Source organism: Microcebus murinus, chromosome 2, assembly GCF_040939455.1.
Source record: "Microcebus murinus isolate Inina chromosome 2, M.murinus_Inina_mat1.0, whole genome shotgun sequence".
NCBI classification, from domain to species: domain Eukaryota; kingdom Metazoa; phylum Chordata; class Mammalia; order Primates; family Cheirogaleidae; genus Microcebus; species Microcebus murinus.
Window position 1 is genome coordinate 16,598,787 of NC_134105.1, and position 144,179 is coordinate 16,742,965.

The following is a 144,179-nucleotide window of genomic DNA, read 5'->3' on the forward strand; positions in this document are numbered from 1 at the left end:
TTTTCCATCTTAAAAGTATGCAATTCAGGGATGTTTGGAGATTATGCAACCATCACCAATATCTATTCCAGAACATTTTTATCACCTCAACAAGAAACTTTGTGCTCATTAGCAGTCAATTCCAATTCCTCTGACAGTCCCTCCAGCTCCACCCCCTGGCAACTACTTTCTGTCTATATATTTGCCTATTCTAGACATTTCATTGGAATCATACAGTTTCTTTTGTATCTGGCTTCTTTCACTTAGCATAATGTGTTCAGGGTTCATCCATGTTGTAGCAGGTGTTTGTGCTTCATTTCTTTTTATTGTTGAATAGTATTCCCATGTTTGAATATGCCATATTTTGTTTATCCACTTAATCAGTTGATGGACATTTGGGCTGTTTCCATGTTCTGGCTGTTATAAATAAAGCTGCTAAGAACATTTGCATACAAGTTTTTGTGTTGGCATATGTTTCCAATTCTCTTGAGTATATATGCCTAGGAGTGGAATTGCTGGGTCATATGGTAACTATGTTTAATGTTTTTAGGAACTGCCAGACTATTTTCCAAGGCAGCTGCACCATTTTACATTCCATATCCAATTCCAATTTCTCCATATCCTTGTCAACGCTTGTTATTATCTGTCATTTTTATTATAACCATCCTGGTGTGGGTGTGAAGAACTGTCTCACTGGTTTGATTTGCGTTGTCCAGATGGCTAGTGATGAGGTCTTTTCTTGTGCCGATGTTCCTCAAAGCCATTTTAAGCTGATTTGTTATCTGCATGAGAATATTTCTGAAATTGTGGCTGTAGATTCAAATCCAGGACTGGGCCTCAGAGTCTCTAGAGCAGAGCTATGATGCATTTGTAAAGTGCTTTGTAGTACTTATTTTATGGAAGTACTACAGCCAGGCAAAAATATGTTCCCATTTTATAAAGATCAGGAGACTCAGAGTGTGACTGACTTAAAGTAACTGGTATAGATGCAGGTCTAAATAATATGCCCTTCCTACCATCTGATAACCCAATTTTTTTTCAATATATCTAACTTATAGTATTATGACAGTCACTTTAGAAGTTAGAAATTGCATTGCATTAATATTTTGAGGACCCAACTCTGCTCGGTCCTGAAAGATAGCTCCAAGACTCCATAAGACCTTTTGCCTTTTGAAGGCTTATTTTCAGTGTTTTTCATTTGAAAGACCCATGTTAGCTCATAGCAAATACTGCCTTTTGACTCATAAGTACTCAGTTATTGCTGTGCTCCTAATTGGTCTTCCATGGGAATCTGTTTTCAAAGGAAAGATGAATTGATAGGATTTAAAGTACAGCCTTTTCCAAAGCTCTTGGCAAAAACCTTCACATTTGTCAACATGTAGCAGGTTGGCAGGCTTTCATATTATCAGGGTGGCAAACTTGAATAACGAAATTCAGAAAAGTGTGGAGTTTATTTGAGCTGAAGCTTGAGGATGGCCACGTGGTAACATAGATTCAAGTTGCCCTGCATAGTCATTCCAAGTAGTAGCAGTTACAAGTGAGTTTTTAAGGAAAAAAGAAGCAGTTCCTAAGTTATTTACCAAGAATTTGCATTAAAATAACGTAAACTATTGGTTAGCTGTATATTGTTCTTTGTATCACAAATTCCAGGAACTGGATAATTGATGAGGCAGCTAGTCAGGAACAAATGTCTTTAAACAATGGCCCCTGAGCGCAGGTGTAGGGGGTAGAGCCGAAGTCCCACACTCCAGTCTCTCTGGGCCTGTTACAGTTTGCACACCTCACATAGCTCAGACTGCGAGGGAGGAGGAACTGCTGTGTGCTGATTCCCCAGAGTAGCACCCTGTGTGCAGAGGGCCCTGTATCTCTCACCAGATGGTGCAGGAGGAATGAAGGTGACACTTGATGGCAGCAGAGAGTCAAACTCCTCAGCTGAAAGCTACCTTAAGGAAATGTTTTGCAGACTGCAGGTTGAGACTCAGAAGTGAATTGTAAAAATGAATAGGGTCACAAGCAGCATTAAAAGAAAAAAAAAAAGATAATTTGAGTGTGATTGCATATAGTAGGTTAAGTATTGTTTCATGCAGTGTGTGTGTGTGTGTGTGTGTGTGTGTGTGTTTACTGGGTTGCAGTGTAAAATGCATTCTAATGTGATTCACAGTCAACAAAATGGAAAGCACCTACTTTACAGACATCTAATCTACCAGTTTTTAAACTGTCCTGCAGAGCCCAAAGGGGGAAGTTATAGTTCATGTTTTCACTGTAAAACGGGGCCACTAGCAGTGCCTATCGTTCTGGGGGGTGATGTTACAGTTAATCCTCTTGCTAGTGGTTGGCTCTGCTTTGATTTTTTTTAAAACTTTTGGGCTTCCCCATTGCTTTCTGTTTGAATAAAGGGATCCATGGCCTCCCCAAAATGTGAAAAATCACTGCTCTAGCCTAGCCCTTGTCCTCTACAGATGAAGTCTAAAGAGGGGAACTGACTGTCCCACACACTGGAGTAAAGCCATGGCCCCCCAGGAACTTTCCCACTCTATCACGCTGCCTCAGCTGGCGTGCTAATACAGTCACCCAACTTTAACTTCTCGTCGTGAAAGGAGACAAAACCAAGTGAAATTAGCCAGGTGCTCTGCAGCAGGAGTAGAAGTAGCTTTCAGTGGATATTGGTAATGTGGAAGGAAAAGCCCCATCCAGGAAAAAGATGTGCAAAAATGGTCCTTGTAAGTCCAGAGTCTTTTACTTCATCAAGACCCTCCCCAGTGCACAGCCAGGGAGGGATGCTTCTGGCATTTTAAGCATGGGGCTTTGGCGTATGCAGCCAAGGGGAGGTGGTTCACTTGACTGGTCTCAGCCCAGCCTGGAAAGAGAAACCCACCCAGACCAGTGAGAGCCACCCAAGCAGCAGGGATTTGCCAAGCATCTGCCAGGTGCTCAGGGCTGGTTCAGGGCTCATACCCTGTGATTTCCCACTTTCCTTTCTTGCTTTTTCTCATGCTGTTTTCTGCCTGGAATGTTCTTTCTTGTTGCATAATGTCCAAATCTTTTTTGGACTTATAAATGTATTAAATATGATCTTTTCTATTAAAAATACATTCTCACTTTTTAGAGAATTTAGAAAACATAAAAATATAGAGAAAAAATTATTGGCACTCCCACTATCCAAATATAATCAAGGACACCTGTCCCAGGTCAAATGTCCTACCTGGCCATACCCAATGCACACTGAGCTCTGTTCCCCTAATGTATGGAACAAATCAGGTTTTTCCCCTTTATAAGTACATATGTAGCTACAACTACCAGGATCATACTAGATATACATAATATTTAATATTCTTTTTTTTCACTGGGCATATCATGAACTGAAATTGCAGCATATATTTTAAATGTTTTCTATAGCCAGGAAATTTGGAGAACAGATAAAGTAAATTGCCCCTATGCCAACATCGAAACACAGCTACAGGCTGGGTGCGGTGGCTCACGCTTGTAATCCTAGCACTCTGGGAGACTGAAGCAGGCGGATTGCTCGAGGTCAGGAGTTCAAAACCAGCCTGAGCAAGAGCGAGACCCCGTCTCTCCTATAAAGAAAGAAATTGGCCAACTAATATATATAGAAAAAATTAGCCGGGCATGGTGGGGCATGCCTGTAGTCCCAACTACTCGGGAGGCTGAGGCAGCAGGATTGCTTGAACCCAGGAGTCTGAAGTTGCTGTGAGCTAGGCTGACGCCATGGCTCTCACTCTAGCCTGGGCAACAAAGTGAGACTCTGTCTCAAAAAAAAAAAAAAGAAAAGAAAAGAAACACAGCTACAGTCCTCCCCTTTGTATATTTCATACCCACTTATTTAAAAAAAAATTTAGATGCTTATGTTTATTTAAACTCTTACCTCTGTAGGTAAAATGATAGTATTGGTACCCGCCCCCGTCAGGGGTTTTGTGCGGATTAAATGAGATGGGCATGACGCAGGCCCTGCACCAGTGGAACTCATGGCATATGCCAGGGGCAGGGGTGAAGGGAAGCCGGCAGGGAGTAGGGGAGAATCAGGCTGTGATAAAACCATGTGGCTGGTAACACAGAAAGGGGAGCAGTACAGTGCAGCAATGGTTACAAACAGTGTCCTGCAGCCAGCTTCTCAGTCCTTGAGACACACTGAAACCTGAGCAAGTGACAGCACCTCCCCCAGCCTCCATTTCCTCTTCTGCAAAATGGGCACCAATTCAATAAGATAATACATGAGAGGCCTTAGCCCATGCCGGGCACATCACGAGGGCCCCATCAATGAGAGTTCTAACAGTGCTTCATCAAATCTTGGAGACCAGCAATTGTAGGATGCACCACCTTGGACCATGTCACCCGATTCATTATAAGGCACCATTCTGATTTCAGAGAAGTCAAAACGTGTAGGGAAAATGTGTCTTAGATTTCATTATATACAGTGGTATTATTCAGAAGGTTCTGGGACACAGAGATAGGGCTCCCGAGCCAGACCAGGGACACACTCATCTGTCACACTCAATTTCTTCCTATCTGTCCCTCTTCTGCTTCTAGCTCCTTTTTCTCACTTTCTCTTCTGTTTCAGCATTTTCCTCAGTCTTCCACTAGGTGGCGCCAGGGCCTGAGTGCCCACTATGAGAGGTGACGCCCTGGAGGTCAACCCCACCCTGCCCGCTTCTCCACTCTGTTTCTTCCCCTTTCCCTCGCCCTTATTGCCATCTTTTTTCCTGGATGCAGAAGGCCCCGCTTCAATGCTCAGAGGTTCTCTGTAGGATTGCAGAGCTTGAAGGACAGCCACAGCGCTCTTGCAGCCCACCAGCCCCAGCCCATCCAAGCCTGGATGCCTTCCCGGCGTCCCCAGCTCTCTCCAGTTCTCACTTGCACGTCCTCACTACTTCAGGAGGATGCTGATGTGGAGGGAGTCCGTGGCGTGGTCATGCGCTTGGGCTCTACGACAATCCCAGCTGGGCTCTACGTTCCGGGCGTTGCTCCTCACTCAGCAGGTGACTTGGACCCTTGTCCACTTCGTTTATGGGTGAATCTCCAAGGCCTGGCACAGGAGAGGCATTCAGGTGGTGAATGAGTAAATGAGTGAGTAAATGATCAAACTCAATTGTTTGGTGCACCAGTTTCCTTACCTGTGAAATGGAGTTAATAAAAGGAAGTATTTACCTCAAAAGGTTATGAGGATTAAAGGAAACAGGGTCTGTAAACAAGCTTAGTCCAATGCCTGGCACACAGTAAGTCTTCAATAAATATTTTTTTTTCTCTTCTTTTATAGCTATGGGTAGCTGAAAGATGTCCTTTAAAACAAAGTGACTCTAATTCTGAGTCTTACAACTTCTACATAATAGCATTGGTCTTAGCTCTGGCCCTTGGAGCCACAAAGAACATTTACTCCCTTTTCCAAATGATTCTGCTCAGCTCAGCATACACATACGGCCTACTGTGTGCCAGGCACCGGGGTTACTAAGACAAAGAAGTGACTATGGTTTGTTGCTTTGAGTGATCTTGGTCTACCCAGGGAAAGGCACAATTGAGCAGCAATGGATGTTAAATGAATACTTTGAATGCATGACAGGATGGATTATTTACTGAGCCCTTTCCTGCACCTCACCTAATTCTTCTGTGTGCCTTGGCATTCTTACCCTATTTTATAGATGAAGGAACCAAAGCACAGAAAGGTCATATAGCTAGTGAGCGACAGAACCAGGATTTGGGTCTTGTCCCTCTGACTCCAGAGCCCACACCTTAACCTCTAAGCTGTGTTATCATCACACTGGAGGATGCTCTGGGGCCTGTAGGGAACTTCCTGTCCCTGAGCATTCTACTATTACTACCCCAGTGTGTTGACATCTGTCCTCCATCTGTTCCACCATCAGGGCCTACTAGAATCTTCTAGAATCCCCTGATATTTGGGTGGGGTCGATAGCACCTCCAGCTCCCGAGTAGGGTCTTGCTGGCTTAGGCCAAGCAAGGCATCCAATCTCTCCAGTCTCAGAATTTGACCACTACTTCAGTAAGAGCCAGTGATATGCCGGGAGAAGTCTACAGGGCTTTTCTGGGAGAGAAGCTGCTTCTCACTTCTGCAGGAGGGCTGGAAGAGATACTCTGCTTTTCCCTGGACAGTGTGTTGAGGAGATGTGAGAGCTGGAAGTGCAGCAGTTGCCAACAAAGGGGTTCCTTTGGAGGATGAAGTCAACCTACAGAGAAGGGCAGAGCCCAGAGATTTCATGAAGCAAGTCTGTGGTGTCATTAGTTACCTACTGCTGTGTAACAAATTACCCCCAGCTTAACAGCTTAAAACAACAGTTATTATCTCACACCGTTGAGGGTTGGGAATTGAAAGAGGCCTAGATGGGTGGTTCTGACTCAGGGTCTCAAATGAGTTTACAGTAAGATGTTGGTTAGGGTTGCAGCCATCAGATGGTTTGACTGGGGCTGGCGGGTCCACTTCCAAGATGGCACCCTCATGTGGCTATTGGCAGGAGGCCTCAGTGTCTCACCAAGTTGGCTCGCCACAGCAACTGCCTACCCCCAGAGTGATGATGATGAGAGAGGGAAGGAAGCCATAGCGCCTTTAAAACCTAGTTTCTTGGCCGGGTGCGGTGGCTCACGCCACGCCTGTAATCCTAGCACTCTGGGAGGCCGAGGCAGGAGGATCCCTTGAGCTCAGGAGTTCAAGAGCAGCCTGAGCAAGAGCGAGACCCCGTCTCTACTATAAATAGAAAGAAATTAATTGGACAACTAAAAATATATAGAAAAAGTTAGCCGGGCATGGTGGCGCATGCCTGTAGTCCCAGCTAGTCAGGAGGCTGAGGCAGGAGGATCACTTGAGCCCAGGAGTTTGAGGTTGCTGTGAGCTAGGCTGACACCACAGCACTCTAGCCCGGGCAACAGAGTGAGACTCTATCTCAAAAAACAAACAAACAAACAAAAAACCTAGTTTCTGAAGTTGCACACTGTCATTTCCACTTTCCTTCTATTCATTAGCAGCAGGTCACTAAGTTCAGCCCACACTCAAGGGGAGGATAATTAGACTTCCATTTTGAAAGGAGTGCCAAAGAACTTGTGGACTAGTTTATTTTTTTTAATTTATTACTTTTTATTTTATTATTTATTATTTTTTTCTTCTTTTTTTTTTTAGATGAAGTCCTATACCACAAATAGCTTAATGTGGACTAGTTTTAAACCACCATCATGACATCACTTGAGCTGCTGAATAAAGCCCACACCTGAGGACCCATCTCTGAACTTTTAGATACGTGCACTAGCTAAGTCCCCTTATTGTTGAAGCCCGTTCGAGCTGAGTTTTCTGATCTGTGCCATTCAAAGAGCGAGTCCGTCTTCCTCACCTCATCCTCCAGACCTGCCTTGTCTGACCATGTCCCTCATAAATGCAGTGGTGGGAGCTGGGCCCGGGCTCCCGGAGAGGAAGGATGAGCCCTTTTCAGCCTTTGGTCCTTTATCCTTTTTATTTATTTTTATTTTATTAAAAAAAATTTTTTTTAGACAGTCTCACTCTGTTGCCGAGGCTAGAGTGCTTTGGCATCAGCCTAGCTCACAGCAACCTCAAACTCCTGGGCTCAAGCAATCCTCCTGCTTCAGTCTTCCGGGTAGCTGGGACTACAGGCATCACCGTGCCTGGCTAATTTTTTTTATTTTTAGTTGTTTGGCTAATTTCTTTCTATTTTCAGTAGACACGGGGTCTCGCTCTTGCTCAGGCTGGTCTCCAACTCCTGAGCTCCAGCGATCCTCCCACCTCGACCTACTAGAGTGCTAGGATTACAGGCGTGAACCACCATACCCAGCCTGGTCCTTTATTCTACAGCCACTGTCCTGTGAGCACTGGAGCTGGGCTATGGGAAAAACATGTTGTTCTGTCCACTCATGACCCATTGTGTTTACCATTCCACTGGCTGCTCCTGCTAAGACATGACTTTTCCATCTTGGACTTGCCCTAAACATTTGGCAACAATTTCCAAGTCTCTCTAGGTCAGTCCCCTTTGGAGGGAGGGTATAGAGGAGTCATGTGGCCAAGTGGGAAGGGCTGGGTCAGCTTCCACCCTGCCTTGCTGAGTGATCTTGAGCAAGTCCCAGCCCCTCTCTGAGCCTCCGTGTCCTCCCTTATAAATGTAGAAGGTTGTATTAACATGTCTGAGGATGCTTTAGCATGTTCTTAGTTTATTTCTACCCAGAGGAGATATGAAACTTTAGCAGCAGTCTCACTTCGGACACACCAGGTCCTGCATGGTTGCTCACATCTTAGCAGCGATAAATCCTCATGCTCCATGCCCCTCGCCATTCACCGTCTCATTGGATCCTCCCAGCAGCCCATGAGGACGCAGGGCATGGTCCTGGGGGAAACAGAGGCTTAGAGCAATACTTGTATGTGCAAAGAGCTGCGGGACAGACATGGCATCACCATTGGGACCTGATTAAACAGCAGCTGCCACTGGCTCAGTGCTTTCTGTTCACTGTGTGCCAAGTACTTTACAAGTACGCTTCATTCTCATGTCAACCCTGACGAGTGGTTACTATAATTATCCCCCGTTCACAGATAAGGAAACTGAAGCTTAGTGGGTAAAGTAACTAGTCCAGCAAAAGTAAGCAGTGTAGCTGGGATTCAAACCCAGCTTGAATGTCCCCAACCTCACCTGTGTTTTCCATGACACTACACTCCCTCTAGGCATTGACAGGAGATCAAAGGTAGGAGGGGGGTGGGAAAAAGCTAGGAGTCCAAAGATTTGGGTTCAGGAACAAACACTGAACAGTTGCTAGTTCTGTGGCCAGAGTAAACCCTTCATTTCTCTTAGCCTCAGTTTCCTTATCTGTAAAATGGGAATGATTCCCACCTAAATTGTGAGGATTGGGAAAAAACATTTTGGATGAGGGCATATATGTGAGCATCCCCTGTGTATCACAAAGAGTTGTCAAAATGTAAGAGGTCTTTGTTTTTCTTAATCCTAGAGCAGGAGCAGGGGCAGGAAGTAGGCAGGCTGATCAGGGCAGCCAAGTGTCCCTGCCCAAGAGTGACGGTTTCCGTCCCTGGTGTTCATAAAGTCCCCAGGAAAGGAGGAGGCAGGACAGGAGGAAAGGGCAAAGCCCTGGGTCCTTATCTAGAACTTTCCTTCTATGCCAGAGCCCTCCAGGGGAAGAGAAACTTCTGGACTGTCACCGCTGAGTTCCAAGCATTCCAGAGAGCTCTGTGGGGAGGAAATTTGTCATCGCCTGACCCAGCATCAGCCAGAGAGAGGCCCAGATGGGTAGGCTGTGCTCCTCCTCCTCAGCCTCTGTCTTGCTCCTGCCCTGGTTTCAACCTCAGCCCCAGGGCCAGCCCCAACAGCCTGTCCTACCAAGGGGGACACCAGACTCCAGCAGTGTGATGACCACCCAACCCTACCGAGGGGCAGCTTTGGAAATCAACTGGAAGTTGGAGTCAGGAGGCCCAGGCTCTTGTTCTGGTTTTGTCCCTGCTCCTCTCTGGGTGTCAGTGACTTCTCTTTGGAATAAGGAACATTAACTTTAGGGCACTGACATACTGTGGTTTGGGTGCATAAGTCTCATCTGGGTGTAAATAATAGCCACCTACGACACCTGTCACGAAGTTGCTCCTCATTCCTTCTCCCTGGGCTGCAGGAGAAACAGCTCACCCCACGCATGCCGCCCTCTCTGCTGTGGTCAGCAGCGCCCCAGCTCTCATACTCAAGTTATCTGTGTAATTTTGCGTTTCTGGTTCTTCCTGAATTCCAGTTCCTTCTTTTTTTTTTTTTTTTTTTTTTTTTTGAGACAGAGTCTCACTCTGTTGCCTGGGCTAGAGTGCTGTGGTGTCACCCTAGCTCACAGCAACCTCAAACTCCTGGGCTCAAGCAATCCTCCTGCCTCAGCCTCCTACAGTGCTGGAAATACAGGCATGAGCCACCATGCCTGGCCCGTTTCCAGTTTTTAGCTATTAACAAATGAAGCTGCTAAGGACATTTGTTCACACAAGATTTTTGTGTGAAGAAGTTGTAGTACTACTAAAAAAAAAAAAAAAAAAAAAAAGCTGGGAAAAACTGTCCCTGAAGTTGCTTTTAAAAGCCTGGCAGGGGGGAAATGGGTATTTATTGAAACCTTAAAATCTGTACCCCCATAATATGCCAAAATAAAAAAAAAAATTAAAAATAAAATAAAATAAAATAAAAGCCTGGCAGCTGTGATGGGCCACGGTGGGGAGTCAAGGACTAAGGGAACTACCCTTTTGAGCTTCTACTGGTGCCAAGTGCCTGACCCCATTCTCCTATGTAATCACAGCGTGTCTGTGAAGCAGGTGTTCATCTCAGTTTGCAGACAAAACAGCCGAGGCAGAGAGAAGTGAGTGTAGGTGTCTGATGACACACATCTGGGCTACGGCAGAGCTGTGACTCAGATCCAAGGTCTGGCTGCCTCTAAGCCCAGGGGCTCATGCCCACCACACGCCTGTAAAGAGAACCAGCTCCGAGGCTCACTTTGACCAGCTGTGTGGCTGGGGTGAACATCTGTACTGGCTCTCCTCGTGCTGGGCCACAGGACTTACCCAGTCAGGCCTGGGAGGCACGACGGGGAGCTGAGGACAGAGGAGCAGCAGGAAGTGAGTCAGTCTTGTGACTGAGGGGCACCTGATCCCTGGCTGGGCAGAGAAAGAAACAAGGAACCCCCTCATGACGTAGAGATTATGGGACCTTTCACACACACCGTCTCCTGTCACGTCCACCGCACCTCTGTGAGGTGGGAATTATCATCTCCATTTTATAGATCGGAAAACAGGGGCTCAGGAAGTCCTGTCAGTTAGGATTCTGTCAGCTTCAAGTAAGAGAAAAGCCAGCTGAAAATATCTTAAATGATAAAGACATTGATCTGACAAGAAAACTGAAGCTCTAGGTTTAGGAAGTTCCAGATTGTTAATCCAGTGCCCTCGAGACTCAGGCTCCCACCCTCCTGAGGCCCATCCTCTGTGCGTGGGCGCCTCCCTTGCTGTCAGTCCCAAGAGGACTGCTGCAGTTTCGGGGCCCACAGGCCAACAGTGGCATTCAGAGGCAAATAGGGAACCCTCTCTCCCTTGCCGCCCCTTGTAAGACGGAAGAGAACCTCTCAGCAGCTTCCAGCAGGTTTCCCCTCACTTCCCACTGGCCAGAATTGCCTACAGCAATCACTTGGTAAGGAAATGAGACCCCACCCCCACCCTCCTTCATGTGGCCCAGACTGTCAGAATCCACTCCGGGGGTGGGGGTCCCTCTTGCAGGCCAAGGGTGCGGAGAGGAGGGCAAACAACACCAGGTCTTGCTCAGAAGGAAGAAGAGGTTCACCTTAGAGGAGAAGAGACTTGCTCAAGGCAGCCAACTGATCAGAGGCGGAGATGGGCCCTAAGGCATGCCTGGCCTGTCATCCTTTTGATATCCTTATCATCTCCATTTTGTAGAGGAGGAAGCTGAGGTTCATATTAAATATTATGGAATCTGGGAGCCTCCTTACCAGCCCCACTGCTCCAGCAGGGGTCTGTGTGTAATAATCTTAGTAGTTCCTATGTTGAACACTTTAAGTGGCAGCTATACACTGCTGTTATCTCCATTTTACAGAGGGAGACCCAGAGGTACAGAGGGGATAAGAAGCTTCCTGAGGTCACCCAGAAAGTGGTGGTGCTGGTATTTGAACTTTGTCTGGCATTCCAACAGGCCAAGAGGTCAAGGGGAGAGGTCAAGCGGGAGGCCCAGGCGGGTGAGTCTGAGGCAGGTGGGGCAGCCCCCAGGCCAAACAGGGAGAGCTGAGCAGCAGCAGGCGAAGGCCAGCTGTCTGGGAGGCCCAGTGGCGGGAATGGGGCTGCGGCCAGGCCAGCTGGCAGGCCCAGCCGAGCCTGCAACACGAGCCCAGCAGCCATTGCCACCTACCCACCTCCCCTCTCTCAGGTTCCAGGTCTCCCGCCCCCTCCGGGAGCCTGAAGTGCCTATTCAGGTTTGATGGGCAACAAGTGCTCATGGGACAGCGCAGCAAACCACAGACACTTACAGCCCAGAGCCACCTCAATGAGTGTTTGGTCCAATGCCCATTTTCCAGATGGGGGAAACTGAGGCCAGTCATGCATAAAGGGTTCATGTTTGTTTATTTTTGCCTATCTTATTCATTGCCTCATCCCGTTGCCTAGAACAATGCTTGGCACATAGTAGGCACTCAATCAACATTTAGAATGACTGACTGACTGACTCATGGAAGGAATGTGGTTTTTCAGAGGCACTTAGCATTGCACAGCGGGCAAAGGCTCATGCAACAGAAGGCCACTGTCAGAACAGAGTCCCTTCTCCTCCAGCCCCTCATGTCAAGTGAGGAGAGCAGGGATCAGAGGAAAGTGGCTACAGACAGTCAAGAACATAGCCTCACAAGGACAACAGGCTCTCACAGGCATGCAACACTTAATCCATTTCCTCAACACCCGGATGTCTGCAACACACACACAGAGGCCTCACTTGAGTTACAAGGGCAGACCCCACTCAGCCAGCTTAGGCATAAATGAGGCATGGAGAGGGATTACTGGAAGGATCTTTGTGCAACCCAAGGGCAGGAAACTCAGCCAGAGTTTTCTAAGGGGCCAGAAACACCCAGAAAATAAAAAAGCAGCATTGCCCGCCCTCATCCTGTCCCTCTGCTCTACACCACTTTCTTCTTCCCCTCTTCTGGGCTCAGGATTTCTTAGGGCTCCTGGCTGCATCAGGCCCAGCTTTATGCGTCCTCTCAGGTCAGCACCCATGGGAGAACTTGTCTCCATCACAAGTTCCCAGGAGAGTGCACCTGCCAGGCCCGCTGGTCAAGTGGCCCCTGCCCACCTCCTGGGGCGTGGGGACAGACTCCGAGAGAGGGCGAGGCCTGCCCAGCTGGGCAGCTCGTCTAACTCCTTCCCTACCCCGCCTTCCCAGACTAGAGTCTTGACTCTCTCCCAGGACGGGGCACTTACTACCCACACCAGCACAACGTCATCCATTGTCCCTCATGACTCATTGTGTGAGGAGGGCTCTTAAGTCATCCTTTCTCCTTGTGAACCAGCCATTGCTCATCGGCTCCTGTCTGTGGCTGCGAAACTTACGCAACTTCAGTCAAGGCAACCCAACCTCTCCCTCATTTTGCTTCTTCGGCTGCCCAATAAATAACTTTTACACTTCGTAAATCCCGACCTCACAAAAGAGAGAACCTGATTGGTTCTCCCGCTCACCAACTTGTCAGGGCTGCCCCTGTTGGTCAGAGCAGTCACACCAGCGCCCCCATTGGCTGCCAGCCAACCTATAGAATGGCTGCCTGACAGGCAGGGGCCCGCCCATCCCTGGGCAGCCGGGGTTGGGGGCATTTGAGGCTTTGGTTTTCGCAGACATTTTCTTTGCTCACCCTGGTTTTTCTCTGGGCCTGGGCCAGGTCCCTGTGCTCCTACCCCCACCCCAATTCTTTGTTCATTGTTTACTGAGGCTTATTCTTCTCCTTCCTCGCGTTTCCCCACCTTTTTCCTGCTGATTGCTCACTTTGGACGCAGCTCTGCTAGTTTCAAGCAGTGGCCACAGGTATTGCTTTGGGCACCTGCCCTCTCCTTTTTGAGCCTCAGTTTCCTCATGTGTATATTTGGGGTTACCAATTCCCACCTCACAGGGTTATGAAAGCAATCGATCCATGTGTGAGCTTCTGCCACACAGCAAACACTAAACACACATTGCCCTTTTGGCTTTGGCCCTTACTTAAAGCTGTCAAAAAACCCGAGAGGCAGAAATGGACTAGGAGAGAAGAGACTTGAGTTCAAGCCTCAGCTGGGCACTAACTTGCTGTGTGACCTTGCAAGTCACTTTCCCCCTCTGGGACTCAGTTTCCCCATCTGTCAAATGAGGATTGGACTAGAAGAGCATTTCCTAAGCTCAGAAACAGGAGTTAATAGCACACCATAAAAAAGGTAGAGAGAGAGAGAATCTTTGACTACACAATTTTGGAAAAGCTACTTAATACCTATTAGGATATTATAAGCTCTGAAACTGTGCTGTCAAATACAGGACCCACTAGCCACATGTAACTATTGAAATTAAAATCAATTAAATTTAAATAAAATTTAAAATTCAGTTCTTTGGTCTCATTGGCCCCATTTCTTTCTTTCCTTCTTCTTCTCCTTTTTTTTTTTTAGAGAGATAAGGTCTCACTTTATCACCCAGGCTAGAGCTAGAGTATAGTGGCCTGATCATAGTTCACAGCAGCCTCAAACTCCTGGTCTCAAGTGATCCTCCCACTTCAGCCTCCAAAGTAGCTGGGACTACAGGTACTACGCACCACCATACTAGGCTAATTTTTTTCCTGTTTTTGTAGAAATGGAGTCTTGCTATGCTGCCCAGGCTGATCTCAAACTCCTGGTCTCTAGTGATCCTCCTGCCTCAGCTTCCCAAAATGCTGGGATTACAGGCATGAGTCACTGTGCCTGGCCACTAGCCACATTTCAAATGCTCAGTAGACACATGTGGCTAGTGGCTGCAGTATTGTACAGAACAGATTAGAGCATTCCCTTTATCACAGAAAGCACTATTTGATGGTAGTTCAGTCAGAGGAGTCCTGTTTCACTTTAATTAAACATTTCCCAAACACATTTGGCAACACACTACCTCTATGGACTATGACCAACATAAAAAAGAATACCACTCCCAGGAACATGCGCTGGAAAATGTTGAGCTAGAGGATCTCCCAGCAAACTTCCAACTCTGAGAGTAGAGGAGGAAACATTCTGGCAACCGAACTCCTTCTAGGGGAGGGAACTACCTATGTTCAGCAGTTTTCATGGCTAAAAGGATATTATAATTGTGGAAACAGAACTCCTCAGTGTAGCTGGGATGCGCTGGGAAGGACAGGGGACAGAGAACTTATTTGTTCAAGGTAAAAAAGTAAGTAGAAGGCCGGGCACGGTGGCTCACGCCTGTAATCCTAGCACTCTGGGAGGCCAAGGCGGGCGGATTGCTTGAGGTTGGGAGTTCGAAACCATCCTGAGCGAGACCCTGTCTCTACTAAAAATAGAAAGAAATTAATTGACCAACTAAAAATATATATATATAAAATGAGCCGGGCATGGTGGTGCATGCCTGTAGTCCCAGCTACTTGGGAGGCTGAGGCAGGAGTTTGAGGTTGCTGTGAGCTAGGCTGACGTCACGGCACTCACTCTAGCCTGGGCAACAAAAGTGAGACTCTGTCTCAAAAAAAAAAAAAAAAAAAGTAAGTAGAATTTGGGGAGGAAGATGAAAGAGGAATGAGAGTGGGCTGAAGGTCAGAGAAGGTCACAACCAGGTGGGCAGATGGTGCCAGGGCAGGAGAGAGGACCAGGGGCCAGGATGGCTGAAGGACTCTTGAGAACAGAGAACTCTGATGTTCTGTCTTAAGTCATCTGTCCACAGCTGCATGGCAGTGCAACCCCCTCCCCCATCACCCACATATCAGTAGATGCCTACCTCATCTTGACACATGGCCTTGGAGAAAATCAAGAAAAGGGGGCTATGCTCTGCCTTTGGGCTGCCAGTGGGGTGGAAAGGGACTTCAAAAGAGGTGAGAGCTGGGCCGGGCGTGGTGGCTCACGCCTGTAATCCTAGCACTCTGGGAGGCCAGGCGGGCGGATTGCTCAAGGTCAGGAGTTCAAAACCAGCCTGAGCGAGACCCCGTCTCTACCATAAAAATAGAAAGAAATTAATTGGCCAACTAATATATATAATATAAAAATCAGCCGGGCATGGTGGCTCGTGCCTGTAGTCCCAGCTACTCAGGAGGCTGAGGCAGCAGGATTGCTTGAGCCCAGGAGTTTGAGATTGCTGTGAGCTAGGCTGACGCCATGGCACTCACCCTAGCCTAGGCAAGAAAGCGAGACTCTGTCTCAAAAAAAAAAAAAAAAAAAGAGGTGAGAGCTGAAGGAGATCAAGAATTCAGCTGAAATAGGTTATATGGAAGGAGAAGAGGTAGAGGCTGGCTAGGAAAAATGGTCTCCCTTCCCAAAAGTCCCTAGAGAGACTGGAAAATGCAGTGGTACTAAAACATTGGCCCTGGCCGGGCGGGGTGGCTCACACCTGTAATCCTAGCACTCTGGGAGGCCAAGGCAGGCGGATTGCTCGAGATCAGGAGTTCAAAACCAGCCTGAGCAAGAGCGAGACCCCCGTCTCTACTATAAATAGAAAGAAATTAATTGGCCAACTAATAGATATAGAAAAAATTAGCCGGGCATGGTGTCGCATGCCTGTAGTCCCAGCTACTCAGGAGGCTGAGGCAGGAGGATCCCTTGAGCCCAGGAGTTTAAGGTTGCTGTGAGCTAGGCTGATGCCACAGCACTTACTCTAGGCTGTGCAACAGAGTGAGACTCTGTCTCTAAATAAATAAATAAATAAACTAAAACATTTGTCCACAATTCTCTGACACTCCTCCCATCGAGATGTGGGGTTTTGTATGCCCTCCACTTGAACATGGGCTCTGTGACTGCTTGGCTAATGGTATACTGTGGAAGTGACCCAAAGTTTAAGAAACTGGTAGGTTTCACTTTCTGTTTCTTGGGACACTTTTTCTTGAAATTCAGTGGTCATGCTGTGCCCACGGGACATTAAGAGGCCATAGGTAGGTATTCCAGTTGGGTTCCCAGGTGACAACCAGTGTCAACTGCCAGACATGTGAGTGAGTGAGAAAGCCTCTAGATCACTCTAGCCCTATTCAGTGACAGCAACCACGTGAAAAATCTGGAGAGAGGATCACCTCGCTGAGACCAGCCAACCTACAGAACCATGAGAAGTAATAATAAAATTATATTGTTTTAAGCCACTAAGTTTTGCTTGATTCCTTTTGCAGCAATAGTTAAACTGGAATAGGAGACAACCATGAAGCCCATCATAGTGGGATGGAATATTCAAGCCAACTTCTCATGAAATCTTAAAGCATAAGGGTGCATCAGCAAGCTGTAACATTTGGAATATGACAGACGACAACATCTGGATGACCTTGGGTGTCAGATAAAGTTTCTACTGTGACCCTGAGGAGGTGGTCCAAAGAGTGTCCAGGTCAGGGAGAGAAAGTTATCAACAATGATTCAGAAATTTCTGGCATGGGAAGCTGTCCTCAGTGACAGCATGAGCTGAAATTGAGAGGAGAGGAAGAGAAGGAACTGGTTTGGAGGAAGATGGTGAGACCAATTTGGACATGCTGTGGCATTTGCATAATATCCTCTGTAAATGCCAGAACCTGCTTATAGATTAATAAAAAGAAGGAAGGGGCCAGGCGTGGTGGCTCATGCCTGAAATCCTAGCACTCTGGGAGGCTGAGGCAGGCGGATTGCTCGAGGTCAGGAGTTCAAAACCAGCCTGAGCAAGAGCGAGACCCTGTCTCTACTATAAATAGAAAGAAATTAATTGGCCAACTAATATATAGAGAAAAATTAGCCAGGCATGGTGGCACATGCCTGTAGTCCCAGCTACTCGGGAGGCTGAGGCACCAGGATCGCTTGAGCCCAGGAGTTTGAGGTTGATGTGAGCTAGGCTGATGCCACGGCACTCACTCTAGCCTGGGCAACAAAGCGAGACTCTGTCTCAAAAAAAAAAAAAAGAAGGAAAGAATTCTTTTTCTTTTTTTCTATACATATTAGTTGGCCAATTAATTTCTTTCTATTTATAGTAGAGACGGGGGTCTCACTCTTGCTCAGGCTAGTTTTGAACTCCTGACCTCGAGCAATCCACCTGCCTCGGCCTCCCAGAGAGCTAGGATTACAGGCGTGAGCCACTGCGCCAGGCCGGAAGGAAGGAATTCTTGCTGGAAGCTTCAGCCCATGTTCCTAAAGCAAAGGTTGAAGGAGTCTGAATCCCAAATTTCATTCATTCCTGCACATGTACATCCATTCACCTCGTCCCCTGTTCAGCAGGGAACTGAACAGTCATGCTTGATAGCACAGACCCTAGAGCCAGATTGCCTGAGTTCAAAGTCCAGCTCTACCTTTTACTAACTGCATGGCCTTGGGCAGGTGACTTAATCTCAGTTTCTTTATCTCTAAAATGGAGATGACAATAACAGTACCCATACTCTTGTAAAGATGAAAGGAGTGCATATATGGTAAATTAAGAGCACTGGGTATGGTGGCTGGCAAGTGCCTATCGTCCCAGATACTCAGGAGACTGATTCCTTGAGCCTAGCAGTTCAAGGCTAGCCTGGGCAACATAGCAAGACCCTATCTCTAAAAAAGAAAAAAAAAATTCAAAGCAGTGCTTGGAACATAAGTGCCTATTGCATGTTAGTTTACACTTTGGTTATTAATACACAACACATAATTTTTGAGCATCTACTATGTGCTGGACCCCATGCTGCACGGGGATATGGCATGAGGATATGGCAGTGAACAAGACAGGCAGAAACCCTGCCCCACCAAGCTTATGTTCCAGTCCCAGCACCCGGACCCTAAGTTTCCCCGGGGTTTTCTTCCAGATGTGTTGTCCCATTTGATCCTCAGAAAGACCCTGTGAGGTTGGCATAACAGTGATCTTACTTGACAGAGACGGAAACTGAGGCCCAGAGAGGAGAACTGATGTCCTCTCTGCACAGTGCCTCGGTCTGCTGTCATCACAAATCTGTGTGTCCCTTAGACAAAGGCACTGGGACATGAGGGGTCCAGAGGCTCTTTATCTTTTGGTGGCCAGCTGTGCGTCCTCCACCTGGACCCCTCCAGCACATGAACGCTTGCATGTGACCAACCTCTTGCCCCTGAGTGGGGACCTCCAGAGCCCTCTCGTGGCAGAGGGTTTGGAGGCATGCGGTCGGGACACTGCGTCCATGCTGCCCCTCTTCCTACTCTCCTCGACGCAGTGGGTGTTTTTCCACTTGGTGAGACTGCACAGAACCCCACCCAATGTCATCTTCATGGATGCCTGAAATTCCTCCATTCACGATTCATTCTTCTGGGTTGAGCAACTGCTCCCAGGAATCTCTATGTCTTTTAATATCCCGAACTGCCTGGGATGGGTTATAAATCTCCTTAATGAGCTAAGAACTGGCCTTAAAGATAATCACCTTTCTTCTACAGATAAACTTTGGTCCAGAAGGAGAAGTGACTTGCCCAAGGACACATGACCTTGGGCAAGCCTGGACCAGAAGCTGGCCCTACTCATACTGCTGCTCCAGGGACACACACGATGTTCCTATGTGTCATATGCTGTTTTATAGCCAGCAAAGAGCCTCCGCCCGAGATCTCACTTGGTTCGGGCCGTGATTCTGAGCTGGGCATGGATTCCCTCCCTGACGTGGACATGGGAATGCCACACTATGCCCTCTTTTTCTGGCAACAGGGCTTAGTTTATTAGTCAGGGAACTAGCCCAAAGGTGCCCTTCACTGGTCTCCGCTGCTGGATCCTTGGAGTGGGGTTTCTGGCCTTGCCAAGGCCAAGTTCAGCTCTTCCTTCAGATCCACTGCATTCCTTCTTTGTTTACGTAGCCAAAGTGGTTTCTCTTGCTTACTCCTAAAGAACTCTAATTGAAATTCCCACTTTACAGATAAGGAGACTGAGATGTGAAGAGGAGATGTGAATACCAAGACACCACTTTGTCTATCATGAGCAGCTGGGTCTGAGGAAAGAGATAAGCAGAGAGGAGTGCGAGTGGAGAAGCCTAAATGTAGAGAGTATAGTGGTGAATTGAGAGGTTTTGGAGGCAGCAGATGTGTTGAATCCCAGATCTGCCACGTACCAGTTGTGGGGACTTGGACAAGTAATTTCATCTCCGCAGAGCCTAACTTCCCTCGCCTGTGACATAAGCAAAATAAGACCGTCTTACAGACGGAGACCCACAGGAACATGGTTGGTGAGTAGAGCACTGGGTGGATTTTTGCCTTCACACACCCACCCTTTGTGCAGTGGAAAACCTGGGCAACTGTACATGACAACCCTGGAGATAATGATAATACTTGCCTTATATGGATGTTATAAGGACTAAATGAGATAAAGTATGCAAAGTTCTTGGCACCGTGCCCAAACACTTAGTAAGTCCTCAATAAATAGTTGCTCAGTATTGTGACACTATCGCCACAGGCTCGGTCTGGAAGGCTCTGGCGGTCCATGTGGTGAAACAAATCCCAAGCTCACCCTTTCTCACCACCCACTCCCAAACCTCACAACCTTTCCTGGATGGCCTCAGTGTCTTGCCTCTCCCTCCAGGGATCTGTAGGGTTGGCTGGGCCACCGGGAACAGAGTTCTGGCTGTTTCTATCACATCACAGCTCTCAGTTTGGTGAAAGTCCCAGAGATGCCAGGACCCAGCTGGAAAATCCTTCCTGCTCCAAAGTTCTGGAGGCTCCAGGTGTGAGCCTTAGCTCCCAGCCTCCTCCTTTAGACCCAAGGCAGGTGGAAATCAGGGTGTGGCAAATTCAGGGGTCCAGTTGCAGCAGGTCCTGAAGCCCTTACGGCCCAAACCCCCTCGGGCCTCCTCCCTCCCCTCCACACGGGCCCAAGTAGCCAGAGCCAGGAATGGCTGGACTCGGGGCCTCTGGGAGAGCCACGTGTGCCAGCCCAGTGCCTGCCAGCTCTCAGGCTGATCTCACAATGGCTCCATTCAGCAGGGAGTGGAGCTGGCCTGCCTGGAGCCCACAGGGTGATATTCCAGGCCCCAGGGGGGTGGGGTGGGAGGTCAGAAACTAAGAAAGGGGCTGCTGAGACTGGGAGAGGAGAAGCACTCAGCCCTCCCACCCCACCCCCACCACCTGCTGACCAGGTGACCACCCCACAGCCAGGGCCACAGGAGATCAGATTCCCCGGGGCCCAGTGGAGGTAAGTGTGGGAGCAGATGGAGGGAAAGCATTAGTCATGGGGTGCTGGGGGGAAGGGAGGCTGTGCCCTTAGCCCACGCTCTTGCTGGCAGCTGCAGGCCCACGGCCAGGGGGTGACGTGGTCTTGGTCCTCGAAGCAGCCCTTCCAGTAACAACTGGGGCATCCCGGCCAGGCATCTTTTGTATCTCCCTCCTCTCCATGCCTCCTGCCCCAGGCCTCCAGGACCTTCCAAAGAGACTTGCATCTTCTTGTAAGAATCTCTGTCCCCATCCCCAAGTGTCTCGGTCTCCCTCCACTTGCAAAGCCCAGATCTAATCCAAGCTGCTGTGTCTACAAATTATAGCCCCCACTGGCTCCCCACTGCCTAAAGGACCAGACCTCAAGTTCCAGACTATCATCTTTGCCCACCCAGCATCCATTCCTTTCCATCTGAGCTCCAAATCTCCTTATTCCTGGGACACCAAACCCACCTGCACTCTCCGCCCAGGTGGTTTCAGGGCTCCGGTCTAGGGATAGTCCAAATTGCCAATTAAGTGTGCCATGCCCACTCCCAACACCTCTACACAATGATTGGTTCAGGCACAGTCACATGACCTAAAACAATCCAATGAGATTCAATTTCAGAACCTTCCAATATTGAAATATTGGAAGAAATGGATATTTCTTTCCACTGGGCTTGGAACTGGGAGTCTGTCAGCCTGGAGCTGCTTCCATTTGCAAAGGGCTTGCTCCAGAGTGAGGCCAACATAAGGAAAAGCAGAGAGATGGGAAGACCAAATTGTGAAGGCATCACTTAAGCCCCTAGATCCAGCTATACCTGAAGCAGATAAACTGAAATTTTGAGATTCTTGAGTCAATAAATTTCCTTTTCATCTAAGCCTCTTGAAATTGGGTTTTCTAGATCACGCAACCCAGGAATTCTGATCAATGCAGAGGTCCTCCCTACTCTGCCCTTGAACCACCTCTGCAGTCCCATCTGCCTTGCTCTGGACATCTGTAACGTGTCACTCCCTGGAGCACCCCATGTGCCCTGTGACTCTCTGCACTTGCTCCTGCTCAGCCTCTGCCGGGGGTGGGCTCACGTTTCTCCTCGTGCACTTGCTCAGCTCTTAAAGGTCCAGTTCAAACACCAGTTTCCCCATGGAGCCCTCCCCAGCTCCTCCCTAAGGGAGATTCACTCTCGCTCCCGTCCACAGCGCACTCTGGAACCATTATTTGGCTACATCATGGTGACCTGTTTGTACGTCTGTCTCCCCCACTGGAGTGTTGAGCTTACCGAGGGCAAGAATCGCGTGTGATTTCTCTTTTTTATTTCTCAATGCCTACTGCATGGCCTGGCACACAGTAGATGCTCAGGAAATACTTGTCAAATGACCCAAACTGCCATCAGACTGGGTGGGCCAAGGCTGGGTGTCGGCGCTGTGGGGATGAGGTGCTGACTCGGGATCTACTGCTGGTTGCTCTGTAGCCTGTTCCCATCTCTGTGCGAATGCTGTTCCCTCAACCTGAAACGTCCGCCCCTCTTCAGTCTAAACATCCTGCTCATCCATGAAGGAGCTCAATGCCCTGAGTATGTGGGGAGAGGGCTGCTTTGGAGTTGGACGGACTTGAGTTCTTTTGTGATGTGGGGCAAGTCGTATAACTTCCTTGAGCTTCAGTTTCCTTACAATGGCAAACACATAGTGCTCATTATGGGCTGTGCATTGTTCTAAGCGCTTCACACGTCCTAGCACTTCTAGTTCTTTTATCCACCCTGTGAGGTGTGGGTACTAGTCTGTCCTCATCCTAGTGATAAGGAAACTGAGGCCCAGACAGGTTAAGTGGGTTTTTTCTTGTTTTTTTTTTTTTAGACAGAGTCTCACTGTGTTGCCTGGGCTAGAGTGAGTGCCGTGGCGTCAGCCTAGCTCACAGCAACCTCAAACTCCTGGGCTCAAGCAATCCTTCTGCCTCAGCCTCCCGAGTAGCTGGGACTATAGGCACGCCCCACCATTCCCGGCTAATTTTTTTTCTATTTTTAGTTGTTTGGCTAATTTCTTTCTGTTTATAGTAGAGATGGGGTTTCGCTCTTGCTCAGGCTGGTCTCGAACTCCTGAGCTCAAGCAATCCTCCCACCCTGGCCTCCCAGAGTGCTAGGATTACAGGTTTGAGCCACCGTGCCTGGCCCAAGTTAAGTGTTACCCAAGGCCACTACCCAAGACAGAGCCTTGGGCAGAGCTAGTGGCCGGACTGGGGCTGGGACCCAGGCGGCCTGGCTCAGAGTCAGTGCTGTAACCACTCTATTGTTCTGCCTCCTACAAAATGGGGATAATACTAGAACTTTCTTCCTAGGGTGCTTGTGAAGTTTAACCTTCCCATAATGGGTTGGACGGCCCAGTAGAGCTGAGCTCTGCTGTTCCCACTGGTGTGTTCCCAGCCCAGTGGAGTTCAGTCTTCCCAGAGAATCTTGGATTTTGGGGTCAAGCTAGGAGGAGGGGGTGTGTGGCTAGTCCAGGACGGCGTCCACTTGGCCCTGGCTGCTTGGCAGGAGGACTCTGTTCATAATACTCATTTGTCCAGACTGTGGCTCAATGACTTCTGCATTCTCTGCACACGCACCCCAGAAGGAATGGAGGGGGGACGGCACAGGCACCAGCCAGGCCGGGCAAAGCCAGCTGAGAATGAGAGGTCTGGGGCGTCAGGATAACCCAGTGTCGAGAAACCCCAGCTCTACCACTGCCTGGTCGTGAGTCCCCGGGCAAATCACACAACCTCCCTGGGCCTCAGTTCCTTCATCTGTGACATGGGGACTTACTTCATCTGGTGCAGTGAGGATAAAGCAGATGACGTATTACTCAATAAATGACAGTTAATTATCAGTCTCATTCTGCTGTTTGCTTAACCAGGCTGCCTGGAGTTCAGTCCTGGCTTATCCCGTTTCCTAGTTGTGTGAGCAAGTAAATTATTTAACCTCTCTGTGCTTGGTTCCTCATGGGTGAGTTGGGGACAATGACAAAACGGTAATAAAACAGCAATGTGTCTGGCACATAGAAAGTGCTCCTTCACTTTTAACACTTATTATTCTCCAGCTGTAAGACCTCAAGCAACTCCCTATCCTTCCCCAGGTCTCAGGTTCCTTATTTGTTCAGGGAAATTTAGACTTCACTGTACGAGCCATTTGCTAACAGATTCCCAGGCTCTGCCCACCCTACTGAATCGGTCTCTGTAGGGCAGGCTGTGACGCCCTTTCTGTGAGGGCAGCTGCTGTGTTCGTCTTGTTCACCCTCGTGTCCCCAGCACCTGGCCTGGGCCTGAGCATGGTGGGCCCTCAGTAAATGTTTACTGAATTTATGTTTTTCATGTAGGAGACACAGACTTAGTGCTCATCAAGTGCTTGTTACTGTTTTGAGTGTTCTACGAATACAAATGCATTTACTCTTTGGTAATCTTGGAGGGAGCGACTATTATCACCATGTTTTTACAGATGAGACAACTGAGGCAGAGTTAAAGTAATGTGGGCAGGATTCGAACACAGGCCCTCCATCTCCAGGGTTCATCCTCTGACCCTGTCCCCTCTGCTCAGGAGTTGGGGTGCACTGTGTACCCACCCATGCACTGGCATTCATTGCTCATCTCCTGGGACGGGATTCCCCCATCCTCGGGGGGAGAGGCGGTGGCTGGCTGTGGGTTGGGGGAACTGAGCAACGGGTCTGGCCTCCACGGGACAGCCTGCCAACACCTGCCACTCCGCCAAGTCTAAAAACGGCCTGGGCGCAGCTCACATCCTGCTGTTCTTCCTGAGCTGGAGAAGAGAACAGGAAAGGCCAAGAGGCCTGGCTTCGATGCTGACTCATCGGGAGGTGGGGCCAGCAGCCCAGACGAGACGGGAAGGCCGAGGGGTGCGCCAAATCCGTCCTCCTTTCCTTGGACACTCACTGGAATTAGGCTGGGCCCTGGAGCCTCAGGCCAGAATCCACCCAACTCACAGCCTCAAGATGCTCACAGACTCCCGGGGGAAGAAAAATATGTGAGATCAAAAACCTGGCCATAGCATCCCTCTGGGGAGATCAGGGTCTTTGCACGGCCAGATACGTTAATAACTTCCTTGAGTAGGAAAGGCACTGCCCTCTCCTTGGCGGTAGTCTGGAGCCTGAAGGCTCTGAGTAAAGGAACAGGAGGGTGGGAACCTTGGGACCTGAAAGCCGGAGGGAAGGATGACAGAAGGGAAATAGAGCCTGCGGAAATAAGCAACCTGCATAGAGTCCATGGAGAAGGCTGGCCCAAGAGAAATGCCTGGGGTGGACACGTTTGCTGGACTTTGAAGAAACCGGATATTTATATTCAGATGTGAAAACCCAAGGTCTGCCTGCAGAAAATATGCTATGAACTATGTCACAGGTCATATCTACCTCACAAAGCTCTCAGCACAGACCCTGGCACACAGTGGGCACTCAATAAATTAAATGTGAGTTCTGGCAATGTGATCAGGGCAGATGTGAATACCCAACTCAATTAGCTTAAACATTAAGAGAATTTATTATTTCACCAGCAAGAAGTCCCCGGGCCTTCCTGTCCTTGGGATTGATTGACTCAGTGGTTCAGTGATGGCATAAGGACCCAGTAACTTTCTGTCTCCTCTGTCCAAGGATAGCTACCCTCTTGGTGGCAAGACAGCTGCCAGCAACACCTGCCAGGCCCGGCGTCCAGGCTCTCCCAGCAAGGAAAGAAGCCAGCCTTCTAAGCAACATTTAAGTTCTTCCCTTCAGTCTGATTGGGTGGACTGGGTCACGTGGTCAACTCAGGACCAATGACAGCACCAGGACAACTCCGGGAGCTGATTGGTTTAGACTCCTCTGGCTCATCCCTGGAGCTGAGACAGGGGTGGCTTTTCCAGAAGCCTGAGGCTGGAGGGGAGGTTCTGTTGGGAAGGCCCTGGGGGCTATGGGAGCAACTTTAAAGGGCTAGTGACCCCTGTTGAGTGGGGACCTGATGGGGGCACCCCTGGGTTACACAAACAATCTCAATACAACGTGCCCTCCAGGGTCCAACGAGGCCGGATCCAGAGGAGGAGGCCGTTTATTTGGACAGAGGGTGGAGGTGTGTTTGTGGGAGATCCCTGGAGGCTTTGCCTCTGAATTCTGAAATATGAGAAAGATTTCCCCGGCCTGAAAAGCCTGAGAAGAGGGTCAGAGGGCACAGCACAAGTGAGGATCTGCGGGCTTGGGGGAGGGGGGTGTCCTGGGAGTGGAGGAATGTGGAGCCAGTCCCTCAGAAAACAGAACCCCCCCCACCACCACCACCTCCTGGCTGACTGCACAGTACTAACAATGCTGACCTTACCCCGGCTTTCTTTGTGTGCGCACTTCCCAGGCGTTGGATCCTCATGAAAGCTCTATCTATGTGGGAAGTATTGTTATTCCCCCATCTTACAGATGGGGAAGGTGAGATTCAGAGAGGTTAAGGTATTTGCCCAAGGTCACACAGCTGACAAGGGCGGAGCTGGGTTCTGAGTCCAGGCAGTCTGACCCCAGAGTTGGTGCTTTCAACATGCTCTCTGCTGCCCTGGCCAAGCCCGCATCCCAGCAGGGAGGAGAGAGAAGAGTCCCATCAAGCCAGTGTGTCATGCTGTGAGTCACAGCAGCTGGTGGTAGCCTCAGCAGAGGGACCCACATCTGTCAGACAAAGGCTGGAAGCCAGATTTTGTCTCTGGTGGGCAAGGAGGTGGCCATTGTTTAACCCTAGCCCCCTCCTTAGGCCTGAGAGACGGGGACACTGATGTGTAACAGGATCTAAGAGCCAGGAGATCGCGCTTGAAGACTTAGGTTCTTCAAGTCCCCACTTTCCCACTTGAAGAAGAAAAAGATTAATAATTCTCATTACTTCAAGTACCACACCATTGGGAGGGGACCAATGGATCACTACAGAGAATAAATACAAAGCTACCTTCTACCATGTCATTCAAAGGTTATTTGTTTTTCTTATTAAAGCAGAAACCCTGGGTTGAAAATGTGAGCAGTGACTGCCTCTACAGCTTGGCTTTTTATATGGCTTTTCTACATTTTTCTTTCCAAAATTCTCTACAACGAATATATTTTACTTTTTAATGGACTCTCAGCCAGAAAAAGAACAATAAAATCCATCATTAAAATTCCTCCACGGGCTATATCTACATAAACCTATGCATAGGTGCACAGAATGTCTTTGGAAGGCAACCCAGGAGGACCAGTACAAACGTGGTGGCCTGGGGGAGGGGAAATGAGAGGGGCTGCCCTTATGCTGTAGGCTCTGTGGAGTTGCTGGAAGTATTTATTTACTTATCGCACCACATGCTTGCTTAACCTCTTGGAAAAGATCTTTTTCTAAGAAGAAGAACCAGACGATAGCCTGAGATCCCCACTGAGTCCCCTCTTGGCATCCTAGGGATCTATCTCTGCCTCCCCACCCCCCCACCCCCCGCCCCATTTCACTGGTCTGGCTCTTTAAGAGACACCCCCTCTGGAGAGAGAAGGCCAAGCCAAGCCTGGCTTACCCTGGGGAGCCTCCCAGCCTAGTGGCTGTGTCCACAGCAGTGGGTGCCTCGAAGCTCAGGGAACAAAACTGCGAGAAGCCCCTCTGCCCTGTCCTGCCGCGTGTCTCCCTGCACTCCCCGCCCAGGAAGGGCCGCCTTTCTCAGGGCAGTGCAAGGCCCTGCCTGGCTGGCCCCGCCCGCTGGCCCCTGCCCTCTCCTCCAGCCTCATCCTCTCCACTCCCAGATCTCAGACCCGCGGGCCTGCTTTCTTTCACCTCAGGCCTCTGCACAGGCTGTTCCCAGCAGTCCTTCTCCCCCCACTCCTGCTAGTATCTACTCACTGTGTAAACCTCCTCCTAGATGGGCCCTTCTCCAGGAAGCCTGATCGGTCCTGCCAGGGGCCCCTCCTCTGGGCTCCGATAACACTTTGGCCTTCCCCGGCGCAGAAGTCCAGCTCTAGCCCTTCTGCACTTGCTGTACATCTCTGGGCTACTTACCCAACCTCTCAGTTTCCTCGTCTGTAAAAGTGCTTAGTTTATAGAGTTGTAAAGACGACATGACTTAATACAGACAAAATATTCAAAATAGTGCCTGGTACCTAGTAAACACATAGTAAACATAGTCAAAACTCTTGGTTCTTATCACATAATATTGGAATTGCCTGTTTTTCTGTCTTCCCCATTAGACTTTTATGAGCTCCCTGAACACTTGTCTGGGTCATGGCATCCTGATGTTGGTTTGGAGCCTGGTACGTGCTGGGCTCTCAAAAAATTCTTGTTAAACAAATGAAACAATCCGTTCAAATCAATAAACATTTCTTGAGCCTTTGCAAAGCAAGGGAAGTATCTAACACTTATTCCATGTCAGACACTGTGCTACTAAGACCCTTCTATGCATTCATCCTTGTGATGAGGGTTTGAGTTAGGTGCTTACATTTATGTTTCACAAACAGGTAGACTTTCCATCTCCTTACCGTGTTTTATTTTTTTCATCATAGCACACCTCTTGACATATATATTTATCTGTTTGTGATATGGTTTGACTTCCCACTAGAATGATAGTCCTGTGAGATAGAGACTCTGTTGTGTTCACTGTGGTGTTCGTGGGACCTAGAACAGTCTCTGGCATGTCCAGATGCTGAGTTTATACCTGTGTTAAACATCCCTGCCTCGGGAGAAACTTCCCCAACTCTCCCTCACTCCAGATCAGATAGATGCCCCTCCTCTGTGCTCCCGTAGCCCTGGGAATTGTGTGCATTTTCCCTAACCTAGCAGTGTTCAGGTTTCATTGATATTGTTTCCTAAATCTGTGATTTTCTAGACTTCCTGGCCAACTCTGGGAGGGCAGGGCCTGTGGTTAGTAGTAATAATAACCAACATTTGTCGAGAAGTTGGCGTGGGCCAGCTCTTCACGTGAGGCATCCCACTCAGTAATTTCAACAAGCCTGGGAGGTAGCGTGTTGTCCCCGCTTACCAAAAGAAGAAACTGGGGATCTTGGAGGTGACGAAGAGGCTCCAGGTCTCCAGTGCTTGAGGCCTAGAGACCTGGGGCGCTCGTGCTGGCAGTGCCGGACCCAAGCAGCCTGAATTTAGAGTTGGAGTCCTTAACCATCGCACACACACTGCCTCTTCAAAAAAGCAACAGCCATTTGACAAGTGTCTTCAAATGCTCCTGACAAGCAGGAAACAGCAAAGGTGGTTCTTGGTTCAGCTGATTCCCAGGCCCACCCAAGACAATGGGGCAGTGGGGTCGGGGGTGGGGATGGACCAAAGTCTCTGCCCAGGAAGGAATCGTAATAGTGTTTCTTCCTCCTCCACTTTCTGAGGTGGGGCTCAGAGGCTCAGAGTCCCGTGAGGGTTTCACTTTGGAGACATGCAGTGGGTGAGCCGTTGCCTCCTGGTTCTGAGCTGGCCTGCTCGGAGGCTCAGCCCCCACAGCCAGACACTGCGGTTGGCCCCGCCACGATGATCTAAGAGGGCTGGAGCATCTTCCTGGCCATTAGCAAAAGGGAAACCAACCAACCTTCAAAAAAGTCCTTAAAAAGAGAGAAGTAATAGAATGAGTTCTGCCACGTCACTCAGCTCAAACAGGAAGGGGGAAACTCCCAGGATTTCAGTTGGGGGCCAGTTTTCCCCTCACTCTGAACCTCTACAATGTTTATTTTAGATTTTAAATAATTTAAAACTAACAGAAAAGGTGCAAGAATAATATAAAGAACTCCTAAATACCCTTCACCTAGATTCATCAATTTTTTGTGTGTGTTTTGCCATATTTATTGTTTCTCCCTCTCTCAATAGATGAGATATGTAGCTAGATATAGATATATAAATAGATCAATAGAGAGCTATAGATGTAGATACACACACACATAGTTATTTCCGTTTTTTCTGAATAATTTGACAGTAGAGTGCAAACATCATGGCCCTTTACTCCTTAACACTTCAGTGTGTATTTTCTGAGAACAAGGTTATCCTCTTACACAACCATAATATAGCTATTAAATTCAGGAAATTGAACATTGATCCAATACTTTAATCTACTATCCATATTCCAATTCTGTCGATGGACCCAGTAACATTCTCTATAGCATTCTTTTCCCTCTAATGTGGGATCCAGTGTGAGATTGTGTATTGCATTTAATTGTCATGTCTCTTTCCTTTAATCCGGAACAGCAACTCTACCTTTATCTGCCTTTCACAACATTGAAATTCTGAAGAATGCAAACCAATTGTTTTATAGGATGTTGCTGGATTCGGACGTATCTGATGTCTCCTCGTGATCAGATGCAGCTATGCATTCTGAGCTGGGATATCACAAAGGTGATAGCGTGTGTTTTGAAAAGCATCGCTTTTAGAAGTGCCTGATGTCTGTCTGCCTAAGGAGGGTGATGTTAATTTTGATCACCTGGTTAAGGATGGTGGCTGGTTTTTCCACTGTACAAGTCACAGTTTTCCTCTGTGCAAGTCATAAGCAATCTGTGGGGACACTTTCAGGTCATGTAAATATCCTTTTCCTGCTGATTCTTGCAGCGTTTTTTTTTTTTTTTTTTTTTTCTTATCAGCAGGAATTGGTCCTTGTCATCCTCACCCCGTGTGGTGACTGGGATGGGGTGTGACCTATCAGCATTATGCTACATGAGGCCATTGATGTTAGCAAGAGATGGGTTTGTGGAAGTTGGACGTGCCCGCCCCCCCTCAGGAGCCTTACTGGGTGAATCCAGGGGCTCTGGTCCCTACGCTGGAGGGGGATCCAGCAGTTGAAGGGTATGGGCAGGTTCAGGGGAAGAACAGACTCCTCCCGGAAACTCACCTAAAAACTAAGAGGTGAACCAGATGGGAAAATAAAGACAGCACTGGGCTCAATCCTCTGGACACTGGCAACATCTACAATCAGCTCAGACAAGGCTGATGTCCTTCCATCACAGACTGTCCCTGGTGTGCTTGCAGATGCAGCAGGGCACGATGCCGTGGTACTCACTGTTCTGCACGAGCACCTGAGGTCCTGAGGTTCAAATACAGACATCACGATAGGAAGCTTAGCTGTACGTGAGGAGATTAGTGACTGCTCCATGTGGGAAACAAACTAACTAACTAACTAACCAAGCCAGAGCCTCCAAGTGTCATCCAAGCCACCAGCAAGTGAGCCAGGTAGACCACAGGACACAGCACACAGCTGGGGAGATGTCAGACCTGCTGCCTTTCCAGGTCCTCTGCTCGCTGGGTCTCTGGTTGCCGAGATGCAGTCCAGCTCGGAGCCAGGGAACTCATTTATTCTTTTGAAGCGTAAAGGGCATTTGTCAGCTTTAAGAAAATACATTTGGCAGCTTGAATTTCAAGCAGCTTAACGCCCCCTCCACTACCTAGCTGTGATCTGAAGCACTGATTGTTCAGGCCTCAAAGTACCAAATAAATGAACCATAAGCATCCAGTGATGGAGAAGAAATGTCCTCATTCAAACCAAACTTTATGACTGGAAAGGATTACTGGTTTTTGTTCTGATGTTGCAGGGAAGCAGCTGGGAATGGACCACCCCTGGGATTCTCCTGCAGCAACTGCTGGCTGGCTGTGCCCCTTTAGGCCTAGGAAATGGGTGCTTCTCTGAGGCAGCGCCCTCGGCTTTGTGGTGAGAGTTTCTTCTCTGTGCCAAAGGTCATACCCATACTCTCGGGTCCAGGGGCAAACGGCAGAGCAGGCATGTGGGGGAAGACTGCTGTTCACAGGGCACTGCCCATAAGGTGGAGATGGGCCATGGGAAGGGGGCAGGACAGGACAGCAAAGTGCACCATCTGGAGTCAGAATAGACTTGGGTTCAAATCCCAGCTCTGCTGCTTACTTACCAGCTGTTTGATTTGGGAAAGTGATTTAATCTCTCTAAGCCTCTATTTCCTTGTCTGCAAAATGATAGCAATAATAATGTGCAACCCCTTATTATAGGTATTAAGTGAGATTATATATGCAATGCACTCAATTAGGCACATATTAAGTGCTTAATACACCTCTAATAATAATGATGATGATGATGGTGATGATTACTCTTCCTGAGCCTCCAGGTTGCTATGCTACAGTGTGCTGGGACGTTGGAGCTGGGGTGGGGTTGGGGCAGGGATAGGGGCCAATGGAGCAGTGAGTGGCATTGAGCTGAGGCCACCAAACACAGAATGTCATCATCCTGGTGACCGACTTAATCAGTGCCTATCACATCAGCAGCTCCGTTTCCAGCAACCTCCAACATCATTTTTGACGACTGCGTATTATTCCATTCTACAGATGAACTATGTTTTACTTAAGCAAACTGTAATTTTTAATAGCTGCAGAATATTGCAATGACTGTATGGGCCACATTTTGATAGGGAAGGAAGGTATTATATCAGATTCGGAACAGGCTTTGAAGAGAGAGATTTTCAATCACTTAGTCAACAGTGTCTGAGCACAAACTTTGAGCCAGGTTATGGGCTATGCACTAGGCATACAAAGGGGACAAACATAAACATGGGCCTCATGGAGCTTATGGTCTAGAGGGGGAAACAGGCATGTAACTAGTCCTGAGTTTAAACTTGTGGCTGTGTGATCTTAAACAAGTCACATATGCTCCCTGAGCCATAGTTTCCTCATATATGGGAGCTCAGTGTAGATGCTACGGTGTACACTGTAGAGTGTTACAAGCATCATATGCAGCCAACAAACATTAGCTATCTCTTGTAATGATTTGCAGTCTTACATGTTTTTTCTTTGTCTTTTGCTTTTATAAATAATATAGTCATGGGTATCTTCCTAAATGCCATCTTTTTTCTTTTGGGGTTGGGGTATTATTCATTCATCATGGGGTGATTTCTGTTATCCAGCTAAATAAAACCCTCTGCTACTTTTTTTATTTTATTTTATTTTATTCTTTTTTGAGACAGAGTCTCACTCTGTTGCCTGAGCTAGAGTGCCGTGGCATCAGCCTAGCTCATAGCAACCTCAAACTCCTGGGCTCAAGCGATCCTCCTGCCTCAGCCCCCTGAGTAACTGGGACTACAGGCATGCGCCACCATGCCCACCTAATTTTTTCTATATATTTTTGGTTGGCTGATTACGGGGTCTCGCTCTTGCTCAGGCTGGTTTCGAACTCCTGACCTCGAGCAATCCGCCTGCCTCGGCCTCTCAGAGTGCTAGGATTATAGGCGTGAGCCACCGCTCCCAGCCTAATTTTTTTCTATATATTTTAGTTGACCAATTAATTTCTTTCTATTTTTAGTAGAGATGGGGTCTCGCTCTTGCTCAGGCTGATCTCGAACTCCTGACATCGAGTGATCTGCCCTCCTCAGCCTCCCAGAGTGCTAGGATTATAGGCGTGAGCCACCGCACCTGGCCAACCCTCTGTTACTCTTCAGTATTCACTAGGCAGAGTGGTGGACAAAAGTCACTGAACTGGTGGCAGGAATTCTGAGCAAACAAGTCACCCAAAATCTCAGAACTCAATCTCTTATCTGCATCTTTGCTGCTCCTCCAACACACCAAGGAAGTTCCTGCCTCAGTGCCTTTGCACTTGCTCTTTCCTTTGCCTAGAGCACTGTCCAGATACAGTCTTCACTTTCTGCAGATCTTTTTTTTTTTTTGAGACAGAGTCTCGCTTTGTTGCCCAGGCTACAGTGAGTGCCGTGGCGTCAGCCTAGCTCACAGCAACCTCAAACTCCTGGGCTCAAGCAATCCTGCTGCCTCAGCCTCCCGAGTAGCTGGGACTACAGGCATGTGCCACCATGCCCGGCTAATTTTATATATATATTAGTTGGCCAATTAATTTCTTTCTATTTATAGTACAGATCTTTACTCAAATGCCAACTTATTGGAGTGGCTGTCCCTCTTCTCTGCCCCTCCCTTCCCTTTGCTTTACTCTGCCTCATAGCTCTTATCACCTGCTGACTTAGACATATTTACGTGGGTATTTCTTTATTGTCTGTCTTCGCAAGCAGAATGTAATCTTCATGAGAGTCAAGATGCTGTCTATCCTGGGCCTGGGACAGTGGCTGGCACATGTAGGCCCTCTGTGAAAATTTATGGTATGAGTAAACAAAGAGAATAAACGAGACTACTCATAATACTTAGCGCTTTTGCTAGTGTCTGGAAACAGCACGGAGCTGTTCTAATGAAAAGGAGAGTAATAGTAATTGGAAACTTAATACAGTAGCTCATGTGGGTGGTAGCCCATGGAAGATCTTGGCTGGGGTATGTGAGTGGGGGCTGGGGTGGGGGAGGAAGTATTTCCTCTCTGCCAAGCTGCAGCAAGAGGCTAATGGCCTCCACAGGAATCCAATCCAATTAGGGCCCTGGCTTCCAGTCAACTCGGGTTCCCTTCCTGGCTGGAGTAGCTTCCAAGTGACAAAATGAAACCTGTAACTTCCCCAAGATGAGACAGTCTGCAAATGAGCAAGCAGGGCAGAAAGGGGGTGAGGGTAGGATTTCTGCTCCCAGGGGAACAGATCTGCATTGCACCCAGATGGTTTTAATGCAGAGAAAGAGAGAGACAGAGAGAGAGAGAGACAGAGAGACAGAGAGAGAGAGACAGAGAGAGAGACACACACACAGAGAGAGAGAGACAGAGAGAGAGAGAACGAATGCCACCCACAGAAGCTGGGTCCTCAAGTTGGCGAGGAGAAGACCAGTTCCTCAGTTCCTCACAGGGAATCAGCTGCATGCCAGGGAAAGGAGTCAGATGCAAAGTGAGGAGATTTGGGTTCTAGTCTTAAGTTCTGCTCCTACCCAACTGTGTGACAGGGAAGGAAACCAAATATGGGGTAGGGGGAACGAGACTTGCCTGAGGTCACATAGCTTCCTGTGGCATAACTGGAAAGGTGACTGTCCCTGAGTTTAGGCTTAATTGCACCCAGAAGGCTCTTTCAACTGTTCTATCTTTTTTTTTTTTTTGAGACAGAGTCTCGCTTTCTTGCCTAGGCTAGAGTGAGTGCCGTGGTGTCAGCCTAGCTTACAGCAACCTCAAACTCCTGGGCTCAAGCAATCCTGCTGCCTCAGCATCCCGAGTAGCTGGGACTACAGGCAAGAGCCACCATGCCCGGCTGATTTTTATATTATATATATTAGTTGGCCAATTAATTTCTTTCTATTTTTATGGTAGAGACGGGGTCTCGCTCAGGCTGGTTTTGAACTCCTGACCTCGAGCAATCCGCCAGCCTCGGCCTCCCAGAGTGCTAGGATTACAGGCCTGAGCCACCGCCCCCAGCCTGTTCTATCTTTTTTAAACCAACTTTTTTTTTTTTTTTTTTTTTTTGAGACAAAGTCTCACTCTGTTGCTAGGGCTACAGTGCCATGGCGTCAGCCTAGCTCACAGGAACCTCAAACTCCTGGGCTCAAGCGATCCTTCTGCCTCAGCCTCCCAAGTAGCTGGGACTATGGGCATGTGTCACCATACCTGGTTAATTTTTTCTATATATTTGTAGTTGTCCAGCCAATTTCTTTGTATTTTTAGTAGAGACAGGGTCTCGCTCTTGCTCAGGCTGGTCTCAAACTCCTGAGCTCAAACAATGCTCTCGCGTCGGCTTCCCAGAGTGCTAGGATTACAGGCGTGAGCCAGGGTGCTGGCCTTAAACCAACTTTAGGGTTGTTAATACATATCCATAGGACAAAAGTTACAAAATAAAACAGTATATAAGTAAATAGATGTATGCCTCCATTCCCAGTAACTCAGTTCCCCTCCCTGGGAGTAAACATTGTTACCAATGTCCTGTGTATCCTTCCAGGAGAAACGAATATGTGATGTACATTTATGCCAAGATGACATATAGGTATGCAAATGTGACATACAGGTATCACATTAAATTTTATTTTTTTATTTTTTATATAACACTCACCCAGGCTAGAGTGTTGTGGCATCAGCCTAGCTCACAGCAACCTCAAACTCCTGGGCTCAAGTGATCCTCTTGCCTCAGCCTCCCGAGTAGCTGGAACTACAGGTGCATGCCACCGTGCCCAGCTAATTTTTTCTATTTTTAGTAGAGATGGGTGCCTTGTTCTTGCTCAGGCTGGGCTTGAACTCCTGACCTCAAGGGATTCTCCTGCCTTGGCTACCCAGTGTGCTAGGATTATGGGCGTGGGCCACTGCAGCTGACCAAGATGACTTTGATCTGAATAGTAATGCAGGTTGAGTATCCCTTACTCAAAATACTTGGGACTAAAAGTATTTTAGATTTTGAATTTTTTTGGATTTTGAAATATTCTTGGGGATGGAACCCAAGTCTAAACACAAAATTCATTTATGTTTCACGTATACACCTTATACGCGCAGCCTGAATGTAATTTTATATAATATTTTAAATAATTTTGTTCATGAAATAAAGTTTATGTTAAGAACTTCTGTGTGGAATTTTTCACTTGCAGCATCATGTTACAGGTGCTCAAAATTTTTTGGATTTTAGAGCATTTACGATTTTACATTTTCAGATTAGGGACAGTCAACCTGTAATAGCTAACGCATTAAATGCTGATTATTAAATATTTCATGTGGATTATCTCATTTAATCCTCACAATGACTGCTTAAGTTAGGTTCTGTTCTTGAGTCGTCCCTCCTTGTCTCCGGTTTTGCTTTCTGCAGTTTCAGTTACCTGTGGTCAACCATGATCTGGAAGTAGTAAACAAAAAATTCCACCATTTATTAGTTTTAAATTGAGAGCCATTCTGAGGAGCGTGATGAAATCTCACGCCACCCTGCTCCATCCTGCCTGGGACGTGAATCTTCCCTTTGTCCATTGTCTCTAAGCTTTCTATGCCACCTGCCCCTTGGTCACTTAGTAGTCCTCTTGGTCGCCCTCTTGGTTATCAGATCACCTGTCATGGTGTCACAGTGCTTGTGTTCAAGTCACCCTTATTTTACTCAATTGTTCTATTTTACTAGTCGTTAATCTCTAATTTCTAATTAAAAAAATTTTTTTAGAGATAGTGTCTCGCTCTGTCACCTAGGCTGGAATGCAGTGGCTTGATTATAGCTCACTGTAACCTTGAACTCCTGGGCTCAAGCGATCCTCCTGCCTCAGCCTCCTGAGTAGTTAGGACTACAGGTGTGTATCACCAACCCCACATAATTAAAAAAATTTTTATTTAGAGATGGGGTCTCACTATGTTGCCCAGGCTGGTCTTGAACTCCTGGCCTCAAACAGTCCTTCCACACTGGCCTCTCAAAGTGCTGAGATTACAGGTGTGAGCTACTGCTAACTTATAAACCAAACTTGATCATAGGTATGTATGTATAGGAAAAAACATAGTATATATAAAGTTTAGTGCTATCCATGGTTTCAGGCATCCACTTGGAATGCGTCTCTCATGGATAAGGGACTGTATCTCCCATGGACTATTATATTTCCTGTTATAGTGGTGAGGAAACTTACTTGGGTTGAATAACTTGCCTAAGTGGGGCATCAGGCAGTTGGCTAGGGAGGCCCACACTAGGAACTGCAATACCACTCTTCACACCGATAGGTGATGTAGAATCCAGACTAATGTTTCGGAGTGGTAAGAGGAAAAAAGGATAAGGTCCCTCTGCATGGTGCACGGAAGCTTCTTAGACTTGGGGGATATTTGAGTTGGGCCTTGAAGGATGGGTAGGAGCCTACCTTTCCCCACACCCACTTAGTATACAGTATAGTGAAGAGGAACACAGTCTCCTGGACAGCTGTGGGTTCACATCCCAGCTCCACCATCTTTCCAGCAGAACGACTTATGGTAAGTTGTCCTCTGACCATTAGTTTCTAATTTGTAAAATGGGAACAATGAAAACTATGCCTTGAAACACCAAAAAGAATAAATATGATTGGATATGAAAGCACCCAGTTAGGTTCCTGGCACGCAGCACCGGAGCTCAGTGACTGGTCGAGAACGTGGACAGATGGGTATAATACCAATAGCTAGTGCCTACAGAGTGCTTAACATTCCAAGCACTTAACATCGATGAACTTATCAATGATCCTATTAGATAGGTACTCATTTTAGACCCATTTTACAGATGAGAAACTAAAGCACAGAAAGGTTAAATAAGTTACCCTGAGCTAGTAAAATGACAGAGGCAGGATTGGAACCCATGCAGTCTGGTCCCAGAGTCCATGTGTGCAGCACCTCACTCGACCACTGAAATCGCAGAAAGTGGGGCTGAGACAGGCAGCAAGCAGCACCACTGAGTCAGAGGCAGGACGAGGGAAGTAAGTCCTCAGGGGAGGCTTGCTGGAGGGGCCCTCTTGTCCTTTGGAAAACGTGACACCTTGTGAAGTGACAATCACCAGCACAAACCACCTGAGAAGCTTCTGGTTTCTCAGACTGGGAGAACAGGATGGTGTACAGGGTACGCCAGGGATATATGAAACCATAACGCAAACAAGTCGTGGTCATTCACTCCATAAGTTTTTTCTGTGTACTATGAGCTGTTCTATGAGCCTGGAATATAGCCATGAACAAAACCAAACTAAAATCCCTGCCCTCCTGTATTTTATGTTCTATTCAGGGAGGTGGGGAGACAGACGATCAGCAGATAATACGCAGATATATATAAGAGGATGGGCCAAGTGTTATGGAGAGAAAGTGGAGGGAAGAGTGGGAAACACCTTGTGATGTTGCATAGGATGGTATGTGGGGCGTGATCTCTGAGAAGGTGACATTTGAGCAAAGACCTGAAGGAGGCAAGGGAGTGGAAGTTTCAGGAATTCTGGGGGTAATACGTTCCAGAGAGGGAGAAGAGCAAGTGCAAAGGCCCTGAGGCAAGAGTGTGCTTGGCAGATTCAAAGAATAGCAAGGAGGCTGGTGTGGCTGGGGTGGAGAGCAAAGGGGAGAGCAGCAGGAGATGAGGTCAGAGGGGTGTGTGCTGGAGAAGGGCACATCTCCACCCATCTTCAAGATTTCTCTCTGTGTTATAAAAACAAACATGAGGAAAGAATGCAAAATAGGCATGCATTTCTAAGCGTTTATGGAACCTCCCCTGCACAGACATCATCTTTCCCTTTCTCCCTCTCCCCAGTCTGGCTCTGCCTATCCCTGTGAGCCTCCAGGGCGTGGAAATTGGCAGACCATAGGTGTGACTGTGACCAGGTTTCTGGGTCGAGCCTCTGCCTGGGGTCTTACTGCCTGGGGTCAGGAGGAGTCTCTGAAATCATCACCATCTCAGGGCTCTGTGGAGGAGAATGCCACTGGCTTCCTCCAGGCTAAGATGTGTGTTTAGTCAATCCTAAAGAACCTAAAGAATCCTAAAGAACCTGCTCCTCCTTCCAGGCCTGGGTCATCTCCACACTCTGGTGCTCAGGTTCAGGTGGGGTCTGCACCAGACACTCACCGCAGGGAATATTTGCTGACCCAAACTGAATGTGATAAACTCTCAGGTACTTTGAGGTTCTGCTGGATGGGTTTTTGGCTTGAATTGGCATTGAACTGGTTCATCATTTTGGTTCCATTTCAGGTAGGGGGGGAGGGGAAGGCTAGAAGGAAACTTTGGTTCAGTTCATGCTTCTGTGAAAAATTAACACTGGGTGCAGTTCAGAGTCCAGTTAGTCATTTCAGTTGTTTTTGTTCAAGTCTCCATCTAAGGGGGAGCCTCCTAGCATGTGTTCCTTTTCAATAAACCAGCTAGGCATAGAGAGAGTTGAATATAATGCCATTCTAGCCTGTAGGGGTGGCAGGGGCAGAATAAGTCCCAGTGCAGATAACAGTCACACTAACAAAGCAGGACAAGCCCCAGTAATTAGGGCCACCCCCTTCTGGGTAATGAAACTGAGGATTAGGGATTTTAAGGACATTGCAGTGTCAGGATTTGAACTTAAACAAGCCTACTCCAGAGCACGTGTTTCTAACCACTGGGGCATGCGGTCTCTTTAACAGAGCCCCTACAAGAAAACCTGAGCAACTTGCTTTGGGCTGGCAGAGGAAGAAGTTGCAGGTTTCACTGTATTGTCATGCATACATTCAATATATTCAAACATTCTGATTTGGGCTATGCACTAAGGATGTGGAGATAAACCTCCCATGTCTAGACCGCTTGGAACTCACTATTCAACCTAACCTGGAAAGTGTGGAGGAGTAGCTGTGAGTAAAGTGTTACTGAAAGACAAAAGAGGGCACAAGTAACTGTTTCCAGAGGAGGTGAAATCTGCCCCAGGCATTCAACAACAGCAAAGCAGGAACAGGTGCTTTCCAAGTGCCTAGCCAAGGAATTATAGCGCCTGCGCTTGGGGGCTTAAAATCTAGTGCAGTTTATCTGGTTTCAGAATCACCTACTTCAGAATTCTGCTGGTGCTTGTTAAAACGGGGATTCTGGGAATTCAGAGACATCTGGGAATTGCATAAAGCAGGACTGCATGTGGCAAACAGGTGATTCTAATGCACACTCAATTTTGTCAGGTGAGAGGGGGAAAGTAATCGGTCCAGGTAGGGGGAACAACATGTATAATGGCTTGGGAGTCCTTAGTAGCCATCGGGCGCTAGGGTTGCAGTTCAAGACTGTAAGCTCTGGGAGGAGAAGGATCTTGTCAAATTGTTTATCGCCCAGGTCCTAACTCAAAGTCTGGACCACAGTAGGGCCTTATAAATATTTGTGAATATGCTGGCTCCCAAGATTGAAAAGACCTGGAGAGTCAAAAGGAAAAACGAAGTCGGTGGCAGAAGAAAAAGGTATTCCTAAAGTGATGAAAACTTTCTGGGAAGTTGTCCTGGAAAAAGCAGCTCCGCGTAACACAGGGAGTGGGGAGGTGGCCGCTGCGGGAAAGGGCGATGAGTCCTGGGGGATCCAGCCGGGGAGGAGGCAGGAGGCGCCTCTTTGCCTCCCCAGGCCGGCCGAGGCATGAGGTCACCTGGCACAGTACCAGCAGCAGCTGCGGAGGACGCGCCGGCGCTGCAGAGGGAGGCAGTGTCAGGCTCGGGCCCCCGGGGAATTTCCCTCCGCCCCCTCGGGAGGCGTGTCTCGGAGCCCTGCCCACCGCCCTCCCGAGCCTGAGCTTTGTACCTCCCCACCAAGGCCACGCCCCGGAGACTAGGCCCCGCCCCTCCAGCTGCTTTGAGACGCCGCAGTGGTCCCTCCGCCGGCGCCGGAGCGGTTGCTCCGCCTTCTCCGCCCTAGGCCACGCCCCCGAGCTCCGGCCACCCCATTCCCCCTGGAGAGTCCCGAGACGCCGAACCTTGGCTCCGCCCCCGGTCCGAGGCCCCGCCCCCGGAGCCCCGCCCAGCGGTTTGAAGCGGCACGGGATGCGACCGCCTCAGAGTCGCGCGCGGGGCGTGGGGCAGTGCTGAGGAGTCTCGGTGGCTGCAGCTCGACGCCGGACAGTCCAGCGAGCGCAGCGCGGCGGGAGCCCGCAGCCAGAGCAGCCCCAGAGCAGAAGCAGCAGTCGCCGCCGTCCGCGGAGCCCAGCCAAGCCGGCCATGGCGTTGTCGATGCCGCTGAACGGGCTGAAGGAGGAGGACAAAGAGCCCCTCATCGAGCTCTTCGTCAAGGTGAGCGCTCGCCGCGCGGTCCCACCCGGCCGAGCCCCCGGCGCCCGCCCGGCTGCGGGGGGCGGTGTCCCGGGGCTTCCCCGAAGCGCCCCCGCGCGGCGCCGGCGCCCGCACCCGGGTGTGAGGGGAGCGCTGCGGGCTCCAGCGCCCCCAGCCCATTGTCTCGGGGCCACCCGCGCCTTCCCGCCTCCGAGGGCCCGTCGAGGGGGACGGGGTGGAGACCCTGGCCTCAGAGAAGCCCCAGAACGGGGCGGCGGTAACCGTCCCCGCGGCGGGTCCGGCGTGCGGGTGGTCCGGAGAGCCCGCGGGGTGGGACGAGCCTGCGGCCAGGAGCCCCGGGCGCGCGAGAGTCCTGTCACCCACCCCCACCCCGGCGCCCGGCCCCACCCCTCAGCCCGCGGGGCCACCCCAGCCTGGGAGCCTCGAGCCAGTCGTCAGATGGTAAACCCAACTTCTTTGAACGCTTTTCGAAAGAGCATTTGCTCCCCTCAGTATGAAACTGAAACTTCAATGTTTGATGCAATCTTAAAAAATTTCCAAAAGAGCAGACGCTCCTGGACGATGGGAAAAGACCGAGATTCCCAACTTGAGTTTTTCCGTCTTAGGTATTTACCACCATCTGGTTTTCTTTCTCAAGCGCGGAGTGTTTTGTATGATGCAACATTTTGGCTTCTCCCCTCGGTGTTGCTGCCTCGGGAAAGACCGTGTGTGCCCTTTTGTTTTGAAAGGAATTGATCGGAGAAAGAATTCATAACTTGCTTGGGTTTTAAAGGGTTGATTTTTCCCTTGTCTCTTTAGCTTTTATGTCCTGGAACTACCTTATTTGCTTGCAAATACTACCCCTAACCTTTTCCTTTTTTCTTTAACATTTTTCAGTTTAGCAAGGGAGAGCGAGTAGAAGTTAAAAACATCTGGATCCAGCTACTTCCCTCAAAACTTATTTAAAATCTTTGAGATTCTCTCAGCCACTTTACTTAAAAAGCCAGACTCATTCAGAGCTAGGCAACTTACTGGAAACTTAACAGGAATGTAGAACTATTTTGTTCCTTTTTTTCCCCCTGAGTTTTTATTCTAAAGAAGGGAAGACATTGAAGGGTGTGTTTAAGAGTCGAAGAGAAGAAATTATCAGCAAATGATTAAACAATGTTTGTTTTAGGATTTTCTTTCAATTATCGGTTTTAGAAACATTTCGGTTCAGGAAACTGAAACAGCAGACAGGTATAGAACACCCAGAATATCAAAGTGTCTTCAGTTGCTTTGGGTGGCAGATATGATATAGTACTTTGAGGTACAGAGAATGTAGGAAGGAACCTGAAATAAGAAAGCAAAAGAGGAGGGGGGGGAGCGGGTGGAAAACAGTATGGAGAAGGGAAAAGGGTGGGTCAGAAATCAGAAAAATAATTTTTTTTTTTTTTTTGAGACAGAGACTCACTTTGTTGCCCAGGCTAGAGTGAGTGCCGTGATGTCAGCCTACCTCACAGCAACCTTAAACTCCTGGGCTTGAGCAATCCTCCTGCCTCAGCCTCCCAAGTAGCTGGGACTATAGGCATGCGCCACCATCCCTAGCTAATTTTTTTCTATATATAGATTAGTTGGCCAATTAATTTCTTTATAGTAGTGACAGGGTCTCTCTTGCTCAGGCTGGTTTTGAACTCCTGACCTCGAGTGATCCACCCGCTTGGGCCTCCCAGAGTGCTAGGATTACAGGCATGAGCCACTGCTCCTGGCCAAAATAATTTTACTGAGCTAGGAATAAGAAGGAATTTCCATAACCTTAAAAAATATATCCACTAATCTAAAAAACATAATACTTTAATGGTGAAACTTTAGAAGCAGTATTAAACTTAGCATCAGATAAGATACTATCAGTTTGGCTTCTAGTCAGCATTGTATCAGAGGACCTAAGCAATACAGTAAGACAAGAAAAATGAAGTATAAGAATTAAAAAGGAAGTGATCAAGGCTTAGTGCCCTGCTTGCTATTAATTTAATCTTTCAATTAGAAGAAGAGGAGTGTGGTGCACTATTTCCCAAAGTTGGGTCACTTGCATACTCCTTTCTAGTTTTCCGTATTGTAAACCACTTGAAATCATCCTCCTTACCACTGGTTATAAGCCTTTCTCACTGGGCTTGGCAGCAGAGAGCCAGGGTTCAAGTCACAGTGTGTACCCAGGCTGGGTTACCTTGGGCAATTTGTTTTCCCTCTTTAAATACTATTTTCCTCATTTGTGAAATGAGAGGTGAAACGTTTTCGCCCTGTGATTCAACATTTGTGCTGATATAGATCAGGTTATTGTTTGAAAGGAAAAACAGGGACTGATAAAATGGTAATGGATATTCTTGATTTCTTTTTAAAACTTATGTGTGGGAAATGCAAATGGGGGAAAATACCCTTGTAAATATAGTTATTTTGAAAGCAGTGAGGGGGCAGAGGCTGTGGTTGTCCAGAGTGATGTGTTAAACACTGTTAATTATTCTGCCAAGAAGTATCTGAGTTTGTAGCAGAAAACTATTTATACTTGCACATAGCATGTATAGAAATTTATAATTTGGTGGTTGTTCTAGGGGACATACAGAGCGGTGTAATGGGGTATTGAGTCTACCTGTCAAGGACTGAGCTTTATTTATTTATTTATATATTTTTTGAGACAGAGTCTCACTCTGTTACCCCGGCTAGATTGCGGTGGTGTTAGCCTGGCTCACAGCAACCTCAAACTCCTGGGCTCAAGCAATCTTTCTGTCTCAGCCTCCCGAGTAGCTGGGACTACAGGCTTGCACCACCATGCCCAGCTAATTTTTTCTATATATTTTTAGTTGGCCAATTAATTTCTTTATTTTTAGTAGAGAGAGGTCTCGCTCTTGCTCAGGCTGGTTTCGAACTCCTGCCCTTGAGCGATCCTTCCACCTCGAAAGGACTGAGCTTTAAATTGAAGAGAAATAGACTAGGAATTTCTCAAATAGTGTTATTGGACTCACCGTTACATTTCCTTTCTTGTGAGTATTGTTTTTGGATTTGTCTGCCCCTGAGCCTAGTGACTCCATCATCTGTCTAACAGCAGTTCCCCATTGTTGCTTTTTTTTTTTTATCTCAATTATCTAGAGGATAGGATACCCTCCCAGTAGTGAAAAAGGTTTACAATGGCAGACAACAGTGGAGATGCTTTCTTCCCCACACTGAGGGGCCTGGTGGGTGTATATATTTCCAGTTTGGAGCCACCAACCAATAGGGTAAAGTTCAGACCCTTTATCAAGGGCATATAAGGTCCCTTATAATCTGACCACTGCCTGGATTTCTTATCCAGTTTGTCCATTTACTAGCTGTGTGTCCCAAGACACATTATTTAAACTTCTCTGTGCCACATCTGTGCAGTTGGGATATTAATAGACTAACTTTATGGGAATAAATTCATTGAAACTGTAGTATGCACTAATCTTAGAAAAGTCTCTAGTACACAGTAAACAAATAAATGCTAGTTGCATTTCATTTTGTATGTAAACATTTATGTGCAGATTTCCCCTGGATCTATTTATTGTTCAGTGGACCTGCAACTTAAGAGGGTACCAAATGTTTGAAATGAGATTTCAGAGCATTTTATTGTCAAGGAATATGTCTACCATGCTTTGGAATTGCACACCACTTACTGAGATCCTGATGGTTTGAGTGTCAAACCTTGGTGCTTCATTCTGTTTTCTCTAGCCTCCAGATTCCAAAACCTCATGCGATTTTATCTACTCACCTCTTTTTTTCTCCATTATTTAATTTTTTTTTTTTTTTTTTGAGACAGTCTCACTCTGTTGCCTGGGCTAGAGTGCTGTGGCGTTAGCCTAGCTCACAGCAACCTCAAACTCCTGGGCTTAAGTGATCCTTCTGCCTCAGCCTCCGGAGTAGCTGGGACTACAGGCATGCGGCACCATGCCAGGCTAATTTTTTCTATATATTTTTTAGTTGGCCAATTAATTTCTTTCTATTTTTAGTAGAGACGGGGTCTCCCTCTTGCCCAGGCTGGTTTTGAACTTCTGATCTTGAGCGATTTGCCTGCCTCAGTCCCCCAGAGAGCTTGAATTACAGGCGTGAGCCACCTCGCCTGGCCTTCTCCATAATTTAATACTTATAATTTTTTTATGTATCTACCATATTTTCCACCACTGTTTTTTCTTGGCTATGTTTAGAATTTGGGGAACTAGTTTGAGTTCTGTTTGAGTAAAACTAAATATTAGCTTTTGAACCACAAAATGAGGGAATTTGAGAAGAGACTGGAGTTTTAGATTTTTCTTTTGCTTGTATAAGCCCAGCTCCTATTGACTTTCCCTCCCTCGCCTGCCGTCTAGGTCACTTTGATGTGATGGTGGTATTTCTGATCTCAGTTTAGGAAGTAATTCCTTCTTAGAGTTTCATTTTATGGACCGGAATATAAACTTGTTGGTGTACCATTATGAATTGGGACAATTCATGATTTTTAATAAAGTTTTAAAAACGAACTTTGGTTTTTGTTAATACATACATTTTCCTACCCTTTCAGTCTCTCTACACTTTCCTATTTTTCAGATTGCTGTCTTTTCAACAATTTCCTGGTGGCACACTGTCGGCAAATAGTCATTAACCTGCTGGGATTAGAGCCTTGGTAGTAAAAAGTTAATCTGGTGCAGGGTGGCATAACACATAAGAATAACTGTTTCTTTTGAGATATTTGGCAGTGGTTTCTTTCTTTCTTTCTTTTTTTTCTTTCTTTCTGACAGAGTCTCACTCTTGCCCTGGCTAGAGTGCTGTGGGGTCAGCCTAGTTCACAGCAACCTCAAACTCCTGGGCTCAGGCGATCCTTCTGCCTCAGCCTCCCAAGTAGCCGGGACTACAGGCACACGCCACCATGCCCGGCTAATGTTTTCTATATATTTTTAGTTGGCCAATTAATTTCTTTCTATTTTTAGTAGAGACTGGGTCTCGCTCTTGCTCAGGCTGGTTTCGAACTCCTGACCTTGAGCGATCCACCCGCTTCAGCCTCCCAGAGTGCTAGGATTACAGGTATGAGCCACCGCTCCCAATCTTGGCAGGGGTTTCTAATGTGCATGGACCCTGGAGCCAGATTGCTCAACTTGAATCTGGTGGCTTCTACTAATATGTCAGGCAAGTTTCTTAAGCTCTCAGTACTTTGGTTTTTCTGACTTCCAATATCAGGATAATAGTAATAATAATAATAATTTCATAAGGTTTCTGAGGGGATTAAAATTGGTAATTGTACGTATTAATTAGGGTAGTTTAAGCTGTTACAATAAATAGTCTCCAAACAGTGGTTCAAATAAGTTAGAAGTTTCTTTCTTTCTTACCTAGCATTCCAGGAGGATATTTTAGATGGGGAAGTGGCTTTCCTCAGAGTCATTTCGAGACCAAGGCTCTTTCCATCTTATTATCTGTCCGGTAACCCCCAGAGCATTATCCTCTTCTGAGTTGTCAAAGCTGACTGCTGACAGGTCCTGGTTGCAGCAAGTGGGAGGTGGAAAATATGGAGGAGTCACATCTTAAGTGTCCTAGCACAGAAGTCCTACCTTTCATTTTTTGTCACATTCTATTGGAGAGAACTTAATCACATGGTGTCATCTAACTGCAAGGGAGGTAATAGTATTCAGGGATTTCTATAAATGCTTGGAATTGCATAAAAAATTCTAGTTGAGTCTTTTTTCTATGAATTCCTAAACCAAGGGTTAAGAACCACTGTTCTAAAACAAGTAAATGGTGGAATTCTGAGCATCAGGAATAATTCATATATGCAAGGTATAAGAAGAAGGAGTTGGACTAGCTGATCTTTTAGGTCTGCCGTCCCCACCCCCTGGGCCATGGACCAGTACTGAACCATGACCTGTTAGGAACTGGGCCGCACAACAGGAGGTGAGCAGTGGGTGAGCAAGCAAAGCTTTGTGTGTATTTCTAGCCGCTGCCATTCACTGGCATCACTGCCTGAGCTCCGCCTCCTGTCAATCAGATCAGTGGTGGCATTACATTCTCATAGGAGTGCAAACCCTACTGTAAACTGCACATGCCAGGGATCTAGGTTATGCACTCTTATGATAATCTAATGTTTTATGATCTGAGGTGGAGCTGAGGCGGTGATGCTAGTGCGGGGGAGTGGCTGCAAATACAGATTATCATTAGCAGAGAGGTTTAACTGCACAGTAAATGTGCTTGAATCATCCTGAAACCACCCTGTCCATGGAAAAATTGTCTTCCATGAAACTGGTCCCTGGAGCCAAAAAGGTTGGAGACTGCTGTTTTAGGTCACTTCCAGTTCTGATTAAATGTGACTTAAAGAATTTACTGACATGAACTAAGTGTTTAATACTGAGTTAGATACTATGGAAGACATAAGAAATTATTAAGTATTTCATATCTTTAGGTTTATAGATTTTATTGGAAAGAAAACAATACAAGATGGTACATGTTTAAGGAATTAAGTGTGGTTCACATTAAGTTGGATTAGAAGATATGGGGAAAGATAGAAGTAGGCTTAAACTTCACGTTGAAAAAGGTGAATTGGGAATAGCCAAGAATGGAAACGTTAGTTTTGACATCATTTGTAAACTTAAGCAGAAAAAAATTGATAGACTGATACCTTTGAAAGAAGAAGTTGGAACCAGGAATAATTCAAATCTCTGGTGCCAAGGAGACAAGTTATTTAAAAGTTGAAGATTAGACTCTTAAAACCTAACTTTGGTTTCTGTTAATACATATGTTTTCCTGCTGCTTTCAGTCTCTTTACACTCACCTATTTTTTGGATTGTTTTCTGTCAACAACTTTCCAGTGGCATTTGGGAAGGTGCAAATGGTCTGTACAGATGGAGTCTACAGTCTGAAGTTGGGGTTTCTTTATATTTTGTTTCAAGGGCAAACTTCAACCTTCCCCTCCTCTCTTTTTTTTTTTTTTTTCTTTTTCTTTCTTTCTTTTTATTTTTTTTAGAGACAGGGTCTCACTCTTGCTCAGGCTGGTCTTAAACTCCTGAGCTCAAGCTATCTTCCTGCGTTGGCCTTCTAAAGTGCTAGGATTATAGGCATGAGCCACCGCGCCCAGCCTCTCTCTCTTTTTTCAAACAGAACAAATGGAATAAATTATCTGTAGTAAATGATGCTGAGAACTGTGTTCTAATAATAGAACAAAAACTAATTGAACATCATGATAATATTACTTGGATCCAATTGATTTGCTATTCATTTGAGGTTTCTAGAGGGGATAATTCAGGAGATAGAAATTAATGTAAAATGGGAAGTTAATGGAAACTCTATTTAACTTTTGCTCTGAAGACCTAACAATGCAACTTTTGGCAAAGGCCAAGGTGATGATTTTGGTTAGATGTAAAATTCTGAGAGAAAGGAGTACGGGATGGGGAAGAGGCAGGAGTCTTTTGAGCCAAGGGGATTGAGCATAGATAAAAGACAATTGAAGGCCCGGTGTGGTGGCTCACGCCTGTAATCCTAGCACTCTGGGAGGCCCAGGCGGGTGGATTGCTAGAGGTCAGGAGTTCGAAACCAGCCTGAGCAAGAGCGAGACCCCTGTCTCTACTATAAATAGAAAGAAATTAATTGGCCAACTAATATATATAGAAAAAAATTAGCCGGGCATGGTGGCGCGTGCCTGTAGTCCCAGCTACTTGGGAGGCTGAGGCAGGAAGATTGCTTGAGCCCAGGAGTTTGAGGTTGCTGTGAGCTAGGCTGACACCATGGTACTCACTCTAGCCTGTGCAACAAAGCGAGACTCTGTCTCAAAAAAAAAAAAAAAAAAAAAAAAAAAAAAAAAGGCAATCGAAGGCCAGGTGAGGTGGCTCACACCTGTAATCTTAGCACTCTGGGAGGCCTAAGCGAGTGGATCACTCAAGGTCAGGAGTTTGAAACCAGAAACCAGCCTGAGCAAGATCGAGACCCCGTCTCTACTAAAAATAGAAAGAAATTAATCGGCCAACTAAAAAATAAATAGAAAAAATAAAAGGCAATTGATAGGGCCTTACTGTTACTAAAAAATCACAGTGGTTTGGAAAGATGCTTACAGAGGTGCCTAGAAGCCAGTAAAATGGTGAGCAAGACTTTCCCACTTCCTGTTTCATTAGAGCAGTGAAGCCTCTGTTCTGGTATCTGCTAAATAGGAAATTTGTGAATCCATAAAAGGAAAATGTGTTAGGCAAGATGGGAAGTGTGATTAAGGTGTGAGTTAAGATTTCAATTAAGTAGAGGAGTAGGCTAGGATGGGTTTGCCTATTATAGAGGCTCTTATAGATAATGGAAAGGGACTTTCTGAAGGAAAATAACATTTAGGTCTTGATAACAAACCATCCAAATATGATTTAACAGAAATCTAAATTTAATTCCGGGCATCAGTTTGTGAATCTTCTTGGGACTTTTTTTTTTTTTTTTTTTTTGAGACAGAGTCTCGCTTTGTTGCCCAGGCTAGAGTGAGTGCCATGGCGTCAGCCTAGCTCACAGCAACCTCAAACTCCTGGGCTCAAGCAATCCTGCTGCCTCAGCCTCCCCAGTAGCTGGGACTACAGCCATGGCCACTATGCCTGGCTAATTTTTTTCTATATATATTAGTTGGCCAATTAATTTCTTTCTATTTATAGTAGTGTCTGGGTCTCGCTCTTGCTCAGGCAGGTTTGGAACTCCTGACCCCAAGCAATCCGCCCGCCTCAGCCTTCCAGAGTGCTAGGATTACAGGCCTGAGCCACCGTGTCCGGCCTTCTTGGGACTTCTAATCTTGTTTTTGTTTTTTTTTTTTGAGATATGGCTTTTATTCCTTAGTGGTCAGTCCCAAATATTGGTATAAGTAGTATCAATTAGCTGTCTTTGGTTTTTGTTTTTTCCCTTTAACATATAAAACCAGGTGATTGTATTAATCCAATTATAAATTTATGAAATTACAATTTACTAATGTAGGTAAGATTTTATTTGAAAATTGTGTCAAAGATAGACTAGAGTATGTTAAAATTTAAGTACAAGTAACAATATTAGAACAAGGGCCAGGTACTGACCTGAGTTCATCATGCATATATTTTGTACTTTTAATTTAGGCTTTCTTTCATAGATTTCTTTGCTTTTCTTGAAGGTAAAATACAGTATAACTCTAAGCTAGGAGTATGACAGGTTTTTTTCTTTTTTTTGTATTAAAATTGTTACTTCCAACTTTACATGTGAAATAACTCATTCTAATGAAAAGATTTAGTTCTCATTATAATAGTTGTAAAAATGTCAGTCATTTGTAAATAACTATTGAGTTGTACCATTGTGCAGCATACCTATTTACTTGTGTGTGTGTGTGTGTGGGAGAAGAAAAAAAGAATCTGTCAATCACTGGATAATACAAAATCAAACAGATGAAAGCTGAGGTAGTTAAGAATTTTTAAGGGTTTGTGAGTTCTCTACATGTTTCTCTGCTAACAACCATTTACTTTATTTTGGAGGTACAGACAAGGAGGTAGATTACTAGAATGAACGTTCATTAAAAACTAAAGACACTGGGAGGCCGAGGCGGGCGGATTGCTCAAGGTCAGGAGTTCAAAACCAGCCTGAGCGAGACCCCGTCTCTACTATAAAAATATAAAGAAATTAATTGGCCAACTAATACATATATATATAAAAAATCAGCCGGGCATGGTGGCTCGTGCCTGTAGTCCCAGCGACTCGGGAGGCTGAGGCAGAAGGATTGCTTGAGCCCAGGAGTTTGAGGTTGCTGTGAGCTGGGCTGACGCCACGGCACTCACTCTAGCCTAGGCAAGAAAGCGAGACTCTGTCTCAAATTAAAAAAAAAAAAAAAAACAAAAAAACTAAAGACAACTGTAATCCTAGCATTCTGGGAGGCCAAGGCAGGAGAATCGTTTGAGCTCACAAGCTTGAGACCAGCCTGAGCAAGTGAGACCCCGTCTCTACTAAAAAAATAGAAATAAATTAGCTGAACAACTAAAAAAAAATATATATATATATGTATATATATATATATATATATATAAATAAATTAGCCGGGCACTGTAGTCCCAGCTACTTGGGAGGCTGAGACAGGAGGATCACTTGAGCCCAGGAGTTTGAGGTTGCTGTGATCTAGGCTGATGCCACGGCACTTCAGCCTGGGCAACAGAGTGAGACTCTGTCTCAAGAAAAAAAAAAAAAACCCAAAAAACCTAAAGACAAACAAGATTAGGTTATTGTGCTACCTAGGAAAACTGCAAGCGTGATAGCTATGAGAATAGACCACACGGACTAATTGGAGAAAAAAAGAAGGTGGTTAGACTTAGGAAAGAAATTAAATCTTGGCCTTGAACGTAATATAGCCAACACTGGAATGAAATGTTTTCAAAGATCTAAAGTTATGAAGAGTGTATGGTTTTATGTTACATTCTTCATGTTCTAGGTTATGGTATATTTTAGTTAACAGAGAAATCTAAAATTTTGGATTTTAAAAATATTTAGAGCTTGTCAATTCTTCATTAAATCATGTAAAAGCTGTTGCTAGCTGTTGGTGACATACTTTATTTACATTTTGTAATTGTCAGTACGTCTTTTGATTGCAAATACACTTTTTCTAACGACTTAGCATAAGTAATATTTAATCTTAGTCTGTTTTAGTTTAAATATTGGTCCTATGTTTGAAAAGTAATGTCATTTCCTTTCTGCTTCCTGGTATATTCACTTGTATGTGTCATGCTCTTTTAAAAGTAAGTGTGGTGTTACAATTATAAAAGCTATATATGTTTATTCTAGACAACTCATAAAACACAGAAAAACTCAAAATAAAAATTATTTTGAGTTATAAATAACCCCTCTATGAGAAATGGTCGTCATTTCTATTTTGTTCTATATCCTAGTCTTTTTCATAAACTTGCATGAATTACTGATGAGAACTTATGTATAATATTTTAATTTTCTTCATAACAGTAGAATTCTTGGATGAATGAAAAATAAAGCCCAATCTGATATGTAACATGTATTGAGCTAAATTAAAGAAAATTTATTTTATTAAGGTTTTATAAAAGAAACAGATTGTTTTTGAATTTAATTTTCTAACAGCACTAAAAAAGCATTTATCCTGTTTGATTTTTGGAAGAAAACAAGGTTTTATGTTGTAAAATCTGCAGACAGGCCGGGCATGGTGGCTTATGCCTGTAATCCTAGCACTTTGGGAGGCCGAGGCGGGCGGATTGCTCAAGGTCAGGAGTTTGAAACCACCCTGAGCAAGACCCCATCTCTACCAAAAATAGAAAGAAATTAATTGACCAACTAAAAATATATATACAAAAATTAGCCGGGCACGGTGGTGCATGCCTGTAGTCCCAGCGACTCAGGAGGCTGAGGCAGTAGGATCGCTTGAGCCCAGGAGATTGAGGTTGCTGTGAGCTAGGCTGATGCCACAGCACTCACTCTAGCCTGGGCAACAGAGTGAGACTCTGTCTCAAAAAAAACAAAAAAAAAATCTGCAGATAGCTAGAATTGCTCAAAGAATAGATGTTGATTAAATGTTTGAAGGTAGATCCTTCTTTTGTGCTCTTAAGGAGAAATCTGTTCTAAAAATCCAAGTTATTTTTCGGTATTAATTTCTTCCTTCAATATCTATGTAATAGGTAAAGTATACCCGTTTTATAGTTTGAGGATATAAGATAACAATTTTTTCCTAGGAACAGTTGCGCACAGTATAGGGATCATGATAAAAGCAAACATCAATTGAATACTTTCCATGCACTAACTGCTGAAGAGGTAAAGAAATAAGAATAGGCCCCTTGTCTTCAAGGAGCTCACAGTATTAGCCTACTGGACAGTCAGATGGTGAGTACATCATGAGCCATGGTTGATGATGGTAGTGAGGTGCTTAGCACCGTCTCTTTCCCATATAATTAGTGACTTTTTTGATCTTTTTTAAAAAGTCCACTTGAATCAAGAGCTTTAAAAAATGACTTAAATGACAAACTAAATAAGATAATTGACTTAGTGTGTGAGTGAAATGTTTGTGTTGTATTTTAATAGATGAAGGGTAGATAGAATAAATGAATCTATTATGTGGTTATCAGTTGTTTAAAGAAACATTTATCTTTTCCCTCAATAATTAGTTGCATGTTATATTCTATTTTTTTTTCTTTTCCACCACCTCCTCTCCCCATGTTATATTCTATAATTTCGATCTATCTAAAATAAAATGGATATTTCTTCCCTCAAATCTTAAATGGATTGTACTTTTTTCTAGTTTGCTTATTGAATTAGATACTCTTGATCTGGCATTCATGATCCAACTTGTATTTCCACTCTTAATCCCCACTACAGCCACAAATATACCTCAAATTCTATCTAGATTGGTCTTGAATATGCCCTCTACTTCTCTTCCTTCATGGAAGATTTTTGCTGATACTTCCTTCACTTGAAATACCTTTGGTTTGTCTAACCTCTATCCCCAATTTTTTGCCTGCTAGAATAACATCTGTTCTTCTTTCTTTCATTCATTTTTTAACATATTGAGAGCACTGTTCTAGGTGCTTGGATATACCAGTGAACAAAGGTCCCCATTATTATGGTGGTCATATTTGGTTGGGGGAGGTTAACAATAAACATGTCTATTAGTGATTAAGTCCTATAAAGAAAAATGAAATAGGCTAAGGAGGATAGAGAATGATAGGGGGTGCTATTTTCAATTTAACAGGACAATTTCTGTTAGCCCTGAGGAAAATGGTGAATAGGGAAGCAAGGGCAGAAGCAGAGAGACTAATTATAATAGAAGAGGCTTTTTCACTAATTCAGGCATGAGATGATGGTGGCTTGGATTAAGGAAGTTGGCCTGATTCTAGATATATTTCTAAGATGGAGATAACAGAATTTCCTGATGGAATAGATGTGGAATGTGAGGGAAAGAGGAGTCAAAGATCATTCTAAGATTTTTGTTCTGAACAACTAGAATGATGGTGTCATTAACTGAGGTGTGGAAGGCTGTGGGAAGGGCTAATTCTGCTTGGGAAGAGATCAGGAGTTTTTGACAAATTTCAGTATGTTAACACCTTATAGAGCCTATTATCTAGTGGGAGAGGCTTAGGCTAAAGAAATACATAAGTAAGGACAGTAGATAATTACATTAAAGAAAAAAACAGGGCATCTTGAGAAAGAGAAAGAGTGACAGGAAACAAATTTTTTGTTGTTGTTGTTTTTTGGTTTTTTGAGAAAGGGGCTCACTGCTGCCTAGGCTGGAATGCAGTGGCAGGATCACAGCTCACTGCAGCCTTAAACTCCTGAGGAAACTCAATGAAGATGGAGGCTCAATGAGAGTTTTTCTGAGAAAATGACATGCAGGATGAGTAGTAATTAGAAGAATGAGGGGAAGAGCATTCCAGGTTGAAGGAATCAGCATATATTATTCAATTGAGAGTGTGACTGAAATATAGAGAACAAAAGTGAGTAAAGTAGGGAATAAATGAACTAGATCATGGAGGTCCTTGTATGTCATGGGGATTTTATCTTTAGTAAAAATGGCAGCTCTCAAAAGGGTTTAAGTGAGAGAGAGTCAAGGTTACAGTTGCTTTTTAAGGTAAGTAGCCTGACTTCTCTGGAAAATGTATTGAAGGGAGGCAAGAGTGGAAATAAGGAAAACTATTACTATTTGTTGTTTTTTTTTTCCTGGTGAAACCTTCAGTCCAAAAGTATTACTATTTGGAGGCCATTGCAATTGAGAAAGATGATGGTGACTTGGATTAGAGAGGTGATGGGGAGAAGAGAATGGATTTGAGGTAGATTTTGGGAGTGGGGTCAATAGGAAGATGTTGAAGAAGGGTGTGTGGGGGAGCGAGAAGTGTGAGAAATGATTTGGGTTTATAAATAGAGTCACTGGTCAAGAGATGCCTTTTATGGAGATGGAAGAGGAGCAGTTTTAACTAGTTGAGTTTGAGATGGCTGAGATGTCTGAAGGAAGATGTCTGATAGAGGCTGGGCGTGGTGGCTCATGCCTGTAATCCTAGCACTCTGGGAGGCTGAGGCGGGCAGATTGCTCGAGGTCAGGAGTTCGAAACCAGCCTGAGCAAGAGTGAGACCCTGTCTCTACTATAAATAGAAATTAATTGGCCAACTAAAAATCTATAGAAAAAATTAGCCGGGCATGGTAGCGCATGCCTGTAGTCCCAGGCTGAGGCACCAGGATTGCTTGAGACCAGGAGTTTGTGGTTGCTGTGAGCTAGGCTGATGCCAGGGCACTCACTCTAGCCTGAGCAACAAAGCTAGACTCTGTCTCAAAAAAAAAAAAAAAGAAAAAAAGATGTCTGATAGAAAGTTGAATGTACAGATCTAGTCACAAAGAAGTCTAGGCAGGGTACAGAAATTTGGGACTTGATGACATATATATGATATTAAATTTATGTGGTATTTAAAGTGTGTAAGATCATTCTGTGTATGAGTAAAGAGCAAGGAAAATGCATAGGACCAAGTTCTGAGGAACTCTCCTCCGCACTTAGGAAGCAGAAGCTAGAAAAGGAGAACAAAGAGGAGTTGTGATAGAGCAGTAGTGGTGAGAGGAAAGCTGTGAGAGCAGGGTACCCAAGAAGCTAGGAGAGTTTTTAAGCAGGGAGTGACCATTTGTATCAAGTTGAATGTCTTGGGTTTAACCATCTGGAAGTCACTGGTAACCTTAGTTAGTTACTAACAGTTTTGGTGGAGTGGTGGTGGTGGTGGTGAAGCCATGATACAGTGGGAGTGGAGTCAATGTGTAAACCAACTCTGACAAGGAACTTGGCCATGTAGAAAAGACAGGTTGATAGCTAGAAGGGGATACATGTTAAGGGAAAGCTTTTTTAAAAAAGCATGAGCTGTAGGAGTTGGGTTGAATGCTGATCTATTAGAGAAAGAGGTGGATGATTAAATGGAGACATGGTTTAGTATATGCCCTTCAAGGAATCTCCCAAATGCCACCTATTCCATTAGATCCCCCTCAGTGGTATGTATTTCTCCCTCATATGAACCTTCATGCAACCTTTTTTTATCCCTCCATTTTACTTGAGGCCAAACTCTGTGAGGGCGAGATTTTGTTCCTCATGTTTGTATACCCCACATGATTCAACACTGTTGAAAGACCAGGTTCCTCCACTTTCCCCTTAAGTACAAAAAGCCATTTTGTTGCTCTGTACTAAATAGAGAATTAAATACAAATCCATAGTTTGGCATTCAAGTCTGTGGTCTTCATAGTCTAGCTTTAGTGAGTGGAACATATTTATCTCCTACTTCCTGTGTCTTATATGCCATCTAAACTGAACTCTTCTTTGTTTCGTATTCCACATAGGCTATCCTGTTTGCCTGAAGCAGCCCTTCCTATCCATTCCATCCTATTTGTTTTACCCCTACATTATCCTTTAAGTCTCAGTTTAAATGATTCTTTATTAATCCTTCAGGATTTGTATTTTATACCTTTTATGCGACTCTTCCATTATCTACTTTGTTGATAGTTTTTCATATGTTTTATCTTTGCTACAATAAAGTAAGCTCCATGAGAGTAGGTAGGGTCCTTGTTATCTTCATCTTTGCATCCACCACAATATTTAGTAGATTGCCTGCCTCATAATAGGTGCTCAATCTTTTTTATTGAATGAGTAAGTACCTTAAGTATAATTGATGGACCGCTACTAATTATAGTTGTCTTAAAATATTCTTTAAAAATGCTATCCTTTGAAAAAAAGTATCAGTTCAAGAGCAGTATTTGGTGGATAGTTGACAGAAAACAAAGCATAGACTAGCTGAAATTGCTGGCAGATGTAGTATTCCACTAAATTTGGCTACGTTAAAACATTACTGATTTAGTGTACATTTGGAGGGGAAAATTTTACTTTATTAGTTGTCAACTCACTATTTCTCAGAAGCCTTTCACTCACTTTTTCTGATGTGACAGCACTTAATTTGAAAAAGATCCCAGTTCGTAGTGACAGACTCTTATTTGGCTCTAGACTTTTAAGTATGGCACAGTACTGCTTAGAATTATATTGCTTTTTAGTTACAATATCTTCAAAGTCAAAAGCAGAGTATTAAGAATTTTATCTTGTTTCACATGCCCAGTTAGACTTTGCAAGATAAACTCTCCACAAGGTAAATGTTTAGGTGGAAAAGATTAGTAGGTGCTCACCGTGCAAGTGGAGAAAGATTTCTTACACAGAGATTAAGATATAAAAGTAAAATTTATTTTATCCTTTAGAAGGACAGAGAATGAGAGCAGAGAGATGGTGTGGCATCCCAAAGTAAGAGATGGGAAATGCCAGCAGCTAGGCCAAGTGGTTTGCTGCTTATATGGGGATAAAGAGAAAAATGGTTAATTGTCGTAAATTGCAGTATCCCTCCTTCTCTTCTTCTTAACTACAAGCAGATAATGGAATCTGCTGTGTGAAACTGCTACATCCTTCCCTTTAGGGATAAAGAGACCTTGCCCTCAAGATATGTCTGGAGATTGTTCCCTATGCTGTCATCTAGGAACTACTGCAAGCTGTAGAAACAGATGCTAAAAGGCAGTTTTAGTCAATAGGTCTAGCACTGTAAAAAAGTTTACATTTCCTTTTGTCTGCTGGGCTCCTTTGAGATGTTCAGAGCTCTGCAGGGTACCTGTTAACTAGGTGGAGAGTGAGCAGAGCTGATATATTTTGCTCCCAAGACCCATCTCTTTTCAATAAAGATATTGTGTATCTTTCTGTTACCCAGAGTTCCCGTTCTTGTCCCGGAGGCAGACCTGAAGAACTCGGGACAAGTGGTTTGAGGAAAAGGAAAGATAGCCCAGGGCAACAGAGTGAGACACTTTGAGACAATGGAAAAAAAGAGGAAAAGGAAAGACAAATTAATTTTGCTGGCAAATGAGGAGGACTGACTAGCGGTCTCTAAAGACTCATCCTGCCTTTAAGCTGAAACACTGGGTTTTTTAAAGGGGGGTTTTCAGCAGTTGGGCTCAGGTCTGTGTGACTAGTTTCACATGTGGTGGCTTTGGAGTATTGCTTAACTATAGGTGTTGATTTTGGTCCACAGGTGAAGAGAGAGGATCTCATGACCCCCAGACAATTCTGTGGAGCTGTCTCCTGTGGCTTAAGATACTAGAAAACAACATTTTCCTGTTCCTTTGATTACTTGCCTTGGGCAGGAATGCAGGTTTTAATTCCCAAAAAGGGTGGGGGATTTTTTTTTTTTTGGTGACAGTGTCTTACTCTGTTGCCTGGGCTAGAGTGCCATGTCGTCAGCCTAGCTCACACCAACCTCAAACTCCTGGGCTCAAGCAATCCTTCTGCCTCAGCCTCCTGAGTAGCTGGGACTACAGGCATGTGCTCCCATGCCAGGCTAATTTTTTTTTTTTAGTTGGCCAATTAATTTCTTTCTGTTTTTAGTAGAGATGGGGTCTTGCTCTTGCTCAGGCTGATCTCAAACTCTTGACCTCGAGCGATCTGTCCACCTCGGCCTCCTAGAGTGCTAGGATTATAGGCATGAGCCACTGCACCTGGCCCAAGGGTGGGGGATTTAAAATAGACAATTCCAAATTATAAAACCTTTTGCCCTTTTTTCAGACCTTTACCTCTGTTACATTTTCTCTAATGCTGGAACTAAGAGCAATCTTCCCCATAAATAAAATGAAGTTCAAGCCTAAATAAAATGAAGTTCAAGCCTGAATAAAATCTGCCCTTCACCATTTAATTCAACCTGTTAAATTTTTTACCCCATGTTTCTGGTATCCTCTGGCATTTCTCAGAATTTGTATCTTTGCTTCCTTCCTTTAGTACTGGCAGATAGTTTTTTAAATGTAGTTACTGGTAGATATGCCTTTAAATGTGATAAGAAGGCTGTCATGCTAGGGTATCTGGATTCTTGCCAAAATTGATTGTTTTGTCTTTTATTAAAAATAATATCTCAAGCAAATTTAGGACCCACCAATAAAGCCCTGAATTTTTTTGTGTGTATTTACTTTGTATTTGTGCCCTGTCTCACTGCAGTTTTTTTGGTAAATATAGAAAAGGTACAAATTAAGCAATCGTTCATTAAACAAGCCTTTTTAAGTGCTGGCTAAGTACTAGGAACTGCTCTAGGCACTGAGGAAACAAAATGTGCCCTCAAGTTCTAGTAGCCAAGATATAAGCTATAATGTAGGAAGGAACACTGTACACAGTCATCTTCCACGGAAAAATGTTTTCCATGGGAGTCGTTGTAACTCACTGATTTGGAGGCTTTTTCACTTCTCGGAAGATCTGACGTGTGTATATTTAGAATAGGTGCTTATTCCCACTGACTTATTTTTCTATTGCATTTCTTAAATGCATGTAATAGAAGAAATATATAGAAGGGTATTTCATACTTAATTGAACTAATATAAACATTTATGTAATGTTTTCTATGTGCCAGGTGCTAAATTAACTGCATTACATGTGTTAACTCATTTGGTTGTTACTCAGTAAAATGTTTGCTGAAAGAATAGACACAAGCTTTCCCCCCCTTCCCCCCTTGCACAAGCTTGATTCCAGAGGAGGCTGGTGGGAAAAGAAGAAATAAAAGATCACATGATTGGGAAAAAGCAAATGCCTATTAAATTCACAGAAATCTTTATACAAGAAGGAAGAGAATTAGACTGAGGGGTGATGCAAATCACTGGGCTTAGTTCAAATTTGCTGTTTTGATTTAGCAGCTCGAAATGACTTTTTTTTTTTTTTTTTGAGACAGAGTCTCGCTTTGTTGCCTAGGCTAGAGTAAGTGCCATGGCATCAGCCTAGCTCACAGCAACCTCAAACTCCTGGGCTCAAGCAATCCTCCTGCCTCAGCCTCCCAAGTAGCTGGGACTACAGGCATGGGCCACCATGCCCGGCTAATTTTTTCTATATATATAAGTTGGCCAATTAATTTGTTACTATTTATAGTAGAGACAGGTCTCGCTCTTGCTCAGGCTGGTTTCAAACTTCTGACCTTGAGCAATCCGCCCGCCTGGGCCTCCCAGAGTGCTAGGATTACAGGCGTGAGCCACCTCGCCCGGCCTCAAAATGACTCTTTATTAAAATGAACAGATTTACTTTTTCTTTCTTATAAAGTTAAAAGATTGAATGGAGAGCTGATGATGGTGTTTTGGCTCCGAGCATGTGGCTTGACAAGGTCATTGGGATTAAGAATTGTGATGGCGGTTATTGTCCTCTTGACTTACCAGGGACCACTGTGTTATAGTGTTGCTTTTTTTTTTTTTTTTTTTTGAGACAGAGTCTCCCTCTGTTGCCTGGGCTAGAGTGCTGTGACGTCAGGCTAGCTCACAGCAACCTCAAACTCCTGGGCTTAAGCAATCCTTCTGCCTCAGCCTCCCGAGTAGCTTGGACTACAGGCATGTGCCACCATGCCCAGCTAATTTTTTCTATGTATATTTTTAGTTGACTAATTAATTTCTTTGTATTTTTAGTAGAGACAGGGTCTTGCTCTTGCTCAGGCTGGTTTTGAACTCCTGACCTTGAGCAATCCTCCCGCCTCAGCCTCCCAGAGTGCTAGGATTACAGGCACTGCACCCAGTCATGCTGTTATAGTTTAGTGGTTAAGAGCGTGGACTCTGGAGCCTTTAGACTGTGTTCGAATCCTCATTCTACCCTTCGCTAGCTGCCTTGGTGTCTCCACTGAGGGGTAATGTTATCTACCTCTTGGGCTTTTGTAAAGATTAACAAGAAAAGCACTAATATAACTAAAGCTCTTAGCACTTAGTCTGATATATAGTAAGCCTTGTTTGCTTATTATTATTTTGCCTTTGGGAGTGCAGAGTTAAGCCTGTGTCGGCCTGTGGTTAGTTTATAAATTCAATATACCATATGTGGTTTTAACCTCCAGGATGTTACTAAGAGAGGCATCTGCCAGGCTGCCACTACAACCAAACAGGCACTTCCTATTCTTTAGCAGAAGAGCAGTGTTAGTACAAAAAAAGTCCAAGGTTAGACTTGGATTTATTCCTAAATTAACTTCAGTGAACCATGATCCTGTTGACACTTACTAGATAACTAAAGGACTGTCAGATTGGACTCTGCCATCCTAGGTCATCTGCCTCAGCAGCTCTTTCTGGACTTGTAGCTAAATGGAGAGTCCATTATTAGGAAGAATTTTTTTTTCCTCTCTCTTTTCTTTCTTTTTTAATGAAAGAACAGAAGAAGTAAAGAGGAATAATCCGTGACACACAGGATCTGTTGGTTCTGTAGAAGTACTTTTGAATTGGATTTTGGCTTCCTGTGCTAGTTAATGTTACTATTTCTTGATTTTTAATGGTATTCACTTATAATAAGGTTGAACTGGTCATATATTAACTAACATTTATCTAATGCTTTCTTTAGGGAAAATATAGACATACTTAGGTATTTTAAAATCTTTATCATCCCAGAAAGAGAGGAAGAGATTAAGTTCTTTTAATTTAATTTGTAGCAGAAGAAATTGAGATTGTGTAGATTTACAGGTTTTATGCTTAGTAATTTTTAAGGGGTACGGTAGAGTTGAAGTCTCCTAATTGTTAATTTCTTTTTAGACCCTAAGATTATTGTTGTTTTTAAAAATTTTCACTTTTTACTACCACAATGGGATAAAGCTTAAAACTTTAGCATGGCTATAAATGATAGACGATGAAAATCATAAAGTGACTTTAAAATCCTTTTATAGTGATGTTATAAACTTCCTGAAACTATTTAATTTATTCTTATACAGGAAAGAGTAAACTGATACATAAAAAAAATTGAACAGTAGGTTTTTGTTTCCCTGTTAAGACCAGATTAATAGCCATAAGATAATAGATAGTGTTGGGTGCTTGCGATGACCAGGCATAGTGGGCCAGCCTTTTACCTTTTGTTGGCTAATTTAATCCTCATATAAACTCCAAAATGGATACTGTGAATATTATTTTACACATGATGATCAGAGAGGTCATTACTTGTGTATGGTCACAGGGCCAGCCAGTAGTAGCAGTGCTGGGATTTGTACCTAGGTCTTTGGGTTTCCAGAGCCTGAATCTTAGCCACTAAAAGCTTTTTTATTTGTTTATGTTTTTTTCTCTATTTATTTGAAGCTTGAATGTTTACCTGACAGTTTTGTTTTCATTATGTACTGTTTTCAGTGACCCTGAAAAGTAAAATTTCTGTGAATACTTAAAGATATTTCTAAAACATACTAACAACCAGTGAACCTAGATGGTTCTTTAGATGAGTTTGGTTGCTTTCAGTTCTCTTGGTAAAATTTGAAAGGAAACTAAAATTTCCATTACCTCACCTATTTGCATTTTAGGTACCCGGTTAATTAGTATTTTGTAAAGCACTTTAAAGGGTTTATTTATAAGCTTGTTAAGGAACCTGATTTGAACATCATATATTTTGATTTTAGAATTGTTTTTTAATTTAGAAATGGCAAAGTGGTTGAAGTTTAACAAAAATTATATGCTAATTTGTTAATGTTTTGTTAATGAGTTCTCCCCCCCTTCTTTCTTTCTTCCACACCCTTCAGGGGAATCTACACTTTGTATTGTTGATAGAAAAAAAAAAAAAAAGCAAGGAAGTTTCTTTTTGTGGAGAGAGGAAATGGCTGTTAGTTCAGGACTTTATCCATATTAGGTATAAACTAAATATAGACATGTAATCCAGGAGTGAAGTCACATCTATAAAGTTTCTTAAGCAGAGCTAATGAGATCAGCCAGTGCTTTTGGATCTGTTCCCCCTCCCCCCCACTTTTGGCTCACTTACCAAACTGATTAGTCCTGTGGTCTGCCCGCCTTTACCCTATAAACACAATAAGAAAAAAAATATCAAACCGTTTAAAAGGAATCTATCTATAAAACAAGCACACGAATAAAAAATGGTTGCTTTGTATATGAAGCATAGTTACTTACGCCTTCTCTTGAGGGGAGGTTGTAAATATATTAGTTTCTTTAACTTCCAAACCCTATCATTTTTCTATCAATGTTTTCTATCACTGATTCTTTTTGTCTCAAAAAAAAAAAAAAAAAAAAAAAAAAAAAGAGTCTCGCTTTCTTGCCTAGGCTAGAGTGAGTGCCGTGGCATCAGCCTAGCTCACAGCAACCTCAAACTCCTGGGCTCAAGCAATCCTACTGCCTCAGCCTCCCGAGTTGCTGGGACTACAGGCACGAACCACCATGCCCGGCTAATTTTATATATATATATATATATATTAGTTGGCCAATTAATTTCTTTCTATTTTTATAGTAGAGACAGGGGGGGGGGTGCGGTCTCGCTCAGGCTGTTTTTGAACTCCTGACCTTGAGCAATCCGGCCCGCCTCGGTCTCCCAGAGTGCTAGGATTACAAGCGTGAGCCACCGTGCCTGGCCTCTTTTTTTTTTTTTTGATACAGAGTCTCACTTTGTTGCCCAGGCTAGAGCTAGAGCCATGGCATCAGCCTAGCTCACAGCAACCACAAACTCCTGGGCTCAAGCAATCCTGCTGTCTCAGCCTCCTGAGTAGCTGGGACTACAGGAATGCTCCCCCATGCCTGGTTAATTTTTTCTATAGATTTTTAGTTGGCCAATTAATTTCTTTCTACTTATAGTAGAGATGGGGTCTCGCTCTTGCTCAGGCTGGTTTTGAACTCCTGACCTTGAGCAATCCGCCCGCCTCAGCCTCCCAGAGTGCTAGGATTATAGGCGTGAGCCACCATGCCCGGCTGTGCATTTTTATATTCTGCCACTCATTTGAATCATCTTTCATCACATCTTCCAGGCTAAAATGTGAATTATAAGAAATCAGGAATCTCCTATTTTTTTTCTTCTTTTATATCTCCCACCTACCATAAACCTAAATATATAGGAGATAATTCATTAATATTATAGGCATCTACTGGTGTTTTTGGGCAAATTGCTATGCATAGTATAGGGATAGAAACATTTCAGAGAGTATTAAGTTTGTTTCTGGTGTTGTGTTCTATATTACCTCATAGTAAAATACCAGAGATAAAAGTAGTGTTCAATTATTGAACTTGAGACATGTAATTTGGGTTTTATGACTAGTTTCTCACTATATAGCCATTGGTCAAAACTTAATAACAGATTGGTTTAGAGGACTAGAATCTTCAAATTATATAACTGGAAGGCCAGGTTCAACTCCTGTATGTATCACAACTGATTTGCTATTGTTTTCATCTGTAAAATGTGTTTCTTAGAGGTGATACACAGTCTAGTTTGGATTTATCTTATATACCAAGGTAGCCTTACACTTTGGGTTAAGTTTAGGCCCAGACAGAAGGTGGAGACCTGAGATTCCAAAGTCAGATCCAGAGAATTAATTTCTCATAATTAGAAGGGGTCAGCTGGGTGTGGTGGCTCACACCTGTAATCCTAGCACTCTGGGAGGTTGAGGCGGGAGGATCACTCAAGGTCAGGAGTTCAAAACCAGCCTGAGCAAGAGCGAGACCCCGTCTCTACTATAAATAGAAAGAAATTAATTGGCCAACTAATATATATAGAAAAAATTAGCCAGGCATGGTGGCACATGCCTGTAGTCCCAGCTACTTGGGAGGCTGAGGCAAGAGGATTGCTTGAGCCCAGGAGTTTGAGGTTGCTGTGAGCTAGGCTGACACCATGGCACTCACTCTAGCCTGGGCAACAGAGTGAGACTCTGTCTCAAAAAAAAAAAAAAAAAAAAAAAAAAACACACATATGCTATCTCAGTGAGGTTACAGTCTAGCTCAGGAGATAGGGTACAGAGGACAATCATAGTAAAGTAATAATACACAGTAACAATTTAAGCGGTCAACAAGGCAAGTGTGCATTAATTGTTAAATAAATGATACAGGCTTGCTATTCCCTGGAAATTTGTAAGAGATGCTGAATCTTGGACACCACCTCAGATCTACTGGATCAGAATCCATACTTTTACAAGATCCTCTGATGATTTGTGTTGACAGAATTTGAGAAGCTGGGATAGAAGTTGAGAGAACAGCTAATTGGTTTGAGCTAGAGTGATCTAGAAAGGTTTCTTGGAGATGAGACTTGAGCTTGACCTAAAGGACAGGTGTGGCAGTGGGCATTTCAAGTGGAAAATGTGGTTTTATTAAGTGCCCAGATTTATGTGGTCTTATTGTATAGGATGAAAGGGAGGGAGTGTGGAGTAGTGCTGTGGGTCCTCAAGGACATTGGTGGGGAAGTCATCCTAGGAAAGGAGCAGGGAGACCTGTGTAAGACCTCATTAAAAATAATTTTTTAAAAAACATTTTATAGACAGGGTCTTGCCCTGTTGCCCAGGTTAGAGTGCAGTGATGTACTCATACATAGCTCACTGCGATCTTGAATTCCTGGGCTCAAGCCATCCTGCTGCCTCAGCCTCCTGAGTAAGTAGGACTACAGACATGTGACGCCACACCCGGCTTATTTTAAAAGGCCGGGCATGGTGGCTCACATCTGTAATCCTAGCACTCTGGGAGGCCAAGGCAGGAGGATTGAGCTCAGGAGTTCAAGACCAGCCTGAGCAAGAGCGAGACCCTGTCTCTACTATAAATAGAAAGAAATTAGCCAAACAACTAAAAATAGAAAAAATTAGCCGGGCATGGTGGCACATGCCTGTAGTCCCAACTACCCGGGAGGCTGAGGCAGTAGGATTGCTTGAGCCCAGGAGCTTAAGGTTGCTGTGAGCTAGGCTAACGCCATGGCACTCACTCTAGCGGGGCAACAGAGTGAGACTCTGTCTCAAATAAATGAATGAACAAATAAATAAAAGGCTGTTGTATATGTTTACAGGTTTTTTTAAAAAAAATTAAACTATTAGCTACATTAGGTAATTGAATCATAATATGGTCATTTACCAAAGGAAGCAGGAACAGACAACCTTTGAAACTACTACTGGAATGTGAATCATCTCTCCTATTCAACAGGTTTAACTATGTATGGATAGTTGTTGGTGGCATAGGGTGATTTAAAAAGACAGCTATTTCACTCAGTCTCTCAACTATGACATTTAGCTGAAACAGTTAGCTGAATTGTATATTTAGCTGTTTCTTCCAACAACACAGTAACTTTGAATCTTGATGACTTTAGTAATAAGTATAGGTTAGTAGCTTATTTCAGATAGGTAGTAAACATGGTAAGTAAACCTTAACTATGCTTTTATTTGGCCCCTCCATTTTTAGAATTTAAAAATAAAATGAAAAGACACATTTTTCTATAGTTTTGAATGATTTCTCAATTCACAGTGATTTAGACTAAAGAGAGTGTTAAGTGTACTGTTGTAAGCTTAACCACCAACTTAGAGGAGGAGGAGCTACTGGCAAGCCCATAAAACTGAAACTCAAAAAACCACGATCTATTGGGGGATGTTTATGACACTTGAGAAGATGTTGAGCAAGTGTTATTTCAATTATAAGGTTGGGGTGTATATTTAGAGTTTCATTGTATCCTAAATTGAAATTGTTTTCTTTTAGGGTATTCTCAAATTGTTAAATTATTCAGATGAAAGTTTGTACACAATAGGTAATACAAAGGGAAGAACCATAGCTTCTCTTGTTCATCATGATCTCTGGTGTGTAGTGTAGGTCCTTACGTAATTGGTTGAATGAATAAAAAAAATTTTTACTTAAATTGTCTTTTTTTTATATATATATAGATAGGGTCTTTTTTATTTTTTTATTTCAGCATATTATGGGGGTACAAATGTTAAGGTTAAGTATATTGCCCATACCCCCCCACCTCCCGAGACAGGGTCTTGCTTTGCTGCTCACACTGGTCTTGAATTCTTGGGCTCAAATAGTCCTCCTGCCTTGGCCTCCCATGGTGCTGGGATTACAGGCATGAGCCACCATGTCTGTCCAAAAATTTTAAATTTTGAAAGATTGATTTTTTTATCTACCCTTAAAGATAATATATAAATAATAGAATAAATCGAGCTATAATACAGTTAGAAACTATTAGGACTGAAGTGGAAACTAGATTAATAATTTAAAAAACTTTATTTAGAAATAGTTTCAAATTTATGGACAAGTTGCAAGAATAAGAACAATTCAAAGAATACCGTTTAACCAGGTTTACCTATTATTAACATTTTACCCCATTTGCTTTATTATTTGCTCTTTCTCTTATAAATTGTATGCACTCTGTTCCTTTGCTCCCGAATACTTTAGTGTATATTTCCTAAGAGTGGGGATATATCTCGTATATGTAATTTTTTTTTTTTTTTAAGAGATAGGGTGTTCTTACTCTGTTGCCCAGGCTGGAGTGCAGTGGTATGATCATAGCTCACTTGTAGCCTCGAACTCCTGGGTCAAGAGATCCTTCCTCAGCCCTCTGAGTAGCTAGGTGTGCACCACTGTACCCAGCTAGTTTGTTTTATTTTTTAAATCTTCTATAGAGATGGGGTCTTGCTATGTTACTCAGGCTGATCTTGAACTCTTGGCCTCAAACAATCCTCCTGCCTCAGCCTCCCAAAGCACTAGGATTATAAATGTGAGCTACCGTGCCTGGTCATGTAATACTGTTACATTATGGTTATCAACTTCAGTAAATCAATCTCTCCTTCCCCACTTCCCCATTCCAAAACAGAAAACTAAGACTGGGAGAGTTTAAGTGGCTTGCCCGTAGTAAGATAACTTCTAAGTGGAAAATCTAGCCTATTTTGCAAGTCACATATTGATCCTATTCCCTAATGTCACACATAACCTTTTTTTTTTCCTGATAAGCCCTATCATTTAGTGGTCTAACATAGTAACAAAAATTTGTAGTTAATCTTCTAAACCAGATATAACCATCTTATAGCACTTCATCCATCTATAAAGGACTCTGGATCACCAGAATTGTTCTTCACATTATATTTGGTCTTAAACTTTTAGAAACATTAATGTTGTACTGTTTTGCATTATATAACAAAGGGTACTTGCCTCTGCTTTTTAGTTTGTATAGAATAAAGTTCTTGAATTTGAGTGTCTGCATCTTAAGGGGCTTTAGGCTGATTTGGTTTAGGTTTTGGTATGTCTAATTTTAAGGCAAAATGGTGTGGAGGAAGGAAGCTGTTAATTTACCAAATCTGACCCTAACAAGCAGTGACCAGGTTACTGGCCTACAAAGGATTGAGTTCGAAGTCGTCATGAGAAATTCAAAGTTTAACCAACGGGCAAACTTCTTTCCAGTTTTGATTTTTTTAAAATATATTTTTCCTCTGTTAGTGTTTTCTAAATATGGTCTACTCACATCAGAATTAGAATTGCTTGAAATGCTTGTTCAAAATTACAGAATCCCAGACACCACCACAGACATACTGAATCAGGGTATCTGGAGGTGAGACCTGGTAGCTGTATTTTAGGCCCACTTCCTTGATTTTTTTTTTTGTATTTTGCTCCTATCTACTTCTGTTACATAGATTTCCTTCATTTTCAGAGTTTTTCCACGTTCATGTTACAACTTGTGGTTTACTCCATTTTCATATGTTTTTGACGGGAAGGTTTTTGTTTGCTCCTTTTTAAGTGAAAGATTCATGTCTATGTTACAAATATCAAAAAGTATGAAAGGGTATATGATGAACAATTCCTCCCATCCTTCATTTTAGAGCATTGTGCTATTCTGAGCCCTTTATATGTATTCACTCATTCAGTTCCCTTAACAATACAGTGAGGTGTAGGTGCTACTATTATTCCCATTTTATAGAAGAGTGAAACAGGCCCAGAGAAGTTAAATCACTTTTTCAAAGTCACTTAGCTAGGAAGTGGTGGAGTTGTCTGAGAGTCTGGCTCTAGATTAGTGCTCTCAACCACCATCCTCTCTGCTGAGAGGATATAAAGATTAACTAGATTAATACATCTGAAGAGCTTGTTTTGGGAGAGCAGAGAGTTCATCTTCAGTAAGGTAAATGTTCCCTGTGAACTCTAATAGCCTATCCTGCAGTTTCATTTAGGCCTGGTAGTTGGGTATCCTCATGTGATTTCAAACTAATCAGTTCCTCTCTAAACTGCACAGGCTTTTCTGGAGTAGACTTCGTGAGGTGGTGATGCTGAACAAGGAAATGGTAGCAACTGAAGTCTTTCCAGTATTTTGACCTTGGCTGTATTCTGTTTACATAGGTAAATAAATATGGATAGGTAGTAATTCTAATATTACATATCATTTGACTTAATTTATATTTATTGAATTAGTTTAATGATATGGTTATGGCCAGGAAACAATGATACAGTCTTTGCATGACCAGAAAATTTTAACATCTTAAATAAATGATATCTTTGCTTTATTCCATTTAGTGGACTATTTAAACTTTATACAGACTATTTTTGAAAGCATAGGGCCATCATGTATGTCAGTTGTAAGAATTTAATGTGGAAGGTAGGTTCTTTCCCCTCTTATTGTTATCTGAAAGAATAAAGTAATCTAGGGATTCTAATGATTAAGTGCTTGAACTGAAGAACCTATTGTTAGGCCTTGAGTTCTTTGCATGAAGTATCTTTAAAGTCAGGTAACATTTATTAAACTCTTACCATGTGCCAGGAACTGTATATCCTAACTGATTTGATCCCCATAATAACATGGCATAGTAAGTTAAGTTTCACAGATGTTAAGTAATTTACTGACCATTACACAACTAATTAAGTAGGTGAAGTCAGGATTCAAACCCAGATATGTCTGATTCCAAACTTTGTTTCAACTTCTCTGACAGACGCTGTAGAGGGATTATACCGACTATTAATTATAACAGTTTATTATACTGACTTCAAACCTTGGTTTCAGCATGCGTTTAACTAAATTTCTGAAGAAATAGGTAATAGAAGCCAGGTGACTTTGCGCATTTATCTTGTTGTTTTGTGACTTTTAAGTTACTATAAATCAAAGCAAGCCATTTTATGTATTCAGACAGCTAATTTAGATCGACAGAATCCACACTTAAAGGTAAATCAGGTATTTAAATTTTGAAGTTCATTCTTTCAGCAACACATTGCTCTGTACATTCCCTAGAAAAAGTGTCAAGGAAAACAAGTTAATGGTCAGGAACCCATTCTTACCTTCACGTCCCAACTGCTCTCTTTATTCCCCTAGCCATGATCACCCTAACCCCTAGTCCCATAAATACAAAGAAAGAGAAGAATGAAGTTAAAGCTCTCCTTAGGTGTTTAAAAATCTGACTAATCCAAAGATTGATTAAACTAGGTTTTCTAAGTGAGCAGTTCCTTAATCTTGACTTAGTAAAACATTAAAATATTTATGGCATCTGCTGTTGACCCCTCTTCTGCAATGTAGGAGTTAATCCAGCAGTTTCTGATTAAATACCAATATTATGCAATTCAAGAATTACAACAGAGGTCTAAAGGGAGGGGAGTGAGGCTAATAGTCAGGAATGGTGAGTGTATGAGAGGAACCCCAAGCAGCAAATTAAAAAAAATACTCCTTTTATAAGAACAAAACCCAAATGAATGCTTAGATTCTTCCATTATCTGGAAATTATGACTATTCTGTTTCAGTGGGATTATTCCAGTGTTCTCTGTAATTATTTGGGTTTTCTAATTTTTAAGGGGACATTATAGGCATATGTGTTTTTGTAATATGAAATCATAATTTGGAAACTATTTATGTAATCTGAATTAAAATCTTCTCCAGCGTGTGTATATTTATATGTATAATCTGTATCTATACATTTTAAAAAGAGCTTTATTAGGCCGGGTGCGGTGGCTAATGCCTGTAATCCTAGCACCCTGGGAGGCCAAGGCGGGTGGATTGCTCAAGGGCAGGAGTTGGAAACCAGCCTGAGCAAGAGCGAGACCCCGTCTCTACTATAAATAGAAAGAAATTAATTGGCCAACTAATATATATAGACAAAATTAGCTGGGCATGGTGGTGCATGCCTGTAGTCCCAGCTACTCTGGAGGCTGAGGCAGGAGGATTGCTTGAGCCCAGGAATTTGAGGTTGCTGTGAGCTAGGCTGACGCTACGGCACTCACTCTAGCCTAGGCAACAAAGTGAGACTCTGTCTCAAAAAAAAAGAAAAAAAATGTACAATTCAATGGGTTTTGGTATATTCATAAAGTTGTGCAACCATCATCAGAGATTAGTTTTTTTTTTTTTTTTTGAGACAGAGTCTCGCTTTGTTGCCCAGGCTAGAGTGAGTGCCATGGCGTCAGCCTAGCTCACAGCAACCTCAAACTCCTGGGCTCCAGCGATCCTTCTGCCTCAGCCTCCCGAGTAGCTGGGACTACAGGCATGCGCCACCATGCCCAGCTAATTTTTTACATATATATATCAGTTGGCCAATTAATTTCTTTCTATTTATAGTAGAGACGGGGGCTCGCTCTTGCTCAGGCTGGTTTTGAACTCCTGACCTTGAGCAATCCGCCCGCCTCGGCCTCCCAAGAGCTAGGATTACAGGCGTGAGCCACCGCGCCCGGCCCAGAGATTAGTTTTAAAACATTTTTATTACCCCAAAAAGAAAGTCCGTGCCCATTAGCAATCACTGTCCCTCCCCCCAAACTCCTAGGCAATCACTAGTCTACTGTGTGGCTCTATGGATTTGCCTAGTTTGGACATTTCATTTATAAATGGAATCATATGCATTTGTCCCATGGCATCCTTGGAGCCATTGGTTCTAGGATTTCCTCCCATCCCTACCTCCGCATCCCTGGATGCGTAAGTCCCTTGTCCATGGATATGGAGGGGCAATTGTAACATGTGGTCTTTTGTAACTGGATCCTTTCACGAAGCATGTTTTCAAAGTTCATTCAAGTTGTAATTTGTGTCAATACTGCATTCCTTTATATTGTTAAACAGTATTCCACTGTACGGCTATACCACATTTTATACATTTTTAATTTTGTGTTTAAAATTTAATATTTTAAACTTCTGCTTCTGGGAAGATAGTATAGATGGTAGGTAGTTTCCTGTTTTTTTGCCTCCACACATCCCTGACTTGGAAGCCAGCATCCTGGAAGCATCAGCAGGTACAAACACACATAAAAAGCTCCAGCAAAATTCTGCTCTCTCTAGCCAAAGAATCAGGAAAAGGCAGCCTAAGCAAGACCAAAAAGTTTCAGACAATAACTGTCCTACTCCAAACACCACAGAAAAAAAACTGTGGCCCCATCCTCACCCAGGCCAGTAAAGGCCGAATAGGTATCCTAGACTTCTATCCTCTGGTGGTGGTCTATAATTTAACAGGTCTTTTACTGAAGGGCTTGGGTGGTCTCCAGTATTTTGCTATTACAAACTATAATGCTTTAGCGTTCCTCTCTCTTACTTGTATCTTTGGATGTCTGCAGAATAAGTTTCTATATGTGAAATTTTGGGGCCAATAGTGTACAGTGGTGCCTTCAGAAATGGCAGTTAGATGGATAACACCAAACCATGGGAAGTTAAGAAGTGTATAAAGAAGTATTACATTTTCAGTCTACATTTTCTCTGCTGTTTAGACAGGGTGGTTTGTATTCTGTCTTCTAGTTCACTGACTCTTTCCTCTGTTTTTTTTTTTATTTGCTTCAAGCTGTTCATAATTGTGTTTTTTTTTTTTTAATTATTTTTTTTATTTTGGCATATTATGGGGGTACAGATTTTAAAGTTTCAATAAATGCCCATTTCCCCCCCTCCCCCCAAAAGTCTGAGTCTCCATCATGACCATCCCCCAGATGGTGCACATCTCACTCACTATGTATGTATATACCCGCCCCCCTCCCCCCTCCCACCTGCCCAATACCCTATTACTGTAGCACCTATGTGTCCACTTAGGTGCTACTCAGTTAATACCAGTTTGCTGGAGAATATATCTGGTGCTTGTTTTTCCATTCTTAGGATACTTCACTTAGTAGTATGGGTCATAATTGTGTTTTGAAGTGTTTTTTATTAAGGCTGCTTTAGAATCTCTGTCCAGTAATTGTAACACCTCTGTCATCTTAGTGTGTTTATTAATTGCTTTTTTTCATTCAGTTTGATATGCTTCTTGGTATGACAAGCAATTTTCAATTGAAACCTGGACACTTTCCTACTTAGAGACTCTGGATCTTGTTTAACCCTTCTTTTTAACTTCTTTGACACTCAAATAAGACTTCTCTAATACTGCTCTGATGGGGGTTGGGGAAAGAGGGGAAAGGGAAGAGGATGGAGATAGAAGTCCAGGTATGTTACTTGGTCTCATCGTTTTTAAATTTAATACTTCTGAGAGACTTTTGCTTCTTGAAAGATGGAATAGACAGTGGTGCGTTTACTTGTTCTCTTGGCTCATACATCCCAGACGTGGAGCTAAAGAAGCCCGCAACCAAGGTGTGGAGGTTCCTCATTACTGCTGGGGGTAGGTGGGGATTCTAGCTCCCCATGTGATCTCACTCATACCCTGGTAGAGGTGGCCTCATTTATTGCTGGCTGATGATCAGAGTCCTGACTCTTTCTTTGTTAGGCCTCTTCAGACCCCATCCCAGAGGCAGGGGTTGGGGGTGATGGTGGAAGGAGGGACTCTTGTTATTTACTGGCAGGGTTGAAGGCCCTGGTTCCCTCCTTGACTTGCTCTAACAACATGCTGGTAGGGGTGTCACAGCTTCCAAAGAGTTGATTATATTAAGTTGGTAATAAAATATACAAATTGTAAAACAGTTATATATAGTGTTAATATATAAAAGTTATATATAAATTTTAAAAGAAAAATGTAGTATGTACATGGAGAATAAAAATGTGCAAGTCTAGGCATGGTGGCTCCTGCCTGTAATCCCAGCTACTTTGGGAGGCTGCGGTAGGAGGATTGCTTGAGGCTAGGAGTTTGAGACTAGCCAGGGCAACATAGCAAGACTCCTGTATCAAGAAAAAAAAAACCACAATATGCTGTTATTAATGACAAATCAGGTGTTTACTATATGTCAAACATTCTTCCTAATGCTTTACATAGGGTAGTATATGGCTAGACCACACTCACCAGCTTCTTTTGCAGTTAGATGAAGCCATATGATTAAGTTCTTTCCAGAAGAATGTGACAAAAAATGACAGATGGAACTTCTGGGCTGGGACATTTAAGATGTGCCTCCTCAAAAACAAAACAACAAAAACATGTGGCGCGGTGGCTTACGCCTGTATTCCCAGCACTCTGGGAGGCCAAGGTGGGAGGATTGTTTGAGCTCAGGAGTTCGAGACCAGCCTGAGCAAGAGCGAGACCAGCCTAAGCAAGAGCGAGACCCCGTCTCTAAAAAAATAGAAAGAAATTAGCTGACCAACTAAAAACATATAGAAAAAATTAACCAGGCATGGTGGCGTATGCTTGTAGTCTCAGCTACTTGGGAGGCTGACGCAGGAGGGTGGCTTGAGCCCAGGACTTTGAGGTTGCTGTGAGCTAGGCTGTCCTCACGGCACTCTAGCTGGGGCAACAGAGCAAGGCTCTGTCTCAAAAAACAAACAAACAAACAAACGTGGAAGAATAAGTAGCAGATTGCTGAATGGTTTGAGGGCAAGGGAACTCTTTCTGTAGTGTTTGTTTTTATTTATCTTAAAAATGATGAGTATACATTGCTGTTAGAAGCAGCAAAAAAGCAAAGTATTTTTTAAAGGTATACTTTTCTTAGATGCTTGTGTTAGTATATTTTGTGCTGCTCTCAAGGAGATAACCTGAAGCTGGGTAATTTATAGGGAAAAGAGGTTTATTTGGCTTATGATTCTGCAGGCTGTACAAGAAGCATGGTGCCAGCATCTGCTTCTGTTGAGGGCTTCAGGGAACTTCCAATCAAGGTGGAAGGTGAAGGGGGAGCAGGTATGTCATGTGTTGAGAGCAGGGAAAAAGAGAAGGAGGAGACTCCTTTGAATGACCAGCTCTTACATGAATTAATAAAGAACTCACCCATTATCTTTGGGAGGGCACCAAGCCATTCATGAGGGATCTGCCCCCCATGATCTACACACCTCCCACCAGGCCCTCCTCCAACACTGGGGATCAATTTCAGTCTGAGATTTGGAGGGGCCAAACATCCTAACAATATCAATGCTATTATTAGATACCTATCTGTTAATTTTCATTGTTGTTTATACAAAATTGGGTGTAGAATAAAGGCATCATGACTCCCCAGTATAGTACACTTTCCACTGTATCACAGTGCCCTCAGTCAGTTGTAGCAATAGGTTGTATTCAGTGTAGTTCATACCAAATAGTAATTTTGATTCTATAACTTTGTTGAAGTGGAATTTTTTCGGTATAACTTGGGTTAAAGGAGGAAGTTTTTTGGCCAGGCCCCGTTGCTCACACCTGTAATCCTAGCACTCTGGGAGGCTGAGGTGGGAAGATTGCTTGAGCTCAGGAGTTCGAGACCAGCCTGAGCCAAGAGCGAGACCCTGTCTCTACTATAAATAGAAAGAAATTAGCCAAACAACTAAAAATAGAAAAAATTAGCCGGGCATGGTGGCACATGCCTGTAGTCCCAGCTACTTGGGAGGCTGAGGCAGGAGGATCGCTTGAACCCAGGAGTTTGAGGTTTCTGTGAGATAGGCTGATGCCACGGCACTCTAGCCTGGGCAACACAGTGAGACTCTGTCTCAAAAAAATTTTTTTTAAAAATAAGAAAATAAATAAATGAGGAAGTTTTTGATTTGTGAGTTCCAGAAATCTAAATTTCTCCACAATTTTACTATACTTTTGAAAAATATTATCTGACCAGTAGCTTGTGATTTTCTAATACTGTTAATAAAACATTGGAAAAGGCCGGGGGTGGTGGCTCACGCCTATAATCCTAGCACTCTGGGAGGCCGAGGTGGGCGGATTACTCAAGGTCAGGAGTTTGACACCAGCCTGAGCAAGAGTGAGACCCCGTCTCTACTATAAATGGAAAGAAATTAATTGGCCAACTAATATATATAGAAAAAAATTAGCTGGGTATGGTGGCGCATGCCTGTAGTCCCAGCTACTCTGGAGGCTGAGGCAGCAGGATTGCTTGAGCCCAGGAGTTTGAGGTTGCTGTGAGCTAGGCTGACACCACAGCACTCACTCTAGCCTGGGCAACAAAGCAAGACTCTGTCTCCAAAAAAAAAAAAAAAACACGTTGGGAAAACTTGTTCATGGTTATGTTTCTTATTTGACTTGTCATCAGTTTCGGGAGAATGACTAACAAAAAAAGGCATTTTTTTTTCAGGTCTGCCCTTAAGAATGTATATGCTTTTATTTGTGTGCACATGAAGGAAAGTACTTATATGAGGATTGTGAGATATGTAAGAAGCTTCTAGTTCACCTAAAAGATGTAGATTGGGGAAGTTTGCTAGAGAATTACAGACAAATGAGACAGTCAGTCTTCTGTGAAAGGAAAGGGCATTTGCATCCTGACCAGGTCTTTGTGAGCCAGTTTGTGTCCTGAGATTCTGTCTGTGCTTGAGGATATGCTGTGCTGACCATTGTAGGAAATTATGGTGTGGTGGCTTCGATCTGTGGCCAGTCCTTGTTTATCTCCAGCCCACTTTTAGCTTAATGTATTTACATGTGCCTACATGTAACATTGGTATTATATCTTCTTTATCAATTTAATGAGTTTTAACACTGCTATGATAGGCAACTTGATCAATTATAATTTTAAATTATAATTTAAATTTAGATTAAGTAAATGGAATAGGATGAAGACCTTGAGTCAGACTAATTCTTTGTCTTCCAAACTACTGTTTCTTCAATAAGTCTCAAATTTGGAATACTTTTTCTTTATTTATGTCTCTGCTACTAAGCATGTTAAGGACAAGAGGGGAGAAAAGCAAAACAATAATGATAATACAATTTTGATATTTAAAGCCCCAACCTCATGTGAAAATATTCATCATTAAGCTATATGGAAAGGGAATATGTTAATATTTTGTTATCTGTAGTAAACTCATTTGTTATCAGTGTTCCATGCTATGAATGGGTGGCCAGCATCTTCAAAAAGACAACTTTCAGGTGGGGCACAGTGGCTCTCATGCCTGTAATCCTAGCACAATGAATCATATGAATTCCTAATACTGTCGCTTCGGCAGCACATATACTAAAATTGGAACGATACAGAGAAGATTAGCTTGGCCCCTGTGAAATTAAAAAAAAAAAAATTCCTAATACTGTAACTTGTACAAAAATTTACTTCCTAAAGAAGGCCTAGTTCTTAAACTTTAGTGTGATTAAGAATAACCTAAGGAAAACGTTTAAAATGGAGATTCCTGGGCCTCACATCCAGAGATTCTGATTCAGTAGAATTCCTGGGGTGGAGCCCAGTAATCCTTGTTTTGTTATGGGCACCCAAGGAGATCCCAGAGTAAAGTAAGTGTCCGCTGAATACAATGGCTTGGGGTAGGTTAGGATGATATTCCTTTCTTAGGGCACAAGTCAGTTTACAATACTAAGTCATCTCACTATAGAACAAATTGGTACTCAAAGTTGCTATTTATTTATTTATTAATTACAGTCTTGCTGTGTCACCTAGGTTAGAGTGCCATGGCGTCAGCTTAGCTCACAGCAACTTCAAACTCCTGGGCTCAAGTGATCCTCCTGCCCCAACTTCCTGAGTAACTGGGACTACAGGCCCGTGCCACCATGGCTGGCTAATTTTTCTGTTTTTGGTAGAGATGAGGTCTTGCTCTTGCTGAGGCTGGTCTCAAACTCCTGAGCTCAAGTGATCTCCCTTGGCCTCCCAGAGTACTAGGATTATAGGCATCTGGCCATTACCATTATCTTTGAAAGACTTGTAGAGTTACTTCTGGTGCTCTCCATAGACTTCATGGTGAACAGGCTGTGTTGTTATTTCAGAATGTTTTCTTCTAGCATTCTGGCTCTCCTTTTCTCACCCTGTTTCCTTCACCCAGTCTCTCCTTTTTAAACTTGGGCATACATGATGGAATTAAAGATTTGCCCCACTCTGATTTTTAGAAACATTCCACTTTGTCATTGAACTCGGAGAAGCCAACTGCTCCATTTATTAAATGGGATTAGAAAAAGCATATTAAAAAGATATGTTTTTTTTATTTTCTTGTTTTCTGAAGAAATGTGTAAAAGAAGATGTGGGATATTTACAACGAATGTGTATATATATATTTTTAATAGGAGGAGGGTTGGTGGTTATTTAACTATTTGGAAACAGACACACTTACAAGTTTCCCTATTTATAATGCATTAAAGAATACTGTGTGACAGAACAAGAAATGATTTTTATTGAAATGATTTCATAAACCTCACGGCATACTTTGTCTTTTCCCTGAGGCAAGGATATATGTGCCCCCTAGGAATTGATGCTTTGTCCAACATAGCAGTCGTTAGCCACATGTGGCTATTTAAATTACAGTCATGTGCTGTATTACAACAGACATTTCCATCAATAACCAGCTGCATATCTGATGGTGGTCCCTTAAGATTGTAATAACATATATTTACTGTATCTGTGTTTAGATATATAGATACCACTGTGTAACAGTTGACTACAGTATTCAATATAGTAACATGGTGTACAGGTTTTAGCCTAAGAGTAGTAGGCTATACATCTGGGTTTCTGTAAGTACGCTCTACGATGCTCATACAACATTGCAATTGCCTAATGACCCATTTCTCAGAATGTATCCCCATCATTAAGCAACATGTGACTGCAATTAAAAATAAATAAAATTTAAAAATTCTGTTCAGTTGAATTAGCCCCATTTTAAATACTCCCTATCCAAATGTTGCTAGTAGCTACCATATTGGACGGTGGTAATATAGATCATCTCCATTATTGCAGAAAGTTCTCTTGGACATTGCTATACTAGACCGGTCATTTTTAAGAAGAGATAGAGGCAAATGAGCAAAATAATAAAAACTTAGATTTCCACTTTTCCTTCCACAATGCAACTTTTGCTGTCTTCTTTTACCCTTGATTAAAATTCAGAAAAAGATCTGTCATTTTGAGTATTATCACTTTGACATTGTTTTTTAATGTTTAATTTTGTTTCTCAGGCTGGCAGTGATGGTGAAAGCATAGGAAACTGCCCGTTTTCCCAGAGGCTCTTCATGATTCTTTGGCTCAAAGGAGTTGTATTTAGTGTCACCACCGTTGACCTGAAAAGGTAAGACATGGTTGCAGTTTGGGATCAACTTAAATTGAGAGTATATACTTTACTGGTTTTTCAGTATGATCCTCTCCCCATCTCTCACTTTGACTGCATATATTCTATAAAGGGAATATATTGTATTATAGTTCTGGTTTATGGGCAAATTTAATTTCTGTAAGTCTTATGGACAACTCACAATGTCGGTATGTTGCATGTAGCCACTCAGACTTTTTAGGAATTTATGGTTAACTTAAATTTTATGAGCAACATCAGGAGCTAAGTTTTAGTGTGAATGCAGTAAAATCCTTGAACTTTCCAGTATAAACATGGAACTATGAAGAATTTTCTAAGCAAACACCATCTTGGTCTCAACTGTGCTAAACATGTGACCTATATAATCTGGATCCTTAACACATTAGCTGCCATATGAGTTGTATTTGACTCACACTAGTTTTGAGCCTGGGGCCTCATGAAGCATATGTAACTCACTTGTCTCTTCCCTTTGGGAGCTGCGAGAACTTTTTTAAGTTGCATATAACTCACAAACAGAAAAAATAAAAAATAATAAATTTTTATTGAATTAGAAAGGATCATTTTGTTTTCAAAGTTTTTATTGTATTTTCGTAATAAAACACTGAGACCCCAAGGAAAAAAATTTTTTTTCTAGTGTGGCAGTCAGTGTGTTAAGACTGGGATTTTTAGGAGGGTGCATAACTATTGTGGTCTATTTCATTTAATTTACCTTCTAGAAAATAAAAGTGATTTTTTCTATAACATGATTTTAGCCCTATTTGGTTAAATATATTGTAAAATAAGAATAATTATCTATGGCCCCGTAATTGTTTTTACTAGTTGAATAGTTATGTGTAGCTTTCTCCCTCATAGACCATGACGGAGAGGGCTGAGAAGAGCCCTAATGAGTAGTAAGCTCTGTTTTATTCAGGAGCTTCTATTTTTTCCTTAACAAATAGGTCTGAGGTGAAGAACATTCATATGTCCTTTTCCCTCAAAAGATTTAAATCAAGGGTTAAGAATGGTTGTATCAATGGGAAAATCTAGAATTTGGCAGTAGAAATGTATTCCTCTCCACACACATACCACAACATGGTTTTCTACTTATTTTTTAAGCATATCAGTTCATGAATATGAATTGTATACCTTTAGTTTCCCCAAGAAGCATTTTTTTTTTTTTGAGACAGAATCTCGCTTTGTTGCCCACACTAGAGTGAGTGCTGTGGCGTCAGCCTTGCTCACAGCAACCTCAGAATCCTGGGCTCAAGCAATCCTTCTGCCTCAACCTCCCGAGTAGCTGGGACTACAGGCATGCACCACCATCCCTGGCTAATTGTTTCTATATATATTAGTTGGCCAATTAATTTCTTTCTATTTATAGTAGGGACGGGGTCTCGCTCTTGCTCAGGCTAGTTTCGAACTCCTGACCTCGAGCAATCCTCCCGCCTCCACCTCCCAGAGTGCTAGGATTATAGGCATGAGCCATTGCATCCGGCAAGAAGCATTTTTTAAATGTACTGGAAACCTAAGATTTCTAAAGAAAGCCAAAAAATATAAGCTTCAATTTTAAGTGCTCTCTATTGTTGACTTTACATAAAACCAACATATGTTGATCAATAACACGTTAAGTGTTTATGTATATACATAATACATGTGTATGTATTCAACATATAAAAATATCCAGGAAAAAATATTGATAGGCTATCACTTAATGGGTGGCAGAATTCATGTATGTTATCCTGCTGTGAGCATCATACACTGGGAGTTATCTGAGAGATAATAGTGCTATTTCCAGTTCTAGGTTGGCATATTTGGATCACTATCTGTTCCTTAAAATGTATTCTTTACTTACTGCTAGTGCATTTATTTGAAATTTTATGGATTTAAAATTTATTAATTGAAAATAAGCCATAAAGTCCTCCAGGAACCCTTTTAGTTTTTATGTATATAAATGTAGAAATAAGCCTTTGGGGATGGTAAGAGTTAAAACTACAGGCTCTCGGGAAGACATTACCTAGTTCATATGGGACAGAGCTATTGTAAGAATGAAATAAGTCATGAAAGTTACTCTCTATTACTGTTTTTTTCCTACATGTATTCACAAAGGAAGTTTCCCAATACACTTCTAAAAATAGACCATGCTACCAGGCACACACCCTTACTGTGTCCTAAAATACATGGATTTCTTCTATTCCATTTTTGGCTTGGAGCAAGTGAGTTGACTGCCATGACGGCCATGCTCTGAAAAAGCCTTCTTTGAATAGCTCAATACAGTGCTTGATTGTGGTACATACCAGCAAGAGTGCCATAAGCGATAGAAATCTAGGTCAGAAAAGGAAGTGAACCCATCGTAGCTATTTCAAAGTCATCTATTTCTTATCTTTAAAGACTTTTAAAGGCATTATTCCTATACATTGACTAATATTTGAGGATCTGTCTTATGTTTATATGTGGAAATACATGTGAATGTATATGTTTAAGTGTATATGTTAAGTGTTTATGTATACACATAATATATGTGTATGTATTCCACATATAAAAGGTGGCACATGGGAAATAGGCATTCAAGACTTCATAATTAGAAAATATCAAAAAAGATATATGTTTATTTCTTAGGGCTTTGTGTAAAATCAACAGTAGAGAACACTTAAAATTGGAGCTTATATTTTTTGGCTTTCTTTAGAAATCTCAGGTTTCCAGTACATTTAAAAAATGCTTCTTGGGGCAAGTAAAGGTTTACAAGCAGTACATGATAATGAGTCCCTTCCACTCCCAGCCCCTGGTCATCAGCTTCCCCTTTACAGAGATAATTGATTTTAGGTTTGGTCTTTATCCTTTCAGACTTTTTCTATGAATTTATACACTTACAGTTTTGAGCAAAATTTCAAAGACAAGGTACCCCAAGAGAGTGAACACTGGCTCAAAAAAATGATGTATACTAAAGTTATCACAGAGGAATGAAACATCCTGTAATAAGTACCTTTCATAATATATTCTTAATTTTAAAACATTAAATGTGACTCTTTTTAGAAATCTGTGGGTGAGAAAATGCCAATAATGCTTATTTTCCCACTTTTCTTGATAATTGCCTAGTTTCTTGGTGAAAAGTACTGATCCCAGAACAAACCAGTGGAGAAACTCCCCTGAGAGCTATTTAGAAGCTCACTCTGTGCTCTGAAAAAATAATTGTTGTATGACACTCCATAAGAACAAGCCCATTTGTAGTTCTGGCACTGTATGATATGTTCTTGAATCTCAGTTGGTGTTAATGACTGTGCTGGTGATTTTCATGTGCCTCTTGTGAGGCTTTGAACAATCTACCATTACTTTCCTGCCAGTGCAGCCTTGATGCTTTAGCTTTTCAAACCTAATTTTCTGTTCCTGCTGCAATCATATTAACGAACTTTTAGATAAAAAAAGTACACAGACTTCAGAAAAGAATTCAGATTTACATCAATCACTATTTGAACAAAAATTTCAGATAATTGTAAGTGAAAATATTAAAATTAGGGGCATAAGGATGTTATCACACGTCATCAAATGAGCAACCTTGGCATATGAAGAGTAGAGGCCTAGTTCCTGTCACTGATTTCACTGGGACCTTGGGCAAGCTGCCTCATCTTCTTAGGGAAAAAGAAAGGGAAAAATAAACTAACATTTCCTCACTGTCATTTATGTGGTAGACACTGTTGAGGGTACTTTTTACTATTTTCAAACTATTTTCAGATCTGTTATTGAATAGAATTCATTGTTTTATCACACTTTCTGGCTGACAGGTTTGTGGCAGTAATCAAGGTATTTATTTGAAGACTTCTATCTTCATTATGTCTGGAAGTTCCTAAATCAGAGATTATCATCTTCAGGGCACAGTTAGATCTTAGTTAAACCTTTCACTGCCACAGATAAGCTTGAGAGGTAGGCAAAAGGAAGGGAATGAACAAAGTAAAGAGATACTGAGACAGTAACCTGGATGTACCTGAGTGTGGCCATATGTTGTAACATACTTGTTGGGATAAACTTTTCTGGTTTTGAAAAACGGGGATGGAAATGATAACTTTAAGAAATTAAATTTTTATTGTAAAAACTTATAACTGCTATATACCAGTGAATAAAATCCTTTCTCCATGGTATTCTCTGCAAGAATAAATAAATTGGAGAAGATCACTTTTAAAAAATGGAAATGTATGCTTCCATTCCCATTTCTACCTTAAACACTGAAACTATCTCATCCTTTGCATTGTCACTAATGATTTCCTTCTGCCTCAGAATTGTAAACATACCATTTGTAATGTATTATGTGAATCAGAGCCCTACGCAGGTTGCCACAGTAAGGGACAGACAGTTTTGAAGATTGTTGTGATGGTTTAAATTTTAACAATTTTATAATAGTTTAAAATGTTACAGTGGAACTATGAAACTGCGTATCTTAAAAGTCAATTGAGGCCGGGCGAGGTGGCTCACGCCTATAATCCTAGCACTCTGGGAGGCCGAGGCGGGCGGATTGCTCAAGGTCAGGAGTTCAAAACCAGCCTGAGCGAGACCCCGTCTCTACCATAAAAATAGAAAGAAATTAATTGGCCAACTAATATATATAATATAAAAATCAGCCAGGCATGGTGGCTCGTGCCTGTAGTCCTAGCTACTCGGGAGGCTGGGGCAGGAGGATCGCTTGAGCCCAGGAGTTTGAGGTTGCTGTGAGCTAGGCTGACACCACGGCACTCACTCTAGCCTGGGCAAGAAAGCGAGACTGTCTCAAAAAAAAAAAAAGTCAATTGAAAACTCAGAAGAAAATCTGACTCCCAAATAGATTCTTCATATAGTTTTATTTTCATTATCATGTCTCTGTGGTTCCACCTTCTGAAAACAGTTGAAAAATCAGTTCGATTTCCAGAGTACGTCTTCAGTAGCAGCATGACACATGATGAGAGACTAAATGGAAAGGCGTAGCTCCTTCCTGTAGAGAAATCATCCATTTCCTGGTGCTTGCCAGTCAGGAAAGTATGGACTTCATTTCTCCCCTTTATAAAGTTGACTTTAGCTACATGAAACCCTTATTAGTATAGTCCTGTACTTCAAGACAAATGTGTTTTATGAATACATTCTGAATCACACATTTATCCTGTGTGTGTGAATTTGAGTATGTGGGAGTGGGGAGAGACAGATACACAGAGAGGGAGAACTTTGCCACATGTCATATATTCTTTTTCAAGATGATTTCAAAGGTAATTAAATCCTGTTGAGGCTGCTAAGAGCAGAATTAGAAAGATTATTAGTGAATATTTTTCTATACTTGTTACCAGTATAGTCTTTACACTGTATTTTAAAAATATGTTATAAAAGCTGTATTTGAAATCTTTTCAAGAAGGGTACTATTTTGTTTTTAAAACATTGCTCCACAAATTGACATTAAAGTAGACTGAAATTAGCAGTTTACCACATTTAATCAAAATCAGTAAAATATTTAAACTGGTTGAACTGGTACAAATAGATACATTTAGTAACTAGGAGTCTTGCTTGGTATGTGAGTTTTGGTGAATCCATGATTAATTCATTCAGTTAGTGACTTAATATTATTCAAGCCAGAATACAGCAAACCTAGTAAAGAATAATTAATAGTAGTAAAGTATTCTGAAACAAATAAAGGATTCTGTGGTGTTAACTTGTGGGTTTTTTTTTTTTTGGTTATGTGTTTATATAATGTCCAGTATTCTCTTGATATATGTGAATTAATTTTATGCCTTGAAAATCAACACCTTCAAAAAGGAACTCAATTTAAAAGATGAGTTCTATGTACTTAGGTTTTCTTTTTCCATTTAGCGAATCAACTTGTTACAGATAGGTCATTTTCAAGAGCCAGCCCCATGTCCTATAGCCGTGCCTGTGCTCATTTTATACAGCTGGAACTGGGCCACCAGCCCAGCATCTTCCAATTGTTGCAAGTGTACTAAATTAAATTTTAATTGAAATTAAGCCACAAGTTGCTTAAAACATTAGCTGCTATAAGGTTTTTCCTTTTCATTAATTTCTCTCTCTTTCTATTTCTTGTTTTGTTTTCTCTCTATTTGCCTTTCTTCATCTAGAAACAAAATGGGAGAGAGAACAGAATAATTTATTTCACCCAAAAGTAATTAAGAAGTAAGGTTGGAAATAAAAAAAAAAACCCCAAAACACCGAAGTATATTGCACCCTTATTTTAAGGCACGAGTTCTGTGCACTTTGTTTTCTCTAGATATTACTTAAGGGAAGCATTTGAATGAGTTTGAATGAATTGTTGACTTTTTATTGTAGGCCTTTTATGATATAAACCAAAGATGTCCTGAAATTTTTAGCCATTGCCTATGGGTTCATTTTCATTTATCTCAAACTGCAATTCCTGCAGTGTTATGTTGCTGTGAAACATCTGTAAAATGAGCCTCTTTGTGGGTCAAACAGAACACCTGAGGCCTTAGAGTACCAGGTGAGACTAGAAGTAGAAGTTGAAGGATCTTAGATTCCATTTGGTTGATATGTAGCTTGTAATTGAATCACCTCACTGCTTAGAATTTGTCCATTTATTTGAAGTCTACAAATTGGTTTAGAGGCACTAAAGTTTTTCTCTCAAATCTACTTTCACTTGGAATAGGACCTGACATGGTTATCCTTAATCTGAGCAGTTAATTCTGGAAAGTAATTTCATCACTTTTGTTATTTTTAAAATCTGTATAGCCTTTTAGTAGAAACAAGATGCACTATTCACTAATCACCAATATTAATGGCTAATTGTTGATCAGATGCCTGGCTTCACTTTCCTTGGTTGTATGTATGCCTCTAAATCAATCAGATTTCATTATTACCAGTCAGTTAATGCTAGTTAACCAATTATGAACCATCAGCTCTATTAAAGTTAAAACTGCCAATCTTATCTCTTATATAATGCTTTGTTCTTTTGACACTGAAAGCAGTAATGACCCTCATTTGCATACTTCAGTTTACTTTTACATGCATCATTTGATTTGATCTTTATAGGCAGAGCAGGTCTTATATCCATAGGACAGATGAAGAAATCCAGACCTAAACGAGTGGTGGGTTATTTAGTCATGTAGCTGATGAATGGCAGAGCTGTTCAATCTGGGACTTTAATGCGGTCCTTTTTATTCAGTCTTTGGTTCTTCTCTACTCTGCTAGCTTTATCCCTCCCCTAATAAATATTTTTGTTTGGAAAGATTAAAAGCTTTCAAAATTAATTATGGAAGTAACAGCTGTTATTAATTTGCCATGACCCCTACCCCTGTTATTTTAAAGCATTGGGACCTTTCTTCCCCTTTATGTGACTCTACCCTATTCATGAAGGACTGTTTGTGAAAAGGCAGACTATGTTATTACCTTACACTTAAGCATTTAATTGACTATTTGTTAGTTCTAAAAATGTTGATGGATATTTTTATGACTTTGTAGTGAGAAAATTGTTTTCCAGATGGTCACAATTTGTATATGACAAGATTAAAGAACATTCTTACTCATTGTTGGCATTATTCCATGTGAGATATATGTGTTGTGTGTTCTCCTTCTCTAGTGTACTTTATACAAATGTTATTAGCCCTACTTGCTTTGAGATATTATTCCTTTTTGCCACTTTTTTATTTAACTTTTTAAACTTTAAAAATGTTAAGATTTGAAAATATATAAATCCTGAACTATTAGGGATTCTAGATTCTTGATTGTGTACAAGGTCTTTCTGAGTTGAGGAAGAAATGTAAGTGGGAACAAATGTGAATCTGTGAGCGGGAATGTGACTGGATGACTTGAAGATTAGAGATGATAGTGGTCCTAGGACATGCTGGACCCTTTAATATTCAGAGAAGAACAGGTGGTTTGGATGTTGAGTAAAAGGGAATAACCAAAAGAAACCAATGAAATGATTAGCAAAGGGAGGATTGTGTGAGGCCAGAAGTTCAAGACCAGCCTGGGCAAGAGTGAGACTTTGTGAAAATTTTAAAATTTAGCTGGGAGTAGTGGTACATACCTGTAGTCCCAGCTAATTGGGAGGCTGGGCAGGAGGGTCACTTGAGCTCAGAAATTTGAGGCTGTAGTGAGGAATGATGATGCCACTACAGCCTAGTCTGGGCAACAGAGCGATATCCTGTCTCAAAAAAGAAAATTAACCACAAAAAGAATCAGAGTGGAAAATCAAGCCAGATTTTGACTTTTAAAAGTCCTCTTTTTGGAACTTATGTTCTTATAGAAGTTGATAGAAAATACGCCTGGTTTTTCTTTGATTTTGGAAGAGAGGCTCTAGAACTTGGGTAAAAGGAGGGCTCTGAGTTAGAAAATTTGGATAATCAGATATTAATAATAAGTCTTTGGAATGGAGTCATAGAAAGATGAGGCACTGTCCAAACCTAAACTGAATGATGGAGCCAGATCGAGAATATGAATGAATGAATAAGACCAGGGGATATTGATGGATTGGGCCAAGTATAGATTCTAGGGTCTATTCTATTTTGAAAATTCTTTTTAATGACAAAATACTTCACCTTCATGATAAACTTAAAGATAATCCTTCATTTTATTCAAATTCTGTGTGTTCGTGGTCAAGAAGGATGAAGTCAGGCAGGCAGGTTGACTAATTTAAAAACAAGATAAACAATTCTAATAGGAAGGGAAAAGTTCTTTGAAGCAATTATGTTGTCATATTGCTTTTCTTTAAGTTTTTTAATTATGAAAGTTTTCAAACACACACAAGAATAGAATAAGTTTCTTCACAACCTCAATTCAGTTATCAAGATTTTGCCACATTTGCTTTGTCCTTTATTTTCTTCTTCTTCTTCTTCTTCTTCTTCTTTTTTTTTTTTTGTTGTTGAAAATGTTTTAAAGTAAATTCTGGGCATCATGTCATTTCACCCCTGTTTACTTCAATGTATACCTCCAAACAATATAGATATTTTCTTCCCTAACCATAATGTCATTATCATGATACCCCAGTTCCTAGTATATATAATCTGACTTCCCTGATTATCTCCAAAATATCTTTTTTTTCTTTGGCTGGTTTGTCCAAGTCATGATCCAAACAATTTTTATTCATTATATTTGGTTGTTATGTCTCTTAAATTTTTCTTAATCTACAACAGTTTCCCACCTGTGGCTTTTTCCCCCCATGCCATTGACTTGCAGATCTGGTCAGTTGATCTGTAGTTTGCCCCAAATCCAGAATTTAGCTAATTGTGTCTTTGTGATATCATTTAACTTTGTCCTCTAGCAACCCCATTTCCTGTAAATGAACTTTACGGTTCGGCACCCCTGGCACTCTTAAATTATTGAGGACCTCAAAGAACTTTCAGTTATATAAGTTATATCTACCAAGTTTACTGTATTAGAAATTAAAGCTGAGAAACTTTAAAAATATTTATTTACTAATTCATTTAAATAGAACAGTAGTCCACCTATTCCTTGTTATCATAAAAACACATTTCAAAGGGAAAATAACTACTTGCCAAAACAAAAAATAGTGAGAAGTGGCATTGTTTTATATTTCTGCACATCTCTAATGTTTGCCATAATAGAATAGACTTTTTTGTTCATTACCTTGTGATAACATACACCAAGTAGTCAAGTAAATCTGGAAAATATATGTGCATGAGAGAATGTTTTTGAAAAAGGCAGACAGTGCCTTAGTATTATGAGAATGGTTTTGACCTCATGGACTACCTAATGAGTCTTCTGGATCACAATTTGGGAAACAGCTGCCCCAGTGGCTTGATTAAGTTCAGGGTCAACTTTTTTGGTAAGAATATTTCATATTTTATCATATTTTTTATGGATTCTAAAATTCATTGGTGGGCTTGGATGAGGCCATTTTGAATAACCATACTAGATTCATCTAGAAGTCCAATGTGCTCTCCATTGCACCATGAGCTGGCTCATTTTGCTTTTTTTTTTTTTTTAAGACAGAGTCTTGCTCTGTTGCCCTGGCTAGAGTGCAGTGGCATCATCCTAGCTTACTGCAACCTCGAACTCCTGGGAGTGCTCAAGTGATCCTCTTCTCTTAGCCTCCCGAGTAGCTGGGACTACAGAAATGAGCAACCATACCTAGCTAATTTTTTTCTATTTTTCGTAGAGACAGGGTCCTCCTACCTCTGCCTCCGAGAGTGCTAGGATTATAGGCATGAGCCACTGCACCCAGCCCTCATTTTGCTTTTTAATCAAGTAGTAATATCCTAGCACTGTGGGAGGCTGAGATGGGAGGATCGCTTGAGGTCAGGAGTTGAAGACCAGCCTCAGCAAGAGCAAGACCCCATCTTTACTAAAAATAGAAAGAAATTAGCTGGGCAACTAAAAAAAGAAAAAATTATCCAGGCCTGTTGGTACATGCCTGTAGTCCCAGCTACTTGGGAGGCTGAGGCAGGAGGATAGCCTGAGCCCAGGAGTTTGAGGCTGCCATGAGCTAGGCACTCTAGCCCAGGCAACAGAGCGAGACTCTGTCTCAAAAAAATCAAGTAGTGACAACATTTTTTGCTCTTCTTGTAAGCATAATAGTTTCACTGTCTTTTATAGTGTTGTGTAGTATTTTAAGTTTTTCCTAATTAAGAAGGAGAAGATTGTTTAGTTTTGAATTCCTTTGATAATTGTGCTATTTGATATTTTCCCCTTGTGTTCACTTACCTCTTTCTTTTGATTCACACCTACTTGATTTTTTAATGACTTTTAAAATGAATTTGGACAAAATCTTTAGGTAATATAAATTTAAAGCCATTCTCATTCACTATAATATTTTGTCCCTTCCATTATTGCCTTTTACTTTTGGTTATGCTATCTTTTATATACTGAAGTAATTTTGATATTAGCTAGTCTAATCTGGTGATCTCTGGCCTTCTATTAAAATGGAAAAGACAGACCTGGCACAGTGGCTCTTGTGTGTAATCCTAGCACTCTGGGAGGTCGAGGCGGGAGGATCGTTCAAGGTCAGGAATTCGAAACCAGCCAGAGCAAGAGCGTGACCTCGTCTCTACCAAAAATAGAAAGAAATTAATTGGCTAACTAAAATGTATAGAAAAAAAAATTAGGCAGGCATGGTGGCACATGCCTGTAGTCCCAGCTACTCGGGAGGCTGAGGCAGTAGGATTGCTTGAGCCCAGGAGTTTGAGGTTGCTGTGAGCTAGGCTGACGCCACGACACTCACTCTAGCCAGGGCAACAGAGTGAGACTCTTGTCTCCAAAAAAAAAAAAAAAAATGGAAAAGAGGTAGCACCAGAATTTTAAATCTTATAGTTGAAAAGGACTGCAGGAATCAACTGCTCTTAATTTTACAAAAAGAAAAAAAATGAAGGCTTGGAGAAGTCATGGTTTATCCATCTTTACACAATTAGTTGGTGCAGGAGTTGAAACCAAAGACTGACTTTCCCTAGTCTTTCCCTTCATTCATCTGACCATCATCTCTAATAAGCACCATAGTTAAATTTGGAATGAGAATGAAGGACTTTGTTTTTTGGTTAATAAATCAAAGACTTGATTCTTACCTTAAATTATGTACTTTGTAGAGGTTTGCTTCTTATTAGAATACCACTGCATCGGTTATACTTAGTGGAAAAAAAAACTGTTTCTTATTTACTTGTCTGTACTTTAAAATTTAGAACCACTCTGAGAATTTAAAGTATTGTTACATTTTTAGTTAAGTTAAAAAATAATCTGATCTTGACCACTGTTTTGCCTAACAGGAAGCCTGCAGACCTGCAGAACTTGGCTCCTGGGACCCACCCACCATTTATTACTTTCAACAATGAAGTCAAAACGGATGTAAATAAGATTGAGGAATTTCTTGAAGAAGTCTTATGCCCTCCCAAGTGAGTATCAAAGAAAATATATATGAAAATATTGCTACCTCTTTGAAACTTTGTCTTATTTGTACTTAGAGATCTTTCTCCTGATGATATTTAAGTTAAATTGTAACAGCATTAATTGAAATGACTAGGGCTCTCTTCTAATTTTCTTATAATTTTCACTACATAGATGTGAGAGTTGCTTCTGGCTAGGTCAGTAAGCCATGCTAGGAAAGGCGGGAATCTGTGCTGCAGAGTGCGTGGTCAAAGCAGATTTGAGATTTGTATGACAGGTCAGGAAAGACTGGTTATTTGTGAGCTATAGATCCCAAACTGAGAGAAGTTTAGGGAGGAGAAGGGATATAGAAGGACACAATTCAGCTGAATCCAGCCAGAATATCTAAGCAAGAGTATGGTACAGGTGGGGTTTGCTCTCAGTACATTTTAAAGGGTAACTTTCTAAAGCTATCATCCAAAGGAATTGACTTTTCATACTTTTCATACTTTTCATTGACTTTTCCCTGGGATTCAGAGTTTTTTATTTACTTATTTCTTGAGGTGTTCCAGACTCAAGGTCCTGCATGTACGGTAATGATAGCTACTTAAATTGCAAATATGCAGTTTTGCATCATATTGTAATCTTGGCATTGGTTCAAAGCATTAGGCTTTTCTAGTTTTATTATCCTGAAAATTGACATGTTTCTTTTCCTTTGATCCAAACCTTTCTTGTTAGTTAACTTGACTTTTTACTCTCCATGTCTAGATATATTTCCCAGGAACGGGATTATTGGGTCAGAGGGTTCTAAAACAATTACAGGCATACCTTGGAGATATTATGGGTGTGTTCCAGACTACCACAATACAATGAATATTATAAGAAAGTGAGTGACATGAGCTTTCTGGTTTCCCAGTGCATATAAAAGTTATGTTTATACTATATTGTAGTGTCTTTTTTTTTTCATTTAATAAGTTTATTTTGCAATCACTGTATCTTAAAATTATGTCTTAATGTATCTGAAAAATATCTGAGAGGTTACATTGCTCAGTGTCAGAGATCAGTATGTTATTAAACTAACTTTAAATATTCTAAGCGAAAACTTTTGCAGCCTGGCTTTATGGGGTAGGAATTTGGAGCCATAATTGCTCTTGGTAGAGGCAACTCCAAGTTGTTTGGAGGAAACTGTTGGCTCCATTCACAGGTGTGCCCTCAGCCAACTATTGGCAGAGAGGTCTTCATCAGCCCATTCTGCTTTCTTTGGAGTCATTAACTCTTGGCCAGATGGTCTGCCCAATACTGTAGTGTCTTAAATGTATAAAAGCATTGCTGCTCATACTTCTAAAAAAAAATGTACATATCTTAATTAAAAAATACTTTATTGCTAGGAAATGCTAATGATTATCTCAGTCTCCAGTGAGTCATAATCTTTTTGATGATAGAGGGTCTTGCCTTGGTGTTAATGGTTACTCACTGATCATGGAGGTGGTTGCTGAAGGTTGGGGTGGTTGTGGCAATTTCTTAAAATAAGACAACAGAAAGGTTTGTTGCATCGATTGACTCTCCCTTTCATGAAAGGTCACTCTCTAGCATGTGATGCTGTTTGATAGCATTTTACCTACAGTAGAACTTTTTTCCAAATTAGAGTTAATCCTCTGAGAAACCCTGTTGCTTTATCAACTAAGTTATGTAATATTCTAAATCCTTTGTTATCATTTCAGCAATGTTCATAGCATCTTCACCAGGTGTAGATTGCATCTCAAGAAACCGTTTTCTTTGCTTATCCATAAGAAACAACTCCTCATCTGTTCAAGTTTGATCATGAGAGTGCAGCAATTTAGTCACATCTTCAGTCCACTTCCATTTCTAGTTTTCTCTTGCTGCTTCCACCATATCTGCAGTTCCTTCCACTGAAGTCTTGAACCCCTCAAAGTCATCCATGAGGTTGGAATCAACTTCTTCCAAACTCCTGTTAATGTTGATATTTTGACCTTCTCCAGTGAATCATGAATGTTCTTAATGGCATCTAGAATAATGACTCCTTTCCAGAAGGATTTCAGTTTAATTTGCCTAGATCCATCAGAGGCATCACTATCTTTGGCAGCTATAGCCTTATAAAATGTATTTCTGAAATATTAATCATCAGACTTGAAAGTCAGAATTCCTCCTTGATCCATGGGCTTCAGAATAAATATTGTGTTAGCAGTAACAAAAACAGTATTAATCTCCTTATACATTTCTATCAGAGCTCTTGGGTAACTATGTGTGTTGTCAGTGAACAGTAGTATTTTGAAAGGAATCTTTTTTTCTGAGCAGTAGGTCTCAACAGTGGACTTAAAACATTTAGTAAACCATGTTGTAGATAGATAGATGGCTGTCCTTCATGCTTTATTATTCTGTTTACAGAGGACAGGCATAGTAGATTTAGCATAATTCTTAAGGGCCCTAGGACTTTCAGAATGGTAAATGAACATTGGCTTCAGTCTAACTCACCAAATGCATTGGCCCCTAACAAGAGTATGCCTATCCTTTGAAGCTTTGAAGCCAGGCGTTGATGTCTCTGCTCTAGCTATGAAAGTTCTAGGTGGCATCTTCTTCCAATAATAGAAGGCACTGTCTCATCTACATTGAAAATATCTTGCTTAGTATAGCCACCTTCGTCAGTTGTCTTATCTTGATCTTCTGGATAACTAGCCAACAGCTTCTGTTTCAGCACTTGCTGCTTCACATTATACTTTTATGTTATCTAGACGTCTTCTTTTCTTAAAGCTCATGAACCAACCTCTGTTAGCTTCAAACTTTTCTTCTGTAACTTCCTTACCTCTCTCAGCCTTCATAGAATTGAAGTGAGTTAGGGCCTTGCTCTGGATTAGGCTTTGGCTTAAGGGACTGTTGTGGCTGGTTTGATCTTCTATCCAGACCACTAAAACTTTATCCATATCAGCAGCAAGACTATTTTGCTTTCTTATCATCTGTGTGTTCACTGGAGTAGTACTTTTAATTTCCTTAAGAACCTTTCTATTGCATCCACAGCTTGGCCAGCTGTTTGGTACAAAAGGCCTGGCTTTTGGGATACCTCAGCTTTTCAACATGCCTTCCTACTGTGCTTGATCATTTCTAGTTTTCCATTTAAAGTGAGAGACATGTGACTCTTCACTTGGAACAATAACGGCTCTAAAGGCCCATGTAGGGTTATTAATTGGCCTAATTTCAATATTGTCTCTCAAAGGAGAGGGAAAGAGACAGGGGAATGACTGATTACTGGAGCATTCCAAAGCAGAATAATCATTTTATTTTATTTTTTATTTTTATTTTTTTTGAGACAGAGTCTCACTTTGTTGCCCAGGCTAGAGTGAGTGCCGTGGCATCAGCCTGGCTCACAGCAAACTCAAACTCCTGGGCTCAAGCAATCCTTCTGCCTCAGCCTCCCAAGTAGCTGGGACTACAGGCATGCGCCACAATGCCCGGCTAATTTTTTCTATATATATTAGTTGGCTAATTAATTTCTTTCTATATAGTAGAGACGGGATCTCGCTCTTGCTCAGGCTGGTTTCGAACTCCTGACCTCGAATAATCGGCCCGCCTCGGCCTCCCAGAGTGCTAGGATTACAGGTGTGAGCCACCTCGCTCGGCCAGAATAGTCATTTTAAATAATGACTTTTGGGGACCTGGAGAAGTGGCTAGAGCATGGTGTACAGGGTTGGGGATGGTAGCAGGAAGACTTCTAGGAGAAGTATGAGCAGCAGTGCTATGGCCTGCAATAAGCCGATTGTCCATTGTGAGCAGAATTGTCCTCTGGTTAATAATCTAAATGGTAAGCCTAAAATTCTATTTTCTTAATTCTTTTTTATACTAATTCTAAAATCTCATAGTCTGTCTTCCTGTTCTTCTAAAAGCCCGAAACTGCTGTTATCTCTGCTTTCTGTGAGTCCTAGCTTTCCTTTCATTTTCAGTAAAGTATCTCCAGACCAACATTAAAAAAAACTATATCTTGATTTTTTTTTCCTCCAGGCCAAGAATATAATTAGAATACCAATAAATCAAAACTAGGATCTTTGCAAAATATAAATTGAAGCTTTATACATACCAGTAAGGGACTATCATGAATATATATTCAACTTACAACTTTTGAAAGACTACTGCATGATAGAACCAACTAGATCCCCTTTTATTCTTAAAAGTCTGTCTACTCTGACAAAAGTTCCACATTTGCCAACTTGTTCTCAGACACTGCTTATTGAAAGTGAGCTTCCTCTCATGTTACTATAAATCATTGTATCAACATTAAATTATAGAGAAGCAATTTGAATGACTTATTCATTCTCTATGAACGGAACTGTAGTTTTTAAAAACATTATTTGAAGTACTTATTGTGTAAATTTCTTTCAAGTATATTTAATTTTTAAATAATCAGTGTGCTAATACAGTGGTCTCCAACTTTTTTGGCACCAGGGACTGGTTTCATGTAAAACAATTTTTCCACGGACGGTGCAGTGGGGGTGAGGAGCCCAGGCAGTGATGTGAACATGGGGAGTGGCTGTAAATACTGATGAAGCTTCATTAGCTTGCTCATTGCTCACCTCACCTCCTGCTGTGCCCTCCCCCAAGTTTCATGGAAGACACATTTTGCACAGGCAAGGAATGGTGGGGGTGTCGAGCTCTGTGGCCTGGTCCCAGTCCTTGGTTCAGGGGTTGGGGATCGCAGTGCTAACATGCACCACTTCAGTCAAACAGATATTTTCTTATGTTGTCTTCTAGTCTTCTTCAACAACAAAGTCAACAATTTTCATTATTCCTTGTTATTTCTCTCAGAGGGAATAGACATTAAGAGAAACAGTAGAGCCAATACCAAAATATTCTGGGTTCTTGGCATCTAATGCTCTGTAAGACATCACAGGTTTGAATTGGACCTTGAAAATAAACATTTTCACTTTATATTTTTATGTAGAAATTTCTGTCCTGTTTTATCTAAACATATTTATAGAGATACTATAACCAGAGATAGTCTTTTCTTTCAGTTTAAACACTTGGAAATCTTTGTTATGAAGTGTTTACCATGCTCTAAATTCTCTCTAGGGGTGTTTTCTTTGTTTTTGTGTTGTAGTTTATACTCTGAAGAGAGTTTCTAAATTTTTTAAGTTTCACTTTAAGTAGAAGGGATTTTTGATGCTGCCAATGCCTCTGCTGTTATTAACACTGAAGTGCTACTTATGTGACTTGCACAGTGCTTTTTGGATTATTTTGTGGATTATCTCAGTTAGTCTTCACATAAACTTTATGAAGAAATTTAAGTAATCCAAATAATTTGTCCAAGGTTTCACAGTTAATGGTGGCAGAGATGGGATACTTCCAAAGTCACATCAATATGACTCCAAAAATCTGTGTTTCCTCTGTTGTTTGCTTTCTACTTTTCATTTCATTGGGTTTAGCTTTTATAAAAGAGGCAAAATGTTAAGACTTTATTTGGGATTGTGCTTTAGTGAGCACAAAATTTAAGGCTAGCTCAAGTTTAGAGGTAAGGGTAGGAGAGAAATCAAAGATAGTTTACTTGACTGTGGGCAAGTGGGACGAGACTGAAGGTGGTTATCAAACTTAATTCAGTGAATCCTTTAAAACAGTGGGTGAGGCTTAACTTCTGATGAATTTTTATTGTATGTGTAGAAACAGCATGTTTGGATTGGAAGTGCCTTTCCCTTAGTGGGTTCTGCAACCCATAATGTGAATGCTAAACAAATAGCATAATCTCTTTCATGCAGAATTGTTTCTAGAGGATGAGTAGAAAGAGGAAGTATTTCTGGGACCACCACCTGCATTCCTTTTCCTTTCCTTTATTGTTTTTTTAATCAATTTATTTTTTTAAAAATGAGATGGGATCTCACTGTGCGCAGGCTGGTATCGAACCCCTGAGCTGCAGCTATCCTCTTGCCTGGGCCTCCCAGAAAGCTAGTATTACCTCCTCTATTGTTCTATATTGTTGTAGGACACCCAGGGACCATTCTGGCTGTCTTTTCCCTCCAGGACAGGGTGGTCTTCAGGTCTTTAGGTCTTTATTGCTGATGTTCTGCCTATAAGCCTTCTTGTTTCTAGATAGGATGAGAAGAAAAGACAGAAGAGTTGTGCAAGCTGGTGGACTAGAATCTAGCTTTTCTAAAGGCATATTTTTGGCATTTGATTATACTGAGAACAGAATGTTTTTATGTGAACACTTCCTGATTTAATTAATCATGACAAATATAAATACAGGCAGTTGTCTACTCTAGAGTTGTTTAAAATTCAGAGACTAATGGAAGGCTTAAATCAAAGAAATTTTGCTAATGTTTTTTGAGACAGAGTCTCTCTCTGTTGCCTGGGCTATAGTGCCATGGCGTCAACCTAGCTCACAGCAACCTCAAACTCTTGGGCTCAAGCAATCCTGCCTCAGCCAAATAGCTGGGACTGCAGGCTCATGCTACCACACCCAGCTAATTTTTTCTTTCTTTCTTTTTAGTTGCTTTTATAATTTTTTTTCTATTTTTAGTAGAGACGGCATCTCACAATTGCTCAGACTGGTCTCAAAGTCCTGACCTAAGTGATCCTCCCGCCTGGGCCTCCCAGAGCGCTAGGATTACAGGCATGAGCCACTGCACCTGGCCTGCTTTTGCTAATGTTTGTGTTAAAACTACAGGTTTTAACATGAACTTTCTCTTTCTTCTCTGAGGAAAATATTTTTGTATTTCTCTTAGTTGAATGAAGAAACTACTTTGCCAAAAAGCTCTGAAACTTGGATTTTTAACTGAAACAGCCATGTATATTTGGCTAACTTACTGATAAAACGATAGAATAGAAGGAAGCTAGATAAATTTGGAGGAGGGCTCTATAAAGTTTTAAGCCTTTTTTAAAAAATGAGAAATACAATAAATGTATTTACAAGGAGAATTTAGTAGGCTGTATAATCAGCTTTTATTTTTATATTAACATAAGAAAGGAGAAAATATCTGATATCTTTCCCAAAACCATAGAAATATTCTTAGCTAGTCTACCGTTGAGAGTCTATGATATAATACAGAGTAAAGAACTAAAAGTCTAAATACTCTGGGTGTTCATATGTCTTCTGTTATTGACAAATAGCCTTTTATGAATTGTTTGCCTCTCTTATGTTAAATGTTAAAGTGAATGCTCACAATAATTGAAAATTATTGCTTGATTAAGCTATTTTTTAGAACTAGTAATAATGGATGAATTAAAATGTAATGTTTGGGAAAGATACAAAAAATTTGGATGGATTAGTTTAAAATTTGATTCATATTTTAGAGAGAATCTGATCTGTAATAGGAAAAAAAGAACGACTCCTGTGAACAAAATATCTGAGTTTGAGTTTGTCTATATTTTTAACTAATTGACTTTGTGGCCAAGTGTATATGCTTTATGGAATGTAATTTCCTTCCTTTTAGGCAAAAATGAGAGATTTGAGGCGAATATTGTATTTTAGGTATAGTATTCTTTTTTCAAACTCCTGACCTTGAGCAATCTGCCTGCCTCAGCCTCCCAGAGTGCTAGGATTACAGGCTTGAGCCACGGTGCCCTGCCTGATATTTGTTTTTTTGTGCCTGGTTTATTTCACACAAGACAATGACCTCCAATGCCGTCAGTGTTGCTGCAAATGACATGATTTCATTCTTTATGACTGAATAATATTCTGTTGTGTATATCTATCATATTTATCCATTCAGCTGTTGATAGACAGGTTGATTATGTATCTTAATATGAGTAGTGCTGCAGCAAACATATGCGAATACAGGTATGCCTTTGATATGCTGATTTCTTTTTCTTTGATTAAGAGACCCAGTAGTGGGATTGCTGAATTGAATGGTAATTCTATTTTTAGTTTAGTTTTTTTTTTTTTGGAGAAATCTCCATATTGTTTTCTACAGTGGCTATACTAGTTTACATTCCTACCAATGGTGTTATGCTGTTCCCTTTTTTCTGCATCTTCTCTAACATCTATTTTTTTTTGTCTTTTTCATAATAGCTGTTCTGACTAGAGTAAAATGTTATCTTATTGTGGTTTTCTTTTGCATTTCTGTGCTGATTAGTGAATTTGAGCATTTTTCATATACCTGTTGGTGTACTGTCTTTTGAGAAATGGCTATTCATGTCCTTTGCCCATTTTTAAATGGGATTATTTGGTTTTTTCCTGTTAAATTTAAGTTCATCAGTACATAGAATATTTTCTAGGATAGAACATATGTTAGGCCACACAACAAGTCTCAACAAATTAAAAAAATAGAAATCATGTAAAATATCTCTCAGATCACAATGGAATAAAACTGTAAATCAACACCAAGGGGAACTCTGTAAACTATACAGGTACATAGAAATTAAACAGCATTCTCCTGAATGACCACTGGGTCCATGAAACAATTAAGATGGAAATAAAAAAATGTTTTTTTTTTTTTGTTTTTTTTTTTGAGACAGAGTCTCACTCTCTTGCCTGGGCTAGAGTGCCGTGGCATCACCCTAGATCACCACCACCCCCAGTTAATCTTGTGCCCGGCTAATTTTTAAATTTTTTCTATTTTTAGTTGTTTTGGCAATTTCTTTCTATTTATAGTAGAGACGGGGTCTTGCTCTTGCTCAGGCTGGTCTCGAACTCCTGAGCACAAGCAATCCTCCTGCCTTGGCCTCCCAGAGTGCTAGAATTACAGCTGTGAGCCACCGCGCCTGGCCTAAAAAAATGTATTGAAACAAATGAAAATGGAAACAATATACCAAAACCTGTGGGATACAGCAAAAGCCATTCTAAGAGGGTATTTTATAGCAATACATGCCCACATCAAAAAAGTAGAAAGACTACTAATTAATCTAATGTACCTCAAAGAACTAGGAAAGCAAGAATAAACCAGACCCCAAATTAGCAGAAGAAAAATAATAAAGATCATAACTAAATGAAATAGCTAAAATATTTTATGCATTAAGTTAATAGTACAAATTTAATAATTTGTCTCAGGGTACAGTAGGGCACGTTTAACCTGATTTAGAGAACAGTGTATTTTCCCCAGAATTTTAATAGCACGTATTTTTATATGATTAAGGATATGCAATTAGCAAGTCCTCCTTCATTTTACCTGTTCCACCAAAATATTTCTCTAGTTGGAGTTCTTGTGTATTTGAAAAGTACAGTGGGAATTTTGCTTTTATATGCTCATCATTACATCCCTAACACTTACTACAGCAATGCCTGGCACATAGTATTAATAAATACTCGGCCGGGCGTGGTGGCTCACGCCTGTAATCCTAGCACTTTGGGAGGCCGAGGCGGGTGGATTGCTCAAGGTCAGGAGTTCAAAACCAGCTTGAGCGAGACCCCCGTCTCTACCAAAAATAGAAATAAATTAATTGACCAACTAAAAATATATATACAAAAAATTAGCCGGGCATGGTGGCGCATGCCTATAGTCCTAGCTACTCGGGAGGCTGAGGCAGGAGGATCGCTGAGCCCTGGAGATTGAGGTTGCTGTGAGCCAGGCTGACGGCACTCACTCTAGCCTGGGCAACAAAGTGAGACTCTGTTTCAAAAAAATAAAAAAATAAAAAATATAAAAAATAAATACTCAATAATTATAAGAATTATAGAAATGAATATATAAATGATTTGTAATTCAAGCCTGCCCTCCTCTAAGTTATTTGGAGAATTATGAGGTTTACCTCATTATAAAAAGTAGGCACACCTAAATACTGCTTGGAGAAAAGAAGACTAATTTTGGAAGCTTGGCTAGAGGAAGACATAGATGTTTGAAAAGGCACTTATGTTCTCTGCACTATTTTTTGTTTGAAATGAGTCAGCGAAGGTGCTGTATTACAAACAGTACAAACATTTAAGGAAGCTGGTTGTTTTTATAGTCAAGGGAAATTCAGGGTTGTTGGACCTGGGTTTAACTGTTTTAACTTAGGCAGAAAGAAGAAATGAGAAAGAGCAAGAGAGTATAAAGATTTCTATAGTTAAGTAGTTAGGAAGAGGGAAAATATAGACATAGATATATAAACTTGGGTGAAACTCATTTGCTATAATTTTTCACTGAAAAACTCTTTATGTAAATCAATGTATTTATAAGAGAAATTTTTTTTTTTTGAGACAGAGTCTCACTCTGTCACCTGGGCTAGACTAGTGCCGTGGCGTCAGCCTAGCTCACAGCAACCTCAAATTCCTGGGCTTAAGTGATCTTCCTGCCTCAGCCTCCCCAGTAGCTGGGACTATATAGATGCCCACGACCACGCCTAACTAATTTTTTCTATTTTTAGTAGAGACAGGGTCTCGCTGTTTCTCAGCTTGGTCTCAAACTCCTGACCTCAAACAATCCTCCTGCCTTGGCCTCCCAGAGTGCTAGGATTACACGTGTGAGCCACTGTGCCCGACCAAGAGAAATCTTTAAGCTTAAAAATTGAGAGAGATTTAGAGACTAGGTAGACCTATTAAAAAGAAAGATATTTTGAGCATATATGTGTCCCACAGGTATTTTACATCCTCCTTACTAATACAGTACTATGCCCAATTTTTAGAAGATATATTTCTTCCTGGATTCAAAATAGTAAACAGAAGAAATATGAATAATGTAAAAACTAAACTGAAACACAACTTGCAAGTGACCTAAATTAATTAATTAATTTTTTTTTTTTTGAGGCAGCGTCTCGCTCTGTTGCCTGCGCTAGAGTGCCATGGCGTTAGCCTAGCTCACAGCAACCTCAAACTCCTGGGCTCAAGCAATCCTGCCTCAGCTTCCCGAGTAGCTGGGACTACAGGCACGTGCCATCATGCCAGGCTATTTTTTTCTATATATTTTTAGTTGACCAATTAATTTCTTTACATTTTTAGTAGAGATGAAGTCTCACTCTTGCTCAGGCTAGTTTCAAACTCCTGACCTTGAGCTATCCTCCTGCCTCTGCCTCCCAGAGTGCTAGGATTACAGACTTGAGCCATCGCGCCTGGCCGCTGAACCTAAATTTCTTTTTAAAACTGCCGCATCATTTTTCATTTAAAGAAAACTGGCAAGACAGTGTCTTTAGTAAATTGCAATTACTAGTTCATTGTAAGATTTTTTTCTGAAGCCTTACTGCTCCCAAGTCCATTTTCTAGTGACATTTTGTAGGACCTTCAGCTGATTAATCTTCCCTGGGTCGGACTAAGAATCGGAATTCCTCTAGCCCTGACTCCCTGGAGCTGATGCAAGACCTACTGAAGAGAAGATGAATAGTTGAGTCTTTTCACATGTGTTTTCCAGTGTGAGGAAGAAATATCCACTGAGTACATGGGTTTGAAATCTAAATATGTAAAATATTGGAGAGGGGGTTTACAAATTTGGTGTGTCATGTCTATTCTCAAAGTAGAAAAACTGTAACATAACAGAGCATTCCTCAGTATGATTTCTTTTTCTCTTCTTCTTCTTCTTCTTTTTTTTTTTTTGGTATAGTAGTAGTTGAAACCTCAGTATGATTTCTGACATCCTGTTTTTCTATTGCTAAGTGCTACCCTCAAATATACTGTCATATCTAATATATGGGAGCTTTTGGAAAATCCAGAGTATAAGTTTGAAGTGAATGATCTGTTGCCTGCTGTTTTTGTCCTTAACTTGCTATAGATCATCACAGTGTTTGACCAGCGTAGGCTCTATCCTCCTGTTAGGTTCTCTGTTACTGCTGCATAGTGCTGGCCTAGTGCATGGCATACTAAGGATCTGGTTGGCGTCACTAACAAGGCTCTAGAGCTGTGCTGTCTGGTGACTGTTGAGCACTTGAAATGTGACAAGTGCAACTCAGGAAGTCAGTTTTTTAATTTTATTTGTGTTTAATTTGTAATCAGATAGCTACATGGCACTATTGGTCATCATATTGGACAATGAATATATAGAACATTTCCATCATCACAGGAGGTTCTCTTGGATAGCACTGCTTTAGAGATCTCATTCTAAGACGTTGGCCTCGCACAAATCTCTGAACAAGTCGACTGTTTGTCCAGCATCCTAATTTATCAAATGGAGGTGGAATATGGATGCCCTTTAGTTGCCAAGAATATTAATATGTGACCAAAATCACTGTGCAGAGCTTCGTTTCCTAAGGAAAAAACACCCCTAAATAATATTGCAGAAAATGCTGATGGCATTTCTTAGATTAATAACTGTTAAAAGATATCTAGTAACTGCTAGCGGAGTTGTTTGTTGATTGAGAAAATTTATGTTAATGTATCTTTGAAGGATTTATAATCTATCTCCTTTCCTATTTAGGTACTTAAAGCTTTCACCAAAACACCCAGAGTCAAATACTGCTGGAATGGACATCTTTGCCAAATTCTCTGCATATATCAAGAATTCAAGGCCAGAGGCTAATGAAGGTAAAAAACAAAAAAAAAAATTGAATTACCACTGCAACCCCCCCCCCCAAACAACAACAAAAACCTATTATTATGACAGTGATTATAAACCAGTACTTTTTAAGTATTCCTATAAATATTAAAAACTGTCTTTCAGAATTGATCAGAAATTTGATAATTAACTGAGATAAGTCCACATTGCTCTCTCTGTTTCTTCTAGTGGCACAGTGCCTAGCATATAGTGGGTGAGTGATAAAATGTTTATTGAATGAAGTTGTTCTCATGGTCTTTTGAGAAGTTACTGTGAAGATTTAACAGTATATCAAAACACTGGATTATATGGTTGTGGTGACTTGGAATAGATTGATGGAGCTTAACTTACACTATTATAAAATCTTTTGTTTACTGTTTGATGCCTAAAATCGGCCTGAGTGGTTTTTTGTGCTAATTACCCTTAAAGAACAATTTTTAGAGTTGCTTTAAGAGAGTAAATAGACTCTCACTAGGCTTCCAAATTTCTTTGCATCCTAAAACTAGAATTTTATTTTCAAGTCATATTTTAATTATGAGAATTATTTAGGTAGGACAGATGTGATTTTCTTTTATTTATTAAAGGCACTGTTTTATCATTTCATTTACCAAACATATATATAGTGAAAGGAAGTCTCTTTAAAAGAGGTTCCATTTAATGAACTGTGTCTCAACTACAGCATTCAGTAATTTCCTTTTCTCTTCTCTTTGGGATGGTAAGCATTGTTCTCTCTGGGGAAAACTGTATAGAGAACCTTAATGTTTATTTTATTTTTTTTGAACTTTAATGTTTATTTAAAAGTAACAACAATAACCAGTAAAGCTTGCTCCGAAAAATACCGTAATTCATCATATTTTAGCTAGTTTGATAACTTGGGTATGGTTCTTTTGACTGAAAGCTTATGGCAGCAAATGAACAAAAATACCAAAGGGGAAAAATCAGTGCTGGTTAAGCAAGAATAAATATCTTTTTAAAAGTGAAATACTTGCTGATTTCCCTGTATTATTTCAGCAGGAAGATTTCTAAGCTATTCGGGCCATTTTTTATTATTAAATTTAAAAATTGCAGCATTTTATAATATAGTATTGAATTTCAGTGTCTTTTCCTCTTGGTTTCTGCAATAATAGTCACTGCATGAAATGTTTTTTCTACAGTGAAGGGAAGAAAGGGGAAAATTTTAGTACTCAGGCCTGGCTTATATCTATTAATAATGTGTTCCAGTAGCTGCCTTAGTTTGGAAGCAATTTTCTTTAGTAATTGGCTTTTTTTTCTGACTAATGTTTCTGTCTAAGCATTTACACACTAAGTAAACGGTTATATTGGAGCCCTCCTTTCCACAATGTCTTTTCTGTTCTGCCCTCCCTTCATTCAGGCTAACTGTACTTTTCATGAAACTATCCTTTCTATCCAGATTCTCTTGCTGCATAGTTCTTTGAGTAATCTTAAAGTTAAGTTTTTATTTCTCGGTGTGACTTTTGGGAGCTGGAAGGTGATTGAATTTCTTCTAACACTTGGCGGGGAGGAAAGGGGAATACAATGTGTTTGCTTTTGCTTTGGGAGATGAGGGAAGAAAAGGGAAAAAGTGACTCATTTAAGTATAACTTTGTATTCTATTTTTTTCCTATCAATTTGTTGCTATCTTATGTAGCCACCTACTATTAACTCAGAATGTTACAACCAATAAGAACAAAAACATACTGCATTACACAGTGCATAACCTGGAAGGCTTTTATATTAAATTACCTATTGGGTAAATAAAATTTCCAGTTGCCAAGCAACTTCCTTCCACAGGGATCTGCCACTGCCACGAGACTTTAGAAAGCAGTGTTCCAAATCACTTTGGAGCTTAATGGGTCTCTCCTTATGTATGTATATTTGTTGCAGATCTTCTGTCTGTTTGGTGCAATTAAATGCCTTTAATAATGCTACGAAATTAGTCATTCACCTCCTTATTTCCCCAAACATCCACTCAAGTATTGACAGTTTACACAGTCATTTTATATGGTAAATCAGAATAGACAAGTCTTTGATTAGTTTTACCAGCCTATTATATATTTCACAAAATCCAGTATGTTTGGAAAATTTTAGGACTTTTTAGGACCTAATTCTAAGTAAGGGATTAGATGCCCTAGATGCTACAGTTTGGGACTAGTGAAAGTGAAACTGAAGGGCCAATGCTTAGATTGGGGGGTAAAGCAAATAAAATTTAAAGAATAAAATAAAAGAAAACATTGATGATAGATAAGATATATAATTCTTTTAGTAACATGTTCAGGTTGGGAGTGAAAGTTTGTGAAACCTTTTAGGCATTAAAAGAGAAACCAGTGGGTAATTCCTTTTATGGGGATGAATTAAGTATAATCTGTCTGAGATCTGTTTTTTCAGTTCTGTGATATTATTAATTTATATAAGTTACTAAGATATCAAATGAAACTAGTCTGGTGTTTATAATATTCTTTAGAGAGAAATGAATTTAGCATCATTGAATATACTCTGAAGCATATTTCATAATGTCCAAATTCCTATGTTTTAGTGGAGGCAAGGACTCTAGAGGTTCTGATTAGTTATTTTTATTCAGGATCCCTTCTTCTTCTTTCTCCTTTCTCCCCCATCCTCCTTATCCCTCTTTTTCTCATTTGCTCTCTTGCTTTCTCTCAGGAAAAGTGTTGGGAGTCAGAGGATGGTGGTTCATCATTGTAGCTATGAAACTGTATTATATATTTAATCATCTCTAAATACCCATTTCTTCTCTCCATGTCCAATGATGGAAACCTAGCCTTTAAGACTTGGCTGTATAAGATTGATTACCCTTTATTAAAACTAGCAGTAACTTAAAAATATAGTTTTAGCCATGTAAATGATTATAATCTTTAGCCTTTGTTGTCTTCATCATAAGTTGTATCATTTTTCACTAACAGAAATACTGTTGTTACATTTAATGTTTTCTGCCTTGAATTTTACTCATTCAAATCATTCAAGTAATAGAGATACATGCTTGTTGAAGTTAAAATAGTATAGCAATAAATTTAATAAAACTTCATTGCCCTTCCTTAATCATTTGACCTCCAACAAATTAGTGTGCATTCTTTTTCTATGTAATTTTGCAAACATTTTATGTAAATGTATATTATGTACATATTCACATGCAGTTGTCTTTTTCACTTATGTGGTAGAAATCTTTCCATATCAAACATAGATCTAACTCAGTTTTTAGAAATTCTGCTTAGTATTCTATCATATGGGTTTTTTTTTTTTGAGACAGAGTCTCACTTTGTTACCCAGGCTAGAATGAGTGCCGTGGCGTCAGCCTAGCTCACAGCAACCTCAAACTCCTGGGCTCAAGCGATTCTGCTGCCTCAGCCTCCCGAGTAGTTGGGACTACAGGCATGCACCACAATGCCCGGCTAATTTTTTCTATATATATTAGTTGGCCAATTAATTTCTTTCTGTTTATAGTAGAGATGGGGTCTCGCTCTTGCTCAGGCTGGTTTCGAACTCCTGACCTTGAGCAATCTGCCTGCCTTGACCTCCCAGAGAGCTAGGATTACAGGCGTGAGCCACCACGCCTGGCCTTATCATATGGGTTTTTATTGAGCCATTTCCCTGTCCATAAACATCTAGATTGTCTCAAGCCTTTTACTGTGACAGTGCTGCCAGTGAATGTCCTTGAGGTAGATTCCATATCAAAATTTGTGCATTTAAAATTTTTCTCTGTTTTTGTCCAATTGTTCTCAAAATCTATACCAGTTTATATTCCCACTAATAGTATTTATTTCCTCATACTCTGATGCTGGTGAATGCGTGAATCGTTTTAATTTTGTTGTATTTGTGTAGGCAAAAAAGGGTGTTTTGATTTTTATAATTAATTATAAACTGATTGTGTCACCTTGGTTGCAATTATTAACTTGTTTAGAGCTTTTCAAATAGCTTTTTAGAGATATCAGCATCACTACAGCAGGGGTATTAGAGAGTAATAGTGCTACTTAATAGTTATGATTGACAGGCCGGGCGCTCACGCCTGTAATCCTAGCACTCTGGGAGGCTGAGGCAGGTGGATTGCTCGAGGTCAGGAGTTCGAAACCAGCCTGAGCAAGAGCGAGACCCCGTCTCTACTATAAATATAAAGAAATTAATTGGCCAACTAATATACAGAAAAAATTAGCCTATTTTTTATATAGAAAAACTAATATATATAGAAAAAATGAGGGCATGGTGGCTCTTGCCTGTAGTCCCAACTATTCGGGAGGCTGAGGTAGTAGGATTGCTTGAGCCCAAGAGTGAGGTTGCTGTGAGCTAGGCTGATGCCACAGCACTCACTCTAGCCTGGGCAACAAATGGAGACTCTGTCTCAAAAAAAAAAAAAGTTATGGATGACAAAGAACTACTTTCTGATGGCCTACTACTGCCCTCTAGTGGTTAATCTCGATATTTTCTTCATTTTAACTAACATACTCCTTTACCATAGTCTTTAAAACTTTGTTTATGGAATGGTGCTGTTCAGTATCTCTTGGTACTTCTGATTTTGTTTGTTTTATTGGCCATACATTATGCCGATATATAAAAATTGTATCAAACTAATTGATCATTCTTTGTTTTTATTATTCTTTGCTTTTTTTTTTTGAGATAGTCTCACTTTGTTGCCTGGGCTAGAGTGCCATAGCATTAGCCTAGCTCACAGCAACCTCAAACTCCTGGGTTCAAGCAATCGTTCTGCCTCAGCCTCCCAAGTAGCTGGGACTACAGGCACACGCCACCATGCCCAGCTAATTTTTTCTATATATGTTTTTAGTTGGCTAATTAATTTCTTTCTATTTTTAGTAGAGACAGGGTCTCGCTCTTGGTCAGGCTGGTTTCGAACTCCTGACCTTGAGCAATCCGCCTGCCTCAGCCTCCCATAGTGCTGGGATTATAGGCATGAGCCACCACGCCCGGCCTATTAATATACTCTTTATTCTAACATTCTTTTTTTGTGTGTTTTGAGACAGAGTCTCACTTTGTTTCCCAGGCTAGAGTGCTGTGGCGTCAGCCTAGCTCACAGCAACCTCAGACTCCTGGGCTCAAGCAATCCTCCTGCTTTGGGCTCCTAGAGTGCTAGGATTACAGGCGTGAGCTGCTGAGCCCCGCCTGTTCATGGTAATCTGATCAGAGAACAAGTCCTTGTATTCTAATACATATTTATTCTTGTTCACTGTTTTTAATAGGAAACATACTTAATCTTTTAGTTCTTTTTTAGTTCTTTTATAACCCTGAGATTCTGTCCTCCTTTTTTTTTCATTTTAGTACAACCATGAAATTTTCATAATGCCCTTGACCCCTTACTAACTTAGCTGTTTCTCATGTTGTATTCTTTTGTTAACTTATAAACTTTATATTTCAGTTAACTGTATGCATTATCACTACCTTACATGTAATTAATAAAAAGTTGTGTCTGTTGCTTTGCATTTTTTATTATTCATTCATTCATTCATTCATTCATAGACAGTCTTGCTCTGTTGCCCAGGCTAGAGTGCCATGGCGTCAGCCTAGCTCATAGCAACCTCACATTCCTGGGCTCAAGTGATCCTCATGCCTCAGCCTCCTGAGTAGCTGGGACTACAGGCATGTGCCATCATGCCTGGCATATATATATATATATGCGCCAGGGAGGGAGGGAGAAAGAAACTAGCAGGACAACTAAAAAAATTATATATATAAAATGCATATTATATAATATAATTATATTATATAATATATATAATTATATAATATAATTATATAATATATATAATTTTTTTTTAGTTATCCTGCTAGTTTCTTATATATATAATTTTTTTTTAGTTGTCCTGCTAGTTTCTTTCTATTTTTTAGGAGTGGTGGGGTCTCGCTCTTGCTTAGGCTGGTCTGGTCTTTTATTTTTAAATGGCTTTATTCCCTGTCACTTATAGTTCCAGCTGAGCACCTTAATGCATCAAGGTTTTTATTTTACTGGGTTCTAGTGTCTTTTTCTGCTTACGTTTCCTCTAAGAAATAAGGTAGCTTAATCATGGCTATGGCTAGGGTGATCTTTTATTAATAAAATAGGTAAATTTTTGATCTTGTCACTTATCACTTGAGGTGACACATTCCAATTTGTTTGATATTTACCTAAGTAAAAAATATTACCAGCTGGGTACGGTGGCTCACGCCTGTAATCTTAGCACTCTGCGAGGCTGAGGTGGGAAGATCACTCGAGGTCAGGAGTTTGAAACTAGCCTGAGCAAAAGTGAGACCCTGTCTCTACTAAAAATAGAAATTAATTCACCAACTTAAAATATATAGAAAAAATTAGCCGGGCATGGTGGCACATGCTTGTAGTCCCAGCTACTCAGGAGGCTGAGGCAGAAAGATCCCTTGAGCCCAGGAGTTTGAGGTTGCTGTGAGCTAGGCCAACACTGTGGCACTCTAGCCAAGGCAACAGAGTGAGAGACTGTCTCAAAAAAAAAGGAACAATTAGCTAGGCGTTGGCTAGGTGAGGATACTGAGGCAGCAGAATCACTTGAGGTTGCTGTGAGCTAGGCTGACGCTATGGCACTCTACTCACGGCAAAAAAAAAAAAATACATATATAGTACCAAGTCTTCTTTACATGTTAAAAGGGTGTTGTGTTCTATAGCAATATGCGGTGTCTACCTCATTCCCACTCCCACAAAAGAGATAACAGTCAAGTACAAATTTCTAAACTTATCTGACTTTAAAAGTATCTAGTCTATGTTTTCATGTATTCATTATATGTTTTCTTTTTTTTTTTCCTTCCCTTTCCCTTCCCTTCCCCTCCTATTCGCCCTTCCCTCCCCTTCCCTTGGTCAGAAAGATACAGCAAGTTAGAATAAGAGATAATAAGAGAGAACAAGAGATAATAAATTATTTTTAAATAATGGGGAAGCCATGGAGCCCTGTGCAGCTGCAGTTCCTTTGCTCGTTCTCAGTTTCCTGGACCTCTCACAATTGTGTACATCATTTTTGCTGAATGTGTTTCTAGAGGCTCAAGATTGTCTACTTACCCTGCTCTCCTCTCGCCAACCTCCCATATAACATAGCTGCTAAAAAACATTCAGTTTATCTTGAGCTGGGTGAAAGAAATAGCAATCTGGCACTTCTCGCCTTTTATCTCACTGGTTGTATGTATTGTGTGTTTTACCCCCACTAGAGTGTAAGCTCCCCAAGGGCAAGGATTTTTGTCTGTTCACTCCTACATCTTAGCTCTTAGAGCAATGCTTTGTACACAGCAGGCATTTAATAAACATTTATAGAAGGAGGAAGGAACAATTGCAGGAAGGAGAGAAAGGAGACAGGTGGCACAAGAGGAAGAACTGAGAGAAGGAAGGAGGAAGGAAGGTGGGGGAAGAAGGCAGGTCAGTTCTCTCAGCCCCCTCATTCTACTTTTTCAGCTAATTTCTTTTTGAATCTTCTTCATACATTTTAAGAAACCCAAAACTTTTATATGTAATTATTAGCCTTTCTTAGTCTTGGCCAAGTGTTCACCAATCCAATTTATGTTTAAGTTTTATGAATTTTAGGGGATACAGAAGAAGCACAAGACACATATTCTACTTTTAAAGAACATAGGGTCAGGAAAGCAAGAATGATGGATTACTTTAATAACAAGAATTAGAAGGAAGATGTATATGATTTTGTTTAATATAAACCAGCCCTGAGTTAAAAAATTTAATAACTTAAAAAATCTATTAATATTAGAGCTCATATCATGGACTAAACATAACTAATACATTTTTAAAACTATATTATAGAGGGGGGGAAATGGGCATTTATTGAAACCTTAAAATCTGTACCCCCATAATATACCAAAATAAAAAAAAAATTATAAAAAAACAAAAAACAAAAAAAAAACAACTATATTATAAACTAGAAGGTATTCAGTTACCAGACACTGATTTAAAATACCTTTAATATCCTCAAAAAATAAAAAAACAAGATGGAGAATTTCAGCAAAGTAGAAATTATAAAAATGAATCAGATGGAAGTTCTAGAATTTAAAGCTATAGTATCTGAAATTGTGAACTCAATAGAGAAATGTAACAGTTTGGACAATAATGAAAGAATTAGTGAACTGGAAGATAGGTCAGAAGGAAATATCTAATAGAAGCCCAAAGAGACAAAAGGACAAAAAAATAATAATAATACAGAAGAGTGATAAGACATGGAGCACAATGAAAAAGGTGTCTGACATATGTATAACTGGAGTCTCAGAAGGAGAGAAGAAAATGGAATAGAAGCTGCACGTAAAGAATTATTGCCAAGAATTTTCCAAAATTGATGAAAGATGGTAAGCCATAGAATCAGCATTATATAACCCAGCAGCACAAATACTAATATAAAAGAAAACTACACCTATATACATCATAGTCACATTGCTGAAAACCAGAGGCAGAATCTTAAAAATGTCAGAGAAAACCCTTTAAGAGAATAGTGATAAGAATGAGCACTGATTCTCAATAGGAACAGTGGAATTCAGAAGACAATGGTATGAGATCTTCAGTGAACTGACAGAAAGCAAATTAGAATTCTATAAGTAGTGAAATACTAGGTGAAAGCAAACACATCCAAATATTTTATCTTTGCTTCAAGATGTGACATTTATATCTATAGCCTTGGATTGATATACTTGCTAATAAACCAGTCAACCTTTTCTATGATTTACCCCATTTAATTTATAATTCCAAGTCATAACATGTTAAATTCCAGGATGTCAAAAATCTCTTTCCTTTGATGCTTAAAATAAGGCAAATTTTCTAGTCTCTTATTTCTGGATCTATAAGGTAGGATAATATCTACCCTTCTTATGCCCTGTTGTTGCTGTGAGAATCAATTCTCTTAATATATATTCACCAAGGTTTTTAGCTGAAAAAGAATGTAAGAACATGATGATTTTTATTTATGAATTTTAATAAGTAGACATTTTCAAACAAAAACTGGTGAAACAAAATTGTCACAAGAAGGAATTGAAAATGTGAATAGTCGTATATCTATAATTAAAAATCATGTAAGTTTTCTTATAATTAAAAGGAAAACTCCAGATCCAGATTGCTTCATTGATGAACTCTTTCAAGCATTTGGGGGAAAAGTAGCATCAGGCTTGCACATACTTTTCCAGGGAATAGAAGAGAGGGAATACTTTCCAACTTGCTTTTTGAGCCTTGGTACCAAAAGCACACAAGAACATCAAAAGAAAGGACATTTTCAGGGCACTCTCTCTTTTGAGCGCTGATGCAAAAGTCTGACAAAAGGTATACCAAATTCAGCAAAATGAAAAAAGATAATACACACAACTGAGTTGGGTTTCATTCAGGAATAGAAGATTGTTTAAACACTCAAAAATCTGTATACATTGTCAGATCAATAAAGGAGAAAAATTATATGGCCATTTTAATAGAAGCAGAAGAAAGCATTTGATAAAATTTATTATTCATACTCAACATGATACTCATTGTTCTTTAAAAGAGTCTTAGCAAACTAGGCATAGTGGGAAACTTCCTTAATCTGATAAATTCTACAAAGAACTATAGTAATCATCCATATTTAATGAGAAAATAGTGAGAGATTTCACCTGGTGATTGGGAACTAGAAAAGGGTGCTCACTGTTGCCACTTCTACTTAGCATTTTACTAGTTGTCTTAGCCAGTATAATAAGGCAAGAAAAAGAAAGGCATGAGAATTATAAAGGAAAGAATAAATAGATCATTATTCTGAAACAATATAATTGTGTAAGTAGAAATTCCAAAAGACTCTACAGATAAACTGTAAGAAAAAAGTGAATTAGCAAGGTTACTGGATATGGGGCCATTATAAAAATCAGTTGTGCTTTTGCATAAGAGTAATCCAATGATACAGCATTTTGTAGGAGCCTGCCTGGTATGAAAGATTGAGCTGGGATTTGAAGGCATTTCCAACCCTGAATTCTGAGATTCTTTAAGAGTGTATTTCTTCCCTTTTAATCTTCTCCGCAGATTCTTTTTCCTACCTGTCCTTTAAATGAGGTTCCTTAGGACTTTCCATAGGCCCTCTGTCTCTCCTTTACTCCATGGTTTCATTGTTCATTTATGTTCTCAGGACTTCCAAATATTGCTCCAGCCCAGTCTATGACACTGAAAACTTGTCTATTGTACATCTCACATGTCTTTACAGGCACCTCAAACTCGGCATATTACTGAACTCATCTCCGCATCCTCTAAATCTGCTTTACCTCTAGGAAGGTAAATATTTCAGTAAATGGCACCAGCATTCGCCCTGGGCGTTGTTAGTTTGTTGAACAGCTTCTGGGAATAGGAACGTTTTATGTTTTATTCAACTGAAAACATTAACAATGTTTAAAACAAGACTTGGCACATAGTAGGGACTCAAGTTATGTTATGTTGAAAACATCCTATTCCTCTTTCTCCATGTTCACTTTGGTCTCTGAGCTCTCTTGGTTTATCTCCTAAACTCTTCATTCCTTTTTGTGCCTACAGCCCCTTACCTAACTAAGACTATCACCTATTGTCTGGACTACCATGAAGGGACCAAGGGATGAGTGGGTGGCAGCAATTTGGAAGAAGAGGTATTGGGTTAGGACGTATTTATGCTGCTGGAAGATATCTAATATGCAGCATGTAAAACTTTACCTTTTTCCTTAAAGGACCTAACTTTATTCAATCTTATAGCTACGTGGATTGTCACCTCATGATATTTAACTTTCTTTTATGACAAATTATGTAATCATCAATGAGTTCATCTATTCTGAGCTTGAGAAGGGAAGGTGGATTGGGAAGTAAAGGGTAAAAGGGATAGTAGAAGATTTATCTGTTGTTATTCCATATTCCTTTAATGACATTCCTGTCCCTTTCTGCTAAGGGTCACTAACCTTGACTTTACAAATGTACAGTGGTGGTACATGGGTGATTGACGGATAGAATTCTCGCCTGCCAAATGTACAGTGGTGGCTCTGTCCCTCTTCTCCCTGAATCATAATAATCATAGCATCTTAATCTATTTGGCTAAAGAGGCTCCCACTTCAGTATTGTAAATTGAACTCTCTAATCTGACCTCTGGGCTTTTTGTATAAGGTAGTGCCATTCTTAGCTTCTTCTGTGAGACAGTACAAAAATCCCAGGCTCTCTGCTTGGGTTGTTTGTATTGGAGTTTCTTAACATATTTCTTGGTGATAAATCCAAATGTTCCTGGGGGAGTAGGAATTAAAATTGAGGGCAGGAATCTCTGTCTCTGCAAGATTTTCTTCCGTTGATTTGAATTAATGTTTGCCTTTTCCCACCCATTTTCCCCAGTTTAAATGGTCGACTCTGTTGGGCTAGCTGTGTTCATGTGTGGGGCATTTAGTTATTAGCCAGTTTTTATAAATATAACTGTCTGAAACTATCATGCTTCTTTATACATTTACTTGAACAAATATGTCTCATCCCCCTACCATGTAAACAAGGTGGTAGGAGAGCAGGAAGCCCATCTGTCTTGTTCTAGTGACACAGTGCCTAGTGTCAGAGTAATGCTTCTACTTTGGGGATTGGGCTTACAATGTTCCCATCTGTTTTTCAGCCCTGGAGAGAGGTCTCTTGAAAACACTGCAGAAACTGGATGAATATCTGAATTCTCCACTCCCTGATGAAATTGATGAAAATTCTATGGAGGACATTAAGTTTTCTACACGTAAATTTCTGGATGGCAATGAAATGACATTAGCTGATTGCAACCTGCTGCCCAAACTGCATATTGTCAAGGTAGGCCTATGGATGTGGTGTGACATTGCTATTACCTAGTATTGTATTTACTAAGGTAGCACTTCCTTTGTGCTTAAAACATTTCTGATCTCATATGACTAGCAGCCCCCCAAATAGTGTAACTTAATGTGGTTTAGGCAATATTTGAAATACTGTAGAGTTAATTAAATGGAATATTACATCTTAAAATCAAGACATATGAGAAGAGGAATTTTTTTTCTTGTAACTGCATAAAAATATCTTTCAAAGATGTAATAGATCACTTTGAATTGGAGTTTGCTATAATGATTTATATTGTCACATTCTGTTCTGTGATCACCTGGCCTTTTCTATTCAAGGCAAAAAAATACTGATCATTTATTATGTGAGACACTGGGTAGGCACATTGCTAAGTATATAGAATAGTAATAAGCACTATTGTGCAGTAGAGATCTAAGATAAGGAAAATAGTGATCCAAACATTGTGTGTGTGTGTTAAAGTATTTATCTGATGATTACACCTGGCTGTCTTTCTGTATGTCCTAGGCAGGCATTTGCAGTCACTGTTATACCTCAGGATCTCTGGGGTAGCTTGCAGTCTTGGTAGTTATTTAAAACTCTAGTTAGAATGATAGTGACAGACTTCTTTTCAAATAGAAGCAGTTCTCAAAGATATATGGCATTAATAATTGGCTCTAAAATCAGAGATATGTCTCATTTATAAGACATGGAAAATCAATCTGTTAACTTTTGATCTCTTTGTATTTCAGGTGGTGGCCAAAAAATACCGCAACTTTGATATTCCAAAAGGAATGACTGGCATCTGGAGATATTTAACTAATGCATATAGTAGGGATGAGTTCACCAATACCTGTCCCAGTGATAAGGAGGTTGAAATAGCATATAGTGATGTAGCCAAAAGACTCACCAAGTAAAATAGCACTTATGACAGAGATATCTTCGTGTCTTCCCCTAAGAATATGCTTTTCCTAACAGACTGCTTCTCTTCCTAGAGTAGAAATTATATTTTGCATGAACATGCAGTTATTCAAGATTAGGATCAAGGATAGACAAGATATAGTAGTTATCTTAAAATATACACTCCTAAGCAGTATTATTTTGAAATCCTTTTACCCTGCCTCCCCAACCCGTATCCTCCTCTCCTCTAATTTGGAGACACTCCATCACAAACTTTTCACTTTAGAGGTGGTTTGCCATCTCTCGGGATCCCTAACCATTTTGTCCGATGGCACACATCACTGTGTATCGATGTCAAAACTTTGGAGGTGCAATGTGTGATGTTAAAATAGTAGCCATGACTTCATCAGGCAGCCCCAAACTGGTGCATAATGCATGGTACAAGGAATATTTATGTATTTTTTGAAATTTTGTAATATTTAGTAAGAGTATATGAAAGGATTGCTACTGTATCAGAAATATTCTGTTTCAATTTAGTCTGTCCTGGATATGTACTAAAGAATATTGCCACCAGAGAAGAGAGCCTTCTACAGAAATTCACTACAGATTTTGCTATTTTGCTTTGTAGATATATCTTTGCTTTTGCCTAAAAGCATTTATCCTTCCTACCAATTGAAACATCTGACACTATGTAGAAGCTAAAAGTTTAGAGGAAGAGATGGTTTTTTAAACGTCTTCTGCAAGCATTTTATACTTAGAAGCTGATGGGCATCTGAGACTCTGTCTTAATGTGTTTGTTATATATATTTTGCCCAGTGCCATTCATTTGGAACATTATTGCTTGCTTTATTTTAAAAAGCTCCTTTTTAGGTAAGCATAGAGCTTGCTACTTGTAGATCTTTTGAGCAACACTACATAAACTGATACTTAGTTGATTTAGCTATAGCAGTACAATGACTAACACAAATTAACCTAAGGAATGAAGGGAGGGTTTGTCAAAATATGAAGTAAATTTTTGTTTCTAAAGCATATTTAATGTAGATGGTCTAAAGAATGCATTATCCTTCCTAAATTAAAACAAAATAAAACACAGACTACCAATTTTCTTATTTCACCCCATTTACCGTGCGTAGAGGATTGTTCACTCCTGTTGGACTAAATTATAGTTGTTATGGTGAGTGAGTATTTGCTGCAGTTTTGCCTGATCTCAATCATTGTACTTCCTTGAGTTAAATTTTTCTATAGCCATGTTGAGGAATAGCACTCTGCATGTGTTTTTGTTTTGTTTTTTTTCTTTTTAAATCAAAGTCCTAAACAAGAATTCTTTGTGCTCTAACAATAGAAGATGAAGTTGGTGAAAATAAAAATTTGCTATGCATGTATTCTTTAAAAAAAAAAAACACAAATAAACAAAACGGCCAGGCGCGGTGGCTCACGCCTGTAATCCTAGCACTTTGGGAGGCCAAGGCGGGCAGATTGCTCAAGATCAGGAGTTCGAAACTAGCCTGAGCAAGAGTGAGACCCTGTATCTACTATAAATAGAAAGAAATTAATTGGCCAACTAATGTACATAGAAAAAATGAGCCAGGCATGGTGGTGCATGCCTATAGTCCCAGCTACTTGGGAGGCTGAGGCAGAAGAATTGCTTGAGTCCAGGAATTTGAGGTTGCTGTGAGCTAGGCTGACGCCACAGCACTTACTCTAGCCCGGGCAACAAAGTGAGACTCAGTCTCAAAAAACAACAACAACAACAAAACGGACTTTCTGAGTATAAATCTGAAGACTATGCTTGTGACTGTAATACATTTTTTTGTAATTTTTTATACCTAACTTGTGTAGAAAATGCTGTTTCTCATGAGCTATTTTTTGAAATTTTAAGTATATTGCTTTGAAATGACAGTGTTTTCCCCCTTTGATATGCTAATATTTAGTAAGCACTGGCTTTATGGAAGTAGCCTGATTTTTTTTATAAGTATACTGCTTTTTTTTAACCTATCAGTAAATTAGCTTAATATAGAAAGATAAGAAAAACTCCATATTGTATCCATTTGGCTCAGGGAAATTCCTTTGCCTTACCTTTCTTAGAACACCTGTTGCTGATCAAAAGTTTGAGTACCTGTCTTTTCGTTATTGGATGATGATTTATTGAGTTCTAGGAGGAAGCACTTTCCAGTTATTTATTGAGAAACTATATTACAGTAGCTTCAGTGGATGAGTGTCCCATCTGTATCAGTACACAGGCAGGTATCATAACTATTCATTTACATTTTAAATAGTGGCAGCATGGTATTCAGGTGATACTGAACCTTGCCTCATAGCTTAAGGTATGAAAAGGATTTGAGAGAAGTGGATATCTGTTCTTTCTAGTGGTAGACTAAGTGGTACAAAGTGGAGGCCTAACAGAGGAAAGAGTTCTAAAACTCAAGTTCTATAAAACCCATTCTAAAACTCAAAGTATTTTCACTTTGGATATTTATTTGCCTCATCATTTTTTATTTATCCAATGATTGCACCTGGTTTTCTCTGGATGTCCAAGAAAGACAGATAGATTATGACTTTGACAAAGGCAGAATTATTTTTTTCTCTGTATAAAGACAGATTTTATTAATTACTTTATCAGAGAAGTTAGTCAAATGAAATTGAGATTAGCAGGTGGACAAAAGTTAGTAGAAAGGATGATCCTACCACATTCTTTTACCTTATTGTATGTTTGTAGAAAGATTATAGCTTAAAATATTGAAAGATTTGGGACATAAAAGTTTTCAGGCCAGGCAAGTCATGTAGTGTAAGAGTTGACATAATGGAAAACATCTGATTTTATTTCTGCAACTAACAAATCATTCTCCTTCATTTAAACACCAATTTATGTTTTATTTCTTCAGTAAGGAGATTATAGTCTGAATGGAAGGTCTCACTGCTTTCCAAGGGATTCTGAAAAATTTTTGTATTAAACAGTTGGAAAGCTGTCTTTTATTCCAGTTGATATAACGTCCCTTTTCTGATATAGAGCAGATTTTCTATACAGTTCTGTTATCTTTTTTTACTAGGATTGTTAACTTTTGTGATGAAATTCAAATAAGATTTCTTGGTAACCTTGGCTTTCACAATTTATCTTTAAACCTTTGAGTGATCTATATAAAATTAAGAGATTTCTGACATTTATTCTTACACTAAGTGGATCAACTCTAGAATATAGGCATTTTAACTTCTGTTGGGTTTTGAATCTCTCCAGAGTTGTGTGTAGATAGCTTTTTATTTCTGTGCACTTCATAAAACCATTTAGAGAATACTACAAAGTAAAAATGAGAGGAAATAGAAATGTATTTTTTCATGAACATTTTGATACACATTTTGTCAAGTTTATTGATTCACCAATTTCTTACACTGGTTATAACCAGTATTTTAATTCATAGAGAGGGGAGCATTCATTATTGATATATGGACTTTTCTTTACTCCATCCTTTATAAATGATCAAGGTTTAGGCCACTAAAATTTTTATCATGGAAAAAATTTCAACCCCTCAAGCCATAATGTTGAACAGAATTGGAGTATTTTCTTTAGCATTTCTTCAGCAAGCAAATGAAAGCTTATTGTAGAATGCTTGTATTTTCATTTCTCTCTGGAACATCAACACCAGTATATTGCTGGCAGCTATTGTATTAAAAAAATAAAGTATATTTTCACTATCATAAAAGGTTCTTTTATTTCCCCCCCCCTTATAAAAATAAATAACGACTTTGGGTGAAAGTGTTTTATTTGAGACTACTTTTTTCCCTATAGGTGATTTAACACATTTAGTGGTTTTAAAGGAGAAAAACCATATGATCTTTTAAATAGGTGCAGGAAATAATTTGACAAAAACTTTCATGATACTCATTCTTAGCAAAATTTGGCCAGAGGTAACTTTTTTTTTTTAAAGTTGGTAAATATTTCTACCAAGAACCTACAGCAAATGTCATATATATGTAAGAAACATTAAAGTCAGGATTGCTGTCTGTCACAGGTGCTAACCAGCCACTTTCCACAACTACTTTAGAGACATTCTGGCCAATTCAGTAAGACTAGTAAAAGGAATAAGGAATGAAAAAGAAGTGACAAAGTGATACTCTTTGCAGATGATGATGCGTATATAAAATCTGAAATAACCTACAAATTAATAGAATTCAGCTGGATTTCTAGATTAAGATCGAGGAACAAAAATTAATAGTTACTAAATACAAATATTAACTACATTAAAAGTTAATAGAGAAATTGGTAACATTGGTATTCTGGAGGAAAACTGGATGACTGAGGAAAATGGGTGGGAAATTATCAATGTGTACTTGTTGAGCTTTTACAAATTGATGAATCTATTACCTATTCTGAAAAACAAAAATTGCTTTAAAAACAAAAGATCCTAAGCTATTTAGGGTCGGATCTAAGAAAAAATGTGCAATTCCTTTATGGAGAAAAGCACAAGACATTATTGAAAGACCTAATATTATAAAAATCTGCTCATTGGATAGGTATACCATGTTCATGGAAGGAGATGTCAAAAGAATGAAAATTTCAAATCTTTGTCAAATAGATGGATTTCAAAAATTCATATGGCAGAGTTATGCCCCTGAATAGCGCCCCCCCCCCTCTCTAGCTAACATATATCTGAAGGTGGGGGAAGAAAGGGAACTTGTCTTACAAGACCTCAAGACTTAGTAAAAACATGTAGTAATTGATGGGTAGGATATAGGTCACAGCAACACAATATTCCTGTTGCAATGAGCATAAAAAAACTATATTAAAACACCAAGATAATATTTTAAACAGAATATGTGCTAGGCAATAAGGAATTAGAATTTTCAAGGGACAAACCCTTGTGAGGTAAACTGATGGTCTCTTGAGGGCATTTGCTTATTCTGGGCGCAGAACTGAAGATTGGGTGTGGATCATGCAGCGGGGGCTGGCTCTACCAGAGAAAAGAAAATCACAAGGCTCTTGGTTATAGAGTACATTGGAAACCAAGACACCCCAAATACATGACTGATTTTCTCACAGGACTTTTGCTGAACTCCAGAGCAGTGCATGGCATCCTGGAAGCTAAGCCTAGGGCTTCTAAAAAGCAAAGCCAAATCTCTCATAAGCTCACAATACTTAGGAGACAAATTTTCATTAGAGGGAGGAACCTGCCCAAACACACAGAAAGCATGTTAGTGGTTGCCTGACACTAGGTTTCCTGGGGGTGGGAATTGACTACAATAGGCAAGAAGGATCTTTATGGACTGATGGAATTGTTCTAAAAATAGATTGTAAATAGAATGTAGTGTCTAGAATGTATGAAGCATTCTTGGAATTCAAAAAGACAACCCAATTAAAAAATTAGCAAAGAATTTAAATTGGTATTTCTCCAAAGAAGATATATAAATTGTCAATAAATACATAGAAAGTTTAACATCATTAATCATTAGGGAAGTGCAAACCAAAACTACAATGAGATACCGCTTCTACTAGGATGGCTATAATCAAGACGGACAGTAACAAGTGTTAGCAAAGGGTGTGGGGAAAATTGGAACCCTCACACATTGCTGGTAATAATATAGAATGGTGCAGCCACTTTGAAAGACAGTTTGACAGTTCCCTCAAAAGTTAAACATACAGCTCAAAAAGTTAAATGTAGAGCTACCATATGACCCAGGAATTCTAGGTTTATACATAGGAGAATTACAAATGTGTAGACATCTTGTACGCAGATGTTCATAGCATTATTCACAGTGGCCCCAAACTGGAAACTACCCATCACATGTTCATCTGATGACTGGGTAAACAAAATGTGGTATATCCATGTAATGGAATACTATTTAGCCATAAAAAGGAATAAAGTAACCTCAAAGAAGCCAGATACAAAAAGCCACATATTGTATGATTCCACTTACAAGTGTCCAGAATAGGCGAATCTATAGAAACAGATTAGTGGCTGCCACTAATTAGGGGCTGGGAAGAAGGGGAGTGACTGCTAATGGGTATGGGATTTCTTCTGGGGGTGATGAAAATGTTCTGTAATTAGATAGTGGGAATGGTTGCACAACTGTGAATATACTATTAATAAAAACCACTGAACTATATATTTTATAAATGTCAGCTTTATGGTATATAAATTCTCAAAAAATTGTAAGGGGGCAGTTTGTCTTGCTACAGTTTTGAATAATCAATGTGTTGACAGGTTGATTGGCAAAAGTAATGATGTAGGTTTCCCTTCTCGAGTTAAAATTCAGTTTAAATGTCATCCAAAATATATTCTTAAAAAGGAAAAAATGTTCTGATGTATGCTCAACTCTAAATTTCCTAAAAAACATTTAAATTTGTTCACCTAAAATGGGTGAAGTCTATGGTTTGTGAATTATACCACAATAAAACTTTCCTAAAAGGGAACTAAAAAACATATCTGATATTAAGAGCTCATTGGTGGATTTAACATCAGAATGAACACAGTAGACAACAGGATTAGTACTTGAAGATAGGGCAATAGAAACTATCCAAATAAGCAAAAAGAATTCAAAAATAAAACAGCATGAGACATGTGGGATACAATCTAAATATATGTGTAATTGGAGTCCCAGAAGGAAAGAGAATGGGGAGCAATCAATATTTCATGAAGTAATTTAATGAGAACTTTCCAAAGCTGAGGAAAGACATCAACCCACAAATCCATGAGAGTTAGCAAAGTCTACGTGAAAAAAAAAAAAAGAACAGATCACACATAAGAATATCATAATCACACTTCTGAAAACCATAGAAAGTCCCCAAGACGGGCAGAGAGAAGTAGCACGTAACCTTTGGAGGAACCATGATAAAACCAATGGCTGACTTTTTAGCAGGAACTTTGGAAGCCAGAAGACGAGAGAATGAATCTTTAAAGTGCTAAAAAAGAAGAAAAAAAATTTTGCCAACCCAGAATTCCTTACTCAGTGAAAATATTCTCAACAATGAAGGCAAAATAAGGTATTTTCAGACAGACAAAAGCTGAGAGAATTTGGTGCCAGCAGACCTGTACTACAAAAAATACTACAGAAAGTACTTCAGCCTAAGGGAAAATGACCCCAGATGGGAGTGTAGAACCAAAAGAAAAACTGAAAAGCAATGGGAAGGGTAAATATGTAGGCAACTGTAAAAGAATATTGACTATTTAAACAACAATAATGTCATGAAGTACACTTTTATATACTTTACAAAATATATAACAGTAATGGAAGAAAGGTATGTACAGTTAAATATTTGTAAGATCCTTACATTATTTGGGAAGTGATAAAAGTACTAATTTAAGAAAACTAATAAATCATGGATATTTATTATAATCTCTAGGGTAACTACTAAAATAATAACAAGAATAAATAACTCAAAAATCTAAGATTCAAGAAGGAAATGGAAGTTTCAAGAAAATTCAATTAATCCAAAAGAAAGGAAGGACAAGAGGACCAAATACAAGATAGGATGAATTGGAAAAATAGCAAAAGGTTAACTAAACTCAACACTTTTAGTAGTTATATTAAATTTAAATAGGCCAAAATAACTGCCAAGCTAGATTTAAAAAATCAAAACCCAATATATGCAATTTACAAAAGACAAATGTGGGCACAGAAAGGGTGAAATTAAAGGAGAACAGTTAATACAGTGACACAGCAACACAAAGATGTAGCCGTGTATCATACAAAGGCTTTGAGGCAAAAAGTGTTACTAGAGATACTGGACATTTATATTGAAGAAAGTTCTAAATTTCTATGTATCTAACAACACAGCTTTAAATACAATGACAATTGGCCAAGCTAGAAGGAGAAATAAATCCACCATCATAATTGGAGAGTCTTAACATAGCTCTCTCAGTAACTGAAAAAACAGCAGGAAAGCACAGAAACACACAAAGAACAGATTTGAATAACAAAAATAACCAATTGACCTAACTGACATATATGGAACACTATATGCAGCAGCTGCAGATGAACATTCTTTTCAAAGTGTGGGTGGTGTGCATGGAACTTTTAGCAAAATAGACCATATGCTGGCCCATGAAGCAAGCCTCAACAAACCAACAAACGTCAAAGGATTGAAATACAAAGTATGTTCTGTGACCACAGTGGAATTAACCTAGAAATCAATAATTGAAAGATAGTAAGAAATCCCCCAGAATAAGGAACTATTTACAGCAAGTTCAGACAAGCCTACACTCCACACTGAAATCTAAATTTTCTAATTTAACAAACACGTATTTATTATGTACCAGGAACTATTCTAAGCACTTTACATATATTAACTCAAGTGTTTCTAATGATCCTATGAGAAGAGACTGTTATTCCCGTTTTATGGATGAGGAAACTGAGGCACACGAAGGTTAAGACATTTGCCCAACGTCACATAGGTAGTAAAGTGACAGAGCCAAAAATTAGGGAATATAGCAATATACAGATAGTGCCTGGCAATCATTAGAAGTGCGTCTGCTTTTCCCTTTAGGTGGACCTGGCTCCCCACCCCAGAGTAAGGTCTTGTGCTTGTCCTCCGTGGCAGGTCTCTTGCAACAAGCAGAAGGTAGAGGCCCCAGGCCCAGAGAAGCCCTGCGTCCCCCATGACAGCTTTACCACCTGCTGCTGTGAGCGGCCTTAGCTGGTCTCTGCCCCTAAAGACCTTGCTCGCTTTTGTCACCTAGCGGGTGCGGTTCCAAAATGACCAGCAGGGGGCGCGGCCCCTCCTCTGGGCGCCGCTTGTGCACGCAGGGCGGGGACAGCTGCAGGTCCGCGTCGGGCTGGGAGCTGTCGGCCGCTCGGCAGCGCCGCCGGCTTCCTTCCTCGTTATCAGATGTGTCGGGGCTGCGCGCCGCGCGGGAGCGGGGCCCCTCCGGCCTCCCTCCCCTTCCTGTGCGGACGGGCGTTCTCGGCGTAGCTGCCACGCACCTCCGCGCCCGCGGGCCGGCCGGGCGCGCACAGCCTGCGGGCGTTGACGCCGGGTCGCGGGGCTGTGGCGCCGCCCGTGCCGGCCGGTCGCGCTTGTGCACCCCCGTTCTCGCCGGACCGCGCTCCCACAGGTCCGGCGGGACGCAGGGAGGCCCGCGGCGCCCTGCCTCCGGGGAGGCCCCCGTCCCGGGCGGGAGCGGCCCGCGCCCAGCGCGCACGCGGCGGCGCAGGCACAGCGGGCCCGGCGAGCCGGCGCCCGGGAGCGAGGCGGGCGCCGCGGCGGGACGCAGGGAGGCCCGCGGGAGGCCCGGCGAGCCGGCGCCCTGCCCCCAGGGGCCCGTCCGGGCGGGAGCGGCGTCCGCCGGGGACAGGGGTGTCCTCGGGCACCCTTGGGGACAGGAGAGCCAGCGACACATCCCTTATAAGAAAGGAATAAACCTCCAAATTCCCAAGTGTTCCTTGTTTCTCTGATTTCCTCAGGTAATAAAGATGAGTAGTTTTCGTCAAGCTCGGTGTGCCAGCCCCAGAGAGTTTAAATACGTATTTATACACGCACAGAGCCTTCCCGAGCCTTAGTATTCGGGACGACCTGTTGACGGAGGGGCCGCCGTCGCCCCTGTGGTTTTAGAGAAGGACCTTGAACGTGGCGGCCGGACGATTCGCCACGGTCACGCGGCCGGGACCGAGAGGGGCGTCGGGCTCCGGGGCTCCCCGGCGCTGTGCCGGCGCGGCCGCGGCGGTTTCCTGGCCCCGCGGGGAGCACCGGGAGCCCCGCGCGGCCCGTCAGCCCCGCGCGCCGCCGCGTCCCCGCGCGAGGGCGGGCGTGCTGCGTGAGGGGACTGAGGGGGCCACAGGGCGGCTCGCAGGAGGCGCAGGACCGGGCCCTCCTTGGCTCAGGGACGGTCGCGCAACGCCCTGCCGTCTGCAGAGGTCGCTGTGAGCCGGCAGAGTCGGCGGGCGATGGCCCGAGCCTGCCCAGTCTAGGAAGGGGCAGGAGAGGAAAGCCGGTCCCTCCTTCGTGGGACACACTTTTATTTTATTTTGTTTATGTTTTTTTTTTTTTTTTTTTGAGACAGAGTCTCGCTTTGTTGCCCAGGCTAGAGTGAGTGCCGTGGCGTCAGCCTAGCTCACAGCAACCTCAAACTCCTGGGCTCAAGCGATCCTCCTGCCTCAGCCTCCCGAGTAGCTGGGACTGCAGGCATGTGCCACCATGCCCGGCTAATTTTTTCCATATATATTAGTTGGCCAATTAATGTATTTCTATTTATAGTAGAGACGGGTCTCGCTCTTGCTCAGGCTGGTTTTGAACTCCTGAACTCAAACGATCCACCTGCCTCGGCCTCCCAGAGAGCTAGGATTATAGGCGTGAGGCACCCTGCCTGGCCTATTTATTTATTTTTGATAAAAAAATTTAAGTAGGCCCGGCGCGGTGGCTCAGGCCTGTAATTCTAGCATTCTGGGAGGCCGAGGCAGGAAGATCGCTCCAGGTCAGGAGTTCGAACCAACCTGAGCAAGAATGAGACCCCTGTCTCTACTGAAAAAAAAAAAAGAAATAAATTATCTCGACAACTTAGAATATATAGAAAAAAAATAGCCAGGCATGGTGGCGCATGCCTGTAGTCCCAGCGACTTGGGGGAGGCTGAGGCAGGAGGATGGCTTGAGCCCAGGAATTTGAGGTTGTTGTGAGCTAGGCTGACACCACGGCACTCTAGCCCAGGCAACAGAGTGAGACTCAGTCTCAAAAAAAAAAAAATTTTTTTTTTAATAAATGTAAATAAAAGCAGAGCCTAAATCACTGGTGTATGGTATTGATTTGATTATAAATAGAGTCTTGTTTTTCTAAAAGAAAAGTTCTGCAATATTCTAAATTCAAATTTCAATTTGATATTCTAAACGAGTACTCATGATCAGATGCTTTTCAGAAATCATGGTGACACCAAGCTGGGAACACTTTAGCACCCTGTCTCATGGATGAAAGAACTAAGAAGGAGTGACTTGCCTGAGGCTCTTTAGCTAGTTAGTTGCAGAATGGGGACTCCTAGGACAGTGTTCTCAGGACTAGGCATAGACTACATCCTTATTCCCTCTTGTTGGCTTTCAGGGATTTCCCTGACTGCATAAGGAATGGGTTTAACAGATAATCCTTGGAATCCAGAATTTTTTTTCTCATGTTTAAAAATACGTTTGTCTTATATTAAAGTACAAGTAACTATATGGGATGCTCCATTCACTAAAAAGTAACACTGCTGGCCAGGTGTGGTGGCTCACGCCTGTAATCCCAGCATTCTGGGAGGCCGAGGCAAGAGGATCACTTGAGGTCAGGAGTTTGAGATCAGTTTGGGCAACATGACAAGATCCTGTCTCTACAAAAAATTTTAAAAATTAGCTGAGTGTGGTGGCCTGTGCCTGTAGTCCCAGCTACTCTTGAGTCTGAGGTGGGAGGATTGCTTGAGCCCAGGAATTCGAGGTTACAGTAAGCTATGATTGCACCACTGCATTCCATCGTGGAAGACAGAATGAGACACTATGTCTAAAAAAAAAAAAAGTAACGCCGCTGAGTGCCTCCTCCAGGGTCCAAGGCACTGGGTGCGAATAAATGGACACACGATTTCTGCCTTTCAGTAGGTTCCAGGATCACACGGGAGAAAAGACACGAGCACAAATAACCAGGCAATAAAGGCAGACGGTGACAATTCACAAGCGACTGAAAGTGCGATTCACTCATTCATTCACAAGTATTCATTGAGCCTACCTTGTACAAATTCATAAAGGGAAGTTTTCACTAGGAAAATGAACAGAGTTTCAAGGAGAATGTTTTGTTTTTACGGGTTTTTAACTGTTTAAGTGATTATCTAAGTAATTCTGCTTATCGTAGAAATTTTGGAAAGTACAGAAAAGAGTAAAGGAACACATACACAAATTTCCCCCAAATTCACCGCCCAGAGGAAACCTATTCATAGTGTTTTCCAGCCTGTTGCCTAGGGGTTTTTTTCTTTTTTCTTTAAGAATTTTAGAACTTACTTTCTATTACAAGTTGGTTAGAGCCTAGGCATTTCCCTATGTCCTTTAATTACTACTGTTATTATTTTATTTCAAAATATTAAGGGGGTAAAGATGTTTTAGATTACATGGATCACTTTTGTAACGCTTGAGTCCCAGCTAAAGGTGAGACTGTCACCCAAACAGTGTTCATAGCACCCGGTGGGTAGGTTTTCCTCCCCTTTCCCCTTCTCCCACCCCCCTCCCCTCTGGTTGATTTCCCTCGAGCTTGTTCCCCTCTGTGCAGCTGTGTGCTCGCCAGTTATGAAACCTGATTATTGTAACACTATTTGCCGGGTGCTTCCTGTCAGAGACCCGTCATAACTGCGTCATTCATTCCTGGCTGTAGGACGTTGAGGTTGCTACCAGCTTTTCATCATTACACATTTTTTTTGGTTTTGTTTTTTGTGACAGAGTCTCACTCTGTTGCCCAGGCTAGAGTGAGTGCTGTGGCGTCAGCCTAGCTCACAGCAACCTCAAACTCCTGGGCTCAAGCAATCCTCCTGCCTCAGCCTCCTGAGTAGCTGGGACTACAGGCATGCGCCACCATGCCTGGCTAATTTTATATATATATATATATATTTGTTTTAGTTGTCCAGCTAACTTCTTTCTATTTCTTTTAGTTGAGATGAGGTCTCGCTCTTGCTCAGGCTGGTCTCAAACTCCTGACCTTGAGCAATCCGGCCCCCCTCCCAGAGTGCTAGGATCACAGGTGTGAGCCACCGCGCCCGGCCTCATCCTTGCACCTTGACATTGCAGAGGACACCTTCGAACATACCTTTTTGTCTGTATTTCATCTTACAGGTTTTAGATGAAATAATCAGAAATATGAACCAAAAGAAATATGAACATTTTAAGCAAATTGGTAAATATCACAAAATTATTTGCCAGAAAGTTTCTCAGAAAATAGGAAAAACAAAGTGGACAAAAAGTAGCTACAGGCCGGGCGCAGTGGCTCACGTCTGTAATCCTAGCACTCTGGGAGGCCAAGGCGGGAGGATTGCTCAAGGTCAGGAGTTCGAAACCAGCCTGAGCAAGAGCAAGACCCCGTCCCTACTATAAATAGGAAGAAATTAATTGGCCAAATAATATATATAGAAAAAATTAGCCGGGCATGGTGGCGCATGCCTGTAGTCCCAGCTACTCGGGAAGCTGAGGCAGGAGGATCGCTTGAGCCCAGGAGTTTGAGGTTGCTGTGAGCTTGACTGACGCCAAGGCACTCACTCTAGCCTGGGCAACAAAGCGAGATTCTGTCTCAAAAAAAAAGAAAAGTAGCTACATTTTCAGGATTTTTGATAAATATCACCAAGTGGCTCACAAAAATATTTTATGGGTTTAAACACCCCCCAGAGCCTTGCAAACATCATCTTTCTGAGCTTCATCTAACAGTGAGCAGGATCTTTGCTAACTTAATGTTATCTTAGTGCTATTTGCACTTCTTTGGCCCTTAGAGGGGTTGAGCATTTTTTAACAACTGTGCAAAGAAGAGAAAGAAAAAGAAGAGAGGTAGAGCACTCTCTCCCTCCCGATATTTATTGGTCATTTATATTTGTTTTATTGATTATGTCCTTTGCCCTTTTATTCATGGACATCTTTGTCTTTTTTAATCCATTTATGTGGGTTCTTTATAAATTAAGGATTCTAACTATTGGTTTGTGGCATTTGCTGCAAACATTTTCCCAGTCGTTTGTCTTTTAATTTCGCTTGTATTTTTAAGTCACATTTGAATTTTTTATTTTTATGTGGCACAGATCTGTCCAGCATTTCCTCTGTGGTTTCTTCCACAGCTTTGAAGCTGAGAAAGCCCTTTGCCATGTGAACATCAGTTGGTGGAGGGAGGTCCCAGATCAAGGGTGCGGCGGGGACTTGGCCCAGAGGCCAGAGGTGACGCTGTCTTGGGTGCATGGCAGGTTGAATTTGTGCTTTGGGGCCCGATCAGGGACGCCTTTTTAGGCTGTCCTGTGGGGTCGCAGCAGGGCAGAGCCACTGAAAATTTTTGAGCCAGGAGGTGGCACATGGGCGGGCTGCAGAACAGATGCTGTGTCTTCACCACGACACCTGAGCGTTGGAATGTTTGATTTCTGCCGAGAACAATGTGGGAACTGTTCTAGAAAGCTATTATGGGGAATCCTCGCTCAGGGAAACTTGAGAATTCGCTCCGCTTTCTTCTGAGTCTGCAGCTGTTTGGGGGTTTGGGGCTGACATTTCTGATCAAATTCTGCGCTCCCAGCACCAGGAAGGATCCTCCAGGCCTGCAAATTTCCTTCTCGCCTCCCCGCCGATGGATGCTGACAGCTTGTTTGCCCACCATGTCACCCACACCTTCTCCCTCTCTTTGGCACGGTGTCCCCAGCCCGCTGAGCCGCGAACCCTGCAAGCGAGCCCTCCGCTTCTCAGCCCTAATGAGAACGGTAGTTTCAACAACTGATTCTGCTGGAGAAACCGCACTTGAACAGTTTGTAAAGTCTCCGGGAAGGACTTATATTCTGGGTGGCCAAATTTTTGGTGGATGAAAAGCTTACTCCTTTGAGGACTGTATTTTACCCTCCAGTTAGATGTTGTGTGGAAATGGATTATACCTCTTGGCCCTTTTTTTCATTCTCTTTTTTTTTTTTTTGAGACAGAGTCTCGCTTTGTTGCCCAGGCTAGAGTGAGTGCCGTGGTGTCAGCCTAGCTCACAGCAACCTCAGACTCCTGGGCTCAAGTGATCCTCCTGCCTCAGCCTCCCGAGTAGCTGGGACTACAGGCATGCACCACCATACCTGGCTAATTTTTTCTATATATATTAGTTGGCCAATTAATGTCTTTCTTTTTATAGTAGAGATGGGTCTTGCTCTTGCTCAGGCTGGTTTCGAACTCCTGACCATGAGCAATCTGCCCGCCTCGGCCTCTCAGAGTGCTAGGATTACAGGCGTGAGCCACCGCGCCCGGCCTCATTCTCTTTGACAAGACGATATAATACATTCTCAAATGAAGTACTCAAATATTTAAGGATTACCCAGAATCCCTGGCTCCCAACACAAACATTCCGTTTCTTTCCGTCCTGCCTTCCGTGTGCACGTGCATTTCTGCAATCCCTGTGCAGACTTTTCTGTGGCTCTGCCCTTTCCCCCCTACCACAGCCTGATCAGATGTGTCTAGATTTTATTCAGTGAGTATAAAATGATCATTTAAAAACATTTTTTATTGAAATACACAATAGTCTGTATGTACACAGCACACATCCAGGGTAGCACACACATCATACACGCACAGCTTGAATTCCGGCCAACAAAGTGCACCCATGTAACCAGTCCCGGGATCGAGAAAGAGAACGTCACCAGCACCAGGATGTCCTCCCCTTCCCTGTCCCAGTCATCAACCTCCCCCTTCCAAAGGTAACTGCTACCCTGATTCCTATCTGCATAGATTAATTTTGACTGTTTTTGACCATTGTGTCAATAAAGTCATAAAGTATGTTGCTATGGTTTGAATGTATCCCCCAGTTTTCATGTGTTGAAACCTAATCCCTAAAATCGTATGTTGATGGCGTTTGGAGGTGGGACCGTTGGGAGGTAACTAGGGTTAGTTAAGGCGATCGGGGTGTGGCCCCCAAGATGGGACTGGTGGCTTATAGGAAGGGAGACCTGGGCTGGCAGGCTCTCACCCTCTGCCACATGAAGATGCAGTGAAAGGGCCCTCATCAGTGGCAGCCTGTCGACCTTGACCTCCAGAACTGTAAGAAGTAAATTTCTTTTCTTTATAAATTACCCAGTCTGTGATATTCTGTTATAGCAACAGAACATAGACTAAGACATTTGTCCTCTTTAGTATTTGCTACTTTTGCTCAACATTATGCTTATAAAATCTATCCACATTGTTGTGTGCAGCAGTAGTCCATTTACCACCTGTGAATGAACATCGTATGCGGCATCTATTATTGTATCTATTGCTATGGAACAAAGTCCCCCCAAACCTGGTGACTTAAAACAATGACATTTATTCCCTCAGTTTCTATGGGTTAAGAATTTCAAGAGAAGCTGAGCTGGGCAGTTCTGGCCCAGGGCCTCTCATGAGGCTGCAGATGCCTGGCTGGGGCTTGAGGACCTCTGTCCCCAAGAAGGGGACACAGTGGCTGGCTACTTCCAGAGGGACTGATGGAGAGACTGAAGGAGAAGCTGCAACTTCTTTCATGAGCTCTCCTTGGAAGTCACACAAGGTCACTTCCATAATACTCTATTGGTCACCACGTCAGGCCAATCCAGTGTTCGAGGGGACTTCGCCAGGGTGTGACTACCAGGAAAGGAGGCTCACTGGGGGGAGGGGGGCTTTTAGAGGCTCCCGCTGCTTATCCAGGATTTATAGCATCTCCCATCACATCATTGCATTGCAAATGATTAGCTATTGTAGTTAATATGGACACAGACATCTTCACGCGCGTAGCCTCTTATTTCTGAAGCAGTTCTTAGCAATCCATCCCTAGGGATGGGATGCCTGAGTCAAAAGATCTCAACCCATTTGTGGTTATTGTTTCCAAAAGGATTGTTCCGATTTTCAGTGCTCCTCGAGAGCAACTGGCAGACCAGGTGGCCCTCAGCTTGGTCTACGCTGGGTGATAAAGCCACCAGACGAAGCACTGTACCCGGACGACCCGCTGTCATCGTGAAAATGGCAAACTGTAAACACCACTGTTCTGGGCTCCCGCACAAGGATGCCTGGTGCTTCGTGAAAAACCGGAGACTTTTCTGGATGTTTTCAAACCAAAGTGCCAAACTTCAAGGTTTTGAAATTGCCTTTCCCACCACCTCCAGGAAAGCCAGCAAGGTGAGGTAAAAAGAACAGGGGCTTGGAGGAATTTTAGCTCTGCCACCTCCCAGCTGAGCGAACTTGGGCAAGTCTTCCTCCTTCCACGTGCCTCGGTTTCCCCATCGGTAAATGGGGAGTGGAGCATACGACTCCAGGGCAGTAGTGAGGACTGAGGAGACGACGGATGTGGCATTCCTGGCACCGTATTTGCCACAGAGCAGGCACCAGGACGTGTGGCTTTTCCCCCTCTCTACCTCCATTTCCTCTTCTCAGTTCACACATTTTACATTCACTGGCTAAAATACTTCCTGCGACATGTCTTTGGTTTCTCCTGAAGAAAAAAAAAAAGTATGTTTCTATTTATAACAACAATGCATGTTCACCATAGAAAAATTTGGAAACTGTGGGAAAGTACAAAGAAGGAAACAAAAATTACCCACAATTTCACGCCCCAGATCTGTCACTGTTAACACTTGGGTGTGACTCCTCCTGGGTGTCGGGCCACTTCTTATTCTCAGAATTCTAAGGTGTGGCGCCAGGGTGGTGTGACACCTCTGTCCCGGCCCCAGCTCTGACAGGGGTCCCCGAGGTGGCCGCCCCCTGGAAGCAGATAGGACTTCAAGACCTGGTCCTCCCCATCTGTACAAGGTGACCGGGAGTCCCCTTATCCTCTGCAAAGCTCTGGCCTCAGGGATTGCCCACCCCAAACTCATCCACACTTTGTGCACTTCCTGTTTCTGAGCCTCAGTTTCCTCATCTGTTAAGTGAGCCACTGGAGCTCGATTTCCAGGTGTAACATTGTGTGGCATGAGAGGTGCCCGTGAAAGGGAAAGTGTGTTGCAGCTGATGTGACCTTGGACACGTGTCCGTCTTTGTTTCTCTGATGTCCTGACCTTCGTCTAAGAAGAGAAGACAAACTCCCACCAGCCTGCCGTCACTTTGGTACCTGAACCATGTCGGCCTCCCCAGCTCCTTTTGGAGGCAAGGAGCCCCGAGAGAGCTGTCGTGAGGATGAAATGAAGCCCTGCGGGTAGAAGCCCCCAAGGTGAGCATGGAGTTCCAGTAGAGAGGGACCACCCAGGTTGAAATCACAGCTCTGGCACTTACTGGCTGTGTGAGCTTGAGCAAGTTACTTGACGGCTCTGTGCTTCCCTCAACTCTAACCTGGAAAGACCATAATCACCTGGAATTCAATTATGTGCAGATTAAATGAGTTGATATGCACAAAGCCCCCTAGAACAGCACTTGGCACATAGTAGGTGCTGTGTGTGTAAGAGACAGCACTGCTACAGTGCCTGAACCGCGGCAAGTGACTCGAGACGTGCGCTATTCGAGCGGGAAGCAGATTCTAACACGCAGGCGAGTTTGACATGAAAAGTGAAAGTTTCTCCTGCCCCACCTAATCTCCCTTCCAGAAGAAACCGCGGCGGACCGTTCCCTGAGCCACTTTCCAGATAATTCTCTAGAAATACTCAATGGTCATTTACATATAGTATTTTATTTTTAAAGCATCATATAGTACATATTGTTCTGCAACTTGCTTTGTAATTCCCAATATCATGGACATGAAGCTAGTTCCATTTTCCCCCCTTTTTTTGTGATACAAGATTCAGCAAAGAACATCTTTCTATGGGGGTTTTCACTCCAAAAAGGGGAGCCCTGAGCTTGAGGGGTGAGGGGGGCGTGAGCTGGGCATCGCCAGCTGCTCTGGGATGGCAGAGACAGAGACAGTGATGGGCCTGCCATTCTGAGTGGCTCCAATGTGTCACCTGGGAAGACCCCTCCTCCCAGCACCCAGAGGGGACGGAGGCCTGACTAAGGGTGCCACTCTTCTAGGTGAGGACAGAAGTGGAGGGTGGGGCGAACACCCTCCAGCGAGAACTTAGGTGGCCTTGGAGGCCCTTTCTCATAAAAAATTATTTATGTATTTTTATTATGAAAAAATTTAAACATACAGAAAAAGTGCAGGAATAGTCCAACAAATATCTACATTCCCACCACCTAGATGTAATAAGTGTTGAATTTGGCCGTATTTGTTTCACCTCTCTGTGTCTTACATACACATACACACAGACACACACACACAAGGGGTCTTCAAAAAGTTCATAGAAAATGCATATTATGAAAAGACTGTGCATAGATTTCAAAATTTTTTAGCACCAAAATAAACTCTTACTAACTTGTTATGACATGTCTGGACAGGATCTAGCTTGAGGCACTAAGAAGGATGAGACATCAGTTTGAAAAGAACCCCTATCAGAGCAACAGGAATTCTGCTCAAATTGAAGCAAGAACAAACATGGAATTTATGGGGAAGCCTGGGTGGGTGGGAGAAGAGTGAAATCACTGATGCTTTATGAAAAGTTCATGGGGACAAGGCCCCAAAGAAATCAGCAGTTTACAAATGGGTAACTCATTTTAAGAGGGGATGAGATGATGTTGAAGAGGAAGCCCATGGTGATAAGCTATCCACATCATTTTCGAGGAAATAAATTCCTCTTGTCTGTTCCCTAACTGGAGAGGACCGATGGCGACCGGCAGAAACAGTAGCCAACACCATGGACATCCCAACTGGTTCAGCTCACACAATTCTGGCTGAAAAATCAAAGTTGAGCAAACCTTGCACTGACAGATGTCAAAACCCTTGTGTCCAGACCGGCTGCGGACAAGAGCAGAGCTTTCAATGGAAATTGCAAACAAGCGGAGTCAGGTCCTGAAGTGTTTCTCAAAGAACGAACAGGAGCTGGGACACGGCTTCGCCAGTACAATCCTGAAGACAAGGCACAATCAAAGCCGTGGCTACCAAGAGGCGGCTGTGGTCCAGTCACAGCAGATGTGGACGGGCCAAGAGCAAAGGTCATGGCAGCAGTGTTTGGGATGCTCAAGCCATTTTGCTTGTTGACTTTGGAGGCCCAAAGAATGGCAGCATCTGCTCAGCACGAGAATGTGTTGAGAAAGTCAGCGGAAGCTTCTGCAGGATAACGCCTGGGAAGGCTTCGCCAGCGAGTCCTGCTCCACCACATGGCTCCTGCTCACTCCTCTTGTCAAACAAGGGCGATTTTGTGAGCGTTTTGGTGGGACCTCATCAGGCATCACTGACAGTCCTGCTTCAGCTCCTTCTGGGTTCTTTGGTTTCCTAATTTTAAAAAACCTTTAAAGGGCACCCAGTTTTCATCAGTTAATAATGTGAAAAAGACTGCATTGCCGTGGTTAAATTCCCAGGAACCTTGATTCTCTACAGATGGGATACGGGGCTGCTATCATCACCTATATCACCTTTCTCAGCTTGTTGAGAAATAAAGTTTATAATTTTTTAAATCCTTTAATTGCATTTTTCCCACAAACTTTTAAAAATCTCCATATATATATATGTTTTTCAAAGTAAGTGGTGAACATCATGATGCTTTAGCCCTAAATAATCCAACATTCATCTGTAGGGGACTGACATATATTTTCCTAGTTTAAGAATTAAAGTTAGTGAGTAATGTACGTGTTCTGTAGAGAGCGTTTGAAAGTAATCTGTTCCGGACAGGCTCCCTGTGATAAACAAAGGTGTTGCCTAGATGCATAACAAAGGACCTGAGCTGCAACTAGCAAGAGCAGCCCCACTCCTTGGCATTGGGGGTCTGGAAGCCACACGATAAACATATTGTTCCTGTGATTGCTGCGTACACCCCATAAGATGGCTGGTTAGTCAATGACGGGTAAGACCCCATCAAGAGAGGGGCGACCTAAGCCAGGCACAGCTGCCAGGGTTCAGCTGAAGAACGGAGGGGGTCACCCTAAGAGAAGCTGGGGATGAGAAATGCCCCCTGTGGCTCACCTTCCCCATCCTTGCTAATCTCAGTCCTTTATCTATGCCTAGGGCCTAGAGCAACCACCTGAAGATTCTGAGTCAGGGGATATCTGCTTCCCTAAGGCTATTCTGGAATTTACGACTATCGCTGCCACGCCTGGGTGCTTACGTACAAGGAACTAACTTTAATCTTTTAGAGTATAAAAATAAAACAGACCCGGTGTATTATTACTCGAGTCAACCGTTTGTATGTGCGTCTGCGTTTTTCTTTGTATTCTGCGTGTTTATGTTTTATGTTCTGTGTTCATCCTCCATCCTACAAACGGGCCATGACATTCATCTCCTAAGAATATGGCAATTCTCCTACATAACCTAAAACCTAAGAAAATTAACAATCATTCCCTAATACCATCTAACAATTGAGTTTTAAACTTCCCAAGTTCCAGTGGATCAGCATCCTCTTCTCTTCCACACACCTGAAGCTTCTTCCTCGCTTACCTGGGCCTGGGCCTGTTCCTGCAAACCCGCCAATCACAGTGGCCATGTCAGGCAGAGACACCAAAGATTCCGCAGCCTGCACGGACGAGGTGGAGGCGTGGGGTGGAGTTGGGGCGTCTCCTGTCTGGGAGCCAGATGTTGGCTACACCTCCTCGGTGGCTGAGCTGGGGCTGGAGATGGTGCTTGGCACACACTGCCCAGGTTCTGGGACTGGCAGAGGCTGGAGCCAGCTCGGTCAGGGCTCCACGACACCAGTTGCGACCTGTGAGGTGCTTTTGGGCAGATTAGAGAATGTTCTCCTTATGGACAGAGCTCATTCACCAGTGTACACTGCTTAGTGGTGGAGTCAAGTTGGAGTTTGGCCTCAATTCCAGTGCCAGTACTTTGTGCAGTGCACAAGCTATACACCAGTATATGGCAACCCTGACTGGCAGGAGTAATTTGCCCAGTGAGGTGGAGCAGACAGAGAGTCCAGCCTGGGGGCGGGCAAGGTAGCTGTGAACAGTGGGCTCTCTGCGTCCGCCCAGCAATAGCAATGCGGTAGCTGGCATTTATTGTGCATTTAGTCGGTGGACGGCTGGTGGGGCTGCTGAGCTGGTGGCTGGTGACCAAAGCCCACAGCTCGCGTCCCCTACAGGAGCAGGACAGTGTGGAGCAGGGGTGGATTCTGACAGCGTCGGGCCGTTGCTGTCCTCATAGGCCACTCTGCAGACAAGGGACAATTCACTGCACCCCTGCCCCAGGGGGTGGCTGCGGGCGCTCAGATGGACACTCCCTGCTGGCAGGACCTGCAGTCAACTCTGACACGCCCACCGCAGAGGCTGCAGGTTGGAGAGTGCTTAGGAGGGGTGGGGTCAGCGCTGAATAATTGCAAATCTGCACTCACTGTCTGGGGTTGGCCTTGCTGCTGTTCTCCAGAACGAACCTCCCATGGCGGCATCAGAACTCAGCGCTGTTTCCCAATCGTCAGATAAGGTGATGTTTTTGTATCTGAAAAGAAATCAGACTGGGCTTAAAGAAGATCAGGCAGCAGACCACAAAGACACTTACATTGTGACTCCTTTTGGTTTGTTTGTTTCGGAGGGAGAGGCAACTAGTGGAAATTATTGGCTGCTGCCGACCTACCGCCTACGGACACTCTGATGGCAGTGTCTTGAAGGGGGAGGGGAGGCAGTGGCCATGGGGAAGGGACACTGTGGGTAGGGACAGAGCCATACATCTGTGGGAGATGGGGACCCCAGTCTCCCAGGGGCGGAGAGGAAATAGGCTGGGAGTGCTCAGTGGTGTGTCAGGGTCAACAGCTGGAGGCAAAGTCTCTATGCACGACAGAGTGGACGCCAGACCTCTGTCCAGCCACCTCTGACCCTCCTCCTGCAGACCAGACCCGCATCTCCCCTCCTCCATACTCAGCGGAGGGTGCACTGACCCATCCTTGTGGGGTCCAGGGGTCCACATCCAGTTTTCCTTCTTGGCTGGAGGACCTGTGGTGACTTCAGGCCCCACACCAGCAGGCTCAAGCTGCCCCCAACCCCACGGGGACCCCCCACCTCCACCCCGTCCCTTGCGGCAGGCGCAGGCTCTGATGGGCCGAAGACGCAAGTCTGTGCTCCGTGCTCTCTCTCCCTGCCCACCCCGGCTCCGTCTTCCTCAGCCCTTCTCTTCTTCTCTCCTGCCCTTCACGCAGGTCCTCCTGGGTCCTTAGCCGTGATGGGGACAGTGGTGTGGAGAAGGAACCCTCCCGTTTACTGAGGCTTGAACCAGGCGCGCTAGGAGCTCTGCGCGCTTCACTGAGGCCCTCGCCCGTCACACGTGCTGGGGGACACCTCCCTCCTACTGCAGCCCCGGGCCGGGGCTGGCGACTGTGCACACATGGAGAAGACACAGGAGACCTTCTGGTGGTTGGTCCAGGTGTCCTCCCATCCAGAGGAGAAGTTAAAGTGGCATGTGTGTAAATGAGCGTGCATGTGAATGTGTGTGTGAGAGAGAGAGACCACGTCTTGTGCCAGGCCCAACTCCTGGGCCCTCTGGGAGGAGACAGTGGGGACAAGGAAGTGACACCCGTGGTCTCTGCTGGTCAGCATGACGCTGGGGGCCCTGGAAGCTGAGCTGAGCATCCGACAGTGCGATCTCCCCGTTGGCACCTGCCGCCAACTGCGAAGGGTCTACACACAGGGACTCATCTTGGGTTTTAACCTTGTAGGGAACAAGGGCTCTCCCCACCGCGTTTCCTCCCAGAACAGCTGTGTTTGTGCATGCGTGTGCGTGTGTGTGCATACGTGTGTGCATGTGTGGGTGTGCGCATGTGTGTGAGCACACACACGTGTGTGTGTGTGTGTGCATGGATTCATGTGCGCGCCCAAGCACACGTGCACTTTCATCCACATCGATCGATTTCCCAGCGTCTCCCAACGCCCTTCCTAGACTTTGCGGAGTCGTCTCGTTAGCGCCGCGATTCACTGTGGGAGGGGATTTAATGCCGCTCGTAAAACACCACTTCACGTTCTGTTTTCTTTTCTCCCCTTTCTCTCTCGGCCCCTCCGCTCCAGAGCAGGCTTTCCCCCTGCATTTGGCCAGATACACAAAATAAACACACCCGCCGCCCGCCGAGCAGGAGGAAATGGCCTTCGGTTTAGGAGCCTTCTTAATGGGGCTGAGGCTGCTGGCAGTTCCCGCTTCCCCTGTTCCACTGTGACTTTGCCCGGGCCCGGGGTCTCACTGGGCTCTGTCCCGGCTCACCCGTCTGCGAGGCCCACTGCTTTTGTTTTTTTATTTCTTTTCAGTAACAAAAGAAATTGTCTCTAAGGCTATGCACTGCACAGAAACGGAGATCCCTCTCCCTGCCTGGCCCGTCTCTCTCCCCACAGGAACCCGGGCCCAGCACGCTCGGGGGCAGCTAGGACCCACATCGCCCAGGCCACCGTGGGAATCTTGTGTGTCCCAGCAGGCGCCTGGCTTACGGCCCCTTGGCAAAGGTGGAACGAATGAATGAATGAGTGAAGCTGTGCTGAGCAGTCTCCGAGTGAGTGGTTGATCCCGGAGGACTCATCTTCAGTCACCTGGAGCTGGAAGATCTGGATTTGGGATGTGGCCCCTTCCTCTCTGTGTGACCTTGGGCAGATGTCATTTGCTTTTGGGAACTTCAGTTTTTGCATCTGTGAAACGGGGATGTTGCCTGCCTGGCTCACGCCGTAGACCTGCGGAGGGCCAAGCAGAAGGCGGGAGGGAAAAGAATCCTTAAAAGGTAAGCGTGGGGACGTCCCTGAGACAAAGTCCTGGGTGGGACAACCGAGTTGGGGCTGAGCGACACAGGATGACAATGCTGAGGGTTTAATGCCCGCCTGTCTCTCCAGACGAGGCGAAAGACCTGGAAAGGACTCAGCAACCCAGCGGTGGTGGCCAGGGCCTTGCTAGCTCCATTTGCTGTTTTAAATTTTTGTAACTGGAATGTACTGAGCATCTACTTTTGTATTGTAAATATTTTAATATATGCATATGAATAAAATAAGATTAATAACAGTCCTCGTTCATGAACTCTGGTTCTGCAGCAGGCTCTGTGGGTGGCGTTACACTCCTTTTATAGATGAGGAGACTCAAGTCCGCAGAGGTGACGTGACCTGCCCAGGGTCACAGTCAGAAGAGGAAGCAGATTCTGAACCCAAGTCCGAGAACTAGTAGTGCCCACATGGACACTGGTCGCAGCCCCTGCCGGGCGAGGCGGGCGAGGGAGCCAGGGCAGCCTCCTCACCCGAGCGGAGCCGCCCACGGCACGTGCTGCCAGGATGGGATTCGGCCATCGCGTGGGAGGACGAAGGGTTTGGAGTCAGAAGATCTGGGCTTGTGTGCTAGCTCTGCCACTTTCTGGCTGTGTGACTTCGGGCAAATCCCTTCACGCCTCTGAGCCTCAATTATTTCATCTGCAAAAGGGGCGAGAAACCACCTACCTGGCAGGCTTGGGTGGATGGAGTGTGTTCTAGTCATGGAAACACCATGCAAGCTGTGAAGCACCGCGTATTCCATCCTGAAACGAGCACCAGTGACGCAGCCACTTTCCTGGCAAGCCCTTCCCTAGGGTCTCAGGATACAGCCGCAAGCACAGCAGGTGACGTCCTGGTCCCGGGAGGCTGTTTTGAGTATTGGGGGCCTGGTAAGCAGCAGGTGAGCCAGTGACACAGTTCAGAGAGGGGTGAGTGCCAACACGGGACAGGGGACAGCCGATAGAGTGGCCTCGGGATGGGGCTGCTGGCCAGGGTGGCCAGCCAGGGCCTCTCTGACGAGGTGACATCTGCCCAGAGGCCGAGTGGTGCAGGCCGGTGGCGTTCGGCTCTCCAGGGGAAGAGTCAAGGGACAGCCCCGAGGGAGGAGCGGCCGCAGGAGAGGAAGCCATGTGCGTGGGCTCGAGGGGCGGATGTCTCTATGGACACGAGTCCTTGGCTGGGAACAGCAGAGGGCGGCACCCTGGGGCAGGTCCCGGAGCGTGCGGGAGAGTGGGGTGTGCCCAGAGCCTCCCGGCTTCCAGCAGGGTTAAAGGGCGGAGCCAGGACCACAGGGAAAGCATGGGGTCGCCAGGACGCAGGAGGATGCCGACAGGCCCGAGGGGGGCTGAGATCACACCGCCGGGCCTGCAGCAGCTCCCACAAAAAGCTCAGGATCAGATTTCGGGAAGAATCTGGGAGCGCCCCTTGCTGCCAGAGACGGGCCGGTTGGCCTGGTGTTTCTACACCTTCAAAAAGCCCCAAACTTTCAAGTTCCATCCACTGATCCTAACTCTCTGTAAGGTGAATCTTTCCAGAAACCCCCCTCTCTCCCCAGTGCAGTTGATTTGCCAGGACGCAGCCTCGCCGTCTCAGCTCCCTGGACAGCTGGCCTCGTCCTCCACTCCTGGGCGGGTGGCCCCGAGTCTTTCCGTGCCTCTGGCCGGGGGTGTGGGATGGCCGCTCGGCCTCTCTGCGTCTCCGTCTCCTCGGCTACAGGCGTGAGCTAAGGGCCACCACTGGCCAAGGTCTGTGACCGCTGTGTTCGAGGAATGCCCACCCGCAGACCAGATCCCCCTGTCCAAGAGGCGCGGGCCTGTCTGGAAGGCTGGTCAAGCCGGCCCTCTGGCTGCTGTCATGGCTGGAAGACAGAAGAGATCTGTGTCCACCACAGGAAGCTGCAGCTTCAGCCGTGGTCCTGGTGTGGGGAAGGAAGGAAGGAGCATGGGGCGGGGGGCGGGGGGCAAGGGAGGCAGCAGAGCCCGGGGCTTTTTGGGAGCATGGGCTCACAGGGCAGCCGTCGTGGGGCTCGGACTGGCCATACCCAGTGACATTAGGTTCTTAAGCTACGAGAAACAGCAACTGGTCCGGGTGCGGTGGCTCACACCTGTAATCCTAGCACTCTGGGAAGCTGAGGGAGGTGGATCGTTTGAACTCACGAGTTCGAGACCAGCCTGAGCAAGAGCGAGACCCCATCTCTCTAAAAATAGAAAGAAATTAGCTGGACAACTAAAAATATATATAGAAAAAATTAGCCGGGCATGGTGGCGCATGCCTGCAGTCCCAGCTACTTGGGAGGCTGAGGCAGGAGGATTGCTTGAGCCCAGGAGTTTGAGGTTACTGTGAGCTAGGCTGACGTCATGGCACTCTAGCACGGGCAACAGAATGAGACTCTGTCTCAAAAAAAAAAAACAAAAAAAAAAAACACCAGCAACTGGATCCAACCCACCCCTGACTCCCACCAACCACAAAAAACCATGTACAAGTTCATGCCCAAGGGCTTCGCAGCTCAAAGCACTGGCTGGGGACCGCCATGCTGGCACCTCCCGGGGGCAGGCCAGGCCCCACTGCAGCCCTGCGCCCCGGGTGACTGGCTGCAGGGTGACGTCTGAGCAATGCTGGGCTAGGGCGCAGGTGAGCCCCAGCCAGCGGCAGCTTTGTCTGGCGGTGAAACACAGCAGAGACGAGGCACGTGGTGTGCCACAGGGACATGCAAGCACCCAAGAAACGCAGGCGGGGGAAGTAGGGAGAACACAAACCCAGTGCCAAGCTGTCGACGCACACTGAAAACACACATGTGGCAAGGGACATAAAGGAGAGTGTTGGGATGGTTGGTGCAATGGGTGTCACATTGTGTCAATGTGAACCCTCTAGAATGTGATCATTGTTCTGGGCTGTGTAACAGGCCCCTGTTCTCAGGGGGCCCTAGGGGAAGGGTCCTGACGTGTGCCCCAAACTTCCATGTGGCGCCACAGACAAACCGTACTTCAGTACTCCAAGAGAGAGCATCAGGGGGGCAAAGTGTTGGCAATTGGCAAGCCTGGGTGAAAGGGGTAGGCTAGTGTTTTGTGTTTTTCTTGTCCTCCCCCCCCCTTTTTTTTTTTTTTGAGACAGAGTCTTGCTCTGTCACCTGAGCTAGAGTGCCATGCAGTCATCATGGCTCACTGCAACCTCAAACTCCTGGTCTTAAGTGATCCTCCCTCCTTGGCCTCCCAGAATGCTGGGATTACAGGCACACGAGCCACCGTGCCTGGCCTCCTGTCACTTTTTCAGGGCTTAAAAATTTTTCAAAGTTAAAATAGAATACTAAAAAATTCAGCGCCATGCATTTGCCTTTCCGGACGGGGGTACCCGTGTGGCATCGCAGGAGTGTGATGGGGCCGCCCACTGCCCCTGCAGGCGCTGGAATCCGTCTGAAGGACGGGGTGGGAATCAGCGTCGCTTTGACTCACCGAGCCTCTTTCCTCATCTGTCACATGGGGGGAGTCACAGCACTGCCACCACCCACCACAGCACAGCGCTGGGCCCGTAGTGCGGACTCAGCAAATGGGGCTCTTACCTTCAGTGCCCCTGTCCTGGGTCCTTCAGTCATGGAATCATGGACTGTCAGAGTGGAAGGGCCACTAGAGGTCACAGGATCTAGCCTACATCCTGTGACTGACTCACCTCCACAGCCTCCCTGCCGGGCAGCGCCCAGCTTCAGCTTGATCTCCTCTGGTCACGGGGCACTCACTCCCCTGCTGCTCAAGGCAGCTCTTCCCCTGCTGGGCAGACATACTCCCAATTCGTCCTGACACAGAGCTGGAGGCTCCTCCCACGGGTCCAAGTCCTTTCTCTGGGGACTGCGTGGGGCCCGTCACACACCTGATCCGCTAGCATGTGACAGCTCTCTGGGCCCTCCAGCCCTTGCCCATGCGATGCTCCAGCCCCTCCCCCTCCCTCCCCCCACTTCCTAACCCCGTCATTTGTCCACATCCTCCTTCCATGTGGGGTCCAGCATCGATTCTGGGTAC

General features: G+C 42.6%; 1 protein-coding gene and 1 pseudogene across 1 annotated transcript; both read left to right on the top strand.

Moving 5' to 3' along the window:
- The first annotated feature begins 40,912 nt into the window (after window positions 1-40,912).
- CLIC4 (chloride intracellular channel 4) lies at window positions 40,913-116,975 on the top strand. Its single transcript, XM_012750593.2, has 6 exons — window positions 40,913-41,190; window positions 78,979-79,088; window positions 90,776-90,901; window positions 103,127-103,233; window positions 114,805-114,986; window positions 115,736-116,975. Exons 1-6 carry the CDS (start codon window positions 41,119-41,121, stop codon window positions 115,898-115,900), a joined length of 762 nt encoding a protein of 253 aa, XP_012606047.1. The 5' UTR covers window positions 40,913-41,118; the 3' UTR covers window positions 115,901-116,975.
- Window positions 77,026-77,122, top strand: LOC142869772 (uncharacterized; annotated as a pseudogene).
- Window positions 116,976-144,179: the final 27,204 nt, after the last annotated feature.

What these genes read in the sequence shown, in the direction of transcription:
- CLIC4 (XM_012750593.2), top strand. Translation starts at nt 41,119, where the DNA reads ATGGCGTTGTCGATGCCGCTGAACGGGCTGAAGGAGGAGGACAAAGAG. An exon ending in AAGGCCAGAGGCTAATGAAG is followed by an intron (nt 103,234 to 114,804) that starts GTAAAAAACAAA and finishes TCTGTTTTTCAG; the next exon opens with CCCTGGAGAGAGGTCTCTTG. An exon ending in CCAAACTGCATATTGTCAAG is followed by an intron (nt 114,987 to 115,735) that starts GTAGGCCTATGG and finishes TTTGTATTTCAG; the next exon opens with GTGGTGGCCAAAAAATACCG.